Source organism: Emydura macquarii, unplaced genomic scaffold, assembly GCF_026122565.2.
Source record: "Emydura macquarii macquarii isolate MOO-44397 ecotype Brisbane River unplaced genomic scaffold, CSIRO-AGI_Emac_v2 contig_2531, whole genome shotgun sequence".
Lineage (NCBI taxonomy): Eukaryota > Metazoa > Chordata > Testudines > Chelidae > Emydura > Emydura macquarii.
Window position 1 is genome coordinate 9,651,409 of NW_027132668.1, and position 119,464 is coordinate 9,770,872.

At 42.5% G+C, this 119,464-nt stretch overlaps 2 protein-coding genes across 4 annotated transcripts; one reads left to right on the top strand and one right to left on the bottom strand.

The window, feature by feature from the left end:
* Positions 1-25,581: 25,581 nt before the first annotated feature.
* Positions 25,582-40,326, bottom strand: ING1 (inhibitor of growth family member 1). Its single transcript, XM_067563690.1, has 3 exons — positions 40,304-40,326; positions 39,481-40,121; positions 25,582-27,207 (listed from the first exon to the last, which is right to left on the bottom strand). The coding sequence occupies exons 2-3, from the start codon at positions 39,620-39,622 to the stop codon at positions 26,504-26,506; spliced, it is 846 nt and encodes a 281-aa protein (XP_067419791.1). The 5' UTR covers positions 39,623-40,121; positions 40,304-40,326; the 3' UTR covers positions 25,582-26,503.
* A 27,434-nt stretch (positions 40,327-67,760) lies between these two features.
* Positions 67,761-114,813, top strand: CARS2 (cysteinyl-tRNA synthetase 2, mitochondrial). Of its 3 annotated transcripts, none has more exons than XM_067563691.1 (15): positions 67,761-68,210; positions 68,534-68,584; positions 75,717-75,834; positions 79,702-79,773; positions 79,871-79,976; positions 80,776-80,859; positions 81,664-81,793; positions 82,140-82,273; positions 88,114-88,181; positions 91,972-92,038; positions 102,872-103,010; positions 105,256-105,379; positions 108,863-108,964; positions 110,307-110,570; positions 114,412-114,813. In XM_067563691.1, the coding sequence occupies exons 1-15, from the start codon at positions 67,975-67,977 to the stop codon at positions 114,484-114,486; spliced, it is 1,770 nt and encodes a 589-aa protein (XP_067419792.1). In that variant the 5' UTR covers positions 67,761-67,974; the 3' UTR covers positions 114,487-114,813. The 3 variants fall into 3 exon arrangements, with proteins under 3 accessions (XP_067419792.1, XP_067419794.1, XP_067419795.1); XM_067563693.1 differs by having other exon boundaries at positions 110,307-110,564; XM_067563694.1 differs by lacking the exons at positions 67,761-68,210; positions 68,534-68,584 and having other exon boundaries at positions 75,794-75,834; positions 79,674-79,773.
* Positions 114,814-119,464: the final 4,651 nt, after the last annotated feature.

The window sequence follows — 119,464 nt, forward strand, 5'->3', positions numbered from 1 at the left end:
CCTTTATTCCTGCATCCAGAACAGAGAATTAAGCTCCAATCTTTTTTCAATCTCCAGTGTAATTACTTTTGCAGCAATAGGAAATTATTCCTTAAAATGAGATTTTGAAAATGAAATTTGCTTGTGGTATATTTTTCACCTTTTAACTGCAAATGGGATAATGCTTTCTATGTTTTTCAGGTGGCTCATACCAGCTGTCATAATGAGAAGACATCAGTTTCAGAGCCCATTTTTATAATTCAGCAACAGCTAAAGCCAATACAGTGAGGGTGTTTCTTCACTGCAGTTATCCCAGGGTCCCACCCAGATGTTGTTCCTAACCCCTCTCCCATCCACACATAAAAATCTGAGTTTGGTGGTGCTTTCAAACTGGGATAGCTGGCCTACCCTGTGGTCTGGGTTAAAGCCCAGATTCTGCCTTTGCTTGGGCTGGAGTGAGGACACAAGCTAAATCACTCAAGTGCTGATGTCCTCCAGTGCCTTCCCACAATTCCCCCGTGCACCCAGAAGGACAAGCAAGTTCTCCTACAATTCACTGGAAAAGAATCAGAGAGGGGCTCAGCTTATGGAAGCTCAAAGAACTGTGAGATGTGCCCCCAGAAGTCCAAGTGACATGCACAGGCATGTGCAGCACCAGTGAGGATCAAGTAACTTGGGTATGGCTTTGCATTGTAACTGCTTATGCCCACGCTAGGCTAACCTGGGTGCCAATAACCTGGGCTAACTCTGCAGTGAAGATAGACCCTGAACAGCTACCACTGTCTTTGGACTAATCTTTTCAGCAAGTGACTTAAGGGCTCTAATCTGCGTAAACTTCCTACTATACCGAAATGTATGGAATTTCTTGATTCATAATATTCTTGTATCAAAAGATGCGACTGGCTTGCTCATTAGGGGTCATGGACATATAAGCATCCAGGATGAAAACTGTCCATAGAAGGAGTTAAAGATACCTTGCAACAGCTCCTCTGGGGAGTCATTAAAGGCAGTGTGGGGGGATTAAAGCACTCTTCTTTGTCTGGTGCACTCGACATTTCTGAACTTTGTTTATATTACAAAGTGGCTACACACAGGGAAGCTAGATGCACAGACCCGTTTACGTAGACCCTGTGGTCCAAGAAGACCCTCAGATTAGGAGTTTCCTGGGGTAAAAGTGCAGGGGATAAGGGAGGGAAAGGGGCGTAGAGTTTATTAATTAGCGAGCTTTGCGTAAGGCCCCGAAGAGAGATAGAGACTCAAGTCTAAACAGCTGCTTTTGGGAGCAGGGTAGCGGTGCCTTCCCAAGATTTCTGCAAAAGGGACCATTTCTGGTCAAGAAAACAGGACTTGTGTACAGTGTGTAAACAAACAAATCACACCCAGAGAATACCTGATTCTCTCTCACTGATTTCTTCTCCAGACAAGAAATTGACCTGCAAGGCCATGAATGTTGCTAGTGCTCGGCAAAAGAGGCAATAGTTTTTCTCTACTTTAGGTAATATACTGGAAATGAGAGTGATTGGCTTTTTTTGGTTCTCTCAATCACTTTGGATACTGTGACTACACTTAAACATGCAAATGAGTTGTCTGTTTTAGAGCCAGGTCTACACTAGAAAGGTTTTGCCAGTATAGTTACAGTGCAGCTCCAGCTTATGCCAGCAAAAAAGTGCTTTTGACAGCATAGCTTATACCAGGTTCCTAAATAAGCTATATTGGTAAAAGCACTTTTTTTCTGGTATAACTGTATCCACATTAGAGCTTATAGTGTCATAGTTACATTGATAAAAATTGCATCCCCTAGCCAATGTTGGTGTAAGTTTTAAGTGTAAACCGGACCCCAGAAGTTCTAACTTGGGATCAGAATGTGCTAATGCCTTTGCAAAAATCAGTAACAATTGGTATGCTCAACTGCTTTGTTACATTTTCATTTAAAAACCAAGTACCATTTTTTCTTATATTTAAACAGTTGCTTCACTGGGTTTGTTAGTGTACAAAGGTTTGGAAGAAACTTTCCCTAATAATTAACCAAAGTGAAAAAGGATTTGGGAGGAAAAAGATACACTGCTCATCATTGACCTTGAATCCAAACCTTTTCAACTGTTTTAACACAGACTTTGTCATCTTCAAATGAGCTTCCATGTTTGCACTTTTAAACATCTCATCCAGTTAACATCATCCCACTTAAACCCGGTACTAGTTGGCTCATTAGGCACTGAAAAACAGCTGGCGTACTGGATAATCCATACTATGGAAGTCTAGTATGGTATAAGGGAGCTTTTTCCATATGGAAGTTCATGTTCAAGTGTTTTTGAGGAACTTGTTTGGGCACCACTTGATAATAACCTAGCTTTGTCAGCTTCTGAACTGTTCAGCCAAGGGTCCATAATCACTTTATAATCTCTGCAAATGAGAGCTATCCCTTCCATATTTCAGGATACATACAGTATATACAAATTCCACAGCTGACAAAACACCTGGATAACCCGTTCCTCTGTTTCAGCAGGCTCTTTTATGGCATGCAACACAGTTTTGGTCTTCCAAAATGCTAGCAAAGCACCTGCAGCTGCACGTTGAACAGCCTGCATTCCTTTTATAAAAATCAGTCTAGGGCAAAAGCTTCAGCATATTCTGAACATAATATTTCCAGGACATTGGATGCTATATTTACCTGGAACTAATTTAGGCATAAGTGTTTTAATCATTTATGGCCCAGTAATGATCCTCTTTGTTATAAGCAGTTCCATATTATACGGTTTACCTTGGTGTGGTATTTTAAATCTGATTTTCCCAAAACTTCCATTCTTCCTTTTATAGAGGTATTATGTATTCATTTTTTTTATAAGTGAGTACTTATGACATCTTTTTCTACATTCCCAGACAAATAAACATTAAGATGGAATTACGATTGAGAGCACATATCAGTAATTTTGATTAATAATATTTGAGGTTGTAATTATCTCAAAACCAAGCATTATAAATTCAGGAAATAAAGAATGAAGGTTAAACTTAAAAGAAATCAAAATACATCAAGATATGGAAATGTACAATTAAGGCACCCAAACAACCTTAAGTCTGCCCTCTAAGGACACCATGCAAAAACTACATGATTATAATTAATGCATTTTAATGTTTGTGGCCCCAGATTAGATTAAACTGATTTTTAATGATACATTACATTCTTCCCCTTTATGGGAAAAAATGATTCAGCATTTCTGAAAATTAAGCTTAACATGCTTTATATTAGATACCTGAAAACTGAGGCACTCAACATTACTTGATGCTATTAAAGATGTTGGTTTTGATATTTTAGTTGCTGAATTTTAAGTTTCTAGGGGGAGCATGTATCTGAAATTGCTTTTTAAACTGATATGGTGTTAAATAAATTATCTTTTCCCAAAGCCCTATAATTGCACATGAACATATGGATTTAAGAGAATTGCATTGATCATTTCTTATCAAACTGTTCTGAGATGCTGAGTGATCAATTTATCATATAGGAGGAAACTGGTTATTCTGACAAAGCTAATGACTGTAGAAACAGTAACACAAATAACACAAGAGAGAGAAGGCAGCCCTTTGTTATATCTTTTCAGCACTACTTTCTGTGAATGGGTAAATCATTTATGCAAAGTTCACTGGATTCTTGTCCTCATCAACATAAAAAATACGTTTTGTAAATTTGATGTATTTTTGAAAAATATTAGGGAGCTGGATTCACAGAGAATACAAGATATAGCAACTGGGGGGACAAAAGTAATTTAAATTGTATTAATTTTTTCCCAAAGTGGGAATATAAAATATGGGTCCATCTGTCTTTATCTGCTCTTATAAGATTCAATAAAAGACCCGAGTTTATTTTAGGTATATCTTTTATGGATGATGTTATATTAGCCTTAGATATTTTGTCCCCCTTAGGGACCTATTTGAGTTGTCAGTAAGAAAAATGTGAGACCTCAAATATCCAATTTCCTTTATACTCTGAAATTTTCTCAAAGGTGTAAATCAGATGCAGAAATTTAGGCTCAGTTCTGTCAGGGTCAGTGATGAAAATCGACATGTCATCAGCGTAATGTTGATCCTTATCTGCCTTATCCACAGCCTTGATTCCTTCATGCCCTTGTTTTCAGTGATGGCCACTCTGAAAGGTTCAATTGTCAAATTAAATTACTGAGAGTAACAATAAGACTCTTGCCAAGTTAAAAATGAATGTTACCATTAGTTGTTATAGAGGACTGCACCTGATAGGTAATCTGGGGTATTGCCTTAGAACTACATTTTTCCCCCCACAGACCTAATATACAGGCTAACTCACCTGCAGCAGAGTTGCACAGGACCTGGAATTTCCATTTCACAGGAAATTCTATGATTTTAAAAAGAGGGGTTCAGACTGAATTGGAACAGGAACACAAAATGTTGACATTTCCTGCAAACTAAAATTTTAAACAAAATTTCACTTTTGGTCAGTCAAAACATTTCATTTTGATAGACTCAAAATGCTTTTTGATTTTGATTTTTTAATAAATATTTTTATAATATAAAATTATTTCAAAATGAAACATCAAAACGCTGTTTGCAAATATGTCAAAATGCTTTTCAATTTTTTTCTAAACAATATTTTGTCAAAGTCGACAAGTTCCCTGGAAAATTTTTTGTTCTGATGAAATGGCTTTTGCCAATGGAAAAATACTCTATCAGAAACATTTTGACCAGCTCTAATATACAGTACTCAAAGTCATTTCAGTGAAGACATTTGTAACTAACATCTAGGAAAACAACTCTTGTTAATCATCTTCACTTTACTCTTTCTTACATTTTTACTGGAGAAGCAAAACATAAAGGCCCTGCCATGCAACCATAATCACATGAATAAACCCCTGTGATGGAGTTTATAGACCCCACACAGAGACTAACAGAGTGAAGGAGCAGTACTGGACCAAGAGGATCCTACCCCTCAGCAGCAGAACAGGCTCCAAATGGTGGATCTGCTCAAAAGCCAAGTGGACTCTGACTGTCACATTGGATAGGTGGTGGTGGGTCAGCCTTGGGGTGGGTTGGGAGTTTGGCTGAAAGAGCTGGTGAGGCTGGCTGGAGATGGGCCTGGCTGGAAGATGGGATTGAGGCAGCTGGAGGTGGGCTGGCAGGCAGCTGGCTGGAGGCTGGCCTGGTGCTGGCTGCTGGTGTCTGGCTGAAGATGGTGTAAGAGCAGGCTGGGTGGAGGGCTGCAGTGGCCCCCAGCTGAAGCAAAGCTGAACAGTGAAACTGATAATGGGGGTTGAGGTGGGGGAGAGAAATGCCTGGGACTATGAAGGAGAAGAAGCAGGGGACAAGGAATTGTCTCCAATCAGGTAAAAGAAAAAAAAGACTAGCTTTATCAGGGTTTGAAGAAGAAGGAATGCATAGAAAAGAAAACCAGATAAACAAAGTCAACATTTTATGATTGTCAAATCAGTGACAGAATATGTGAAAATAGATGTTAACCTGCTGAAAACGGCAGAATGGATAAAGCAAAGCGTTGGTGACATGCAAAGAACACAGGGTCAAGATCTAGTGATAGAATGTACACATAAGGAGAAAGCTGAAAAACATTTTAAAACTGTAATCTTAGGGAAAATGAAAGTTACTTGTCAACTGCCAAAAGTCCTGATGGAAGCAGGAGAGGTTATGTATGGATTGCCACTACATTTTTCTGAGGATGATATCAAAAAGGGTATAGGCAAAGATAAAACATTATTCTTCTTCGAATGCTTGCTCATGTTCAGTCCACTATAGGTGTTTACACGCCTCCATTCACAGTTACCCGGAACTTTTTCCCCCTTAGCAGATCCTGTAGGGCCAGCTCTGGCACCACCTGGAGCCCCACGCACATGCCGCAGTATATGAGGCGCAGCTAGCCCTACGCCCCCTCAGTTCCTTCTTTCCACCCGTGACTGTTGCTGGAACTAGCCTTGCTCACAGCAAGTACTATTCCCCTTGTTTGGACTTGTTTTGTATTCTGAGTTTAGTTTTAGTTAGTTAAATGGCTGTTAAGTGTTGTTAAGTGTAGTTAGAGATAAGGCAGTCCCTGCTGGGACTTTGTGCAGCCGGGTCATGGTCCGGTCGCCGGGCTTCAAGCCATGTGACTCCTGTGGGAAGGCCTTCCTGCTCAGCAACCCCCACGACAGCTACCTTAAGTGCTTGGGGGAAGCCCACAGAAAGGACAAGTGCAAAATCTGCAGGGCTTTCAAATCAAGGACTCAAAAGGACTGAGAAATCCGGTTGAAAGCCCTGCTGGTGGAGGTAGCGTTCTGCCCAGCATCCAAGTCGACCTGCTCCACCTTGTTACCAAGTATGGCTTCGGTACAGAGCGCACTGTCGGCATCGCCCACAACTCAGCACCGTGCAACATCACCAGTACCAAAGAAGAGAAAGCAGTGTGCGGAGCATGGACACTCCCCTGCGCCGTCAGTACAGGCGGGGTCAAGTACGGAGATGCACCGACCTCAGCCTGTTGAGACTCTATCTGGTGCCTGCATCTCTGGTTAGGGAGCCTCCCCCGACTCCTGGGAGTGGGAGAGTGCCCCTGCCTACGCTGTCGACACCGGAGGCTTTTCAGGCAGCAAGAGCCTTGTTGGCGTTGCCTACGCCCCACCCTCTGCCGAGAGAGAAGGGGCCGGTGTCACCTGCATTGGTCCCCCTGAATGGTGGAGGAGATCCCTGGTACGGGGAGGAAGATCTCGCACCGGACGGTCACATAGGGTAGAGCAGAGCCGCTCCCCTAGTAGTCGCTCTAAGTCGATGTCGTGAGCCGACCTGCTCTGACATGGGACATGGAGTGTCCCTCTCAGCGCCGACATTGATCCCCAGCACCGGAGGCAGCACAAGCCAGCAGGTGGCAATGGTCGAGGTCTGCCAGGTGGCGCTCGGACAGCTCCTGTTCCAGATCCCCGGCACCGAGGAGTTTGCCTGCATCTAGGCGGCATAGAACTCGCTCGTCGTTGGACCCGGCACTGAGGAGTTCGCCTGCACCAAGGCAACGCAGAACCCGGTCATCAGAAGAAAATCTGGCACCGCAAGATACGCCCGCACCGAGGCAGTGCAGAACCTGGTTGCCAGAGTCTGGATCAGTACTGAGGAGTTTGGGACAGCACTGACCTCAGTCACCGAAGGCTTCTACAGAGCCGCAAGGCAAGTGGCATCGGAAATCATCAGTATCAAGATGACACTCTGGTACTTCTTGCTCTTTGGAGCGCGGCCCCACTCGTCGGCACCGCTCGCAGCGACGGAGGCAGTCCTCATTGTCCTCCAGGTCGGAGGTATCAAGTGGGCGTTCCCCGCCATGGAAGGGTGCCTGTGACCTGGGATGGACTGTACCAGAGCCTCCAACTCCGATGATGCTTCGGGGTCTCCCGGGGGGACAGTCTTTGGGTGAGTTGACGTCCCCGTAAAGTGCCAGAGCCCGTGGCAAAGATAGCCCCAGGCTGGCCCCAGGGACAGTGGCCGCCCCAGTGGCCTTATTGGGTCCCATGGGGTTTCCAGGTGGGACCTAGACCCCATCCATTAAATCGTCGGGGGTGCAGTCCATGCCCTCTGTACAAGGGAAGGCCCATTGGCCCTCCCTGGAAGGTAGGGATAGGATACAGAAGGACCTAAACAAACTGGAGGATTGGGCCAAAAGAAATCTGATGAGGTTCAACAAGGACAAGTGCAGAGTCCTGCACTTAGGACGGAAGAATCCCATGCACAGCTACAGACTGGGGACCAATGAGCTAAGCAGCAGTTCTGCAGAAAAGGACCTGGGGGTAACAGTGGATAAAAAGCTGGATATGAGCCAGCAGTGTGCCCTGGTTCCCAAGAAAGCTAATAGCATATTGTAGTAGGAGCATTGCCAGCAGATCGTGGGAAGTAATTATTCCCCTCTATTCGACATTGGTGAGGCTGCATTTGGAGTATTGTGTCCAGTTTTGGGCCCCCACTACAAAAAGGATGTGGAGAAGTTGGAGAGAGTCCAGAGGAGGGCAACAAAAATGATTAGGGGGCTGGAGCACAAGATGTATGAGGAGAGGCTGAGGGAACTAGGCTTGTATAGCCTGCAGAAGAGAAGAATGAGGGGGGATTTGATAGCAGCCTTTAACTACCTGAAAGGGGGTTCCAGGGAGGATGGGGCTAGGCTGTTCTCAGTGGTGGCAGATGACAGAACAAGGAGCAACGGTCTCAAGTTGCAGGGGGGAGGTCTAGGTTGGACATTAGGAAAAAGTTTTTCACTAGGAGGGTGGCGAAGCACTGGAATGGGTTACCTAGGAGGTGGTGGAATCTCCATCTTTAGAGGATTTTAAGCTGCGGCTTGACAAAACCCTCACTGGGATTATTTAACTGAGGTTAGTCCTGCTTTGAGGAGGGGGTTGGACTAGAAGACCTCCTGAGGTCCCTTCCAACTCTATGATTCTATGATCACTCCTCGGATGAGGAGTCGGACCCCCAGGAGGGAACCTCAGCAGGTACAACTTTCTGTCAGGAGGCTGCATACCTCCAGGCTGCACCACTGCAATCCTCCTCCTCCTCACCTGATGTGGCAGACTCCCAGGACCACTTTGCGCCACTGGACGATTTCGGGGTGCACCAGGAGCTGCTCAAGAGGGTTGCCACCAATTTGGGGCTAGAGGTGGAGGAGCTAAAAGAGGCTGCAGATAGCCTCTTTAATGTGCTGGCGGCAGCTGCCCCAGCTTGAGTGGTCCTCCCAGTCCATGAAGGGGTCCTTAAGAGTGTAAAGGCCCTGTGGCAAACCCCTTCCTCGGTCACCCCAACGTCAAAGGTGGCCAAGAAGAAATATTACGTCCTGGCCAAGGGGTTTGAGTATTTGTTCACCCACCCCGCCCTGGGAACCCTGGTAGTAGACACTGTGAACCAGCGGGATAGGCAGGGTCAGCCAGGGTCGACTCCCAAGAACAAGGACAATAAGAAGCTAGACTTGTTTGGGAGAAAGATTTACTCAACAGCAAGCCTTCAGTTTAGGACTGCCAACCAGCAGGCTCTCCTGGGCAGGTATAATTTCAACCTGTGGGACTCCCTTAAACGGTTCACTGAGGCCCTGCCCCAGGACCAGGCTGCAGACTTTTTACACTATCATGGAGGAGGGGACCGCGGTAGCTAGAGCAGCGCTCCAGATGTCCTGGGACTCTGCTGACTCAGCGGGCAGGGCCATAGCCTCCGCCATTTGTATGCAAAGGTGCTCGTGGCTGCAGTTCCCAGGAGGTGCAGCAGTCTATCCAGGACCTCCCCTTTGACGGGTCAGCCTTGTTCTCAGACCAGACTGATGCGAAGTTGCACAGTCTGAAGGACTCCAGGGCCATGCTTCGCTCCCTGGGCCTTTACACGCCCCAGTTTTCTAGGCATCAGTCATGCCCCAAGGTGCAGCAGCTGCCAAGGTCTCAGCCCAGACCTTTCCAACTCTATTGACAACTGGATAGAAATAGGGGGTTTAGAAGAAGAAATCAGCCCCCTAGCTCATCCTCAGCTCCCCAGCAAGGGCCCCCCAAGAGGGTCGGGTAACCAAAGGAGACAATTTTGATGGTGCGCCTGAGGGTAGTACCCCGACTGGTCTCCTGGATCCATCCCGCCCCTTCTTAAACATGCCAAGGCCCTTCTACCCCAAATGGGCAAAAATCACTTTGGACCGTTGGGTCCTTGGGATAGTCTCAGGGTGCTATGCCCTGCAGTTTACATCTACCCCCCCCAACAATCCTCCCCCTCCGTCCCTCTTCAGGGACCCCTCTCACGAGCAGATCCTCTTACAGGAGGTGGGCACCCTCTTCAATCTGGGAGTGGTGGAAACGGTCCCTGAGGGCAGAAAGGAGAAAGGGTTCTATTCAAGGTACTTCCTCATCCCTAAGGCGAAGGGGGGTCTAAGACCCATATTAGACCTGCGTTGTCTAAACAAATATGTCAAACGGCTCAGATTTCACATGGTCTCCCTAGCTTCCATAATCCCTTCCCTGGATCCAGGAGACAGGTATGCCGCCTTCGATCTCAAGGACGCATACTTTCATGTGTCTATCCTCCCCAGCCACAAGAGCTTTCTTCGCTTCGTGGTGGCTGGCTCCACTACCAATTTACAGCCTTGCCCTTTGGCCTAACTTTGGCTCCGAGGGTGTTCACCAAGTGCATGGTGGTAGTGGCTGCCCACCTGAGACGAAAAGGTGTGCAAATTTTTCCTTACCGGGACGATTGGCTGATCAGAGGCAGGTCCAGGTCCCAAGTGCAGGACAGCGTGACCCTCACTTGCTCCCTGTGCCACAGGCTGGGACTACTCATAAATGAACAGAAGTCCACATTAACCCCAGTGCAACGCATAGAGTTCATTGGGGCTACCCTGGATGCTTCCCAGGCCAGAGCCTTCCTGCCTCAGCCACATTTCGAGGCGATGGTCTCTATCATCTCCCAGCTGCACCAATGCCCCACGACAACAGCCAGGCACTGCCTTCAGCTGCCTGCATGTATGTAGTGAGACTCGCTCACCTGAGGCTCAGACCGCTTCAGGCATGGTTGGCCTCGGTATATGTTCCGAGCAGACACCCAATGGATCGGGTGGTCACAGTTCCCCCGACAGTCTTAGCATCCCTAGACTGGTGGCGGACTCCCTGGGCAGTGCTGAAGGCCGTTCCATTCAAGGAATTGGTCCCATTGGTCATCCTAATTTCCGACGCTTCGGGCGTAGGTTGGGGGCCCACATCAGCGCCAACCTAGGCACTCAGGGGCTCTGGTTGAGGGAGGAGAGGCACCTGCACATCAATGTGAAGGAGCTGAGGGCCATTCGCCTAGTGGGCAAGGTGTTCCTCTGATTCCTGACAGGCAGGGCGGTGCAGGTGCTGACGGACAACACCGCAGCCATGTTTTACATAAACAGGCGGGGGGAGAGAGGAGGGAGGCATGCTCCTCAGCCCTCCACAAAGAAGCTATCCATCTGTGGTACTTTGCCATGAAGCACGATTTCCACTTGACGGCCTCTCACCTTCCGTGAGTGAGGAACGATGAGGCAGATCGCCTCAGCAGTTCATTTCTACCCCGCCATGACTGGTCGCTACACCCAGAGGTGGCATCTATGATCTTCCGGAAGTGGGGCATACCCCAAGTGGACCTGTTTGTGTCGGCCTGGAACAAGAAGTGTCCAAGGTTCTGCTCTCCCCAGGGTTGAGAGACTGGGTCAATTTCCGACACATTCCTCATGGACTGGATGGGGAATCTCATGTATGCGTTCCCGCCCATCCTGCTCCTGCTCAGGGTCCTGCTGAAAATAAAGAGGGACAGAGTGGACGTTATACTCATCGCTCTGGTCTGGCCGAGGCAACACTGGTTCAGCATGCTGCTGGACCTTTCAATCGCCCTACTTCTGGAGATCCCGAGGCAGCACGACTTTCTATCCCAGGGCCACAGTCACCTGTTGCACCTGGACCTGGACTCCCAGCACCTCACAGCCTGGAGGCTCTGTGGCTGACGGAGGGAGAGCCAGCCTGCTCAGTGCCGGTCCAGCAAGTCCTGCTTGACAGCAGGAAGCCCTCTACACAGGTCGTGTATCGGGCTAAGTGGAGGCAGTTTACCTGTTGGGTAGAGTCCCGGGGTATCCTGCCCAGCCTCTCGCTTATACAGGCGATCCTGGAGTACCTCCTCCAGCTAAAGCTCCAGGGTCTGGCACTGGCCTCGTTGAAGGTTCACCTGATGACCTTTTCAGCCTTCCATCAGTCACTAGAGGGGGGATTGCTGTTCTCCCATGTTGGTCAAGTTCCTCAAGGGAGAGGAGAGACTTTATCTGCACATCCGTGACCCGGTGCCTCCCTGGGATCTCAACATGGTCCTCCTGAGACTCATGGGGCTCCCCTTTGAACCCATGGCTCCATGCCCCTATGTTCCTGCTTTCATGGAAGGTAGCCTTCCTGGTGGCCATTACCTCAGCTAGGAGGGTCTCCGAGATTAGGGCCCTGACCTCGGAGCCCCCTTATGTGATGTTTTATAAGGATAAGGTTCAGTTGAGGCCGCACCCGGCCTTCCTGCCCAAGGTGGTTTCCCAATTTCATTGTAATCAAGATATTTTTCTCCCCGTGTTTTTTCCCAAATCTCACGGTTCGGAGGAGGAGAGGAAATGGCACTCACTGGACGTGAGACGAGCCCTGGCCTTCTACATCAAGCGGACAAAGTCATTCCGGAAATCGACGCAGCTCTTCATCGTAGTGGCTGACCAGATGAAAGGCTCACCCACCTCCGCCCAGCGCATCTCCTCGTGGATTACATCATGCATCAAGTTCTGCTACGAGCAGGCAAAGGTGCCGCTTCCAGGAACCATCACAGCACACACAACCAGAGTTCAAGCCTCGTCTACAGCCTTTCTGGAGAGAGTGCCCCTGCAGGACATCTGCAAAGCCGCCACCTGGTTGTCGGTGCATACCTTCACATCCCACTACGCCATCGTTCAGCAGGCGAGAGAGGACACAGGATTTGGCAGAGCAGTGCTGAGGGCAGCACACCAGTAACTCCAACCCATCTCCAAAGGTATTGCTTGTTAGTCACCTCTAGTGGAATGGACATGAGCAATCACTCAAAGAAGAAAACTATGGGATCTGCTAAGGGGAAAAATGTTCCGGGTAACTGTGCACGGAGGCGTGTACACACCTATAGTGGAATGGACATGAGCAACACATCTCAAATAACATCAGTTACTAGTAAGTAACCTTGTTTTTCTTAAACAGCGATTTAGTAGGAGAGAAGGAGAAAACCAGCCATCTACAGCTGTATGCATAACATATAAATGTGGGCAACTTCAAGATAGGATCCAAATGTAGGAGGGGAAGGGAGGTTTATTTAGGATAACTGTGAACTGTTAAATGGCTAGAGAGACTATACTGATGATGTGTTAAACAAAAATTTTAGTATGCCGGAGCTTATTGCAGCTATTAGAAAAAGAAAACAGGCAGCTACAGGCAAAGATAATTTAAGTAATGAAATGCTCCAACACTTGTCAGAAGGGAGTCTAAAGATTCTGTTACAGTTATACAATGATATATGGGGAAAAGGCCTGCTGCCAATAGAGCAGAGACAAGCATTGGTGATACCAGTTAGGATACCAAGCAAGTTACATGCAAGCCTTGATGCTTATAGGCCTATTGCTCTCATAACATGTGTGGAGAAAATCAAGAGAAAATTATAAGTGTAAGACTACTGGCATACTTGGAGACAAATGATACTATAACTGAGGTATAAAGTAGTTTCAAAAAGGAAAATGAACAGTTGACTATATGGTGAGACTAGAAATGGAGGTACAAAAAAGCAAAGGACTGAGAACTTTATAATAGTCTTTCTGGACATTGACAAAACATATGACATTCACGGAGGGAAGGCCTCCTATATAAACTACCCAAAATTGGAATAAAAGGGAGAATGTTTTGGTAGATAAGGGTCTTTTAAAGTGACAGATCTATAAAGTCAAAGTGCCAATAGCTTTATCAAAAACCTACAAGCTTACCAAAGGAATTCAACAAACACTACTTTGTTTTCCACTATGATTGATGGCCTCACAGAAAGTGTGCAGATGGGAATAAGTATTCCCCTTTTTGCAAACTACTGTGCTATATAGACTAAGACTTAAAGTAGCCATGGAAAAGACAAATGCAGCTTTCCAGAGAATTTCCAAGTGGGGAAATGATTGGGGATTTAAATTTTCCCTTGCAAAAAGCTAAGGGTTTTAACCAGGAAGAAAATTAGAGAAGACTGGGACTTATGTCTTTATGGTGAAAAAATTCAGATAATTCAACAGTTTTATATTCCTAGGAGTGTTGGATAATACATTAAACTTAGAAAGGTCATATAGATTATATCATATGAAAGTGTGGAAGAAGGATGAACTTACCTAAAAGTGTAGCTGGAAACAAATGGGGTGCAGATAAGAAGGTACTGATGATGATGTATAGTATATTGGTAAGATCAGTTTTAGACCAAGGATACCAAGCTTTTGGTTCAGCCGCAAAAACAACTCTTAGGGCTCATCTACACTTAAAATGTACAGCGGCACATCTGTATCAGAACAGCTATGCTGCTGTAAGAGTGCTTATGTAGTCAAGTTATGTAGACAGCAAGAGAGTGTCTCCCACTGACACAGTGCTGTCTACACAAGCACTTATGCTGGCAAAACATATGTTGCTGAGGGGAGTGTTTTTTCACACCCCTGTGTGACAAAAGTTTTGCCGGTATAAATGCAAGTGTAGACAAGGCCTTAGAAACTTGGAACTGCTTCAGGCCCAAGCTCTGCAAATGGCATGTGGTGCAATTATAATACCAATGTGCGTGCTGCAAATAACTGCTGGAGAAGCACCTAAGGATGAAACTATTAGATGTCATCTTTTGCGCAAAAGTAAAAAGAAATCATAAAAATAAAAGTACACAACAGATTTATGAGGATTGCTGAAAGTTTAGTAGACAAAATGATATGGATTGCCACAGACTTCCTCATGATATAAGGTGAAAATGGGTAAAGGAGGTATGTATCACATTTTAGGGTTCAGTCCAGACCAGTGAGAGATTGTATAACCAAATGCCTTGTAACCTTGGGTGCCTCAATATGCTCTGCTGCTGTAAATCCCTTGTCTGGATGCTTCCAGACTGCAGACAAGCATGCACTGGGTGTCTGTATAAGCATCTCTGGTTCAGTAACTCTGACTCCAGCAGCCTGCTTGTTACACCACATCCACATTCCAGTCTCCATCAGCTGTGGTTACTACTAGCCACGTGACCTCAACATACACCCACTCTTGAATTTCCCCAAAACTCTCTGCCCTGAAGCATCTAGCTCTTTTCTGGACCATTCAGAGAAATAATGTTTGTGTGCTCCTTTAAAGAGACAATGCCAAGCAGCTTGTCACATCAACTGGAGTTAACAATTATTTCAGTTCATACACAGCAGTGGGTTGATTTAGATTAAAACAAAACAAGTTTATTAACAATAGGACTTAGATTAAGTGATGCCAAGTAAAAGAAATAAAGGTGGAGACGGATACAAGCAAATACAGAGAAACCCACATCTAAAAGTCTAAAATTTAATCTAACAAGGCACATTTTTTATTTAAGGTGGTGTCACTCACTAATTACTCGTGGTCCAGCATTGTTCACTGTTTCACAGAAGTATGAGGTGCCATTTCCTTTGTCTTCTTAGATGAAAAATAATTTAGGGGTTTACTGCCCCTGTCTAGCAAACCTTTGACAAGCATATCTCTTAAATTCACTGGCCCTGCTTCAAGAAGCAGGAAGGCTTTCTGGGGGTGCAGTCTCCATCCCCAGTTTATAGTTGAGTTGTTACCTACTCCCTTTGTTAGCTTGATGGCTTTGTTTACCTTTTATGTAAATGCACCTTCATTATCTCTGCTGATGACCAGGATGATTAGACAAGCAAATACACCATTCTTTGTGATCCAGACATGCTGACTCCCCCGACCACTTTGATGGTTCCATTTACCGCATATGTTAATTGAATTTCCATTGTCACTGGTTGCTCTGCTTCATTTGTAATCAAGACCTGGGCAGACCTGTTTTTATTTTATTCAAATACAGAATTTAAAATATAATATCAGAGGACATCCATAACTCCCTATCCAGCATGGTCACATATATTCCAAAATGATATTATTGATCAGTGTTTAATTCGTTTTCAAATGATACTTCACAAGGCAGTTTGTTCAACTATCATTGCAATAGAATGTAGGGTGTGAATACAGAAGTGTTTAGGGTCACAATATAGAAAAAGAAAAATTGAGAGAACTAAACATTTTTAGTCATGGGAAATCAAATTATAGCTGGACAGTTATTCTACCATTTATGGATTTGAAACTGTATGAAAAAAACCAAGGGAAGCTAAAAAACCCCGCACATTATGACCAATGAAATTTCTGATTTATTTATGAAAAATGGGGCTATCTTTGCCAAGTCTATACAGATGGATGAAAAGATGACAGCACGGATTGAGTGGGAATAGCCTTCTGTGTTCCTAATCTTGGAATCCAGAAATCCAAATGGGTATTGAATTACGTTGTCAGATGTTGGCTGCGTCTGTGTGCTTCCCGTGTGTATGCTGTCCCACCTCTGTGATGGCAACTGAGACACCGCCCCATGATCGAATGATTAAACATGACCACAGATCCACAACAAAGGCACTTGTCCAGTTTTACTGCCAAACGAGCACAGCAGAAAGCACCATATACATGTTATAAGTACACTTAATGTGTGCCCCTGACAATGGATCAGCTCAGTAAACGGTGGTACTTTCTGTTCCCCACTCGGCCAGCCAAAGATGCTTCCTCTGAGACGCTCTTTTATACATTCATATAAACAAGTTGTATATTGCCCCTCTGACATGTGTAGGTGCCACCTCCTGATGTGGCAGGGTACCACCCTTTGACGTGGTAAGATACCACCCATTACCTTGTACTGGATGGTTCAGTCAAAACATCTCTATTAATCATATTAACAAGACATTTCTATCCATTATAGTGTCATTTGAGGAGGTCAATGAGCCCTCATTATCTCTGAGGTATTAGGATGTCCTGGTACCTTTCTGTAATGTGCTTGTGCCTAGTACTTCTTTGGAATCTGTGTTTGTTATACCTGCTCTGTTCTTGCCAGGTACAGTGAGCCTGCCAGCATTCACAGCATGACTTCTGCTAACTTTGCTTTTATAACAGACTTGACCATTATTTAAGCTCAGGCCTCATATCTGGCCTATTATGCTAGGCCTCAGGCCTCATACCTGGCCTGTTATACTAGGCCTCATGTCTCAGGCTCTTGTTTTCTACTACACTGATGAAGCAGCAAAACATGCTCTTAAAATGAGGAGATGGATATTAAGATACCCCTTAAGTAGACAATAATTTAAAAGTGTGGTCACAAAGGAGCTTGCGAAGTTATGGCAAGAATTATGGATTAAGGAAACAAGAGGACAAAGGTTCTATAATGTATGCTCAACAGTCAAAGAAAACAATACTCCACAGTCGTGACAGAAAATACTAGATAGTCCTGCCATGAGTGACCTCTCAAGGTCCTTCCAGTCCTATGATTCTAAGAAAAAGTGAAGTAATAATTTTTAGTGTGTTAACAGGTCATTGTGCTTTAAATGATAAATTGAACTTATTAAAAAGATATAAAGACAGGCTGTGTAATGTGTGCAAAACCAAAGAAACTGTTGATATTGTTCAATGGCTCAATAGGCAATAGTCTATGGAAAGAAAGTTTCGTTATGAAAAGTTGAGTTGGTGTAGAATCAGAATTTTTTCCCTAAAGGAACTAGCAAGAATGTCAGGAAAATGGAATAGTGCCAAAAAAAAAAAAAAGCCTTGCTGTGTTTCCTTAAGGATACTAGACAAAGTGGATGTATATATATATATACATATATTAAGAACAAACAAATAATTTGGCTAAAAAATGAATGAAGACAATAGCAGTCATAGCCTCATATGATGAGGCTGCTGTGCTAAAAAACAAAGACAAGTTGGGGGTGAGAGAGTAAAGTACAAGCTGTCTGAATGGAGGAAGTCAGTTGCAGCTTCTGGGGACACAGCGATCCACAGGAGAAGAGTCTGAAGCCTGAACTGTGGATAAGACCCCAACTGGGAGGGTAGAGGCCTGACCCTTTTCACTCCTTCACTCTCTGCTGAGGCAGAATAACTGAAAACTAGGAAGAGAGCTGGGGAATACTTATTTGATCAGCTGAGCTGTTCAGACTGATTGAGAACTAGGGTGGCCACTCATGCATTCCCAGAATACCAGACATTCTGGTACATCCGGGAATGGCATGGGTCTACCCATGTGCGTGAGTGTGAGGTCACGTTACAAAGAGGGCACCATTTTGTAGAGTGCCTCACTCCCATGAGAGAGACCTCACATGCACAGTGCATGCAAGCTCACTCCAGCAGGGGCAGAGCAACACGGTCTTCAAAATGGCATCCTCCATTTGGATATCAGAAAAAAACATGTCCGAATTTATCTCGATACTGGACATGGGACAATGCCACCCAAAAAGAGGACTGCCTGGCTTGAAACTGGATTAATTTCCAGCCTATTGGGAACTTCCTGCTGTGCGGGAGAAATTCTGACAACACCTCAAATCGAAGAGAAATTGGGAAGGTAGGAAGCGGGTCAGGAGAGGCTGCTCAGGTGTTCTAGGCAAAGGTGACCAAGACACTCCATGTCTCTCCCGCTTGGGTCCTGGGCTGGGATCCAGAAGAGAGGGAGGGCCTGAGTCTGCTTACTTCAGATGAATGAGCTTTACTCACATGAGTAAGGATTGTAGAATAGAACACTTAGTCACTTAAAACAATTGCATTAAATGTTGCATGGCCATAAATCTTATATGAATTAAAAGAAACATGATGTTGTTTTCAATGCTGTAGTCTTGCATTACATTTTTATTATTAATTTTGTTTTTGTAATTCTTAGTCTTTTCAGTTGTATTCTGTGAATAATAAGAGAACCTTCCCTTGGCTAATTTTCAGACATGTACCTTCTCATAGCTGATGACTGAAAGGGTTTGTCTTGACTAGGATTTAAGGTGTGTTAGAATATTTTAGCTAACATGTTCTAAAATCCTAGTCTAGACAAAGGAGACTAGACTTTTAACATATATTACCTGTTAGTGTTGAAACCTATGGGAGCTTGTTTTAGTGTTTATAGAGTATTTCAGTAATGTACATGAACGTATATAACACTATGAGGCTGAGCCACACTAAGGGATTGTGCCAACTTAATTAAATCAATTTTTCTATTTGTGTAGTTAAATCAGTACAGAGCTCTTAGAAGTTGTCTACATTGGGAATTGGCCCTGATTTCAGCCATCAGTGTAGCTGCAATTCCCTAGTGTAGGAAAGAAAATAAAAACACAATTGGCAATAGGAGAGCTTCCCCCTGCTTGAAACTGGGGTAAAACACCAGTGGTGTAAATGGTAGTTTATTTTACAGAAGCAGTTTGCACAGGTGCAGCTATACTGAGGGCCAAAATCAGGGCTAATTTCTAATGCAGACAAGGTCCTATTCTCTGTGTTAAATAGATCACAACATTTTCAACAATGATTGTTCTCATCCAAAAATAAATATATGTAAATAACTTCTTGCTGAACAAGGAGAACATAATGCATGGTATGCAGTCAATTTTTCATAACATATTGTCTTCACTTACACATTGGCCATGAACAAGGTAACAGTAACATTTTGCTCCTTCAATGTCCTGGGGCAAATTCATCCATGGTGTAATTTAATTGAAAGCAATGGCTTTACACTAAAGATTCATTTGACTTGTTAACTAATTAATCCTCACAACATCCTGTGAAGTACATTAGGTAAATAAGTATTTTTATCCCTGTTTTACAGCTAGGGAGGGAATTTGACTTGCCCAAAGTCACCTTGGCCAAGATCCGCAGATTCATTGATTTGAATGAAAGTTAGGAGACTCAATACCTTTAAGGATCTGGATCCTTATATCTATCTGTCTATCTTCTCTCCTAGGTACTCCTATGTCCATAGTATCTGAGCACCTCACAACCATCAATGTATTTATCCTCACAGTACCTCTGTGAGATCCTCACTATACCTCTGTGAGATAAGTATTATCAAGTATTTTTAAAAGTTAGGCATTGAGATCTCGGCTAGTTATCTCAAGTGCCTATACACAAATGCAAGAAGCCTGGGAAACAAGCAGGAGGAATTGGAAGTCCTGGCACAATCAAGAAACTATGACATGATTGGAATAACTGAGACTTGGTGGAGTAACTCACACGACTGGAGCACTGTCATGGATGGGTATAAACTGTTCAGGAAGGACAGGCAGGGGCGAAAAGGTGGAGGAGTTGCACTGTATGTAAGAGAGCATTATGATTGCTCTGAGCTCCAGTATGAAACTGGAGATAAGCCAGTTGAAAGTCTCTGGGTTAAGCTTAGAAGCAAGAACAATAAGGGTGATGTCATAGTGGGTGTCTGTTATAGACCACCAGACCAGGAGGACGAGGTAGATGAAGCTTTCTTCAGTCAATTAGGGAAAGTTTCCAGTTCACAGGACCTGATTCTCATGGGGGACTTCAATCACCCTGACATCTGCTGGAAAAGCAATACGGCAGAGCACAAACAATCCAGGAAGTTTTTGGATAGTGTTGCGGACAACTTCCTGGTGCAAGTGCTGGAGCAACCAGCTAGGGGCCTTGTTTCTCTTGACCTGCTGCTCACGAACAGGGAAGATTTGGTAGGGCCTAGATACTGGCCTAGATACTATGGTGACAGGCACTTTAGAAATAGGTAGATATAGAATACATGATGAAGTGGTATGCAAGAGAGGTTTTATTTGCAAAAGTGAGTAATGCAGCCATCTCAAACTCATGATGGTAAAATCTTTACCATCTTATAACATCATGTATATTCTTCTTTCTCTCCTGTGCAAAACTCTCCCATATTATTGAGTCCTTATTTATGCCTTCTGAGTAAGGAATTTAAGACTGTTTGGTACAAGAGGGAGCTGGGAACAGCTAGTATCTTTAGCTTGTTTGCCAAGAAGCAAAATATTTTTGGATATTATATTGAATGCTAATGCTGTCACTGATATTTGGAAGGAAGAATTGATCAGCTATCTTAGACTACTAAATCCAGCATGGCACTTTAAAGACTATCAAACACATTTTGAGGTTTGGATCGCATATACTGATTAACTAGGTTATGAGGAACAGTATTAACGTTAATTAAAACAACAGAAACCCATTCTTGTGAGTAATAATGAAGAGTTAACACATTACATGGAAAGAAGCACATCTCTAAGCACATTTTCTGACCTCTACCTGTGTTTTTAACACTTTTTTTCCCCTTTAACTAAAAAGATTCTACCAAAAAAGGACCAATGGAGCAATCCAGTCTAGTTGTATTTATTTGGTACATTCCATTGAATTGGGACACAGTTAATCAGGAAATCCATCTAATCAGTAGGAAAGTTATTTAAGCCTAATGATATACAAGGCTGAGATTGCTGCTTATGGGAGACAGTAATTCTGTTTAACTGAGATGTTTTTAGGTGATGTAATGGTTCAAATTGGTGCTTAGCTCTTTTCGTTTCAGTATCATGCTAGTCTATCTGTTTTTCTAGCTACGGCTTGCAGTTGCATCTTACATGCTAAACAAAGTACTTTATCACTACCTGCTCTTACTGCTAACTTTCATTTACAATACCAAGTACACCTGCTAAGTGTCCTACTGCAGTGCCTCCTCTCCATGGACCTATCCAGTAACGTGAAAATATTGCCGCAGCATTACCATTGAAATGGCATCTTCTATTAATCAGGGGACTGTACCACTAGCTCAGGGGATCCTTTCATCTCTAGGTTTCTCATTCAAATCCAGCCCAGAGCAACAGTGACTATAGATGATTGAACATTTTTGATGAAAAACAAATGAGTCATGCTTCCCCTCACTCAGCCATTTTCTAGTAGTAAGTTACTGAATGATAGTTGTTACATCTGATGACTGTTCAGTCACCTGTCAGACATGAATTAATAGACTAGGTCCAATTTCTTAGTAGAGAGAATATCTATCTCAACTGTGACATTTGCTAGCACTTTCAGGAGTGAAGTCAAGCAATGAATGGGCATAGAGACTCAAATGTTCTCTCACTTCTAGAGATAGTCTCTCCAAATCAGGATTCAGTTATGCTGATGGGCAGTGTTGGGAAGCTTGTATATGTGCTACCTCCTCCAAACCTATTCCGTGCAGAAACAGAGGAAATAAGTTCCAGGGCTAGTACATTCTCTGAACCATTAAATTGACTTAACAGGCAAGAGGAAAAAAAGTACATTTGTAAAGATACTATTTTAAACAAGATGCAGAGCTTGAGCATAGTTTCCATAGTCTGAGCTTGTATGACAGTGTGTCAGCATAACATGAGAAGGCCATACTTCCAACAATGAAGAGCTTAACAGCAGCAGCCAGTTCACGCTAAATGAAACGAACAGGCTCATAGCTTGAAATTAGACCTTATCGAATACTGTGATGTAGGACCAATGAGATGTCAACGGTAAGCGGCAAAAGAAAATTGCAACCCATATGTGGAATTGAGAAGAGCAGGAAGGTCGTGAAACCGATAATATAATTTTTAAACCACCTAGCAAATGAGCAGCTGCCTTTGGCACCGGGCTAAGGAAAGGGAGGGCACAGCGAGTCAGCAAGAGCTAGAAGTCTACTCATTTAAGAGCAATGACAAGATGGACCCATCAGCAAACAATGAATCCCTCCTTTCTATCATGCATCTCCACATCTCCATTATTTTATCCCAGCTCTCTGCATTTGAAACACCACTTGGGAACTAGGATGGATACAGTTTAATGGGGGAATCTAGGGTCCACCTTGGCCAGCTAGCCTGGGTTCAAAGAGGTAGAACTGTGTCTATACTACATCCTAACTGGTGTTTCAAATGAGTTTAGTGAGTACAATTTTTGAAAGCATCTGTTTTCCTAAACTAGACAAGGCCTAATTGGAGTAGGGACAGAATGTTGGAGCCAGGCAATTCCACAAAGGTTGGGATTAGCAGAGGGGCCAGTAGCTGGAATGAGGAATAGGAAGGAGAGTAGGGGACTGTGTGGGAGGGAGAAAAGGAACAAAAGGGGAGAGGGGAGGAATAGGCAGAGAGAAGATAAAGTAAGATTCAGCAGAGACTTGCTACCATAGGTACCCTGCTGGCCCTGGAATCTCACCAGGTGGAGCACAGGGGTCAGAGCATGAATGGGTAACCAATCTAATTTAAAGATAACTCCATCAGTATAATTTAGGTGGGGAATCCCCATGGTGTTGAGGGTGTGTGTATGTGTATAGACATATATATATCTTAGGGATGTCAATTCCAGTTAACACAAGTGATTAATTCAAAACAAATTAACTTGATTTTAAAAATCGCAAATAATTGCAGTTTTAATTGCACTGTTAAACAATAATAGAATACCAATTTATATTTATTAAAAATATTTGTGGGTGTTTTTCTACATTTTCAAATATATTGATTTCAATTACAACACAGAATACAAAGTGTACAGTACTCACTTTATATTATTTTTATTACAAATATTTGCACTATAATAAAGATAAACAAAAGAAATAGTATTTTTCAGATCATCTCATCCAAGTACTGCAGTGCAAACTATTGTGAAAGTGCAAGTTATAAATGTAGAATATTTTTTGTTACATAACTGCACTCAAAAACAAAACAATATAAAACTTCAGAACCTACAAGTCCACTCAGTCCTATTTGTTAAGCCAATTGCTAAGACAAACAAGTTTATTTACATTTACAGGAGATAATGCTGCCTGCTTCCTATTTACAATGGCATCTGAAATTCAGAATAGGCATTCCAGAGGACATTCCAGAGGACATGCTTTCATGCTGATGATGCTCATTAAAAAATAATGTTAATTAAATTTTTGACTGAACTCCTTGGGGGAGAATTGTATGTCTCCTGCTCCATGGTTTTATCTGCATTTTGCCAAATATTTCATTTTATGGCACTCTCAGATGATGACCCAGCATATGCTGTTCAATTTAAGAACACTTTCACTGCAGATTTGACAAAATGCAAAGGTACCAATGTGAGATTTCTAAAGATAGCTACAGCACTCGACCCACAGTTTAAGAATCTGAAGTGCCTTCCAAAATCTGAGAGGGACAAGATGTGGAACATGTTGTCATAAGTCTTATAAGAGCAACACTCCAATGCAGAAAACTACAGAACCCAAACCACCAAAAAAGAAAATCAACCTTCTGTTGCTGGCATCTGACTCAGATAATGAAAATGAACGTGCATCGGTCCACGCTGCTTTGTATTGTTATTGAGCAGAACCCGTCATCAGCATGGAAGCATGTCCTCTGGAATGGTGGCCGAAGCATGAAGGGCCATACAAATGTTTAGCATATCTGTATGTAAATACCTTGCAAAGCCGGTTACAACAGTGCCATGTGAATGCCTGTTCTCACTTTCAGGTGACATTGTAAGTAAGAAATGGGCAGCATTATATCCCGTAAATGTAAACAAACATGTTTGTAATTAGTGATTGGCTGAACAAGAAGTAGGACGGAGCAGACTTGTAGGCTCTAAAGTTTTACATTGTTTTGTTTTTGAATGCAGTTATGTAACCAAAAGTAAGTTGTATTTTCATGATAAAGAGATTGCTCTACAGTACTTGTATAAGGTGAATGGAGAAATACAATTTTGCTTATTTTTTTACAGTGAAAATATTTGTTATAAAAATAATATAAAGTGAGCAGTGTACACTTCATATGCTGTTTTGTAAATGAAATAAATATTTGAAAATGTAGGAAACAACAAATACTTAAATGGCATGGTTATCGTTTAACAGTGCAATTAAAACTGCAATGAATCACAACTGTATTTTTTAATCTCATGCTTAATCATGATTTTTTAATCGTTCGACAGCCCTAATATATATATATATATATAAGATTGTTTGTGTGCACATGTGGTCTGTCTAGGGGGTTAGTTAAGGATGACTCTTACTCATCACTATGTTGCTATGTATCTGGCAGTGGCGGTTTGCAATATGTGGTACAATGCATTTTGTGGCTTCCCTGTACATCCCCAGAGGGCACCATAGCCCTTGCGCTTGCTCCTGTTCAGCTGACTCGGTAACTTCCACTCCACTTCCTGCAGATGGACCAGCCAGCCAGAGTATACTGGGAGAAGTACTAGTTCAGTGACATGATTTCATTATTTGTGAAAGGTACAACAGCTGCAGTTTAGGAAATTTAGGAAGAGAGGAACATGGTACTCATAGGAAACAGAAATCTACAAGAGTCTTATCTGAACCACTGGATTTGGTAATATGAATGGACCAGACCCAGCACCGTGTTCCAAATCTTCCTCCTGCTGCCAGTCACCTCTCTGCATTCCCCTCCCACTTTCTCCTGTTATTAGCCCCATCCCCAACCCAACTGTAGTTTTTACACGCACACACACCCCCCCACACACAGATGGAGTTCCACAAGAGAAAGGAGAAGGCAGAAAACAGAATGATGCAGTTCTCCCACCTCTGTGCCCAGTTTGACTCTGCAGAATTTCACTCCTCCACTTTGATGTGGAGGGAACAGTTTAACGCTAGGTTCCTATAAAAAAGAAGTGATATGGGATCTGGGTGCCTAAAGTAAAGTTACCATTTTTATTATAGCTAAAGCATTTTTATTTGAGACCAGGAGGGTTACAAATGCTTAAGCTGGATAGCTGCAATAATTCGTTTAACATACTGTAATTCAATTAGCACTTCCTATTAACAAATGTGAACTAATTTATATCCACATGAAAACCAGTAAATGAGGCCAGTTCCATTCCATTGATTTTTTTTTAGATATATGGCCAGGTCTTGGAGTAACTGTAAGCACTACAGTGTAGAGTTGGTTGGAAGGTTAAATGCTGTTTTGAGACTCTTGTAGTCATATGCTTTCTGAAGATTCATTATTGGAAACATAATTTAACTACCATTACAACAGATCCTGCTCTAGGCTTCCAGGCAGCAGCTTGATGATGCTACTGAAGTTAGACATTAATTTTTAAATGGTATGAATGAATATTAAAATTTAATCACCAGCAGAGCAAACTATCTAAGTTGTTTCATTTATTTCTTAATATCACAGCTGTACAATTTTCATACATACAGAAGGAAATGCACATTAGATACACAATGGCATTTAGCTGCATTTCCGATTATAATACAATAAGTGCAACTCCACTTAAAAATTTACATTTATACACCTTATACAAATTAAAGATTGCTACACTATTATCCGTGACAGTATAAAGCTTGATTTATGTTAAGTTTCATTACTAAACCGCTTCCTGGTTAAATATAAAATGTACTCAATCATTTTAAAATGGCCCTTGTGGTACTTGGCCAGTATATAAAATATTTGTCATGTAAAATTTAACCATTTACTTTTTTAAAAAATAATCTTCTAACGCTATTTAAACATTTGTTATTGAACTGTTATACTGACGCTCAGTAGCAGAAGTCATATTTTACCTTCTTGTTTGATGTTACGTTGGTCATCACTGAAAGAAAGTAAATTTGTAATATACTGTAGTTTTATTCAAATACCACCAGATGGCTGAATATTTGACAGTTTGCTGGAAATAACATTCCTCTATAAAGAAAAATGAAATTACATTTAAGAAATATTTATCTAAATTTTAATGGGTATAGTGCTACCAGCACAAAAAAGAAATAATATATTGTCTTAAGATCCACCTGAACACTAAATTTAAACTCTTATTACTTTTTTTTTAATGTTGGTCCACAGACCACTTTCTTCTTACAGCTGTATCAAATGGAAAAACAAAATTGCTCTTATTGCCGTCCCTATAACAGGAATGGTTTAGTTTCTAACCTCCTTTAAAAATATACATTTTACAATCCTTGCACCTCAACAAAGGTGACATTGACAATAAATACACTGGTTGGTTTTTTAAATTTTTTTTCACAATTAAGAGTCTACAAACTACCTGTTGTAGGCTCTTTCTTTTTTAGATTTCTCCAGTGCCTTGTCCATAGTTTTCTCATTTTCTCCTCTACATTTGGGACAGTACCATTTACCCTTCGGTTTATGATTGAGTCCCACACATGAGAAGTGAAACCACTCAATTGGGCACTCATCATTATCACATCCTATCATTTCTCCATAGGAGACTTGATTACACAAACAGTATGTTGGCTCATTGGGATCAATAGGAAGATCTGCAGGGGAAGCCTCCCTCTCTGCTTTAGCCTTAGACCTCTTCTTCTTCTTGGATGTTTTTGCTTTCTTCTCCTTTGGAGTTCCTGAGGTGATGTCATCATGATCATGATTATTAGAAGCATTTTCTCGATTTTCATTATTTCTTTGCCTCCTAGACCTCTTATTGTTGGGCTTTTCAGCCTGAGTGATTGTTTCATTCTTTGACTTATCTTGGCTGGTTTTGCCACTGTTTCCAGTGGAATCATTAGTCTCTTGACAGGTCTCAAATAGTTCCACATGACTGTCCACTTGCCTGGTTCTATTCTCAACAAGCTCCACCATCTGACTGACAATTTGGATCTTTTCATCTCCCAGTTCCTGACTCCGGATCAGTGCTCTCTGTATGCAATGCAACAGTCTTCTCTTCTGCACTGCATCAGCTTCTCGTTTGAACTTTTCATAATAATCATCCAGCTCCTTTAAGATCTCTGCAAAGGAAAAGTAAAACTATAAATATTATGCACATACAGAAAGGTAGAACCAAATCCCCCCATACTGTTGCCTCCCAAAAGCAGCACCACTTTCTTGTAAAGTACAAAGCTGCTCAAAGGCAGCCACCCTGAAGTTGAAATCTGACAAGTAGCTCTACAGCTGATTTTTTTTCCCCTCAGGTCTCTCTGGAACAGAATGCAAATGCCACCATCGTTTAGATTTAGAAATGTATTGTTAAAAATAATTTCATTATAGACTGTTACAGCCTGTGCAAGTTTTGTGAGTGCAGCAATATGTGATGTCTATGAAGCAGCTTGTCACAATGAAGGGAAGTTAAGTATTACCAGATAAGTGCCCTAGATCTTCAAGACTTTTTCCTTTTAGACAAACCAATACTTTAAAACAAGATTCCTTTGTATTTCCATCATTGGCAACTCCAAAATGTGTTCTAAAATCAGAGGGGGAACTAAGAAATATCATAGTGGTTTTTCAGACCATCTTTTACATATTAACATTAACACTCTGTTAAAAAAAATCAAAGAAACCCCCCAAACCAAAACTGATAGAACTGCAATTTACATTTTGGTCACAAGAAATGGTTGAAACAGGCAGAGAATAGATGCTGAGTTATTCAGTAAGACTATCATATTTGACTGCTGATGCACAAGAATTCTGAATGCTGTGAGCTAGGTCCTGAGCTACAATGAGCTTTATTTGATACTGCCAGGATTGGGGTTAAAAGTGGCTCTAAGCTACCATTCTGTTCCTCTGAGTCTTTGGCAGGTGAGAGCCAAAGCCTAAGGATTACTGAATCAGGACTGCAATGTACAAACTGCAGGTATATTTCAGGTATTTTATTTCCTTTTAAGATGTGCATGGGACTTGGGTCCCTGCCTGCCCATGCCCCATGCCCCTCCAACTCCAACATAGTCTGTAAGAGTTGCAATCTGATTAGATACATGCATATATTTTCAGTGCATATTTAACCAGAAAAATGATTTAGGACATTAAAATATATTATGCAACAGTTGGAATAGTTAAGACCTCTGATTTAAAATAGTAAAAGTGAATATATGCATTTATAAACAAAATGGAGATAGTCTTGAAGTGGCACTATTGTACTACTTAACTATAAGGATTTTTTCAGCAGACTATGAGAGATTGTTTTGGAGAGAAAGAAGTTTTAAAGGTTCTAAATTCTAGAGCTCAGAACTGAAAACTAGATGACTGTGTTTGATTTGTGCTTGTTTCATCAAACTACATTCAATACAAGTGAGCTATGTTAGATTCCCTTCCCTTTCACCATCATAAATATACTCATCTCTCATGAGATATTATCTAGAATGAGGATTTTTTTCTTTATTTTTTTTTTTTAACTGCATCATGGTCTGTTTCACTTTCCATTCACCTTGAAATGAACACAAAGATTGCTGAAAAGAAGAGTTTAGCTTACTAACCAAGAACGAAGGTTTTAGAAGCACATAACAACTCTGCAGAAAAAGCACAAAAATAACTCAATTAATCTAATAAATATTACAATTCCAGCTACATTTAAATGAAATAGCAAAGCTCTGACTGAATTCACAAATGTGGACTTTTATCTCCCTATTCAGAATTTCTTTTAGACAAGAAAATATGCTAATAGTTATTGGTACACAACTAATGCCAACAAAGCTCTTGCTATTTGGGCTTTGTCTTGATTAGAATAAAAAGGTGTTTCTTTATAGAGAACGTTAACTAACACATTCTAAGACTCTAGTTTAGAAACAGTGAGTTGTACTATAGTAGGTAGAGTTGGTGTGAATGTGCATTAATTCACTAACATTCTTTAAAATCAAAACCTTTTATTCTAGTCAATGCAAACTCTTAGGGTATGTCTACATTGTGCAGTGAAGTCGATTTCATTTCAGTCGACTTTCACCTGCTGAACTTATGATGTTGGAGGTGCGTGATCACATCACACACATTGCATCAGGGGTTTGCATCCCCACCAGCCGCACTTGCATTGATAATCAAAGCAGTGCACCATGGATAGCTAACCCGCAGTGCAACTACCCGTAGTGCCTTTTGGGAAGGTTGTCATCCTCCCATGATGCAACATGCTCCCTCCCACCTCCCCTCTTGTCCAAAACAAACAGACAAACGTTTTTTCGTGCCATTTTTCCAAACCCATCTCTGGCGCGCACATGCCATTGCCGGAGAGGCATGGAGCCCTCTCAGCTGTGCACAATCATTATGAGCAACACAAACACCTCCCTACTTATCCTGCAGTATTTTCAGAGGTGAGACAGGAGCCACCGCGCTGAAAATTATAATGTTACTGAAGCAGCCCTGCTACAAGCCATAGAACGAAACAATTCCCATTTGCTGCAGGCTGTCATGCAGCATCTTCAGTTGGTGGAGCACCGCTTCTGGTCCCGCGAAACAAGCAGTGACTGGTGGGATCGCATCATTATAAAGGTGTGGGATGATGAGCAGTGGTTACAGAACTTTCGTATGCGAAAGGCCACTTTTATTGAACTTTGCACAGAGCTGTCCCCAGCCCTAAAACGCATGAATACTCACTTGAGACCTACTGTGACAGTGGAGAAGCGAGTGGCTATTGCTCTGTGGGAGCTAGCAATCCGACACTGCTACTGGTCAGTTGAAAATCAATTTGGAGTTGGTAAATCCACCCTGGGAGCTGCTGTGATGCAAGTGTGAAGGGCCATCAATAGACTTCTGCTAAAAAGGGTAGTGACTTTGTAAAACGTGCAGGACACAGTGGATGGATTTGCTGCAATGGGGTTCCCAAACTGTGGTGGGGTAATTGATGGGACGCATATCCCTATCTTAGCACCGGACCATAGAGTACATAAACCAAAAGGGATACTTCTCAATGGTGTTGCAGGCCCTTCTGGATCATAGGGGACGTTTCACCAACATCAATGTGGGGTGGTTTGGAAAGGTGCATGACGCGCGCATCTTTAGGAATTCAGGTCTGTTCAAAAAGATGCAGGCCGGCACTTTCTTCCCTGACCAAAAAATAAATATTGGCGATGTTGAAATGCCAATAGTGATCCTGGGTGATCCTGCCTACCCCTTATTCCCCTGACTAATGAAGCCCTACACCAGGCACCTGGACAGCGAGAAGGAGCGTTTCAATAATAGGCTCAGCAAGTGCAGAATGGTGGTGGAATGTGCATTTGGTTGCTTAAAGGCAAGATGGTGCAGTTTGCTCACTAGGTTAGACCTCAGTGAATGCAACATCCCAACTGTTATCTCTGCCTGCTGTGTGCTCCCTAATGTGTGTGAAACAAAGGGGGGGGAAATTCCCGCAGGTTTGGGTCCTGGAGGCTGATAGGCTGGCCGCAAATTTTGAGCAGCCAGATACCAGTGCTACATTGAGAGCAAATCCCGTGGAGTGCTGCGCCTCAGGGAAGTATTGAAAACCCATTTTTACAATGAACTGCAGTACTTCTCTGTCAGTGCAGTGGCTTCCCTTCCCATGCTTCACCCTCTCACCCTCGTTCCCCTCCCCTTCTTTTTCTGCCAACAATCTACAAGCTCTCAATGAATAAAGAGTAATGTTTTTTAAAGCAGAAAAGTTTTATTGGTGATTCGTCATAGTGGGGGGCAAGGATGATAATTTAACATTTTCATAAGGCTGCTTGGGCATCCAGAGCAAAGTGTAACTGTGCAAACAGCAAAGCACGCACATTCCCAGTTCTTAACGGGGCCATCACCTCTTTCTGCTCCTCTCCACTGGTGTGGAATGGAGCATGTACTGCACCATGCTCAACCTCCTCCTAGAGCGCTTGGAGGTGGGGGCTGGGAAACAGTTTGTTGGTTGAACATTTTGCAGGGGCTGCAGAAGGAGTCTGTCCTGCCACTGGTCTTCCTTGAGCTCTACCAGACTCCTCAGCATGTCAGACTGATCCCTCATAATATGCATAATAATCTCCTGTTGCATTGCATGCTCCTATTCCTGGGATGATTTTCTGTTTTCCATGTCCATGTTCAGTTTTTCTGACAATGAAATCCTCTAGGCTCTGAGCTCTGGTCAGCAGCCGTGGAGGCGTTCATTAGTTCATTGAACATGTCATCCCGTTATTTTTTTTCACCTTCTAATCTCGGAAAGGCGCTCTGCAGGAGTAGAAGCAGGGGTGAAGGCCAAGGTGTCCACTGTAAGGAAAGCAAAGCACAAAGTTTCCATTGTTAGCTGGGCCCATGGATGAAAAGAAACGTTATAATATAAAAAGAACTCCCCTTCATATTCACAAGGCAAAGCCAGACCCGCATACAAATCTGTACCTATTGCATGGGTCGAAGAGGCGTTCCAGACATTCCATCTATTATAGGGAAGTCTCCATAGCACTAAACTCCCCAATCCACAATTAAACAAGGAGCAGGATCACTGGACTTCTCTTTACCATCCCAAAGATTGGTTTGGGAGGAGATGGTCTAAAGGGATTGGAGGAGGGTGTAGGTGAAGTGTTGCTGGAAAAAAATAGGGGAACCCATTCCCAGATGCCTAACATGCATGCCAACAATGTCACGACTAGGAATTGTCTGTGTTGGAGCCCAGGACACCGTCCATGACAGGGGAATAACATGCAGTGACTATATTGTTCGGGTACTGTAAACTTGTGCCATCTTCCCTAGGTGATGATGTGTGATATCAGTCTCCTGAGGGTAACACAGGCAGAAAGGGAAGATTTGCTGCAAGCATCTGGGTACAGGCCTAGCCCTTTTGCTGCTAAGCTGTGTTCTGCAATGATGCCTACTCATTTAATAGCAGAGTGGTGGGGAAAAGTGTCCTACTGTGGCAGAAGAAATAAGGCTGCCCTCCCCAGAAACCTTCTGCAAAAGATTGCAGAGTACCTACATGAAAGTTTCTGGGAGATATCCACAAAGGATTCTTGGAGCATTCCTGTGCACATAAATAGTCTGGTCCGGGGGTAACCATCTCCTTAAGTGGACCAACATCCAGGAAGCCCATCCCCACAAAAACACAAACTCCTTTTTTCCAAGAAATAAGAAGATGGACTGGGGCTATAACCACAGAAATGCAATTTGCTGTACACACTTACCAGATGTGCCTTCCCCGGCATCTTGGTCACTCATACTGTCCTGCATCCGGTTGGGCTGCTCTGAGGTAACAAACAGGTCCTGGCTCTCAGGGAGAATGGATTCCTCACTCGCCTGCCCCCTGTTCTCCTCATGCTCCTCCTCCTCGTCCACAGAGTCTTCCTCATTCATCCTGGACTGGGATTCTGTGGCGGTATCTATGCTGTGTGGGGCTACATTGGTGGGGTCACCACCGAGAATTGAATGCAGCTCCTCACAAAAGCGGCATGTCTTTGGTGAAGAGCCAGAACGACTGTTCGTCTCCCGTTTTCTGATATGCCTGCCTCAGGTCTTTGATTTTAAAGCGGCACTGCTGGGCGTTCCTGTTGTGGCCCTTCTCCACCATACCACGCGATATCTTCTCGTTGATATCCAAATTTATTTTGCTGGCTCGGAGTTGAGCCAGAACAGACTCTTTGCCCCACAAGCTGATGAGATCCAAGACCTCAGGTCGACTCCAGGCTGGAGTGCGTTTGGGACGTGCAGTCACCATGAGCAGTTCAGCTACAAAGCTCTCTCCATGCTGACCAAACACGAAATTGGGAATTCAAACTTTCCCAAGGCTTCAGAGAAAGGGTTATTTCCTGTCCACATGGCCACAGTGCAGCAGAGTGCGAATATCCAGAATGGTCACAATGGAGCATTATGGGATACCTCCCGGAAGCCAATTACATTGATTTACATTGCGCTCTGCCTACACTGACACTCATTAGACCCACAGAATTCGACTTCAGTGCTATGCCATTTGCAAAGGTGGTTTTATGAAGTCGAATTTTACCACAATTTAAGTCGGCGGAACCGACATGCCAGTGGAGATGCGTACTTTATGTGGTCGACATAAGCTGCATTCCGTCGACCCACATTGTCAGTGTAGACCAGGCCCGAGAGATTAAATTTGTTGGGAGATTAAACATTTATCATCATTATTCAAAATGACTGAAATTCAGAAGTTCTATATTCCAACTTTGTGGCACTTAGCTACTGTCATTAGTAAGTTAGCCCACTTGGATTTGACATACAGATAATCTTCCTAGGATAAATACTTTGCTTTGTGGATATCCAAAGAATGTTTTTCTATAAGCTACTTATTTTTTTAATGACAAAATAGTCAATTCATTACTCCAAGCCTATTACCAAAGCTTCTTTTTAAATAACATGTATGTATATGAAAAATATACCATTATCACACTGCCAGCAGCTCCTCTAATATTTAACATATTGGGTAAGCATATTTAATTTAGCCATAATGACCTTGATCTTGCCAGCTGCTGAGCACTTCCTGTGAGGTGCTAACCATAGTTGCTCAGCACATCACAGGATACTGAATAAGATTTGCTGCTGTTTACTACTGTGCCCAAATAAAAAGGGTTATTCAGCAACAAGTGGGAGTTCTGATGGATGGAACTGAGGAACTATGGTACTTAAGTGTGATACTAGGTAAGAAAAGAATGTGCTATTCAGCTATTTCAACTGAAAGTTGTGCCAGGCCCCAACTTGTAGAATTCCTTAGACAAGTGGACTCAGCAGCATGAATTGCCTGTCTTCTCCAGAAAGGCTAACACTAATCCCTCACTGGTAAAGTTCTGTATAGGCCCCACACAAGAGGCTAGCCATTTCAATGTCTCCCAAGATGGTCAAATACCTATGCAGCTGCTTCTGAGGCCCTGGTTTTACACTGTCACCTGGAACATGTTGAGAAAGTTACAAATGCAAAGATCACATGCTGGGATTTCTGTGTACCTTTTAACTCAGCAGGCTGCAGAAGACACAGACATGCAAGTATGGGTTTTCTTGCTTTGTAGCATCAGAAAGTCCATCCCCAGCCATAAGAATGCAAACATAGGCAATACCTTCAGAGGACCTCAAACTGTGGGGTGTGTAGAGGAACGTTGGGGGGTACGTGGCAGAACCAGTGCCAGGGAGGAAATGCCACCATGCCCTGCTCTGTCCCAAACTCTGCGCCAAACCCCCTCCCCGCCCCAGCCATGGCTCCAGCCTTGGCTCCTCACCCCGCACCGCACCGCAGCCCCGGTTCTTGCTTTGGACCCTGGGCCCACTAACAGCCTCAGCTGCCGCAGCGCTGGCCCCACACCTGGCCACTGCAGCCCCGCTCGACTCCCTACCACTGCAGCCCCAGTCTTGCGCCGCCACAGCCCCCGGCCTTGGCCCCCAGCCGCTGTTTCCAACTCGGCCCTAGGTTCCAACTGTGGCCCAGCTCCAGGTGGGAGTGTGTAGACTGGGGTGGAGGGGCACTACCTAAAAAGCATGGGGACCACTGTGTTAGACAATCTTAGGTACTGCAGCAGCTGAGCTAAACAGTTTCCCACTACACACACAAAAATTCTCTCATTGCAAAATTTATTTCAATATTATCCACTGCTATGCCCCGAAAGTCTCTAAGCCAATAAGATCACAGGCTTAATGTATAGTTATAGAGATAAATCTACCTTTTTCTAATATTTGCTCAGCTCCTCTTTGGCCCATATTTGAGTAAGAGTCACAGATTTATTTACACTGAAATATTTACCCCACTGTTCCCAGTGATTGATGGCAGCAAGTTCAGGCCCCTGTAAAGGTAACTAATTTGGAATATTCAATGTTGATTTGGAATAACAGCCAGCTCCTGTGCTGCAACGATTAGTTCTGTCTGCATTAAGCACAGCAGGCTGCTGGTTTGATGTCTGTAAGAATATAAATCTTTACTTGTGGCATTTTAATTTTTTTCAGAGAACATAAATGAAAAAGAGGCTCTATTTCAACAGTCATTTCAGTGGCTTTGAGTAGGGGTCCTCACCCTTCTCTACTAACAAAGATCTAGAGGCCAAGTAACAAGGGACACTTGATTACTCTGATGGAAACAAATAGTTGCTATATTCTATGACATATCTACCTATCTTATTGCCAGTGGCGTGGTGTGCAGTCTCTCAGGCTGAGGCTAGCATAATCATTTTCCACCATTGCTAACTCTTGTACAGCTCCATCAATAGACAAGGTGCCAGCAACTGCCAATATTTTAACCACCTTCTCAACTAACCATGTCCAGAGTAGGTCTAACTGGCATAGTGATTAAAATGTCACAGCCACTGGTACCTATACTAATGAGCACTTCTACTGTTGCTACCACTGGTGGAGTTGAACTACAGGAACAATGTAAAATTGTAGAGAACAGAAGGCCAATTTGAACAAGGCCCAGAAGACCCTAGTAAGGGGAGTTGTTCATATGACAGTATAAGATCTACAGCAAACTCAGTTCTGCTGGGCTTAACAAGCATGGAGCCTGTTGTTTATCCTAGGAAAAAGCACTTCTATTACAGAATTTAAGATTCCTATATGGCAACATCTCTCCAATATAACTAATTTACTATGTTTTTATCAACTGCAATTTCAGTCATTTGTTAAATTAACTCTCCCAAAAAGAGAGTTGGAGAGAGAGGTGGAGTGTGAATCTATGGGAATGTATGTGCTGTTTATAGATTTAATTGTCAGGGATGGAGGGGCCCTAAAGCTCTCACTCCCAGGGGAGTACCCTGAATCATCGATAACTACTCTCTGAGTACTCCCAGGGGACTGGCCACAAAGATACTTCCAGGCAGAGTATACAAAGAGAGTAGGTTTCTTTCTCTTTTAGTTCTCCTTGACATCACAGTCAGAGAGGAATATCAGTGTGGACAACTGATATGAAGTCACTAAGGCAACTCCCATTGACTTCAATGGGAGCAGAGAATGGCCACTGCTGAGCACTTTTGAAAATTCCACCCTCTAAAAAGTGACTTTTCACAAAGCCAGGTGGAAACACAGGTTTGGGTACTTGAAGGTTTTAATAGTCACTAAAGGGATAGATATAATGCTTTCGAAAACAGCTTTAGTAGAGGTAGTTGGGGAAAATGTGTACTAGATATAGTAGAACCTCACTAACTCAATAATTAGGAGAGCAGTTACTAATTATTTAATGTAGCAATTTAGTAAATGAATAGTGGAAAATAAGGATACTGCACTACATGTACTTTGTTCATTTACTCAACCATAGCTCAGTTTTGTGATACTTTGCCATATATTGGTATGCTTTGTATTTTTCTACAAATGAAGTGATGCCTTATTATAATGCTCTGCTCTTCCATTTTATTATTTTGTTTTAAAGACAGACCACGAGAGACCGCTATTTGTGTGGTTTATGAGGATTACAGTTTAATGAAATGTGTATTTCAAAGCTTTTGGTATACTATCATTCACACCATAAATAAGGAAAATGCTATGCAAAGTTCAATTAAATGTCATTTAAGGAGCAATCCCACATTTAAATATCTACCAAAATCTTCTTGTAAACTAGATTTATGAGCACAATGATAATTTATATTTCAAGGATCCCCCATTCCCTATCTACATCTGAAGAGATTGTTGTTTGAAGGAAAACTAAGAGCTGGTCAGTTTGCCTTTTTTTTTTTTTTTTTTTAAATAAAGGAAAAGGTAGGACAGGGGCACCTTGAAGGGTGCAGAGAAGAAGTTTCAGGCTGCAGGTTCTGTGTTCTGGGCTTGCCAGCGCAGCCCCAGTGGCAGGGCCCGGGGTTTATAGGGCATCCCTCTCTGGAGACGAAAGAGAGCTGCCCTGACGTTAGTTCTGGGGGCAGATTTGGAACTAGCCTGTTGTGGGCTAGGAGCCGGGCTTTGCCTGGCGCACTTCGCGAGTGGGGGGCCGGGCCCGGGCCAGGCTTGTTTCTCTTGCCCGTCCTGGGATCGGCTTTGCCATTCGGCTGCTTCCCCCCTCGCCCCAGCCGAGGTGCGGAGCCGGCGATGGGGGGCTCGGCTGAGCGGCGCGGATCCAACGCAACCAGCCGAGCTCGTCTTTGCTGGGGAGGGCCCGGCCCCCTCCAGCTGCAGCCAAGCCCGGGGGCAGCGCGGCGGGAAGACAGCGGGTCTCGTCCCCCGGGCAGGGACCCGAACCCCGCTCTCTGGAGGCCGGAGCCCGGGGGCGCCCCGCTGCGCTCAGGGCGAGCTCTGCCCCGGTCGCGGCTCCGGATGGACGCCGGGAGGCTGGGGCCAGGGGGAGTCCCGCGTCCCGCCCAGCGCCCGGCACTCCCGGGGCGGCTCGAGTCGCAGCATGGCCCGGCCCGGCCCGGCTCGGCTGATAGGCGGACCGCGCCGCGCCCCCTACCGGTCAGAGCAGACCCGGGGGGGAGGGGCGCTCAGCTCCCAGCCTCCGTCCCCGGCTCCTCCCCCACACGGCTGCGCTCTCGAACCCGGAGCTGGGACGCGCCGCCATTACCGGCGGAGGCGGGGCACCGGCGGGCGCTCAGCCAACCAGGAAGGAGCGCTCTCCGTCCCCGTCAGGAGACTCCACCCCGCCTTAGCAACCGGCCAGTTGCCAACGCAGCAGGGACAGCCAGGACGTGACGTCAGGCTATTGTTCTTGAACAGGAAATGAGCCCGACCGAGCTGCCCTCTGTTCCTTCGGCTAACAGACGGAAGGACGGGAAGCAGAGTCCGCCCTCTCACCAATCAGAATCGAAGAGTCTAGGGTTAACCCGCCCTCCTCCGTCCAGCGCGCCAATCAGAATCAGCACTGCGAGGAACCCGCCCCTTCTTGTGCAAGCGTGCCAATGGGAATCAGAAAACCCAAACAGAGCTCGGTTCATCGGCTCAACGGACCAACCACAATGGGAAAGAGCTAGACAGAGCCCGCCCCCTGGCCCCAATTCCAACGCTTCAGTCAGGAGCAGAAACAGAACAGACACCAGCCCACCACCCAAAAACGTGTCAATCACCATCCGGGGGCCAAAGCTGCGCCCGCCTCGCGCTGCCACTGGCGCCAATGAGAAACGGGGAGGCGGGGGCAACGCCGAATATTCAAATCAACCCCACAAAAAAGAGGCTCCCCGTTCGGAGACGTAACGAGGAGGCGGAGCTCGCTCGAAGGCGGAACAGCGCGGCGAGGCCGCGAGCGGCGCAGGACAAGTCGGGGGGGGGGGCAGATCCCAGCCAATAAAGGGGGGCGGAGGCGGGGCGAAGTGCGATATGCTAATGAGGGAGGGCTATAACTGAGGCGGCGGGGGGCGAAAGGCTGATGACTCGCTTCCCCGGCTGGGGTTCGGCGCGGCAAAGGCAGCAGCAGCAGCTCCCGTCTGTAACGCGGTGCTCGCGCAAGAGGCTGCGCGCCGCCCTGTGCTTATCCCCCCAGCCCAGTCCTGTAGCTCCTGCTGCCAGTGCCCTGGCCTAGACGGGGAAGTTCCCACCAGCTTCTTGCCCGCGCGGGGGGAGAGGGGCCCGCAGAGCAGCGGCAAGTGCCGCAGAGACCAGCCCCCCCCTCCCCGCCCCAAGTAAGGTGAGGGGATGCACAGTCGAGCGGAGGGGTCCCCTCCAGCACCCACTGCCGCCTCTGCCCGCAGCATCCGCCAGACCTCCCGCCTCCCCGCACACACAGCAAGTGACAAAGCTGCTCCGAAGCCCACGCAAACAAACCCCCCCTTTCCCTCCCCGCCGCCCGTGGGGCAAGGAGACGGCGTGCCCCGGAGTGAGTGCAGCCAGCACGCCGCGGAGAGGGGGCACTTAGCATTCAGCTCATCCATAACCCAGCCAGCGTTTATTTTAGGTAACACCCCCCTCCCCACACACAGGGAGCTTGTTTTATAGGGTGAAAGGCGCCCCCCTTAAAAAGAGACTGAAGAAAGCAAACCCTGCCCCCCTCTCGCATCTAAACCTCCTCCCCCTCCTTCCCTAGCAGCCTCTCTCCCCTACTACAGCCATAATGAATACTGTACATTCCTAAATGTTGTTGTGCTGTAATCTCGCCCTCTGTCCGCCCAGCAGTTTCCCCGGTACTTAGAAAGCCTCCCCCCGTGACTACACACCCAGAAATAGCCCCACACACCCCGCTTCCCTGCCCCCTGTCTTCTTGTCTAGCATTTTACGCTGAAAAGCGGAGTCCTTGCTTAATAAGAGAAGCTGGAGACCTTTTGTTCCGCCCCATGACAAGAGCTAACGCTGCAGATCAGCCCCTCTCTCCTCTCCTAGGCTCTCTCCTCCTGCTTTCTCTCTCTCTCCTCCCCCCCAATAAAACTATCATCCTTGCAGGGTGCAGGGGGAGCAAAGGGTGCAGGGCTCAGCTTCCAAGGAAAGAAAGGGAAAGACAAATCTAACCGAGCACCGCACACAGAGAAACCACTTACCTTGATATTTGGCGTCAATTTCCCTCATCAGGGAGACATTTCTCTGCAGATCGAAAGGCAGAGACTCGATGGAGTCCAGATAATCCTCCACATAGTTCACTAGGTGAAGCTGCTCTCCGTTTGCAGGACTCAACATTTTCATCCGGCAAGACAAACAGTCTTCTTCCCCCCTTCTGTGCGAGAGCAAGTGCTGCTCGCTCCAAAGACAACAGCCCCAATGCACGGCTTGCTCCCTGCCCACCTCTCTCTGGAGCTCCCCAAAACCGAGAGAAGCTACATCTGACTCCTCTCTTGTGAAAGCCGAGATAGACACACACACACACACACACCCTCCGCTAGTCCCCACAGCCAGCAGCAGCTGATTGAATGGCTGTCGTTGTGGGTAACTCACGAAGGAGGTGGTAAGAACAATCGGAGGGATTTGTGTGTGCGAGGGGGAAGGGAGGGGGTTTTAAACCAGATCCTCTGAAACAATCTGGAAACAAAATCTGTTCTTGCAAAGTGTCTGACAGAAGCAGCAGCTCCTCTGCGCGCGCCCGTGCCGCTCCTCTGTTCTCTCTCCTTCCTTCCCCGCTCTTCTCGCCGCCGCTGCTCCCCGACCCCGGTTAGATTAACGCAGCCTCCTCTCTCTATACGCCGCACTTGATCCAACGTGGAAAACCCAAATACCAGTTTCAAACACTTGGGAAACATTCAGCCCCGCCACGCACCGCGCAGGCGCACCCCTCCCCTATACACACTGACACCCCCCCCCCTCCTCCCCGCAGCAGTACTAAAGCTCATGTGCATATTTATTATCCCTGCACCTCCTCCCCTTACTCACGTTTAAGAGCGGAAGGAGGTGGGACTGCAACAGCAGAACCAGGCTAGGGTGGGGTGCTGTTGCTAGTGCTTGTAGGGGTACATACGGAGCAGCGAGCAGTAGCAAATGCATTCCACATGCAAAGGCGTGTGTGATTGTACCGTGAGCATACAGAGAGCCAGGGCACGGTGCTAAGGCGGTACGTGGCCAGTTAGAAAGTTAACACGGTTACGTGCAGGGGCCAAGGACTCTGACGCCGAAGGGAAAGTTGTGCGTGGGGTGCTGAGATGCCGGCGATGCACAAGAAGTTTGTAAATGGTGAGCTAAATTGTTGGTGCTTTGGCACTGCCCCAAACTTTGTGCAGCCGGTGGAAAAGGCTGCCCTGGTCCGGACAGCCGCCTTTCCCGGGAGGGATCGACGCTGGACTTGGAGGAGGATCTTGCAACGTTCCTGCGCGTTCAGTCCACGCCCTGTCCAAAAATAGACCGTCCAGCACAGGCAGGGCTCAGTCGGCGTCCTTCTGAACGGGCACAGGCCCAAATCTCGGTACCCGGATCCCTGCCACCCCGCACCTAGCACAACCACCGCCAGGCAACTGCATCAAAAGTCACCCTCAACCAGCGGCGCGCGCACGCTACAGGCTGACATTCCTGCCAGTGAAGCCGCCGAACCCCAGTTCGTGTCCCGCCCCGCCGCCGTGCTGCGAGCCAATCGGAGACGGCAATCGGGGCGGGACAAGCAATGACAATTCCGCCTGGGACAGCGCGACAAGGGAGAAGAGGCGTGCGCACGCGCCTTCCTGGCGAGGCGAGAAAATGGAGGCTACGGGGAGGGAGGAGGAGCTAAACTACATTTCCCAACAGCCTCTGGGCACGCGAGCAGGCGCTGTGCACGTGCGCGGGGCGGGGAGGAAAGCCCCTCGCGGTCGCGGAGTTGTCGCAGGGGCAGCCCAGTCCGCAGATGCAGGAAACAAAGGGGTTCCAGCCTGGGACCAGCGCGTGTGTGTTGGGGGCGGGGGAGGGAAGGGCCTCAGTGAGGAGGTGCAAGGGGGGAATGCCCTGAGGAGGGGAGAGGAGGGGAGGAAATGGGGGGGGGGATTTAGGGGCGTTGCCCCTGTGAGGGTGGGTGGATGGGTGGGTGGGACAGGAGTGGGGGCACTTTATGCAGCCCTGTCCCCCTGTTAGCTGCCTGCACTCCTGGCCTCCTGTGTTCTTACAGGTGACTTAATGAGAACAATTCAATTCGGCGCCCCCGCCTCCTCTCCCCCCACCCTCCGGTTGTGTCCCCTTTTTGCTACTTTGACAGCTCAAGAAGCCCTGAAAGGCTTCTGGGTCTCTTGGTTTTCCCAGTTTTGCTCCATGGCTGACTGGTGATGAGGACTGGCCGCCCCTTTGGCCGGGAGCTGAAGAGACCAGCTTGTTGAACAAAATAGCTTTTCATCCAGCAGTTTGAGTTAAAATCTAGAGCGAAGCCAACCAAAAAGGAAAAACAAACAAACCAGCAGGAGAGTTTTAAACTGTCTGAAGAATAATCATGCCTCTAAACTAATTTGATTTCACCCGCTTGGCAGCTGAGGTGTCCTATCCCTGCTGTCTTCAACAGAAAAAAGTGGTGCCTGAGCTACATATGTAAAATAAACCCTTCAAGCCTTCATACAACATAAAGACAAAAAAGGCACACAGCCAATTATGTTCCCAGTGTAGGTCACCTTTAACTTACATTATAACTAGAAGAGAGGGAATCTGTCTTTGTTTTCTAAAGTTTGGTATACATCTGTACTGCTGTATGTTAATAATGAACACATGCAGAGGCTACTGTACTGCTTCATATCCATAGGGGCTGAGATACAGTAGTACACAGTATGTCGCATCCCCAAGGGGGAAGATGTACACAACAATTTCTCTTCCTCATATCCCCCCTCTAAAAATGTCCCATTCCCTGAAAAGGAGAGTGCCTAACACACAGCAATATCAATACAAGATAGCCCCAGAAGAGCAAGTGAGAGACTTTTAACATTCAGAAAACCCTCCATTCCAGAGAGGGAAAGAGATGGTAAAACACATACACTGCGCAATACTCTCTGCACCATGCTGGGGGTAGCATACTACTCAGAACACACATATCCTCTCCAGAGACTGAGATACTAAAACATGCTCAGCAAAATCCCTGTCAAATACTCTCTCAATCCACCATAACTCAAAAAGGGAGCAAGAGCGTAACACACACAAATACATGCACACACACACCTCACCAAAATCACCCCAAACTTCATCAGGGAAATAGACAGCAATTCACACAGCAAAATTCTCCTTTCTGATTGATATAGGGTTTCCCTCACACTTCCCCTGCTCTCCAATGAAAGAGAATTTGGGCAGAAAAATCGCTGGCTGGAAAGCTCATTTCTCCAGAGGTGCCAGAGACCTGCCTTTCTCTGATCTGCTGCTGTGCTGTTGGAGCTAAAATCATGATGGTAGAGGGGAGGTGTTGTTCGAAGGAGCTAGAGTTTTATTATTTTAACAATAGCCTTTAATATAAAGTGATTAAAAATCAGCACGTTTCTCCCATCCCCCTGTGTGCTTTAATGGGGGTGAATATTTTATTTAAAATGGGTTTTTATTGGTAAGCCCAGTTGTCAAGACAACGGTATTATTAGGAGGAGAAACCTAGCTCCTCCTCTTCCTCCCCCCATTTTCTTCCCCCCTCCCCTGCTCCTTCCTTTGCCCTTCTTTCCTCTTATCCCCCCTCCCCATCACTGGTAGGCGGTTGCTTGTAGTTTCTCCAGTAGCTCTTGCTCTTCATGCGTTTTTTCCTTGTGTTTCTTTCACTGACCTGATGGTTGCAGCCACTGAAGCTTCAACTGCAGGAAGTGGAGGATAAAACTGGTTGGTGTCTGGAGGAATCTCTCATGGGGGTGGGGAAGAATACAGTGCTCTCCTGTTTATTTTAATGCTTATACTATAGAGCAAAGTATGGGGAATATAAATTGCAAAACTTCATTTTCTGAGTTGCTGCATTCTGAGCCTGGAATGTCTGTGTGAACAATCATAAAAGGAGGGGGGGAGGACAGTGTCACGGTGAAGGCACTGCAGGATAGCCCTCTTATTAAAACATTCTTAGAAGGTCATATGCTTCTTTTCTCCTGCTGTAAGCAATCTTCATAAGTACTGACTCATGAAGGCTTTATTTTACTTTACTCCTTAAGACCTTTACTAATATAACAGGATTGGCAAATATGTGTGATTTTTGTCATGTCTCTCAATATTAGGAAAATGTATCTATGCTTCCCTGAAAATTTCCTCTCTTGAAGCCCTAGATTCTGAAGTCATATGATTACATGAGAATATCAGCTTTCATTTAAAAAAAAAGTTAAGTTTTTAGCCTCATGGTTGCAGAGAAAAACTGGAAAACACAATTCCTAAAGGTTCCAAAACCAGAAGGCAAACAAAAAGAACCTCACATTTATTAGTTTAATAATTTCATGATTTTAAGCCAATTTCATGATTTCTGGGGGCCTGACTCATGATTTTTGAATGCATAGGGTTGGCAAAACTGTTGTTATTATTTGTTAAGCACCAACATGCTGGTCAGTGCTATACAGAACACAGAGGAAGAGACAGACTTGTCCTGCCCAAGGAATCTAAATCTATCTAGATATTTATACTGTGCTCATAACAATGATATCTGAGCACTAAATAACTGCTATAAAATCTCAGCTTCTCTGTTTTATGCTTTACCCTATCTGTTTTCTCAGTTTTCCCTTTCTGTCTGCGTTAGTTGTCTTACTTACGATGCAGACCTTGAACAGCTAAGAGAGTCACAAAATACGTGTGTATTTATTCTGTGTAATAAAGCACCCTTGTAATGCTCTAGGCGCATAACAATAATTATATATACAAAAAATAAACTCAAATGGCTGTAAAAGGACCTCCTAATGCACCAAAAAATGAACCCTCCTCTCTCCCCTTCAGCACTATTCAATGCTTCTGGGGAAAAGCCTGGGGAAACAGATAAGCTTTGCAGTGTTTCCTGAAGGTCATTTAATCTGGGCTGTGTTGTGCCAAAAGGGATAAAGTTGCAGAACTGAGGGTCTCTCACTGACAATAAATCCTAACTTTCCCCTTGTTTGAAATAGGGGATTGTCAACTCAAGTGCCTTGATTGATCATAAGTGTCATAGTATAACAGAAGGGGAGAGAGGTCTCTTAGGTAGTCTGGACCCAAACTTTAGGTTTTGTGCATCAACACCCACAACTTGAGCTTCACTAAGAAATCAACTGGCAGCCAATGCTGATCATAGGTTCAATGTGCTCTCTGCATGAAATACACACAGGACAGCGTCATTCTGCACTAACTTTAATTTTTTGAACGGTGTTAATGTGTAGCCCCTTAAGGGTAGTGGAGCCTACCCCAATTGGTGACTGAACAGCTGATGATGTGACTGTCATGCTGGCTGTATGGGGGGGGAGGGGGGCATATTGTTTGACATCAGTATGTCAAAATCATAATAATTCATGTAAAAGATATGCCATGTCTAGTACTGTTACTGTATAATATGCTAAGTAACATGATAATATTTTTGTTCATGTGTTATATATGTAATGAGAGTTATGGATATATTTAATATATCTGTATTTCAAATTGTGCTGTATGAGACACCCTAGACAGGGTGGTGGCAGAACAATAGTCTGCTTAATTGCCCATTAAGACATTCCCAGGTGCAAGGGGCCCAGGGGGAGAAGCCAGGGATATACCTGGTGAGTCATCAGGACTTGCTCATGTGACTCTGGACTCCATTTTGGTTCTTGTGAAATTCCACAAGCAGCATGGCAACCAGAGGATATATAAGGCAAAGCCTGGAATCCATTTGGTTGTCATTCCTGTTCAGCTTTCAGCACCTATCTACCTCTGGATCAAGCCATCTGCAACTGAAGCTGTGCAACAAAGGACTGAGATCCATCCAAGTACTGGATGTATACCAGCGGGATTATACAAGCCTGCAAACTCCACAGTTCTTCTAGAAACTTGATGTATATGGACTTTCAAATCATTTGTATGTATCTGATTGCTTTAAACCTTTAACATTTCTCTTATGGTTTGTTTCTTTTTATAAAAAAACCTTTAGTTTTAGTTACTAAAGGATTGGCTGGAAGCATGGTATTTTGAGTAAGATCTAAACTTATATTGATCTGGTACTGTGGCTGACCCTTTGGGGTCAGAGGGAACCTTTTTAGTAAAGAGCATAGAGTTTAAATAACTGGTCTCTTTACTGGACCTAGTGGCTGATTGGGAGCCGGAGACTGGAATGCAGTAAAGGGTGCTATGTGCATTTGTGTACTGGCTTCTTGATAATCAGTGTGGGAATCAAAAGCACAGTTTGTGGCTGGTTGGGAAGTCTGGCTTCAGTGCCACCCACCATTGCTGGGAGAATCTGCTCCCTTTTTACAGCCTGCCCTGACCTTGGCATTCTCAGGTGGCTACCCTAGGCATGGAAGGGTCACAGTGACTGAGGCATTAGGCGATAGCCTGAAGATCTCCTGGTCCTCATAAAAGTCAGCAAAAGCTCAGATGCTAGTGATAGTAGCAGGAATATTCCTGCAGAAGTTCCTGTGTCATGAAAGAGAACCTACTTCATATGTGACTCTAAGGCAGATGGCATGTGGTGTGTAACCCTGTAGAGAGTAAATGGGGTCCTGGGGAAGGCCCCAAATTGGGAGGAAAGGACATGAATGATATGTTGAACTTGTTAAGCAATTTTATTTCAAATAAATAAAACTGATGCTCTGAAGAAAAGGGACTGAAGTCCTGTGGTAGGAGAATGTTCTCTGGTGCATGGGCTTGTGAGTTAGCACACTGGTTTACAAACCACATACACAACATTTTGCAGTGATCCATCTTCTAGGGGACAAAAATATGAATGACCAGGATGAGGTCCACATGTCAAATAAATGCTTGCAACCTGTTTTACCAAATGCAAATGATAAAAACGTATATGGCAACCATGCCAGCTGGGGATCCAAGGCTTCCAGGATGTAAACTTGAGTAGCAAACAGTATACATACTACATTAGTTAAAGGAACTGATCTACTGTCCACCTTTATGTACAGCTGTTTACCTTAGCCAATTATCTCAATCTTATCTGGACTGAGCCTTAATCAGCTAGCCCTTATCCAGGCCCAAACTATATTGGAATTGAGTAGGTCATTCAACTGCATTACCAGGGTTGAATACTGAAGGCATTGCACCCCAGATCTCCCTACTAATCCTCTTAACAACCTCATGTACATGTTGAACAGACGGGTGCTGGAGAAGAACATCATGGAACTCTTCATGAGAGAGCCCTTGGGATAGATGAGCAATTGCCTAAGAACAATCTCAGAAATCTCTCTGACAGAATGGAAGAAGTCTCTCCAAAGCTGCCGGAGTCCAGTGACATATTAACAACACTTAATGGTCAGTGGTAATAAAGATAATGAAAGAATTAATATGGACATCTGAATTGTTTCCAAGATAAGCCAGTTTTGTCTCCATTTACTGGAGTAGGCAATAGCTGGCATGTAGAAGTGTAGTGTATTATTAGTATGTGTGTTTCAGGCATTTGGTGGCATTGCTCAAAGAGGACAGAGTTAAGGTAACATTGCAGGACTAGCATGTACATTTACTTTTCATGTAATGGTCTTCAGAGATTTTAGCATAGAAATGGGAGTAGGTATGACCCTGGGGAAGTTTTCCGGGCAGAGCTGATGCCCCCAGTGCATCCCCCATTGTAAAGATCTGGCCACCTCCTTTCTTCCCCCCACTCTCCTGCACTGCTCTTGGCCACCCCTTTCCTTCTAGAAGCAGCAGGAGGGGAAAGGGTGAGTTCCCAAAGAAAAAAGGTTCCTCTCAAAATAATTCCTTATTCTACCCTTTTGGAAACTTAGTTCTTGTCATGTACACCTTGTACACGGTAGGTTGCAGGGATGCTACTTGCAGATCAAGCTTCTGTGCCAGATATTTCAGAGAGATATACACCAGATTTGTTCACTATAAGATCCTTTAATGTACTTCCAGGTATGGCTGAGGTTAGCTTAAATAAGGTATGTTTTAGCCAGTGCTACCTAGTGACTGAACATTATAATATAGTTTTGCATTCCATTCCATCTTTCCCTTTAAGTTCAATGTTTGTACCATTTAGAAAACGTACACTGTCATGGTGTCTTTGAAGTATCAGTCTGTTAAGTGTCTCTGAATCATACTGGTTTTCTAATTTCATAACCCCTGATTCAGGGGTGCTGGAACAATTTTTATAGTGGAGGTTCTGAGAGCCATTGAACCAAACTGTAAACCCTGTATATAATGGAAATCACTTCAAGCCAGGTGGTGCAGCAGCACCCCCCGCGCCTCTAGTTCCAGCACCTATGCCCTGGTTCATGTGTTATGGCTTAAATAACACTTCTCTATTCATTTTTTCCATCCCTTTCATGATTTTATAGATCTCTATCATATCATTTATAGACCCCCTTAGTCGTCACTTTTCTAAGATGAAAAGCCCCAGTCCTTTCAATCTTTCTTCATACGGAAGCTGTTCCATACTCCTAATTATTTTTGTTGCCCTTCTCTGTACCTTTTCCAATTCTAATATATCTTTTTTGAGGCGGGGTGACCAGAACTTCATGCAATATTCCAGCTGTGGGTGTTATACTTGTAAAAGAAAAGACTAGCAGGATCTTATTCAGGGGGACAAGGCAATACGCCACATTTATTGTAAATGTAAGAATATTAAAAAGCAGTCACGTTCTTACACACACACACACACACACACACATTCATACACAAGAAGTTCTGCAAGCCGGTGTGATATAATTACCAGTCCTTTTATGCGTTGCTCGCCAACCTAGTGGCCAGCTAGACTGGGCATGAGGAAGGAGCCAGGCCTCTGTTGGTCACAAATCGGATGCTCCAGATGACAATTGCAGAACGAGACACAAAGTTTCCATGTTTTTACCCCATCTTTTATACTTGCTGGCTGTCATGTAAATCTATGGGCCTTGCTGTGTCATACTGCCTCTCGGTTCAGTATAGTTGTTAATCACCAGCTAATTGCAAGCATGACTAGTCTCTTATTTCTGTACTTTGTTTGTTCCCAGGGTAGATCCTTCTGTATCTTAGGGTAGTTTATTTGCACATTAGGGTCGTTGATAGGTATTCTTCTGCCTTCAGGATTAGGATGGCAGTTGGTGTCTTTACTTCCCTTTCTGTTGTTAAAGCAGTTTAGGTTGGTGTCTTTTTATACCCTGCACATACATTCCTCACACACACAAAAAGAATTAATCAAGATATTTTTAGGTTCAATAGTACAAGTTTCAGGAAAGAGATTACTTCAAGAAACTAACAAGATGGAGTCCACTTACGTCACCATAAACAGTACTATACCATTATAACAGTAAAGGAAACATATCTACCTGTATCTCACTTATACAATAAAACTAGGAGTCTACATCTGATTTGTTTGCACAGCTCCTGGGGGTGACTCACATGGGCATACCATGGATTTATATAGTGGCATTATAGTAGTTTTGGACTTGTATTCTATCCCTTCCTAATGTTAGCTTTTTTTGACTGCTGCTGCAGATGTTTTCAGAGACCTTCCCATGATGACTCCAAGATCTCTTTCTTGAGTGTTAGCAGCTAATTTAGACCCTCAGCATTTTATATGTATAGTTGGGATTACGTTTTCCAATCTGCATTACTTTGTCTTTATCAACACTGAATTTCATCGGCCATTTTGTTGCCCAGTCACCAAATTTTGTGAGAACCCTTTGTAATTGTTCACAGTCTCCTTTGGATTTAAGTATTGTAACTAGTTTTGTGTCATCTGCAAATTTTGCCACCTCACTGTTTAGCCCTTTTTCCAAATCATTTATGAATATATTGAACTGTACTCGTCCCAGTACAGACCCCTGGCAGACATCACTATTTACTTCTCTCCATTCTGAAAACCGACCATTTATTCCTACCCTTTGTGTTCTATCTTTTAACCAGTTATTCATTCAGGAGAGGACTTTCCCTCTTATCCTATGACAACTTACTTTGCTCAAAAGCCTTTGGTGAGGGACTGTGTCAAAGATTTTCTGAAAATCTAAGTACACTATATCCACTAGATCACCCTTGTCCACCTCCTCAAAGAATTGTTGACCTCCTCAAAGAATTCTAGTAGATTGGTGAGGCATGATTTCCCTGTACAAAAACCATGTTGACTCTTCCCCAACAAATAGTATTCATCTATGTGTATTTAATAATTCTGTTCTTTACTATAGTTTCAACCAATTTGCCTGGTACTGAAGTTAGGTTTGCCAGCCTGTAATTGCCGGGATTGCCTCTGGAGCCTTTTTTAAAAATTGGCGTCACATTAGTTATTCTCCAGTCATCTCGTACAGAAGCTGATTTAAATGATAGGTTACATACCACAGTTAGTAGCTCTGCAATTTCACATTTGAGCTCCTTCAGAACTGTTGTGTGGGCTTGGTGACTTATTACTGTTCAATTTATCAATTTGTTCCAAAACCACCTCTGACACCTCGATCAGTTCCTCAGATTTGTCACTTCAAAAGAATGGCTCTGGTTTGGGAATTTCTCTCACATTCAGGTGCTAGGTTGGCGCATGGTGCTCTCCATCCTTTGAACCCCCCTGGCACGTACTCCAGGAGGTGAGGGCAGCCTTGTTGCCCCCCTCTCGGGTTTACCTTGAGTGGGTCCTGTGGGAGGTGCACCCCACCTAACCCTCAGCCCTCCAGATCTTTATTGGGCTCCTTTTCATTGTGAGCCCTCCAGCTGACCCCTCTGCATGCACTGAGCCAGCTATGAGATTTGCAACCAGTTTGTTTTCAAACTGCGCCAAGGGCACACCTGTACACACCTGTGCACCACTCTCTCCATTTCCTCTCCCTTGTGTCCCACCCTGACACTAAGTGGCAGTTTTTGCCATCTGTGGAGGGTGAGGAACCCCCGTGGGCCAGCCTCTATTCCACCTTGGTCCCACGGCCCACCAGGGACATCAATTGGCAGCTCCTTCATGGGGTTGTGAGTATGGGCGTGTACCTGGCATGGTTCACCCCTCTCCCTGACACCTGCTCCTTCTGTGCCACGAGGGAGACCCTGGCACATGTCTATCTGGAGTGTGCCAGGTTGAAGCCCTTTTTCTAGCTCCTCCAGAACCTGCTCCTGGGGTTCTGGCTGCACTTCTCCCCACATCTTTTGATCTACTCACACCCCATCCGTGACCCCACAAAATTGTGAGACCTCCTTGACAACCATCTCCTAGCACTGGACAAAGTGGCTGTCTATAACACCAGGGAAAGGATATTGGCTGAGGGATACTCTGTGGGGCCTATTTCTGTTCCTCCATCTGCTCATGCATCCAAGCAGGGTTCCTCTGGGCTGTGTCCGCTGGCTCCCTAGATGCCTTTGAGGAGCAGTGGGCACTATCAGGAGTTCTCTGTTCAGTGTCCCCTTCAGGTTCCCTATGTTTGACCCCCACACCTGTTCCTGTTTTTTCATTTGTAGTCCGCTGCCTAGTTGAGTCTTGGGCTCAGTAGCCCCTCCCCTTAGGCTGTGGGAGGGACCTTTAATTGAACCCAATAGGATGGATCCTTTGCAGCGAAGACCTATGCAAAGAATTCATTTAGCTTCTCCACAACAGCTTTGTCTTCCTTGAGTGCCCATTAGCATCTTGATTATCCAGTGGCCACCCTGATTGTTTGGCAAGCTTTACTGCTTCTGAGGTGCTTAAAAATACATTAGGCTGTTAGGTTTTGAATCTTTTGCTATTTGCTCTTCAAATTCTTTTTTGGACTGCCTAATTATACTTCTATACTTGACTTGCCAGAGTTTATGTTCCTTTATATTTTCCTCATTAGGATTTGACTTCCAATTTTTAAAGGATGTCTCTTTTCCTCTAACCACCTCTTTTACTTTATTGTTTAGCCATAGTGGCATTTTCTTGGTCCTCTTACTGTTTTGGGGGTTTTTTAAAAAAATTTGGTATACATTTAGGTATGTCTACACTTAAAATGCTATTACCTCTCCAAGAAGTGGTAACCAGGTCGATGGAAGAATTCTTCTGTCAACCTAGCACTATCTACATGGGGGCTTAGGTTGGCTTAACAACACTGCTCTGAGCAATGTAATTATGATGACCTAATTTTCTAGTGTAGACTAGGCCTTAGTTTGAGTTGCTATAATGGTGTTTTTAAATAGTGTCCATGCAGCTTGCAGGCATTTCACTCTTGTGACTGTTCCTTTACATTTCCATTTAATTAGCTTACTCAGTTTTGTGTTGTTCTCCTTTCTGAAGTTTAATGCTACTGTGGTGAGTATCTTTGGTATTTTCCCCCTACAAGGATATTAAATTTAATTACATTATGCTCGCTATTACCAAGTGGTTCAGCTGTATTAACCTCTTGGACCAGATGTGTGCTACACTTAGGACTAAATCAAGAATTGCCTCTCCCCTTATGGGTTCCAGGATTAGCAGCTCCAAAAAGTAGTCATTAATTGCATCTAGAAATTTTATCTCTGCATCTCTTCCTGAGGTGACATGTACCAAGTCAATATGGGGATAGTTTAAATGCCCCATTATTTTAGGGTTTTCTGTTTTTATAACCACTCTAATCTTCCTGAGCATTTCATAGTCACCATCTTCCTTGTCTGGTGGTGGGTGGTATATACTATTATTATTCAAGTATGGAATTTCTATCCATAGAGATTGTATAGTACAGTTTGGGTCATTTAAGATTTTTACTAAATTTCACTCTAGATTTTCTTTCACACACTCCCTCCCTATAGTGTTTGATCCATTACATTAATAAGGGTAATTTATTTTCCAGGGGTATGCTGGCCCTTCAGCAGCTGTTTCAGAGCCCAGCCCAAGGGGGCAGAGATGCCACCTAACACCTTCCAAATCCCCATATCCTCTATATTGCTCCAATACCCTCATGTTTTCCCTCACTGCTCTGACACCAGCTTTGCACCAAAAAAGTTAAGAGTCTAGAAATGCTGTAAGCAGCTTATGTAAGTGGGGCTGTCCATCAGGATCTCCTTGACTAATGAACACAGTGACTTGCTTTTCTTTGATCACACTCAGTTCCATTATTTAGGAAAAGGGTGAAGACTATGAGTAATGGCTACACTGCTTGATTATTAGAGTCCTTCATCTTCCCTCCATTTAATTCTAATTTCTTGGCAATACTTCTAAAGTAAAATTGGAGTCTGTGTATGGATTTTAGAGCAAAATATAACTCTTAAACCAGAATTTTTGATCTTATGGCAAACCTTCTAAAAGGAGCCCTTGTAAAATGCAGGTAGAGACCCACTAAAGTACATAAAACAAGTGCACAAACTGTCAGTACCTGGGTGCAGCTCAGGCTCAATGATCATAGTATGTCACCTTGCACTACCCAGTTACTGCATGTGACAAAGTGGAAATTGACTGTAATATTTTATGACCCCTGTGTGTGCCTCAGTTTTCCCTATATTTTTATGGCTACCCAGTGGGAGAAAAAGGACTGTCAGCTCTCAGGGCAAGCTGGGAGCCACACGTATGAATGTCACCTAACTGTCTGAGCCTGAGTGGCTCATTAAAAAGGACTGGCCAAGGGCTGGTCCATAACAATAAGAATCCTAGAAGGCAATGGCAAATACAATCACCAGGACATTGTCACCTAGCAACCAACAAACCAGAGAGAGATGGATTTCCCTACCTCTCAGCGAAGAGGCTGAGCAAAGACCCCCATCTGGAGAACAAAGGACTGGGAAGGTGTGAGGTAGGGTTTAACAGTTGGGTGCTAGAAGCAGTTGCGGCTGTCACATGGGAATTGACCAATAAGGTTATACTGACAAAAAAAGACAGAGCCTGAATATGTAGTTCATTACAGTTTGGCTGAGCTCAGGCCTTGTATACACTAGAAAGTTTTGTCGACGCAAGTTACAGCGATGATCAAAAAGCACTGTATTTACAGAACTTGTGCCTGTTCACACAGCACTTGTGTCACCGAATTGCATCCACAATTGGCGCTCTAGCATTGACAGTGAGAGCAGTACACTGTGGGAAGCTATCCCACTGTGCAACTTGCCACCATGTGCCACTAAGAGTTGTGGGAAGGTGGAGAGGATCACAGTGCATCATGGCTGTGGGCTCAACGTGATTTCCGTCCTGTCATTCCATGGGTTTCTAACTGTGTTTTGCGCCATTTTTCAACAGCCCGTGTTTCCTGCACACCCGCCATCTATGTCTGAAAGGATAGATCCTGCACTACTCTCCACTGTTGCTTTCAGTGTTCTGAACACATCGTGGCTGGTCATGCAGTATATCATGAGCTTCCGATCAAAACTGGAATCCGAGGAGTCTGACCTGCTGTGTGCCATGTAAGCAAACAATGCCAGATTACTGTTTGCATTTGCAGCGCATTTGCACAGGGTGGAACGCTGCTTTTGGGCATGTGAAACAAGCACTGAGTGGTGGGATTGCATTGTTATGCAGGTCCGGGATGATGAACAGTGGCTGCAGAACTTTTAAATGCACAAAGCCACCTTCGTGGAACTCTGAGTGGAGGTCACCCCTGCCCTGCAGCACAAGGACACCAGAATAAGAGCTGCCTTTTTGGTGGAGAAGCTCGTGGCGATTGCTGAGTGGAAGCTGGAACTGCTACCGCTCAGTTGCTAATCAGTTTGGAGTAGGGAAGTCCACTGGTGGAACTGTGTTATTGCAAGTGTGCAGGGCCATTAATCACATTTTGCTATGAAGGACTGTGAGTCTTGGAAATGTGTGTGAAATAGTGGATGACTTTGCAGTGATGGGATTCCCTAATTGTGGCAGGATGATAGATGACACACACATCCCAATTTTGGTTCTGGATCACCTTGCAACGGAATACATCAATAGAAAGGGGTACTTCTCTATGGTACTGCAGGTTCTTGTGGATCACCGTGGGCATTTCACTGACATCAGCTCAGGTTGGTCAGGGAAAGTGCATGACACACGCATCTTCAGGAACACAGGCCTGTGCAGAAAGCTGCAAGCAGGGACTTTCTTTCCAGACCAAAAGATTCCAATGGGGGATGTTGAAATGTCCACAATGATTCTGGGAGAGTCCTCCAACCTCTTACTACTCATGAAGCCTTACATGGGCAACCTGGACAGCAGCAAGGAGCTCTTCAATAACAGGATGAGCAGGTGCCAAATTACTATTGAATGTGTGTTTGGCAGATTAAAAGCTTGCTGGTGATGCCTTTATGGTAGGTTAGACCTAAATGAGGAAAATATTCCCATGGTTATAGCCACCTGCTGTGTGCTCCATAATAATTGTGAAGCAAAAGGTGAAAAGTTTCCTCCTGAGTGGAGCACAGGCAGATCACCTTGTGGCTGACTATGAACAACCAGATGTCAGGGCTATTAGAGGGGCACAAGGGGGGGCATTCAAATCAGGGAGGCCTTGAGGAACTATTTTAACAATGAGCACCATTAAGGTATCTTTGTAAACAGCACTGTGCCATGCTATGACTGCTATTCAGTTTGCATTGTGTATCAATGTGAGGTGCAACCACCATGTGCAAGAGAAATATAAAGATTGCTTATCTTTCACAGAGTATGTCTTTTTATTAAATAACAAGTATTCACAACACACATGAAAAGCTGGGCTGGAGGGGAGAAAGCAGTGAGGAACAGTATGAGCTAAGACAGCTGGGTGTAAGTCCAGCTATCATTCTGGAAGCTGTCTGAAGGGGTGGAGTGAACAGGGTACCGAGACAGGCTGGGAGTTGGAATGTGTAGATGGAATTTGTGGGAGAGCATGGAAAGCAGTTCTGTATTGGCTGCAAGGGGAGGTAAGCACGCATGAATTCAATCTGCAGCATTATTAAAGACTAGCAGTTCTGTTTACTCCTCCATGGCTTTTATCATGTGCTCGTGACCTGCTATCACTCACTCTTGGTTTTCCCTCCTCTCCTGCCTATCAATTTTCTGATTTTCGGACATAGTGTGCCTCCTTGCTCTTTCTTCTTCTTTTTTTTCCCCCTCCTTAGAGGACTGGAGGAGTTCTTGGAACATCTCTTTGCTTCTCCATGGTCATTTTCTTATCAGCTGCAGGTGCTCAGCAGATGTGGAGGGATTTCCCTTCAAAGACACATCTATAGAAGCACAATAAACAGAAGCATTATTGTGAGTACAATAACAGCATTGATGCATTACTGTAAAATACACTTCTTTCTCTCTGTCCCCTAGCAAGCACACCACTTGACGATCAGCCAGGGCATGGTGAGTTGTGCCCAGTAGGAGGGGGCACTCAAGTTGGGGAAAAGGTTCTGTGTGGTTGTTTGGGGTATTGATTCAGGTAGATAGGGACAAAATTTCAAATTGTGCCACAGGCAGGGGCCATAAAAGCCAGTATCTCACTCCTGAGAGTAAGCATGCTAGGGTGCATCTCCTCCATGTGAGCAGCTTCAAACCGGGCTCCTATGCTGCTTGTCTGTGTGCCGCTTTTGTCCCTGCACAAGTGATTTCTGATTGGTGTGGGAAAGTTTCCTGCAACGGGGGAAAAAACAAAGCAGCTCTGCCAAGGAATCTCCAGCTGAGGATTAGAGAGTACCTCCAGGAAAATTTCCTAGAGATCTCTCTGGAGGATTCCTGTGAAATCTCGGTGTGCATTAACACACTTTTCCCCCGCACTGCGTAGCTGAACAGAAGAATGGGAAGCTCATGCAAACACAGCTTCTCTTATACATTTCTATCCCTTCAACCAGCAGTCTAATGCAAGGACAGCTGTACCTCATGTAACCAAGCATGCTCAGCTCAAAAAAACATTTACCTAAGATCCCCTCTCCGACATCCTGCACACTAGAGCTGGAGGGCTGGGACTGGCTCGAACACTCCTGGATAGAGAAGAGGTCCTGGCTCCCCATGTTAGCAAATGACCCAGTCCCTTGCTGTGCATCATCCTCCAACTCATCTTCCTCGTCCACGACTTCTTCGCTGGAGTTAACTCTGGTTTCTGCTGTCCCCGGGCCCACAGAAATATCCATGGTGGTGGAAGTGGAGTTGCTGATGGAGGATGGCTTCCAGCTTCTTATAGAAGCTGCAGGTCTTTGGCTCTGCATCAGAGTGACAGTTTGACTCCCTAGCCTTTTGGAACCACTGCCGCAGCTCCTTGGTTTTTGCACGGCACTGCAGCGTGTTCTCTTCATAGCCCTTTTCTGCCATTAAAGAAGAAATCTGACCATAGGTATCATAGTTCCTTCGCCTGGAGTGGAACTGGGACTGCGCAGCCTCCTTTCCTCAAATGCCGATCAGATCCAGAAGCTCTCCACGCCGACCAGGTAGGCACTGAAATTTCAAAAATTCCCAGGCCTTTAAAGGGAGAGGGTCGGATGCTTCAGGGCAGTGGAGTTCAAAGTGATGGCCAGAGTGGTCAAGATGGGCATTGCAGGACACACTGGCACACTGAAGGGGTTCCTCCACAAGACTGTTCCAAAACTTGGGTCATAGCATTGGTCCTGTGGATCTGTGGTACTGTGACACCAGACAGCCTGAAATCCTCCTGGGTTCAACAGAGCCCTAGTCTTGCTGCACATGCAAATTTTACTCTTTTAGATACACCAGTTTAGTTTGTGCTGACCTGCAGTTACAAACTTTACCTTTAATAACTTTTTCAGTATTGCTTTCCCAAAGGGGCGATGGGAGCCAAGCACTAGCTGAGATAAATCTTGAGCAATTGAGATCAGTTAGGGGAGGATTAAAGCCATAATTTGAGCCAGATATGCATAAAAAACACGAGAATGAAGTGATTTTACAAGCAGCTGATGTTGGGGGAAGGGGGGATCTATCTTGGGGTCTCTTTTCTCCAATGATCCCAAATTTGGTTCACTAACTTTACTGTGTACCTCCATGAGGTACAGCAAATTTAGAGATAATCTGAATAAGTATGTGGATTTTGGAACAATTAGAACAGTTGATCTTTAAATAGAAAGTGATACACAACTGTAACTATAAATTCTTATCACTCCACTGTAATACCCAGGCTATAAAACCATGCTGACTGGGATCCAGGGAACCTGGGGCCCCATACACTGCTGAAATAGTTATATTGTGCTGATCCATCAATGATGATCACACAGGATAATCAGCGTCAAATTAGGACTATTTAATGTAACCAGCTGGTAGACCTGAAAAAATTGTTCCATAAATGTAGATACTATATTAATTATGAATAGTATGTAAGGCCTTAAAGAACCACAGATGTAGTTTTCTCTTTTCTACTTTCTCAGTCAAGAGATTTGTGACATGAAATCTGCTCTATGAAATACATTATATTGCATTACTGTAGACATATCTAAATGTTTGTTTGAAAAGGACACAATGTCTTCTGTATGTTGCTCATTGTTTAGCTTATCCAGGTAGACAACTCAAATGAGGTAATAGGGTGTGACATCTCTTCAGTTACAACCTCAATTTTATGCCAAGTATTTTGAAACTGAATACAATATTTTCAGCCTGGGGGAAAATAAAAAAAGTAATTTACACTGCTGTCCTGTCAAGAAAGGGGCGTGTAGATGACATTTTCCCTTTTGTTGTATATCCATACTGCTTTCAAGTTCAGATCTGGTGCTATTTGAAATATGAGTTATCCTTTCTTTTGAGTTCATTCCAGATCTTTTGTTTTCAGTTTCTTTAGCAGCTTAAACCCTTCTTTTCTCCAGTTTCTTTGCCAAGTTACACTTTCTACTTAACTGGAAGATTTTCCTGGGATTTTACAAGTCTTTGTCTTTTCCCTTCCAACTCAAGGTTTTAAAACAAGCTTGTGAAAGATCAATAAAGTAGACACTGAAATTTACAAGTATTTGGATTGGCTGAAAAAGGTTCTGGCTCAAACTCCCATATGATAAAGTAAAGCTGAGTGGCACCAGGACCTGTTTTCTTTCAGGAAATCCTGCATGCTGGAAGTTGTCCTTGTGTGTATCACTTATAGGCTTGGTGATTTAGCAGAGATTTGGCTCAAAATTTCTGTTAATGTCAGAACATGACATGGATTTAACAGATCTCCAAATCAGGAAAATGAACTAGCAGAAATGGCCTATAGAACTTCACAAATTTGATCCAAGTACTGTACATTTCTTAGGCAATGCTAACCTTGCTTTATCCTTAGAAAACTGATGATTAACATCAATCTACATCCCTTGTAAGGCCTTTGATCTACTTCATATAAACTCTGGGACAAAAACATATTATCTGATGAAGACTTTATTAAAGAACTCATAATGTTTGTTAAGATTCTGACCAGTAGCAAAATTATGCTAAAAGGATATAGTCCACCCTGACTGGTTTTATGGAAGATCAGGAGTAACAAATGCTATTATCTTGACTGTTCGTTAAAACCCACCAGCCCTTGGGTTTTGTTTCCTATGTGCAACCTCTTTCAGATTCTGAAATAATTTCAAAAGGTTAGTCACTTTTGCAACAGATCTGCTTTTCTTCTTTCTTAGATATTTTTGAGATTTTCTTAAAAGTCAACTACAAAGCAAAAATGAAAATTCAATAAAACACAGATTTCTGAGTTGAATGTGCCCTCTAATCAGCACTTTAACCATCTTTTGAAAAAATTAAATGAAATATTTTAAACAAATTGAGAAGCACTAAAATTTTCAAAAGGAAAGAAAAGAATATAAAAAGTCTAGTTATAAAGTATCTGTGCTGAACACTACCAGTAGCTTGGAAGGAAATTCAGTGCAGAAATATGGGGTTAACTCTATATTCATTTTTGCTTTGCAGTTTGCCTTTAAAGCTTTTTCCCTTATTTTCTCTAGGTCAGTTTCTCTGGTAGGCTCTGGAATCTGACCACAAAGGACCCATGTGCTATGAACATGGTCTTGAGGACATTACAGATGCTCCCTTTCTTTTCACCAGTTAATTCCAAGACCGTTTCTCTTTTTATTTTAAAAAGAGATGCAGGCCCATGAACAACAGGGGGGAAAAAAGTCAGACCTTATGTAAAGTACATTTCCTAATAACCGATAGGAAAAACGATGAAGTTTTAACTTAGTTTTTATTCACTTCTTATTCATGCTATAGTTGTATGGATAAAAACTGTGTAATGTATTGGCCCAATAATAATGCTACTTAACCCTGGGGACCAAATCCTCATTGTAGTGCCCAGTCTGAGTGGATGGTCGGGGGGGCTGAAGAAATGAATAAGAGCCCAGAATAGAGGGTGAGAGATTCTCCCCCAGATCACAGGAGAGCTGCTCTTTGGGAGATGGAAGCTTCTTCAGTCAAATAGCTATCTGTGCACCTGCCTTGGGGAGATTAAGATGGACACAACTGCATAATCTCTGGACCTACTCCCTCCTCTTCCATGTGCCACCTGCCTTCAATATGCAGCAGAGGGAGCCCCAGCAGTTCCACATAGAAACTGTGCAATCTTACCAAAACTCTTCCTCTGCACAGCACAGGGGACCCTTCACAATGGAGGCAGTATTGGCCCTCAGGCGATTGATATTTGTTAAATACTTTACAAACCTTAACAAATCTAGAAACACTATGTAATTCTTCTGTTTCCTTTTTCTTGTGTAAAAACATATTGTGGGCTACAGTTTGATGGGGAGCACATTCATTGCTGTCACATTCCTCAAATTGTTTGAATTGAAGAGCTTTGTCACTTATCGCTTGATTCTCTCTTGCTAGTTGGGTGGATGGGATATTTGGATATAAGATTTGAATTGAACTGGATATCGACCTTTGTCCTCAGACAGCAATTCATATGTGACAAAACAGGTAATTTCCAAAAGCATCAGCACCTCCATGGATTACAGCAAAACATTACCATCCAAGGGCTCACTTCGGCGAGTCTTTTTGCTCATGGAACTCCAATTGAAATCATTCCACTAGTCCCTGAGACAGATCTTCCACTTTTCTCACATTGCAGGGGAAAATTCTGTGCCCTCTGGACATGGCTAGATAAAGGCATAGGCAATATATAGGCCCATGCCTGGGACTCCTGCAGTCATGTCTCTAACCTAGAATTTCAGCTTGCATTAAAAAAAGATAAGTTTCTAGCCCTCATGGCTGCAGAGGAAAGCTTTAACACGACCTCCATGTAATCAATGAGTCAGCAGACGGCCTGAAACAATGAGGTGCAAATTGACTGTGCACTTCTATGGGGGGTTAACTCTAAGACCCACACTCTGGGCTTCCCCTCCCCCATCAATACCACCCAGAATAGGATTCAGCATAAGGGCCTTATAATAAGGCAGAAGGAGAAGAGAACAGCAGGTAAAGCCCACCTTATCAAGCAGACACAGCCTGGCTCCTGCGGTAAGTCTTAGGAGCTTTAGGCCTAGATATCCTAGGCCCAGGTCATGGAGTGCTTCGAAGATAAGGACTGATAGCTGGAATATGATCTGAAATTCTTTGGGAAGCCAGCATAGTGAGTGGAGGATAGGTTTGAGCTGCTCTGAAACCATCTGAAGAAAAAAAAAAAGGAGTTCTAAATGCGTTCTTCTGATCAGTCAGCAGTTGGAACCATGTCAGCCCAACTAGGGAATAAGGTTAAAAAACATGCCATTAATTGTTATTTATTATTAATTTGAACTCTGCCAAAGTGGTTGGCACTGTACAGAACAAAAAAGATCACTGAGTCAATGACAATTCTTCTATTGGGATGTGCGTGGTGTTACCAGATTTGCCCTTCTCCTTGGGGTATGCTCATTTATTAGAGTTACCTTCCTGGAAGGGGGGTGTGATTCTAGGGGTGTGATTCTACTAATGTACTGCTTGTGTTACTTGTGTGTTCATAGGGCTACAAGCCCCCTCCCAATGGAGGTATCCTGCAGGACCTAAGGTTTTCAGGGCTGGGTTCCTCCAGCACAACCCCCCACAGATACGCACACACACACATACACAGTTCAGCTCAACTTAGTGCGTCTGAGCAGACCGGGCTATCAGCACTCTCAGTTGACCCTTATATGTCCCTGAACTCAGCAGGCTGGGTGACACCACACTCTCAGTGGCTACCCTTATATGCCCCTTTGCAACACACCAGAATAGAGCAGGCTGGATCCAAACAGCACCTTTTTGGCTACTCCCCTTAATTGCCCCTTGGAATCAATCAGGCTGGGTCAAACAGCACTTGAGCTGCACCCTCATTTGCCCCTGGACTCCGTAGGCTAGGCAGAGTAGCACTTCCTGGCTGTCCCCTTCATATGCCCCTTTACACACAATTGTTCTAGCAGTAACCCCCTTGATGAGCAAACCCCATAGGATTTTTGGGCACTCCCGAGATCTTTGGCTTAGGTAAGAGAAGCGTTACTACAGAGCAAGATAGGGACCAAGGACACAAAGGAAGAAAATAAAGGTTGGAGAGATAGAGAGAGAAAGTGGCAACCAGCTTGATTATAACAGTTATTTTATTGCTAGGTATATAAAACTTACAATACTAATAGTAATACCATACCAGGAGAGAAAAAAAATCAAAACACTTACAGTACTACACAATTACAGTTGGGGGTATTGGAGAAAGCTATCCCAGGTTTGATTACAAAAGTAGAAAGTTATACCTGGACTAAGAGAGGGAGAGATAGAGATAAGTTGTGTTGGGGGAAAAGGAGGAGGGGGGTTTGGTCTCACCACTCCATGCAGTTCAGAGGTTCCCAGGAAGAGGCTTGTCAGTTCAGGGTCTGGAGGGCTTTGAGTCTGGCAGAGCCCCCAACACGATCAGTCAGGAAGAGAAGACAGGTTACAGTGGAACTGATGCAGAGTTTGGATCCAAGCAACAGAACAGAGGTTTGAGCTTTGATAGGGGATTTGTAGATGCCAGGTTTGTTTATGGATAAACAATGTCTGGACAAAAAGAGCTGATCATTCCTGGAAGGGCGTCCTTTCTTGAGAGAGAGCCCACAATGCAACCAGGTTTCAGTGTTTTGCATACCAATAACTAGAATGGTCTGATAACTGCGGAGCTGGGTGTGCACAGGTGTGAGTTCAGTTACATCGAGAGCAGAGATTTCCCAAAATGCAGTGCTTCCCTGCTTCAGCAATCCCAGAGTTCAGTGCGTGTTCCATCTTCGATGTAGATGAGGCTTCTGTTCTTCATTCATGTGCTAACTGAGATGCTTATGAGGCATGGGGAGTTGTCCCACCCTTGATGGGAGGGTTCCAAGTGTGTTTCTTGTATGAGGCATGGGGAGTTGTCCCACCTTTGATGGGAGGGTTCCAATTGTGTCTCTTGTATGAAGCATGGGGAGTTGTCTCACCCTTGATGGGAGGGTTTCAGTTGTGTCCCCTGCCTTTTCATATTGAAATGCCTTTGGTTTCTGGTTCAAGCAGCCTTTGGTTTCTGGTTCAAGCATGGGCTGGTAATTCAGGTGAGCCAGAGAGAGAGAGAGAGTTGGGGTTTTGCGCCCTGGTTCCCCAAGAACACAGAGCTGCTAGGTAACAGTGGAATTATGCAGGAATCAAAGATATCAGACAGCAGAAATATTTCACAATGGAAACTAAAGTAACTGGCTTGTGAAGTCTTACAAAAATATATAAAGCAGATGTTTACACATCCCAGCAAGCCTCAAAACAGTGAGCCATGCATAGGTGAGGTTTCTTCCTCAATCAAAAATCTGAAATTGTTAGATATAAATATTGTGGAAAATGACAATAAATTAGGGGGAAAAATAACCACTGGAAGAAAGCCAGGGCCCTTACATCTGACCCTCTGTAAATCAAAATGAGAACCAGATATAGACAGTTTTGATGAAGAGAGAGTTCTATTATCACACAAAGGCAATGAATGAAATAATCATAATCAATCCCAGAAGATTTATCTAGACCTATCCTTTGTAGCTTTGAGGGGAATCTATAAAGGTTCACTTCAGGCCCTCCATGAGGCAGCGTTCCACAAAAAGACTTACTTTCTATAAAGGCCAGCCAAAATGGAAGGTTGTGGTCATTTATGTTCCAACTTGAGCTGGGCAAAAAACTGATTTTTTGGTTCGGTGGCAGTTTCAAAAATATAAAAAAAAAAAAAAAAAAAAACCCCAACAATTCAGGTCTGATCAAACCAAATCTGATTTTTTTTTAGTGAATTGAAAAAATCCAGTTCAATTCTGTTCTAGAGCAGAGATTTGAACCAAAGTCTTCTATATCCTAGGTGCACACCCTAACCACCGGGCTCAAGGAGAGGAGGGAAATGGGGTTTGACTGTACCACTTCCTCCTCTGGCTTTTTGTGACTGCCCAAATCTATTTGGGTCAAATTGATGTATAGTTTCAGATTGACCAAAACTGCAGTTTTGTCAAATAATCTATTTGGCAAAAAATAAAAAATTCTTCCCAGCTCTGGTTCGAGCACATCTACTTTTTTTTAACAGAGGTAGTAGAGAAGCTTGTGGATGAAAGAAATGCAGCCCTGTAGGAAATGGTAATGTCTCAAAAGTCACCAGTCAGATCTGTCCTTTCTGAAATGTATTTATTATTTGCATTTCAGTAGCACCTAGAGCCCCAGACAAGGATCGGGGCACTCCAAACACTTCACCACTTTAGTTCCTCTTTGTGCTCCCAAGGGAGGAAGATGAGCAAACAGGTAGCTGTAAAAAAAAAAGTCCAAAAACATCAAAACATTGGTTTAGGGCTGTTTTTTTGCTGGTTATAATGCCTGATAAGAAAGCGGATTTGATAAATCGGCTGACGGAAACTGGGGAATAGTCTAGAAAGATTTTGGAAAATGTATCTGATTTGGAAAGATCTTTTTAGAATTACCTGGAAATAAAAGAAAGTATCCATCAGACCAAACTTTAAATGTAATCTGAGAAAATCATGCCACTTTTTACTCTTTTTGACTTTTTAACTCCCTTCTACCCCATTGTCTATGTATGATAATTTAAGATTGAAAAGTCAACCTTTGGTGCACATAAAAATGCACACCTTTCCCTGGCTGCTCAGATGGAGACTCCATTTATCATCAGCTTACACCTGAGATTGGAAAACTGCCATCCATTTCCTATTAGGCCTTGTCTACATTTGCACTTATGCTGGCAAAACTTTTGTTGCTCCGGGGTGTGACCCCCTCCCCCTATGTGACATAAATTTTGCTGGCCTAAGCACTTGTGTGGACAGCGCTGTGTCAATGGGAGACACTTTCCCGCCAACATAGCTACCGCCACTCATTTAGGTGGTTTTATTATGTCAGTGGGAGAGCTCTCTTGCCGATAAAACAGGGCTTCACAAGCGTTTATGCCAGCAAAATTTATGTCGCTAGGGGGTTATTTTTTCACACCCCTGTGCAACAAAAGTTTTGCTGGCATAAGTGCTAGTGTAGAAAAGGTCTTAGTGTCTTGACTTCCTCCCCTCCTAGGACTTGTCTACAATTAAAAAGATGCACTTCAGTGAAGACACTACCTATGCTGCCGGGAGGGATTCTCCCATCGACATAGGCACTCCACCTCTCGAAGAGGTGGCAGTTAGATCAACGGGAGAACTCTTTCATTTACTTAGCGCTGTCTACACTAGGAGTTACATTGGTTTAACTGCATCACTCAAGGATGTGGATTTTTCACCCCCCTGAGTGACATAGTTATACCAACCTAATATCCTAGTGTATAGCAGGCCCTAATTTATTTCCATTGATAAAAAAAGGACTGGATGGGAAGTGGTTTGAGAACCACTAACCTAATTAATGTATCATGATTCACACACTCACACAAAACTTATATTACTTTTCTTGGGTTGATGAGTTACAGATATACGTATTAAAGAACTTTACATTAACTCCTGCTTTCTGAATTTAGCTGAACAGGGGACATAGGAATGTCAGGAGTGGGCGTCTTTGACAAAAATGAATATTGTACATGTTATGCAACAGCAGAAGAGAAATAAGCTCTGTCCTTACATATAAATACATTGATATGTTTATGTAGTACTAAAAGAACTGATGACATATTCACAAATAAACATGAAATAACTAACAGATAGCTAATCAGTAACCAGCATCCTTAGGGGCTGCAGTGTTATATAACTCCCGTAATTAAATAATTAAGAAAAAAGTAAGTGTTGAAAATATTTGTAATATTTCTAAAATGACCCTATAATGACAATGTTTCTATACAAAAAAATGTGTACCAATCATTCATATAAGGTTTATAAGCAATCATGTCACAGTCCAAATGACATGGGGATTGGTTTAGCCTTTTGCAAGAAGCAGCACTTCCTCTTTTCCCTGCCTGAGACTCCCACACCAACCCCCTTCTGCTGCTCTGGATCTCCACTCTCCTCTTAATTCCCTAGTCCCTTGCAATCCCTTAATCTCTCTCCTGCTCCCTCTATACATCTTTCACAGAGTATCTGAAGCTTCTTATAGTCTCTGTGTGCTGTCTGCCCCCCTGGATCTTAGACTGATAGACATTTTGCCCAAGGCGATGGCTTCAGTCTCACTGAAAATAATGCAAAGAGGCAACCAGTTTTATTAAGGACAGTCTCTCTTCCACATGCAGATAGACTGTAAGGAAATGGAAACCATCTTGCTGGCTTCAGACCCATTGACAATAACAGGAGATGGTGGCCATTTTGAACAAGGCAAAATTTTTGAGCTGGTAGCCTTTCATCATGAAGCACTCCCAAAATCAATAGTCACGATAAATCACATGAGCTCACAATACTGGCTATGGGATATTCTGAGATGGGGCTTCCTCATTCTCCCCTGTTGAAGCTGTTCCAACATGTATAAATAATTATTGGAGCAAAGGACTGAGTCTCCCACTTCTCAGGTTGGTACTCGTAACCCTAACCACCAGGCTACTGAGACACTGTCACTTGTTTGCTTGTTCTCTGGCCTAGTAACTCTTTAATATATTTAATGTACACTGGAACAACTTCAACAGGAGAGACTGGGGGAGCCCCTGCAATGGACTATCCCAAAACTCAGTGGTTAGAGCACTCATCTGAGCAATGGGAGATCATTGTTCAAACCCTTTTCTCCCCTGTAGTGGAGGGGGGGGGGGGGGGAATTGAACCCAGCCCAGAGTGCAATGCCTATGCCTCATGAGAGGGGCAGGGGGGTTAGGAGGACACAGCACTCTCCTTAGCATCTCCCAGCTTAGGTGGCTCCCTGCCTCACATGATGGCTTTTATGGATAGTATTTTTTAAACCTCTCTCTGCATTCAGTGTAAATGAGTTTAGGCACCTAACTCAGACTTGTGGACTGCAGTATAGTTTCTTTGATTTTCAAGCCACCTAAAAGTTAGGTGTTTGAAGGCTCAGCATTACAGCACTGAAGTCCCTTTGTGGAGCTGGGCCTTTGTCCCTATACTGTGCTAACTAGATACAAACAAAATCATTCCGGTATAACTCCATTCTTAGCATAATGGAGTGAATTCTGTTGAGTTACCATAAGGATGAATATGGCCCATTTTTCTTAGAGACCTAAACCTTGTTAAAAGAGTTGGTATAAGATTTGGGCTTGCCTACATTCCGTGCTAGCTCAATTTAACTCACATGGTGATTTTAAGCTAATTTAGTTAAACTGGTGTAAAAGGCTGTACAGACACTCATTTCAGTTTAAACTAGGTTTATTTCAGGTTAGTTTAAGTAGGCTAGGAACAAGTTTAAGATAAACTGAAATAAACCACTTTTAAATCAAAAGGAGCATCCTATCCATACAAGGATTTGCAACAGTTTAACTAAATGGATTTAAAAGCCAATTTAAATTCAACTCCTACAACTTTCTGATGTATACAAGGTCTTTGTTAAACTTCCCCATCTGTCACAAAGATTTCGATAAAAATAATGCTATTGTAATACTTTGCACTTACATATTTTATCCAACTAGTTTAGTTTTCAGCTCTCCTAGACTTGCCTGACCTTGAGCAAATTGCTGAAAACTCTGAAACGGGGGTAAGAGCACTTTGCAGCACCGTGAAGCTAAATACAATATAAATGATGAGGTGCTCTGATACTATGGTAACGGGGCCACATAGGCAGAGCCACTTCCTTTGTTAGACACTAAATTAGGCTGTCACCCTGCAAACCTTTAGGCACGTGCTGCTAATTTTGAGTAGGTGTCGGTGAGCGGATTACAGGCTAAACTGCAGGCAGCACCGCTAATGGAGTTATCAACCCGCAGAGGCGAATCGGACACCCGCCCGCCCTCCTGTCCTGCCTGTGCCCGGGCGGGCATGGCTCCTGCTGGGGGGAAGCCCTGGGGGCTGGAAACCTCCCCTGTGCGAGCTCAGTGGGAAGGCAGAGCTGACGGGGGGCAGGTGAGCCAAGCGCCGCTGCAGCAGCAACAGCATTGAGCAGCGAGCAGAGCCTTTGGCAGGGTGTGGTGGTGCCCAGGAGTTGGGGGGGGGGGGGGGGCTTGGGTCACCAGCACCCGGCCCTACAAGTGCCCCCAGCGCTGGGGGAGGGACCGGAGGAGGAGCTCAACACCCCGCCCCTTCCTGCCGCTCGGGCTGTAGCTACAGCGCTCCCGCCCTGCGTGGTGTCGCCTGTCTCCTGCACAGGCGGCCCGGCTGCGGTAGCTACACCCGGCGCCGCTTGTGCTCCTCTCCGCCTCCAGCCGAGACGACCCAGCTCACGGCGGGGGAGGAGCCACTCGCCTGCCCGAGGAGGGAGCCTGTAGCCCGGCGTGCCGCGCGCGGAGCTCTCCGGCCGCCCCGGGGGTGCTGCTGGCGGCCGCGGCGCGAACATGCTGCAAGCCCGGCTGGCCACTGCCTCCCTCTGCCTGCGCGCCGGCTGCCGGGGAGTTGGTGCGGAGGCCGGGCCGGTGCGGACACGGGGCCGGGCCTCCCCGGCGAGGTGCTGCTCTGGGGTCGGGAGGAAGTGGATCAAACCCACAGGCCGGGACACCGGGATCCAGACCTACAACAGCCTGAGCAGGAGCAAAGAACCCTTGATACTGGCCAATGCAGGCGTGGCGACCTGGTAGCCATTTAAAAAGAGCATTAACGTGGGGCCAGCCCAGTACAAAACGTGCAAAGAAAGTAAAGTCAATGTATTGAGGTTCTGCCCTGCAGCCCTTTAAACGCAAGGCTGCTGGGGAGATGGTTGGGGAGGTCCTGTCAATGTTCCCCTTCGTTTAAACTGGTTGCAAAGGAATCCATCGTGCTCAGCTAATCATGTTACTGTGGTGATGTTCAGTTCAGCTAAGGACTCTGGTTTGAGTTGTCCATAGCGTGTAATATGGCAAACAGCTTTTTTGACTGTTTTATTATTTGTTCTTCACTAGACCCTCACTCTGTTCACAGGTACAGCTGTGGGCCAACAGTGTACGATCATGCGCACCTTGGGCATGCTTGGTGAGTTGTTTTAAAATTATAGGAGGAAGATTCTGCATTAATGTTTTATGATGTCAGGTGGGCTAGAAGAAACCGAGGGTATGTTTTCACTGCAATTAAACACCAGTGGCTGGTCCATGTCAGCTGACTCAGGCTGGCTGTGTTCAGGCTAAGGGACTGTTGTAATGGCGGAATAGATGTTTGAGTTTGGGATCCTCGCAGGCTCCCAGAACCTCAGTGCAGCAACTAAAGAAACCCATAACCTGAGTCCCAGGAGCACAAGTCAGTTGACATGGGCCTGTCATGGATTTTTAATTAAAATGTATATGTAGTCCTAGCATCCAGCAGCCCAGGACAACCGAAATCCTGAGGTAGACAAATGAAATGTAATTGTTGTCCAAAGGACAAGCTGCTGATCTTCACTTAAGAAAGCTGGTGCCTTTTACCAGAGACTGAAAATGAAAGCTAGCCCGATGTGACTTTTCTGGTGGGGAAAAACAGCCATTTAGCAGTGAAACAGATGGCTGATTTTGGCTGAGAAGAGCTGCTTGGGAACTACCCCATGCTATTAAATTGTTAAATTCTTCCTCTGGAAGTTGGACTTTGGGACAATGCTGATTATATGCTGCCTGTTAGAATTCAACATGACCTTGATAAATTAGAGTCTTGGTCTGAAATCAACAAGATGAAATTCACTAGGGGCAAGTGCAAAGTACTACACCAAGGGTATGTCTGTACTTAAAATACTATAGCAGCACAATTGCATCACTTCTGTGTAGACACTGTCTATGCTGACATGAGGCATTTTCCCCTTGCCAGGGCTAATCCATCTCCCCAAGAGGCGGTAGCTAGGTCAAGGGAAGCATTCTTCTGGGAGGGAGGAGGGGGAGCGGGTTAGGTCAGTTTAACTATGCTGTTCAGGGGTGTGGATTTTTCACTCCACCCAGTAGTTAAGCCAACTTTTCTAGTGAGACAAGGCCTTAGGAATCAAAAAAACAAATGAACAACTACAAAATGGGGAATAGCTGGCTAGGTGGTAGTACTGCTGGAAAGAGTCTGGGGGTTATAGAGGGAGAGAAGTTGAATATGAGTCAACAATGTGATGCAATTGTGAAAAAAGCTGAAATTCTGTGGTGCTTTAACGGGAAAGTCATATGTAAGACACAAGAGGTAACTGGCCGGTTCTATTTGGCGCTGGTGTGGCCTCATCTGGAGTACCCATGTCCCATTCTGGTCCTCACGCTTTAGGAAAGATATGGACAAATTGGAGAGAGAGAGCAATAAAAATGAAAGAAAGGTTTAGAAAACTTGGCCCAGGAGCAGAGGTTTAAAAAAAAACAAAACTGGGCATGTTTCAGCTTGTCCACTGAAGGTAGGGCAAGAAGTAATGGGCTTAATCTGCAGCAAGGGAGATTCAGGTTAGATATTAAGAAAAACTTTGTAACTATAAGGATAGTTAATATCTGGAATAGGCTTCCAAGGGAGGTTGTGGAATCCACACCACTGGAGGTTTTTAAGGAGTGGTTGGACAAGCAGCTGTCAGGCATGGTTTAGGTTTACTTGCTCTTCTCTCAATGCAAGGGGCTGGACTTGATGACCGCTGGAGGTCCCTTCCAGCTCTATACTTCAATGATTCTATGCTCTTCTCCGGAGTGGAGGGGCAGGTGAGGCAAAACTGCCACTTAGCATTTACTGTACAAAGAAACTGAAGGAGGAGGCCTGTTGTCTATTTCAGCACTCGGTTAGACATATATTAGTTCTCTTAGTTGATATATCCAAGGTTTTTAAGTTCTGATCACTTCAGCGGTTTGTCCCGATAGGGGAGAAAAGCTTTTTTTTTTTTTTAATTTTCATTTATTTAGTAGGACAGTATGAATTATTTTGGATCGTACTTGCAGAATGTGACTATTATACATAAGAAATTAACTTTAATTTGCTAGACAGTTCAATATCACTCTGTTTTAAACATTTGGAAGAAGGATGCCTGATATGCTACATTTGGATTTAAAAAAAAAAGAATTTTGTGCCAATTGTTTATGAAATATTAGCTTTAAAAATGTTTCCGTGCCAAAGCACACAAACCTGCTAACACTTCAAAAGTCACGAACAAATGTATAGTAATAAACCAATTTGTATACATGGGATTGGAGGATAGGGGGCAATTGTAAAGGAAGCATTTAATCTTTTTAAAAAGCATATTTAAGGCATGTGAAAACTATTAGATTGTTAGCCAGAGAGACTCTAAAGTCCTCTGTGGCGGATTGCCAATCCTGCAATTGTAAGGTAGACAAAACTCTTGCTGACTTGGAAGTTTTGCTTTCATCTATACTGCAGGAGGAGAAGAATGCGTATAGCTTAGTCAGGAACTGTGTAAATGATCCTGAATTTCCCAGACAACTTGTTTCAATTTTGGAGTGGAGATTCCAAGAGATCAATATGAACAATAGTGTGTTCTGCAGGTAGGGAAGGAAATAATGTTGAAAAATATTTTAACCATGTTAAAGAAAGAATGCTACTAGCTCTGCTGAAAACTGGGTGTGCTGAACATCTGCAACTCCCACAAAAGACAACGGAGGTTGCAAGTGCTCAGCAGCTCTTAGAATTCGTGCCTATAGTACTTAAAATGAAGAGTTTATTGCATTTTGCTCCATCTCTGAGGAAAGATGTCTTTTAGGTCATGATTAGTGGTATGAATGTCAAATGCCACTTAAAATATTAAATAATTCTTCTTATGCTGCCTTACTAACTTTGGCTGTGTTCTTTCTCTGAACCCATTGTGTTCCATTTCCCTCAATGTTTAGCTTCGCCAGGAACTGTAGGAGGAGAATTATAATATTTTCTATGTATCTCTTATAGAAATGCAGGTTTTGAAGTACTAATTGCCGAGAGCTAGAACTGGCAACCTCTGCTTTTTGCACTGCCAATACTTGTATGTTACTGTATCCTTTTTGTGTGTTTATTGCTATAATTTTCTATCCTTTCTGTAACTTTCTGATAGGGCTTTATTATTCTGGATGGCTAATAAAGGTCAGAAAATCAGGGAACTATACTTGAATTATTTTCACTTTAAATTAGTGTCTAATGTGCAGTATGATTATTTTTTAACTTCCAAATAAAGTTCTACAAATTACTGGGGAAGGAGGTTATCAGAATATAAATCACTGACACTGTTCATTTTGAAAGAATAGCTTAAAATGTAAATGCTCAAGAAAATTATTAAACTTGCTATATCTATAAACTTCTTTATTGCCTCATTCTAGGCTCTTCTGTCAAGTGTTTCTTTCTCTGGTGCAGTGGCTCTCCACCTTTCCATGTTGTTAACCCAATGTTATAACAAAGTTTTAGAACCCTTCTCCTGTCTAGCCGTAACAAATGGGAGGGTGATTGCACAGCCCTGAAACCTGTTTGCGACTTGCAGGTTGGGAACCAATGCTCTAGGTTTGGATAATAGGGAGGAAAATGTCATCTGAATGCAAATAACAAAAATAAATATCTAGTAGTGTCCTGGGAGGATGAAACCCATACATTTCCAGAAAGTTTTATTTAAGTGTAGCCCTTGTGTGCCAGCATTTTAAGGTACTTTAGCATGTGTGAGTATATTCTTGTAGTTCAGTGGAATACCGAAACACGCTCTAGAGTAGCTCTTCTTTAACCTGATACATTATATAACTTTTACATAGTGAATTATATGGGACCTCAGGATTGAAACTGCTACTGTTTCTTTTCTTACAACATTATCCCAGTTCTTGTTTATCTCTAATATCTTTGTTTTCGGCACATACGTCACTCTAATAGAAACCCTAAGTAATCAGGCTTTGTCCTGGGATCTAAATGGGGGCAGAATGTTTAATTTTCATGGACTTTTTTAAAACAACACACAACTAATGCACAGCTAAAATACTGATTTACTACACAATTAATGCATAGATTCTATGGGCTGGAATATTAGGCACCAACACTTTGTGTCCCCGGTTAGGGATTCTGGATCTGTATATGTATTTCTCCTGTAAACCACCACCTGTTCAGAGATGGAAGGAGACAATTCTAGGTGTCTGCTCTGCCCATTCATCTCTCCTTTCCCCCAGTCCCTCCCCCCATCAGGTCTAAAGTTGAGCAGGCCCTTTACACCTCAGGGGTTTTCACCTTGTTTTGGTTTCCATTTTTTTTTAGCTCTCCTCTTTTTTTTTTTTTTTTATTTCTCCCCCCAACCCTCTGCCATCCATCTGTTTTTGTCCTTTTTTTCCTCTTTGCCACCCTTTGATAGAGGAGGTACGTAGGAGTGCCTAACTTACTCTCTCTATGTTGTTTGTTCTTTTATGTACCTCTTTTTGTCCCCTCTCTGAACTAAACAGCTACAGTCTTTCACTTTTTCCTTATATGGAAGTTTCACCATGCCTCTAATCCTCTTCCTCTCCTATCTTCGAATCCAACCTCTCTTTATTTTTGTTTTTGTTTTAGATGTGATGTCTAGAACTGAACACAGCATTCAAAGTATGGGTGTACCATTGATTTATATAGTTGCATTGTGATTTCTACCCCATTCCTTTTGCATCTTCACATATTGTTTGATTTGTTGACTGCTGCTGCATATTGAGCTTTCATTGAACTATCCACAGTGACACTCAAGACTTTTTCTGAGATGTTACGGTTAATTTAAAATTCACTAACACGTATAAGTAATTCAAATAATTCTTTCCAATGTGCATCATTTTGCACTAGTCCACACTGCTTTTCTTATGCCTTCATGTTGTTCAATTGCCTTGCTTGGTTAGGTATAACTTAAGTGTTAAGTTGACTAGGATGGCAGGATTCTCTTCGTTTCTCTCTGTAGTTGGCTCTGCTTATATATTGCTTGTGCTCTGGACCGTTGCTTCCGCAGCTGCTGGTCAGTCATCTGCTGCTGAAGGGGTTTCATGTGGCAGGCAATTGATTAGAAAATGTGGGGCGGCATCCATGCTGATAATGTACATGAGACCCACCACATACAGCAGCATGAGGAGAAACACTGCTGTCACTATGGTTCTGTTTAAGCCATGTGGGGCCCCTGAAGTTAAAATATCACTTTAAAAAAAAAAAAATTAGAATTATTTTTTAAAGTGTAAAGATGCCATTTTATTACTTGAAGTCTTCAAACAGGCTTTTATTTTTGTCCTGTTTTTTAAACCATGACAAACACAACTAATGAAGGAAGTAATGAGACAGAAAGACACAGAAATGAATTAACAATGGAAATGAGATTGTCTTCCGCAGGAGGGATTTCAAAAGAACTACATAATGTTTTTGTTTTATACCCTCTCCCCTGCCCCCTACCAACAAACAATGCTTTTATTTGCGGTGTGACAGGCCGCAGGCTTCCAAACCAGGGTTCTGTGCGTTTTTGTACGCAGCGTGTGCCCCCATTTAAGAGAATTGCTGTTAATGGGTCAAAATTTAACCTTTATTTTAAACACTTTATTTAATTCTGAAATGGGTATCCATTCGCTGACATGAAGGCTGCAACTTGGTTAGGGTCCAGCTTCCCAGCTGGCTGATTCCTAGCAATAATAATTCCAAGAGCTTGGTCTTTTTTGTTATAGGTGCCTGTTGTGCCATCCCCTCTTCCTTGACCCTCTGCCTTCTTGTCAGCATGTTGCTATTGAAGTATAAAAGAATCCTGCTCCCTGAAAGTCCAACGTTTCTGCATATTTCAGTATGCTGTTTCTTCTAAAAATGGAGTAGAGGTGTACAGCAGGGGACAGTGCAACTTTCATATGTGTTGTAGCAAAGAAAACCACAGGGCTGGTTTAATTTTCAGCTTTTTTACATTGATGGTGGTTCTTTTATTGACGATGAAATTGACTGAGAGGGCTCTGCCATATTTTGGTGGACTAATACCACAACATTTTTATATTATTAGAACGTTACCTAGTACTAGCCAAGGATTCGTTAACATGATCTGCTTCTTAGTTGTGTATACTATCTTTCTGAAGGCATATTTTAGTTTGGCATAATTCAAACAAGTAACAATAGTTTTCTCCATGTGTAGTTCAGATATATTTGCGATTTATGATGTGGGGCTAAGAATTTTTGGGAAAATATTATGTTATCACCATCGGATCCAAAGAGCTAAGTGAAAGGTGCAAAGTTATCTGCAAAGTTAATTGAGCTTTCTTTTTACACACGCTAAATGCAGTATCCAGTTTGTTCAGTCATGCTGGATGAAATGGAAAATGTAGATTTGTGAATTCTTCTGGACCCAGGCCTGTGAGGTACTGAATGCCCACAGCTGCTTTTGATGTTAATGGGAGCTATAAGTGCTCACCACCTTGCAGGTCTGCGCCCTTTTCTGAGACACGATAGTAATTGCTTTACCTTTTTTAAATAGCTGCCCTTTACTGAGTCCAATGACATTTCTTTGGAAGTATGACTTGAGATTCTTGCAGTACCGTACGGCTTCATGGGGTATTATAGCGTATAGATTATATTTAATACGCATGGATTTTTTTAATACAATATATTTATTCTAAAGCTCCTGAATAACTTAAAATGGTTCCTTCTCAAACATTTGGAAAAACTGTTTCCAGTTATCCAAAAAGACCTGTGATGTTGTATAAACAAAACTGTATGCTACATTGGTGTAACTGAGATCAGTACTTATTTCGGTGATTCCATACACAACTTTCATTGGAACACATGTATATTGAGTTATTTCTTTGTTTACTTCTGCATTGTAGTAACTGAAAGCCGGACTGTTTCAGAATGTGAACAAGATATTAGAGTTTTTAGAAGCTGAGTATGGAGTATTTAAGTGTGATGTTGTTCATTTTAGTAATAAGTCTTTTGGTTAACATTTAGATGCAATCTCACTTCAGTATATTGTTTTGAAGAGATGTATGCAGGAAAAGAAACACTTCAGAAATTTTGATGTAATGTGTCACTAGTGCCAGAAGAGGGTAGGCCAGTTCAATTGAGATTTGCATAACTTCTTTACAGAACGTAACTAGTTCCAGAGTAGCATTTTGTGTATATTGTCATTCTCTATCATTGTTTTCTCTCTATTTTACTGTCATTATTAGGACATTCAGAGTTTCAATTTTATCAATTGGTTTTATCAATTTTTATTTACATTTATTACCAATAATACACATTTAATGCCCTTATTTTTCTTTTTCAGTTCTTATGTTAGATTTGATATTATTCGAAGAATAATAACTAAGGTTTTTGGAAACGAAGTTTTCATGGTGATGGGGATAACAGACATCGATGACAAAATAATTAAAAGAGCCAATGAGGTAAATATATGATGTTTACTTTGACAAAAACTTAGTGTTTAATGTACTGAGTAGTCTTGGACAACAACCTGGATTTTGTTACTGCTTTTTAATATTGCTGGCTAATTGTTTCCTAGTCTCTCAGCTCATGGGCTAGTAGAGGCTGGGAATCTGACAGAGCTGGCTTCATCTCCTCTGTGAAGGAGGCAGTATATGAAATTGTTCATCAGTGAAATGTAGGTACAACAAGTGCCATACCATCAGCTACAAAGACAGCCCTACTTAGCTTTCTGTTAGGACTGTTTTTGCAATACAAGGTTGTTAGGAAAAATGGAAAGTCATTGGAGTTCTCAATAGAGTTGAGGAGTCGTCTTAACCCCTCCAAATCCTAGGGGAAAAATATTAACCAATGAAATTTGGACAGTTGTCCATAGTAGCTGCTGTTTTACAGAAATTATCTAAATTGTCACTAGTAGCCTTGACATTGGTTATTAAAGAACATTGTTTTGTAAATAATCATGGAGCGTCCATCAAATCAAGTTGCAGGTGCTCAGCACCTCTCAGGTGTCAGCCCAGAAGGACCTAGTTGTAGGTTTGGGGCCTTACTGGTTTTCTGCATCCTGAATTCAAATGGGACTACTCACAAGCTTAACAGTAAGCACATGTATAAGACTTTAACGGGTAGGGTCCTAGATTACTAGAGTAAAGGTAGTTAATAACTTTACCAAAGTTTTCACAGATGTCTCAAAGCTGTTGACTGTTGATTAAAAGCTTTATGACTGTAAACTACTCTCAGTTGGGATGCTAATCAAATAAATTTTACCAACTGAGCTTAGTGAATTATCATTCAGTCTCTTTTCCTGCTTGATTAAAATCTTTATCAGATCATCAAATGTTAATAATAAATATACAGCTAAATTGTGAATGGTTTTAAAACCTGGTGACTTCTGCCTTTTGGAACACGAGGGAATCTCTCACAATAGACTTCAGCTGCAAACTGTGTGTTCTGTTCCTGAAGTAAGAGATATTGTGACAGTTAGTTTAAAACAACAACAACAAAACTTAACGATCACAAGGAAAAATACATTTAAAAAAAACCTATTATTTACAGTAAATGTAGAGAGAGTTCTCATATTGGCCTTATTATGCTTCTGGTAAAATAAGATTTTGCTCATTCTTCCCCTTAAGAGTATTTTTTCATGAGGACTGCAGGTTGGTGCTTTAAAATATGACATAGACTTAAACTGTGTGTGTGTCTGTCTGTCTTGAGAATTCTTTTCATAGGAGCATCGTGGTGGGTTTTTTGTTTGCAGAAAAAGTTGACTTAACATGTTAAAAGAATTCTGGTTCATTTACTCCGTTCTTTTGTCGAGATTAAAGTTTGCACTGTGAGGTAGTTTTAGCAGTCAGAACTCTTGTCACTATGTTAAAAAAATCTGATGTTTTTATTCTATTTTTTACCAAGCCCCATATGTTGTACTTGGAGGGGTGTTTTTACAGTTAGTAGAACAGTGGCATATTGAAGTCTCCTAACTATTTTATGGTTATTTTTAGAGAAGGAGATGTTAGAGTGGCAGTCAGTAACAAACCCAATGGTTAGGACAGTAGGTTTGTCATAATATTGGGTGGGGAATTCTTTAGAAGAGTTGTGGTAACAATGGCACAAATAATAGAAATCATATACACTTATTGAAAAATAAATCTCAGCTATGATTTGGTGTACCTCAAACTGTATTTACAGAACCAAGCCTCTGTTTTTAATGGTTTGTGAGCACCACAATATTTCTAGAGTACTTAGCGTCTGCTTTTTCCCCCATTAGTCCTCTTCATTGGGTTAGAGCTCCAGGGACAGGTCTTGGTCAGACAGCATGCTGAGCAAGCCGAAGGTGTAGTGCTTTGATCCCAAATTTATAACTTCTCTAGGTACCTTTTTGTGTTATGTTCTCTTTTCTTCGATCTCTGCAAAATGTTCCCATGAACACGGTCTTTAGATGCAGTTAACTTGCTCTTTATCTTCATTGGAACAAAGCATTTCTAGATAATATATTGTAAAGACATTTCTGCATTGGCAGGAGGATGTATTAGATGACCTAACAGGCCTTTTGTACATCTATTTCCTATGATTCTTCCAGCTCATTAAAAAAGATATTTAATAAAACTGGTCTAACACCAATCCTTGTGTGTCACTCTACCGGGTGCCTATCTCCTACGCAGTGGGCATTAATCATTACCCTTTGTTTTCAGTCCTTCAGCCAGTTTTTAGTCCATGGGGGTAGAGTTCATATCCAAAGGAAGTAGAATTAATTTTTGAAGTAAGATTTCTTGACGCTGTATCAAATGCTTTACCCACGTCCATATAGATGATGACATTGCACTCTCCGTTTCCACTTACTTTGTAACTCAATCCAAACAGCAATTAGTTTTGTCTGGAAAGATTTGTTCTTTATACACTCAGGCTGTTAATTAATGTTGATTCTGTCTAGCCTCTAGATTTTTAGCCTGATTGTTATCCTGTTATCAGGACTTGGAAACATTCTGAGAGAGCCACAGTAAGAAATTTGAGGAAGGGTACCCACCACTGAGACTTCTCACTAGGACATTGCCCCTCAATCTATCTGATATTTCAGCTGCTGAGATTCCTGTGAGGGTGCTGGCTCCTAGCCCTTGCTCAGGGATTCGTTTTGGAGCTTCTAGTGTCTGAAGCAACTCCTTTCTGGTTGCTAGAGAGGAGAAGAAGCTTTCTTTTCAGACCAAGCCTCCTGTCCACTTCAAGAGTTGAGCCTCCTCTAATCTACCTCTTCACCAGAACTTCTGGCTGTTTCAATAGATGGTTCAAAAAAGTGCTAAGCACCAGCCTGGTGAAAATCAGGCCCCTTTAAGATGTCTTAAATTAGGCATCCAAAGTCACTTTTGAAAATCTTAACCCTAGTGCCTGCCGCTTTAATTGCTTATAACATTCCTGAATAGCATCAGTAGAATAAAACTGATGTGTTTCTGCTTGCCGAATTCTGAATGGCAGCAATAAAATTTAATTTTGTTCTGTTAATGATATTCTCTTGCTCTTGTCTGCCTACTCAAAAGGACCGCCTTCCATTGGTTCACATGCAGTAGATTATTTTCCAAAACATAAAGATTAGAAACTTAAATCCTGCAAAATTTGGTGATATATAGTGCCTCTACTTGCCTGGGAAGGTTTTGTTCTTCCTGGAGAATTTTTCTAGGTCTGGCGATGAGTATATTAGATAAATGTAATATCAAATGCAAACGGACTCTTTATTTCTGCTTTCCATTTGTTTATTCACTTTTGTAAAGATCTCTGTGCCTAGCTGTCAACACAGTTTACATTAGAAAGTTGTAGATATTGTTGGAGTGCTACTACGCTTTCCAAAATATTTGACTGTCTATCAGTTCATTCTCCCAATTGCATTTGAATATTTGAGGAACAGCAATGAAAAGTTGAAATCTTACTAATTTTCAATGATAAAAAATATCCTGCCTGATGTGTGAGAGTATGTGTTCAGTAATTCTGACATATGGCATGTATCGGTGAGTGTTGTAAATGGCTTTCGTGAACCATGTGCATGAGGTAATCTTAGCATTGGAAGTGAAGTCCCTTACTGAATAAAAATAAAAGGTTTTTGGATTTATAGAAAGATGCGGATTAAAATGTTCCTATAATTCAAACAGATTAAATACCACTTTTATGCTATAACTATCTTATGTGGCCTCTGTACTGAATGATAGGTTAATAAACTTTCCCGTTTTTGGGGTTTTTTTTAAACCTTGGGGGCCCCATAACTCTTCCAATTAGCCATTAACTGATTGATCAGACTATAATATTTTATATTACTTTGATTTAGGATTCACTTATCTGCCTCTCTTCTACAGATGAATAGATCACCATTAGCGCTTGCCCGTTTTTATGAAGAAGACTTTAAACAAGATATGGCTGCATTAAAGGTGCAAATATTTAATATTTGATCTATTAAACATGCTGGTATTGTCATAAACTAAAGCAGCTTATCAACAGTATATTGTTTTTGCTTCTTTATTTAAGGTTCTTCCCCCTACAATATATATGAGAGTGACTGAAAATATTCCTCAGATAGTTTCTTTTATAGAACGAATAATTTCTAGTGGACATGCTTATGCAACCTCCAAAGGTAAGATTTCTAGCAATACAATTTGATGTTAATGTGTATGCAAGAAATTCATGCTCTTAATTGGAGTTAGGATCACCACTGTGGGGTCAGTTCAGATATCCAATACCATGTATTCTCTTGATTGATAACTGATCAGGAAAATACTGTGAATAACTTTAATACACTTATTATACATGTTCTTAGCATTGTATACTTGTATTGTAATTTGAGTTTTTAATGTTGTCATTTAAGGCCACTAACTGCATTATATAATTCCTATGGGGAAATCCTGGGCTCGAAAACTATGGAACTGGCACATTCTGTTACACCAGAGATGTGTGCGAGATAAGAACCTGGTCGTCCCTATGGGGAGGTGTGCTTCCCCTGTGCACTGCAGAGCATAACTTTGCAAAGTGGAGTGCATAGTGGGGTTTTAGAAGCAGGCTAGTGGTTCTGAGGGGACTTCAGCTGCACGTTAACTACTCCTGTGAGAGACTTCATTTGAGTCCTGAAAAGCACAGTTGATAATACGTTAGCAGAAAAGAACCCAGCATGACTTTCAGATCTTAGAAGTGGGTTTGTAGGCCTGTCAGTTTAAAAAAAAAAAAAAAAAATCTTATGCAAACTTAGTCTTTGTGTCCACGTTTATCATGTCTCACCTGCTCTTATTATTGCAATTACTTTCCAGAGCAGAATGATTCTTTTAGGAAATGGTACATAACAGATGTTTTACTCAAGGAAAGCGTTTATCTTTTCACCACATTGACAAAGTGAATGCCCCCTTTCTTTGTAATAAACCTCAATGTTTGTTTTCTAACAGGTAATGTTTATTTTGATGTCAAGTCCAGAGGAGACAGATATGGAAAGTTAACTACTATTTACCCTGATGTACAAGGGGAAATGGGTATGTTGCTATTGATTGGTTTCGATCTATACTTTGTATAATTTGAATGCATTTTCTAAGGCTTAACTAGCGTGTGTATGAAATCCTAATAGGAAAGGCTAAAACGATACATACTTCTTTTACTCATAGTTCTTTTGTAACTTTTAATTCATAGATAATATTAGTTTAAATATTTAGTGCTGAAGAAGTTTTGACCATTTTTTCTCGCTGTGTGTATTTGTTTTTTTTCTGACTTTACTTCACTTAAATACAATTTTTTTGCTGGTAAATTGGAAGGAAAGTTATTCTGAAACCACCGGATAACCTGTGTTTAGGAGAAATGATTGTTTTATATTTTCAAAGTAATCTTTGGGTATAATAGAGCTAGAAATATGCTTGGTGAAGGTCTTTTAGTGAGATCTTAGATCAGCTCAGATGATCTTATTTAGATGATATACATTAGTCAAACACAAGTAACTGAGTTCAATACAGGGGGAGTTGGGTGAAATTCTTTAGTCTGTGTTACACTGAAAGTCAGACAAGATGATCTAATGATCCCTTCTGGCCTTAAGGTCTGTGGATGAATCAGAGTCCATTTCTAGCTCATGGAAGAAAGTTCAGAATATAATTTTTGTTAAATACTTTGTGTCCAATATGTCTGTTCTCCTGGATAGGGAAAAAAAAAAAACCCCCACAGGAAAACGAAAGTATCTGTGTGTGCAAGAATAAGATCTGTATAGTTCCCTTGACCAACATTCTTAATGGCGTCATGCATTTAATCTTTTTAGAGGCTTATCTTATTAACATATCATAAATTATTGGCAGTTGATAGTGATAAGCGACATGTCAAAGATTTTGCCCTGTGGAAGGCAGCCAAACCTCAAGAACTTTATTGGGTTTCTCCCTGGGGAAAAGGAAGACCTGGTTGGCACATCGAGTGCTCTACAATTTCAAGGTCAGATTTTCTGGATTTTTAATTTTGTATGCATGCATGTGCCTGCGTGCGTGTGTGACTGATTTGGATTCAGTAACTGGAATAAGGAAAGGATATGCTTCATTTGTAATTCTTGAATCCAAACAAAAATTAGAAATTGCTGATTATAAGGAAAGCATATTCATTTTTGCAGAAAGTGAAACTGGATAAACCCATTGAGATTTTAGTATTTCTTAAAATTCTTGTTCTGTTACTGTAATAAACTGGAGAAAGCATTTGGACTTAGTGTTTCATCCTGTTAATTTCTGCATTTCTTTACAAAGGCTCTTGTGGTGTTCTGTTTTTGATCAGTAAAATATTGTTACAGTACAGTGTTTGGAAGCCAGTTGGATATCCATACTGGTGGCATAGATCTCGCTTTCCCACATCATGAAAATGAAATTGCACAGTGTGAGGTTTATCATCAGTGTGAACAATGGGGAAATTATTTTCTACATTCTGGTAAGTAACTTCTTAAATTTAGTCGTCTAAAATTTTGTATTTGGTTTTCAGCTTTTCATGGCATGCTTTTGTGCTTTCAAATGTGGAGAAAAACTTATCTACAGATGCACTGCTACAGTGACCAAGTTTCTGTTTTCTCTAAATACATTAAGAAAGATAATTGAAAATGAATTTTACCTTAAATAATACAAATTGACTCTTTTTTTAATACATTCAGAAATGTAGGAATTTTTAATTGTAATTGGATTTTTGGATGTCTCCAAGTAGTTACACTGCATTACCATGTGTGGTGTTTTGTCCTGGAAGGGCAAATGGAAGGGAAAGTTACTTATTACTCTTTGAAGAGAGATGCTCACAGAATTCTCGCTCATCCTTCACCTGCTTTCCTTCAAAATTTTGAGGTGTTATGTCCTTATATTTCTGGATATAAAATAGAAAAGATGTATTTGTTTGTTTTGGTATGTGTGTGCATATATTCTTAAAAATAGGAAAACACATCACCGTGGAATCAGAAACCCCAAAATCTGGGGGAAGGTGAGTGGTAGATGAGTCAGAATTCTGTCCAATTATAATTTTCAGAAGCACCAAAACTGGGATGGATTACAAATCATTCTTGGATTCCTTTAGCTCTCACTGACAGGTGCAGTAGGTGTGAAATAAAGTTTTCAATAGAAACCTGTAATCAGAACGGCAGTCTTTATAAATGTAGTAGTAAAGGGATTTGAGACACGCTAGGGAAAGTCATCTGTACCACTGAAAAATGAGACCCGAGGATAATGCTGAAGTGCATAAACAGATTAACAAACAAAACCCCCACTGGTGTTTTGCAACAGAGAAACATCTGAGTTTGAGAAAGATACTAGAGTTCTGAATATGTAATTATTCTGCTGTTGACATACCACTAAACTCTAAATTCACTAAATCTACTAAATTCTGCTGTGAAACTTTTATCTACTAGTAGCATTATGTCCAGTAATGAGGCCAGAAACAAGATTGTTTGTGTCTAACATGCTCTGTAAATGACTTCCTTCGCTTCGTGCTGTTCTGTCATGGAGTCCTGGCATCCTGGAAAAAAAATAACTTCAAACAAAGATTTCATCCCTCTGCCTCCTGCTTGTTTTTTTAGTCTTGGTTTTCCACAACTAACCACAGTTGTTGTACTGCCAAGTCTATTTGGCATTCACTCACCAGGTTCTTTATCTTTGTTTCCCTTTAAAATTGTGGGAGCAGTTCATCAGTTGGTCTAAATTGTTATAACTCCATTGAAGTCTTTCTTTTTAGCTTTCTTTAACTTCCCTTTGTGATACAAACAATTCACATTGTCTTTGATGGCAGGGTTGACAGACCAGTCACTTTATATCTTGCAGGGATTCACATACTCCTTGCTTTTTCCCTTAGCACAGGTGAGCACCAGAGAAAATTGAATTACTGTATCAGCTGTGATTAAGAATATGATTTGGTCCCGGCATTCAGAGATTCCGTGCCTTTACTGGACCTCTGTGACTTCTTCGGCTTCAGCTGTCAGTGGCTGAAGCTGGGGACTGTGCGCCCCCCACATAGCTGCTGCAAGGGCTGGAGCCAGGGCTGTGCCCTGCCCACCCACCACCTTCGTGGCTGCGATCAGGCTGAAGCCGGGACTATGTGCCCCAGCCCCATGGCTGGGGATGGAGCTGGAGCTGTGTGGCTTCGGCTGCGGCTGGTGTCGGGACTGCGCCCTCCCCACGGCTTTAGCCGGGGCTGTGCAGCTCGGACTGGAGCCGGGGCTGCACATTGTCCTCCCCCCATGGCTGTGGCTGGAGCCAGCACTCTGTGTTTCCCCGCCACCCACCCTGGGGTTGGGGCTGAGGGCAGAGCCAGGGCTGTGCCACCCCCCATCCTTCCCCCCAATGGCGTGGGGCTCGGGCTGTCATTCCTCCACACCCCTCACGGGGCTGCAGGTGTCATTCCTGAGATTACAAATATATACAATGTTTTATATTTTCCCAGCCTCATCCCTGGCTTCTTACTGCTGCAGCACTAACATTAAGCAGTATGTCATTTCAAAACTTCCTCATCTGTAACCACAAAGTATTAGGTTTCAAGCTAGTTTATACAGGTGTCTATTTTTGTTTTGTCTATTAATAGGCAAATATGCGTGGGGCCAATTGACATTTTGAAGCCTACTAACAAGCTTTTTGGGGCAGGGACTATCTTTTTAATTTTAGGTTTGTATAGTGGCTAGCTCAGTGGGGACGCTGAGATGATATAAACAATAATATTCTAGGAATGGTTCCGCTTGTTTCATATATTAGCACCTGCATTGGTTAAATTGGGATGCTTGTTTCAACTCCCAGTGTAGAGTGTGTTGTAAGACAACAAATGGAGATTGTCCAGTGGCAGTCTGTTATCCACAAGAAGTGAGCTTTGTTCTCTAAACCCAGGCGAGTTTAGTGATTTCCCTGATGAAGGATTTCACTGCTTTACTATGAAGGTTACTAGCTGGCAGCACCCTTTCAGTTTTATTCTTAAATGTTGTAAATTGGAACTGTAGAAACATTCTTGACTAGGAAAGAATAAAGGACTCTGAGTTCTCTCAGAAAGAAAACTGGATTCCAGTGAGAATTCAGATGATTCTCAAGAAGCCAATAAATTACATTCTTTTAGTTAAGTAATGCTGCTGGGGGAGGATATTGTGAATTATTTAGGACAAATGATTCAGCTTCAAAAATAATTCTGCTAGCGCTCTGGAATACTGGCAGGCTCAGAATCATAGTGGTCCCCATTAGAAGAAAATCCCTGCAGTGAGGATAAATCATCTTCTGAGGATTTTATTTTTAGACTGCTTGTCTTCTGGGAAGAACACCAAGCCAAAGTTATGAAAAATCTGATATTTTAGATTATTTAATGGAACCATCCTCTCCCAGTGATGGGATTCTCTCATATAGAGGAGAGAGATTTGGAATAATTCAGATGTTGCTGATGCATTATGAAACCATGTGATATAGATACTCTTGATCAAAAATTTAAAACCTGCCTGCCTAAAATTAAACATTTAAATCCACAGTTAGACACACAACATAAAAATGGCCTGATTTTCGCAGGTGCAGTGCAGCATCAGTTTCCACTGAAGTCAGTGAGAGCTGCAGGTGCTCAATAACTCTGAAAATCTGACCACTTTTATTTAGGTACCTAACTTCAGTAATAATACCTAGCCTAGCTCCTATATAATGCTTTTCAGCAGCAGATCTCAAAGCGCTTTACAGTATCATTATCCCCATTTTACAAGATGGGGGAAATTAAGACATGGAGCAGGGAAGTGACTAGGTGCCCAGATCTGAAAATGTTGGCCTTTGCATAATAGACCAGCATTTGTCTTTATCGCATTCTTTTGCACATAGGACAAATTCCTGAAAATAGGATCTTGTTTTAATGGCAAAGCCCTTTGAAACCTGTCTCACACCTGTGGATCCCGGACTCCTTTCCCCCCCCTTGAAACTGTGTATTGGGCAAATTATGTTTCCCGTTGAGGAGGAGGGGGTTGGACGCATCCTCCCTGTAGACCATCATCGTGGATCATCAGCCACAGTAGTTGCTACAAAGTGCTACCATACCAGGCTCTTCTCGCAACAACATCATCATCATCATCATCATCCCCCCCTCCCCCCCAGGACTGAGCACACTGCCTCTGTTATGATGCGTTAAATAATGTAAAATTCATATGGTCAATTAGACTGTTCAACGATACAAGAAGCGGAACCTCTATTACTAACTAGGAGAAACAAAACATAATCACGTCACATAATGTCCTTGAAGAGCATTCTGATTGAAGTATAAGATGAGCACTGGAGAGTGGTGATTTGAGGGGGGGGCAGTAATAACTGGATGGAGTTCAGATCGGAATTATTGTAATTTAGTAGCAAGGAAAGTTCGGTTATTCATATCTGCAATATAGTATAGTTCTCATAGCCACACTTAGTGCTGGATCCTAAGAAGCGCTGAACACCTATGAGTTGAATGGGAGGTGTGGCTGCTCAGTAACTTTCAGGATTAATCCCTTAATGTGAAAATCTGGTTTGACTTTTAACTATGGTTTTTGAACTGGTGCTCAGCGCTTGGTTCTTGGCTACTCTTATAGCTAAGCCATACTCAGCATCGATTCAGCTGCACAAATTCTTGTGCTCATTATCCGCAATGGATGGTATTGCTAAGGTAGACAAGACACAACAGTACAGATGTGAGTCTTGAAAGGAGCTCTACCCAATGTAGATGATATCCTATAGAAATGCTTGAGCTGAGCTAATTGCTATCCCAGAGACAATACGGATGGCTGCAGCCCCTCCTCTGGAGCCTGCAAACCCATAGCTTATTTCAGTCTTTAAAATGCAGCTGTTAAAGGGTCGAGGGGCACGTGGAGTTTAAATTAAAACAATTCCGCCCTTCCCCCACTACATTCACGTGAATCATCCCAACACACCAAGTCCCAACTACCAGTTAGTTCACTTCTACCCTCTTAACCCATCCTCTGAACTTGATAAAGTATCTTGGTCCCTGAAGGCTAACAAGTTTAGGTTGTACCAAACCAAAGTGGGCAGTAGATTTTAGAACAGAGGCCCCTTCTGCCAGCCTCCTCTTCAAACTGCATGACAGCAATAAAATAAAACTCCACTGCTCCCCACAAACAGAATTTGGTAGTCTGTGCTACTCCATGTGAGAGAAGGGCCTGGTATGGTAGCACTTTGTAGTAATACTTGTGGCTGGTTAAGGATCCATGGTGATGGGTGAAGTTTATCCATGATTACTTTGTGCTGCAGAGATGTCAGATTTAGAGCATTACAGTTAATAGGTATAAATGTGATGCAGCAAGGTCCATACAATTCACATGATCAAGTTTTACAAAGGAGATGCATTTTAAAGGGCTTGCCATTTTATTAATTGGAGCTGGCTTCTTGTGATAGAGGGGCAGCCAGGGAAGTATCCCTCTTGTGTGAAAAGGATGCAGTCCCAGATACTGCATATTAGTTTATCAGACTGCCCCTTTAGTTCATTCTTCTCTGGTCTTCCCACTAACTTTTTGTATCACTTTTAGCTCCTGCAGCATTTCTGAGAGATATTTAGAAGGGAAACAGCCTCAATTTTTACCCTAACTTTGGGAAGCTGCTGGTTAAAAGCTGATTGGTCTTCAAAATCTTTGGCTCGCTTTCAAGTCCTTTTTAGGTTTAACGTCATTGTGTATCTGTGACCTTCCTTATATCTTGCCACAATTGTTTGATCTATCACAGAACACTTAGTATCACCTCCTCCTATTGAATTCTAAATTTGGTCGAGTTTTGTGTGTCTCTTCCCTACTTTGAAACTTGCCCATTTTGTGTCGGCACTGTTTTAAGACAAAGCTTATATATTAATTGTCTGGTGGTTATGTTACACTTTTATTCCAATGTTTGAATTTGGTTGGAAAATGCTTTGCTTTGCATGAGGATTGCTGTACTTGTGAGGAGGCATTAAAGGCCTCCAAATATCACTGTAGAATGTTAAGAAGTAACAGGTAAACTTTTTTTCTATGATTATTTAGAAGTGTGTCTGTATTTTTTTGGCATTTCTGGTCAAAGCAAGCTATCTATTTTCACCATTTCATTAATTTTATTTCTTTAGAGTGGTTTAAAATGCACCCATCCAACGCTCTGCATGCCTAATGGCGTAGGATTTTGGGTAAAGCTGTGGTTTAAAAATACAAAGCAGTGCATTGAAATGGTTAGCACAAATCCATCTATGTATATTCTGCCTCCTGTTCCTCAAAGCAGAGTTTGCTTTTTCATTCACCACTCATTCAGAAGCAGACTAATTTAACCATATTTTTCTTCCAGGTCATTTGCTTGTTAAAGGAAATCAAGAAAAAATGTCAAAATCATTAAAAAACTACATTACAATTAAGGTAATATATTGTTATAAACTAAAGAAGTCATGAATGTGGGTGCATGCGTCTAATATGCTATAATTCATTATGGAAATTCAGGAAAGCACTTGCACACATGCGTAAATCATTGTGGGACTTAGAAATGCTTAAATCCTGTCCTACATAGGAGCACGTTCCCCCCCATTTCCAGACCTGAAGAGGAGCTCTGTGTAGGCTTGGAAGCATGTCTCTCTCATCAATAGAATTTGGTCCAATAAAAGATATTACTTCACCTCTCTTCTCTCTTTTCCCCAAATTGTGGCCTTTATGTCGTATTCGGGTGTATTAACCTTCAGTTATTGGTATATGAAACCTGCTCTTACTCAAGGATTGTTTCGAGTCCTAAGGCTGAGGCAATGGGCCATAATCAAAAGATATAGTTCAGTTCTCTTCACATAATGAATTTGATACCTTTGCTCACTTATGTTAAGACAGGAGTATGTATTCTGAAACACAACATTCATACCATCTATTAAACTGGTGAGCCGGCGAGTGGATATGAATTCATTAACATATGCTATTCATATTCGTTTACAGTCTGGGGACACTACTTTTTTGAGACTTCATTCCTTTTCTCATTTAACATGAAGCAGGATTAGATAATGTAGACCCTTTTATATGGAACTGACAGGTATCTTCTAGTGCCATTGTAGATGGTCCTTGTGGCCTGCATTTTTTTTTTTTTTAAACTGCCATTCTCTTAACACAAATAGACCTTTATCTCCTAGCTAATATCAACAACTGGCAAGAATGGATCTGTTTCAGCCTCTGCGATCCTGTTAGATGGTAATATTGTATTAGAGAGACACAGGCTCTTGTCCAAAAGCAGTTTTCTTAGCTAACTCCACTGAAGCAGTCACTTCTGGTGAATTCTGTCTTTACGTTTATTAGTGAGTTTAACCACAGTTTTTGAAGTGGTATGGGACACAGTTTGTCCTTGACTACATGTACAATTAAGCTGTGTTCAGCAGCACTTCAGCTGCACTCATTGCTGACATCCATTGTCAGCAATGGATAATTTTCCTCACGTAGACAAGGATTAAGAGGCTGTCTCTGCACATACATTCCTCTCTGCCGTCCTGGAAGACTAATTATAATCCTTTGAAAATCAGAGTGCAATGTGAGCTGCTTTATTCTTAATTCTCCTGATGCTGTCTGTGAACAGCGAAGCCTCATCTACCCTAGGAAAATCATCCATCGCTGACAATTTTGACAGTAATTTTCCTAGTGTAGACCGATGCTGGAATGGAGGTGAGGGTGAATGCAATAAGCACAACTTCAAAATAAAATAAAATAAAATAAAAATCGTCCTCAGTTGGATTTCTAATGGGATGTTATGTGCTGAGTGACTGTTCTTGGGAAGTGTGATATAGCAAGGGCAGAGGGCAGTAGGAGAGTGCTGGAAGGAGGTATGTAAGCCCCAGAATGCTCAGGGCTCTGTTCTCTGCAGGCTAGCTAGAAGTCATGAGTGGGCAATTAGGAGCAGCTGAGGCCAATTAAGGACCAGCCCCCTGCTTGATAAAAACCCTCTGCTCCAGACAGACAGGGCCGGAGGTGGAGGAGTTGATGTGCTGTGCTAAGGAGAACAGTGTTGCATGGAAGAGCAGAGGAGTCCTGACAGAGGTACTGGGCCCAGGAGGGGGGAACCCAGCCCCTGGCAGGACTGAGATACTCTTCCAGGCACAGGGGCCTGGGTAAGGAAGCCCAGTCAAGGAAGCAGGGCCTGAGAGGCCAGAAGGACTGAGGAGGGAAAATTAGCCCGGGGAAAAAGACTGCAGCTGTGAGTACGGCTCCAGCAGCTCATAGCTGCTACTCATAGGGCCCCTGGGCTGGGACCTGGAGGAGCGGGAGGGCCCGGGTCCCTACCTCCCTCCCTGGGGAGATGGGTTAATTGGTGACGCACTGGCCCATTACAAGAGGTGGAAGTGCAAGACCCACTAGGGTGAAGCCAGCCATTTGCCACAGAAGGTAAAGAACTTTGTCATAGCAAGTAACTGTTATATCCAGGGCAAGTCAGATAAATTTAACAATAAAAAGTTGCTGACCCAACACTTGTCCTAGCAGTACCCTATGGGTAATTTTTTTTTTAGTCTAAATAATATATAGATTAGCCATGATTAATCAGTGTAATACTGTCCTGCACATAATTTTCAGATCAGTGAACCAAACTTCCTTCCAGTCAGTCATTCTGCATCTTGAGAGTTAAACCCCATATGGGACTTTCCATGTGAATTCTGAAAAATTCAAGGCTAGGATGCTGCTGCCTACTGCCTTCCTTTTTTCTCTCCTGCCAGTAAATACAGTGAACACATTGCAAATAGTCAGTGAGCCATGGCTTTCCTTTCCTGCAGCCATGTTGAATACCCTCGATCAAGCTGTGCTTTTCTGCAGTATTCCACATGCGCACACTTTCTGGGCTGTTAAAATTGCTATTAATATTCTCTCCCAAAATCAGTGTGTGTGGGAATATTTTCAGTTTTCCTACACATCCTGTAGTGACATGTTTTACCCCAAAACACACACACACACCTTCCAATTCAGATGGTCCTTGCTCCATTCCAGAGTTCTGTTTCATACAGTTTATTTCCTTTCTTAGACATAATACTCTCTTACCACAATGTCTACAGGCACTTTGAGTTTATTGAGCTATATAAAGTGTATAGAGAGGATAATTTAGTATCCCAGTTTTGTTTTTGGTTTAGCTTAGCCTTGATTGCTCCAATTATTTCTGTTTTCATTTTAGACCATGTACATGCGCGATACTTTGCTACCTTCACTGTGCTGCCTGCTTTAATAGTGAAATGGAAGCTAAATTTCTGTGTGCATTTCTTTACTTTAAAAAACAATAACACTTTCCCATCTTTTCATACTTGTACTAACTTCTCACTGCAATTTTATTGTTCAGCGACACTTAGATGCGACCAATTTACTACCTCTCATCTGCTAATTTAAAAGATCATGAATGTAGCATTCACTGTTACCTGCCACACTTCATGCTGAGAAGTAGACAGGGTTGCCAAGTGGTTAACCATTTTTACATAAACCATCAGTTTGAAATGGTTCTTTGGGAAACACAATGAAATTCTTTATCACAAGAGTGAAGGTTTAAAGCAACCTTAGCATTAATCCAAAATGAGGAAGCTGCCCTCTGGATGAGTAGGATTTTAACAGGTCTTTATGGATAAATCAAGGTGGTACAAGAGAAGTTAACTTCCATACAGTCCCAGTTTTCTTTCTACTCCTACATATTCTAATCTTCTAATTATAACATATAAATTAAACTGTAATCTAGTTCAACAAACCCAACATTCTGTGTGTGAAACTAGCAAGAGTTCTCACAGTCCTTCCCTCACCTTCTGTTGTACCTGAATCTCAGCACAACATTTCAGGTTTACTCTCGCTGTCCTTCATATTGTATGTTTGTGTGAGTGATCATAATGATGAAAATTTAATTATAGAATGCATCTTTCAATGCTTTACACTGACAGCTGGCATATATCTGACATTGCCCTGTTTAATTCTGCCACAAATGAAGTTTAGTTTAAATTTTAAAGATTAAAACATTAATCATTGGCATACTTTAAAACATTGTAACTGCAAAACTGGATAATCAAAAATGTATTTATTAATCTTTCCCAAAAGACTAAGAAATTAACACAAAATGACAGAAATACAAATCACATCAAATACAAAGTGTAAAAATTACATAATGACGATCTGTTGTATGGTATAGCATAATACTGATTTTATTTATTTATTTATTGGTTAGGATTTTTTGACGAAGAATTCACCAGATGAATTCAGAATGTTTTGTTTGCGCAGCAAGTACAGATCAGGTAAGGAAAAACATGTGACTGATTAGTTTGTCTTTTCACACAACCCTCCAAGATACTGAGGGGGCCAGTGCTGCAGTGTGTTGGGTTATCTTCATGTGGAGCCTAACTGCTTTAATTCCCATGAGTGGAAGACTGCTCAGCACCTTGCAGACTTGCTCTGAGGGTCCTGATTCAGAAAAGCATCCCTAATCAGGACAGCACCATGCTTTCCTGAATAGAGGAGACCTTAATTGATAAACTCTATCTCTCTCTCTGATTTTTAATCTGTTGAAGCCAGTTACGTTGAGAAATTTGGAGAGAAAACCAGGTGAAACTTTGTATTAATTTTAGGACGTCTACTTGTATATTTATATTTTTGAAATAATTGTAGTTTCATATTTGTTGCCCAGGTAGTTAATGGAGGACATTCAAATGACTAAATGGCATACTGAAGCTCCCTTACATGAATACTTGATAGATAAATAGTCATTTGAAATGAACAAAAATTCTCTGCAAAAAAACCTGTGCCAGTTTCTCTGTTGTATGCCAAATTGCATTAAAGCAGTGAAGAACCAACTTACACAAAATGGATTTTAATGCAGACAGCAACAGTTTTACACCCTATTCAGATTCACTAAAAGAGAACTGGGATTGCACTACTGTAGTCAGGTCACACAGTCCATTCATGCTGAAAGTATGAATGCATACTAGTACTGTAATGTTCATTGAGCAGGCCACTAGATCCCCCCCATCTTAGCATGTATAACAGTAAAAATTGAGAGAGCTGAAGTAGTTAAAGCCCTATTATTTTGTTGGAGTGCGCTGATCTGTAACACGTTGTGAATTTTCATGCACAAACAGTTTGCTGACAGAGAGGTCATTTTGCTGCTTAAATAACTTTAGCTACTTGTAGGAGCTACGCTTTTCGGCTGCCTCAGTGGACCCTTGCTCACATATGCTACTGTGGCACAGCTACAGTGTTGCAGTTGTGCCATTGTGGCCACATAGGATAGGTGATTCCTACGTTGATGGCAGCAGTTCTTCCAATGATGGAGTTAATCCACTTCTTCAAGAGGCAGTAGCTAGCTCAATGGAAGAATCGCCTGTTAACACCTGTTAATGGAAGAATCCTTCCATTAAGCTAGCTGCATCTTCCCTACGGGCTAGATCAACTTCACTACAGTGTGCAAAATTTTTCAAAACTCTGAAGGATATAGCTAGGTTGATCTCGAGTCAGCTGCTGCAAACAAATTTGTGTGTGTCCGTCCATCTGTCCATGCCCACTGTTCATTTGTTTCATTTTTAAAGCTGTTTTTCTACTTGCTTCTGTATGTCGCCTTTTGCATCTGCTTCATGAGAAATTTGTACTTCAGGTTTGTACCTCGTTGCCCTCCTTTGTTCCTCAAAAAGTTCTCTTGGGTTGTTGGGAAGAAATGGAGGCTATGATAAGGGAGCATATTCTAGTGGTTAGAACTCAGACTTGGGAGCTAGGAGTCTAATGGTCTGGGCCTGTTAAGGATCTCTTGAAACTCTGGGGTATGGACAGTGCTTAACTCTGCTTCTCTGGCACAATGGAGCTGTCGACTACCATGATAAAGCTTGTTTGTGCAGGAGACAGATTTCTCAGGGGCTTGGTCCAAGGTGATTACAGACTGTACTGTATGAACATAAGAACACAAGAGCTGCCATACTGGATCAGACCAATGATTCATCTAGCCCAGTATTTTGTCTCTGACAGTAGCCAGTTACCAGAGCTTCAGGGATAGCGTACAGAATAGTGCAATTTTACAGCGATCCACCCTTGTCTTCCACTCCTGGCTTCTGGCAGTCATAGGTTTAGTGTTGTCCCGAGCATGTGGTTTTATTCCCCTGATCATGGAAGATAGGCTATTAGCCAATATGAACTTCTCATTCTTTTTAACCCAATTATACTTTTGGCCTTCTTCTCCAAAAGAGTTCCACAGGTTGATTGTGGGTTGTGTGGAAAAAGTATTTCCTTATGTTTGTTTTAAACCTGCTTCCTATTAATTTCATTGGGTGACCCGTGATTCTTGTGTTATGTGAAGAAGTAAATAACACCTCCCCGTTCACTTTCATTATTTTATAGACCTCTATCATATCCCCTCTTAGATATCTCTTTTCTAATATGAACAGCCATAATCTTTTTAGTCCCTCTTCTTGCACGGAAGCCATTCCATACCCTTGATCATCTTTGTTGCCCTTCTCTGAATCTTTTCCAGTTTCACTGTATCATTTTTGCGGTGGGGCAAGCAGACCTGGACACAGTATTCAAGGAGTGAGCGCATCAGAGATTTATGATGTGCTGTTATGACATTTTCTGTCTTGTTTTCTATCCCTTTCCTCATAGTTCCTAATGTTCTGTTGGGCTTTTTGACCACTGCTGTGCATTGAGCTGAAGGTTTCAGAAAACTATTAACGGTGACTCCAAAATCTTTCTTGAGTGGGCAACAGCTAATTTAGAGTCCATCATTTTATATATATAGATAGGATTATTTTTCCATTGTGCATTACTTTGTACTTATCAGCATTGTATTTCATCTGCCATTTTGTTGCCCAGTGACCCAGATTTGTGAGATCTTCCCTGTAACTCTTAGTTCAGTCCAAATCTGACTGCAATCTTAAAATACTTTTGTATCATCTGCTGCATGTGGTGGAAGGAGCTCCCGCAGGATCTTGAGAACCACCTCAAACCTCACCACTTTCCACTTCAAGTGTAAAGTGCATTACTTTGCCCTTACCTTCAGCAATAAAACAATGTGAAACAGTCGACATAAATAATAAAATTAAATTAAAAAACCCTTCATAATTTATCCTTTGGGAGAGAATATGGAGAATGAATGAACCACCTGTGACAGATGCTTGTCACTCCCCTAACTGCGCTGCTGGCCCATGCTCAGGTGCTACAGTGAGGAGGGCTGGTTTAAGAACCTGAACAGAATGGAATTCTACTTCCCGCTCTTTTGACTTGCCGCGTGGCTTTGAGCAAGTTGCTTACATCTGTGCAGCCATTTGTCCACCTGTACAGGAGTATTGTGAGGTCGGGAAATATAGAAGGTACAATAGAAGGTTTTTTTTATGATGTCGTTGTGTAGGTGACGTGTTTCCAGTTTCTGTTCTGCTCTCGCTTAGTATCTCAAAAAATCTTTGCTGCTGAAATCAAGGTTATGTTTAGGATCTAGCTCATCTGCCATTTCCCCTTCACATTGGAGGGATGGCTCTGTCATTCGCTTAGACTTCATGTGCTCAGCAGTCATTTGTTAGCCCCGCCCATGACTGCCACCACCCGCATACTGATACATAGGGACCTCCTGTAGAGTAGGGCTCTGTGCTGCACAGGGCGTATACAGCCCTGTGAAAGAGGGGGCTGGATGTGTGTGGAAGGTCACGCAGCAAACCCCTGGCAGAATTTAGAGCCCCACTTCCTGCAAGCTCCCTGTGTGGCTACGGGTAGAGGACACAGTTTGGTGAACTAACCATGGGAGGGGCAAGATGGGGACAAAAAAATCCTTTCTACATTGCTCTTTCTGTCATCTTCCTTTCCTACTGTCACGCTGTAGTGCAAGCCACGGAAGATGTTGTGACGCGTTTGAGATAGTGACGTGGCGGGTCTGGTCAGGACTGGTTGAGCAGAGCACAATTACATAACCTGTTTCTCAGCCCGTTGTATAATTGTGTTTTGTGCCAAGAAAAGTGAAAGTGTTAGCCAAGTCACCTGCTGTAAATAAGCCAATCCCCGCTATGCCCTAGAGTAAATGTTATGCCGTATAAGAGTTTGGAATGCGAGCAATGCAAGACACTCCACCATGAACTCACTGGGAGTGTCTGGCATTCCCCTGCAGCCGCTTCGCAGAGCCCTGGGGTCTCCCTCTGCTGTTTGGAGCGTAAGACGTGATTAAAGATAAGTATACCTAACCAGTGTGAGTGTGTTTTTATTCCTTATCTGGTATCCAGAACCGACAGGCAGCAGTGCCTGGTATAACAATTGGTGTCACAAACAGGATAGCGGGGAAGGAAGCATGCCCCTGTTTGGGACAAAGGCGAAAGAGGGAGGGGGTGTCAGCTGCATCCCCGGGTGGCCTAGTACCCGGTATGTGGTCACCCTTGGCTGAAAAAATGGGTCGGTGGGCTGTGCCGACCGCATGGCCGGAGCTCGAGACTGCAGGAGCCATCACGCCAGTAGCCCTGGCAAAGGTAATGGACGAGCTCTGGCTGGAAAAAAGAGGGAAGGCAGAGCTGGGGTGGCTCCTACTGACCGCGCTTTGCTCCCTAGAGCACCAGCTCCGAGAAATGGAGAAGGGGGTATAGACGCTCTGGGATGACCTGGATGCTGCAAGGCAAGCCCAGCTAGTGGCACGGGAAGTGGTAGAGGCGTCCACCGCCCATGCCGATGACTGAGAAACTAAGTGCACCACTTTGGCGGTTCGGATGCGATGTATGGCGCAAAAAGCATGGGCAAGGGCGGGCCTCATCAGTAAGAGTCCGAGCTCATAGTTCGCTCACAGGATTTGGGATCCCACCAGCTGCGATGGGGGCTTGCGAGATGACTCCTTGGAGGACGAATGAGTGAACACCCGGGGCCCTCTACCAAAAGGGTCTCTGGGCCTTTGGAAGTACAGGGCGAAAGGTATGGGTCCATACCCAGGGGGAAATACTCGCAGAGGACCCAGGGGATACATGTGCAATTTTATTGAAAAATGCTAACCTGCCTGCTTAGTTCCCTGCTACCAGATTATCCTCACGAGTCTGATCTGTGGAGGAGCCCATGCATGGCAACAATGGGAAAGCTGTGTAGCAGAGTCCACCATATTCGCGATATGGGCGACCAATACACCCACGCTCAGTACCTCAACCGCATCATACCCATGTGGCAACCGGACGAAGGGGAGAGCGGGAGCCCTCCTGATAAACCTCAGTCTGCACTGCAATTGGACAACAGTGCAGATGCCGGGGCTGCGATGGGTGGTGGGGCACAGAAATCTATCCTGGACAATTACCCCGGTTATTAATGTGACCATTGCTAAATGTATGGGGGAAGCCCCCTTGGGAGGGGTGGAGCCCAAGCACTTTTGGTGTCAGCACCATATATGCCAAGCCCGCCTCCGGGTGGCAATCCCTTGGTGGAATAATACCTGGTGTCCTTTATTCCTCCTCCCCACCCAAATGGGGGCAGGATTCTGGCTCCCCGAAGTGGCCCCTCAAATAATTGATTCACAAAATTTTACTGTAAACGTGGCCAGTTGTAATCTTTGGCAACAAGGCTGGGTGTGCCCCTTATCAGGGCGGGAATTGACCTCATGCCTCTACCCGGTGCCTGGGGGAATGTATTTAGCATCAATATGTCATAAATGGCACGGATGTTTATCACTGCAGCAATTCCTCAGCCTGTATGGTCACCACCAACAGGGTGCAGTGGTCATCGGGGTCCACATATGTAGGGCTGGGTTAGATTGTAGGGATAATGTCACCTCCTTGATGGATCTTTACACAGGGCAGAGCTATATGCTAACCATCTGTGAAGCTCAAACAAAGACTCTACAGGTTGCCCTACTGCACCAGTGGCTGCAGGAATATCTCATTTTCCTGCCCCGGGCCCAAGAGTTACATCAGGCAGGGCTATGGGTGAAACAATTATTTGCCCAAGCTGAGGCGATGGCCGGGGCAGCTGCTGTCCATGACAATTGACAGTCAAGGGATGGTGCACTCAGTGCACCATATTCAACAGTTAACTATACATCATTGGGATATGTTCACCAATTGGTCCCCGGGAGCCAGCACATTTTTAAATTTGATGATACATCCAATTGTTTTATGTTAGGTGTAATTGTGTTAGTTAGTATGTGTAATATATATATTTGTTATATAAGTTAAAAAGAGTTTATAGAAGTGTTTTTGTAGTTGCAGCGTGTTACTTATGGCCAGACCATATCCGCCGCGTGAAGGGGTGGATTGTAGTGCAGGCCGCAGAAGATGTTGTGATGCATTTGAGATAGTCAGGACCGGTTGAGCAGAGCACAATTATATAACCTGTTTCTCAACTCATTGTATAATTGTGTTCTGTGCCAAGAAAAGTGAAAGTGTTAGCCAAGTCACCTGCTGTAAATAAGCCAATCCCCACTATGCCCTAGAGTAAATATATTATGCCGTATAAGAGCTTAGAATGCGAGCAATGCGAGAGACTCCTCCATGAACTCACCGGAAGTGTCTGGCATTCCCCTGCAGCCGCTTTGCAGAGCCCTAGGGTCTCCCTCTGCTGTTTGGAGCGTAAGATGTGATTAAAGATAAGTGTACCTAACCAGGGTGGGCGTGTTTTTATTCCTTACCTGGTATCCAGAACCGACAGGCAGCAGTGCCTGGTATAACACATGCTGTCTGGAGTGGCTCACAAGCGAGAATACCAGTCTCAAGGCAGACAATGCCTTTGGGCATTCTGATTTATCTTGCTACCCAGGCAAGCTTAACTCTGTGACAGAGGGTCCCTTATACCAAAACTCACAATATTCAGGTGACTTAGTACCAAAGGACCAGTCACTTCCCCCAGGTCAGGTGCACCTAGATCTCTGACCAAAGGCTATATTTGTAGCCAGTCCTATAACAAACTAACTAAAGGTTTATTCACTCGGAAAAAGAAATGAGCTGCTTACAAGGTTAAAGCAGGTTACATACACACAAATGAGTTACAGTCTTAAATTCCACATGATAATAGAAGTTTCTATAATAATTAAACTTTATATGCCTTTTAGGGTTCATAAACCTAAACAGCTGGGGCCCCCTTGCTTATTCTTAGAAATCCTTGCATCTCAGAGTTCAAGCAGCATAGGAATAATAAATATTCCTTCATAGGCCTTTTTATTCCCCTCCCCTAGCGTTCAAGCTGTGATGGGACGAGGGCTTGGGCTCGTACCCTCTTCAAGGGTGTGGGGGAACCAGTCAACAAAGTCTTTGTTCCACAATGGCCCATTTGGATTGAGCAGTCCTTCTTGATGGGCAGGAGATAATATCTTCTGTAGGAAGCCAGCATTCTGCATTGGGTGAAGTTTTTCCTGTTGGTTGAGTTACATAGTTTCAGAACAAATTTTATAGTTAAAGAACAAACACTTAAATATCATCTTATAGCATGGGATATAGAGGTTATAAGTGAGATTAATGTATGCAGCAACTCACAAACATTTAATAAAGTCTGAACACATTGATATGAGTCCCATACTTATCTTAACAATGCAGGCGAGACAGACTGGTTTCTAGCTATGCATTTGTCTGTGTTCAGTGAGGCCTAGAGGCCTTGGCATGAGTTGGGTTCTGGTCTAACAGCGTCACACCTACTACCCCAGTGAAGGCCATCCACAGGGTGTATATGTCTTTGTTCTAGTAACTGTCTGCAGCACTTGAGTTCCTTACAAAATATGCCTAATGCCCTTCATTTTCAGTTTTTACTGGTATTTAAAGAAAATATTTGGGGTTTTACACCCCCCCCCGCCCCCCCAAAAAAATTATATATATATTGGCCAATTTTTTCATCCCCATTTTGGAAGCGTTGGAACTCTGCACCTGGCTTCCTGCTCCACGAGAGACAGCAACTTCATAATGTGGGAGGCCCAGATTACTGAGCTACCATCTCTCCTTCCAGAGTGGGAACCTAGGTTAGAAGCACCGGAATGACTCAAGTGCTGGTATACGTACTGTTGTCAATCCCATGCCTTCTACAGACACATCACCAGCTTTACAGATAACAATCTGCTCTATTGGTATTCAAAGCAAATAAGATAGTGAATGACTTTTCATGCTAAAATGAGTTGAAAGTGAAAAACCGTATTTAACTTCGTTTCAGAATATAAGGGTTTTTTGAAAAAAAAAAAAAGTTTAAAAAAGAGTGATATTTACTCCACTACTTACCATGAAAATGGCAAAGTTAATTTGTTGCACTGATTTTTACCCTCATTTTTAAAATGTTTTTAATAAGTGCTGATAAAGTCCCTGGAAATTTTAAACAATGCCCTTCTCCTCCCTGCCCCCCCCCCCCCCCCCCCTGAAAATTAAGGGTCTAAATATGCCAGAGTAGGAACCTAGTCTCCAAAGAGAGGTAAGGGGGATAACAGTCAACAATCAATTACTTCAGTACTATTGATCACAAGGTTTTGTTGGCTTGCATGTGGACACTGGTTAGAGTGGATGGGACTGTCCTCCAAAGGCTTCCTTCCTCTGACCGTGACCCCAAAAGGAGTTGAGTGCTTTTTTCCCTCCTGGGATTCTGCAGGGCCATCTCATCACCCTTCCTGAACAGTGTGTACATAAAGCAGCTAGAGAAGAGATTGGGAGGTTTTGGTTTGCAGTATTATCCATGTATGGATGACACTTACTTGTGTCTCCTTTTTGTCAAACCTGGTTACCTGATGCCTTCCCAGAGTTTGAGAGAGGTAAAGGAAGTGAATTGAAGTAAACTGGGTGAGATTAGGGATGCTGCCATGTATGAAGGTGTCCTCTATTAGAGGTGCTCATGTGGCCTTTGCCCATACAGCTTCAGTGTCGCTTTGGATCCATCTCATCTCGTTGGTGCTCAAGCTATGGTTTGCCGTATCTTTTTTCATCCACAGTTAGCCTGAAGGCTGCAGTTGTATCTTTCTGCAGACCTTTATCAGATACATCTTGTCTTTTAAACCTCAAATCTAGATTACTGAGTGGTCTCTACTTGAGGCTGCCCTGAAAATGACTTTAAACTTTCTATATGCCACTGGGTGCAGTTTAGTGTGGCTGCTATCTATGCACCCCTAAATTATTTGGGACCCGGTTATAGGCATTATCTTTCTCCTTGTATCCCATAACTGGAGGGTTTGCTTTTGTTTGTTTGTTTGTTGTTGTTGTTGTTTTTTTTGGGGGGGGGTTGGTAAAACTCTACAGGCTGCGACAGTTGTTTTCAACTGGAGTGCCCTTGTTTTTGGAATGTGCTCTCATGCATTTGGTGAGCTTGGGAACAAAATACAAGACCAATTTGTTTGGTCAGATCTTTGTCCTTTGGTGCTAATAAGGAGTTTTATATTTTTATTTTGTAATTAGATGTTCTAATGATGAACATCTTTGACAATGGGAAGGGGGCAATGTCAATTTCTAGAACTAAATACATTTGAGCTGGATTATGTATCTGCACTTGACCATATTCGTAGTATAGGAGAATGGCATAAATCAGTGAAAAAAGAATAGCTTTAATCAAAGTGGACTTCACTATAATAAACATTTATTGCATGCTTATCTTACAGTTCCTGTGACCAGAGTAATTAATTAGGTAATCTTATTGGATAAAAATTGATATCCAATTTTTGTAACTGTTTTTACCGCTTTTAAAAAAAAAAAAAAAAAAAAAAAAAAGGTAAATAACATGTTTGAAAGGCACACTTAAATTTTATTTTTGAAACCAAGTTAATGCAACATTAAGACAGATTTTAATCGTACACAGGTTGAGAATCTCTCAGATATGGAGCTAGATTTTGACCGATAGTATGTGTGTAAATCCAGAGAGATTCTGTGTAAGCTGTTAGACTTGTTTTTGATTTATATTGGTGTCAATGAGATCAGGTTTGGCCTTTGGCTTCCGCCACAGTTTTAACTCTGCCTTGCACATATTGTATACCTTTCTAAATGGTGTGTGTATCTGCTCAGTGTTGTGTGGTCATACAAAGCAGCCAGTTGTAACACATGGTGTTTCTGGGGCCAGAGGGAGGTTGCCATGGAAACTATAGGGCAAACTAAGTGCTGATATAACGAGGGGTACACTATGATAAACTGTACTTTGGGTGTAAGTTAGTTAGAAAACAAGTATATGTGGCAAATCAGTGTTACTTATGTTCAGTGGGTACGTAAGGACAGTGTACATTACTCTGATCTGATTCGCTAGAGGATTAAGTTTACATTCAGACCAGATGTTGGTGGGTACAAGTTCCGGTGGGTATAACTCAATTGGTGTAGTCCCCACTTACACTGGAGGTGAATTTGGCTCCATTGGAGATATTACAGCGTAAGTTAAAACATGCATAACTTTGTGTAATTTAGGTAGATGACCTGCTGCTGACAGCTGGTGTCAGTGGTGGGTGCAGCTGGACTGGTGCTGTATGTGGTTTATCTGCAGGTGTAGCCAAAGACAGATAGGTCTCAGCACTATTTCAGAAACTAGGGTTCAAACCTGAACAGATTTTTTTTTCTATCTAAAGCAAATACTTACAAGTCAGCCCTGACTTTAATTGCAGAGCTTTCACATAGGCTAAAACTAGAATCCTTCTTAATGCAATACCAAGTTTCATGAAACACATTGTCATGATAGAATGAAGATGTTGTTACGGTTAATTAAACATATAACATGTATACCTCTTTAAAAACAGGTAAATATTTTGCATTACACAGCAGGAGACCGTTTATTCTTGATTTTTACCAGTGAGTTGCATACTTAATTTTTTGGTGGTAATTACAAATATGCCTGGTTTAACTATTTTGGGGTGCCCGCTAGATGGAAAGATTCAATACATGAAAGACAATTGTAAAAAATCAGTTAGATTCTGCTTCAGGTAGTTTTTCTCAGTTATCTTTGGGCCATTGTATTTGCTTTGTTTAAATATGTGCTGTGCAATTCTTTATTACTGGATTGTTTTGTAACCATGAAATAATCTAATATCTCTAAATATTAATGTTTTTAGCTAAGTTTGTAGGTAATTTTAACAAAAGTTCTGCTCTGACAGATAAATAGCAAAGAACTTGTATTTTTTGTAATATTTTCTCATGGCACTGTTTCCTATATATGTTTCCCAGTATCTTGTGTGTCATAACACCTAAATGAATTTTTTATTTTCTTAGCAATAGAATTTGGTGATGACAGCATGAATGATGCAAAGAACCTCCTTCAGACAATCTCTTATTTTATTAGTGATGCAAATGCTTATGTGAAAGGACAGATGGTATGCGATCCCATTCAGGAAGATGTACTGTGGGAGATGTGAGTGCAAATGTATATATATATATGATATCACCTGAAGATTCTGATTATATGAATGGTAATTTTGTGAACTCCTGATTGATTATGAGGGGCTGAACTTTGTGCCATACTGCATGTCATTAAAAATCTATACAAAAATCCCTCTGGTTAAGATAAAGGAGGAGGGTGAGAGTTAGAAGCAATATTGTCTTCCTCTTCCTTTTCCAGTTGCTTTTTCCCCCTTTCTTCCTTTAGCTGATGCAATTTTGCATAGAATACTATGCTCTGATGCATGGTGTGTGTGGGGGTGTGTGTGTTGTAGTTGTAGCAGCAGCAGCAGCAGCAGCCGCCTTACGTAGGTTCCTTTGCTCCTTTTGACTGACATAACCTCTCCTGGATGATGGAATTCTGACATGGAGGGGAGGGGAGGAGAGAAAGGGAAAGGGAGAAGAGGACCACAAAAAAGGTGGCATAGGGAAGAATGAGATCACAGCTGGATGGGGCATGACCATGAAGGCACAGGGTGACTTTGCTGTAGATGAGACAGAAGTTGATAGGGAGCCAGTGAGCAGAACACAATGATGTGATTTTGTTTTGTTTCCATGCTCTTGTGAGATGATGGGCTGCAGCCTTTTGAATAGACTGGAGCAATTTTGGGAGGTCATAGGTGGGAACTGCAGCCAGTAATAATTTGAAGTAACAAGCACATGAATGAGCAGTTCAGTGGCATTGTAAGGTGGTGGAAGTGGGCTGTGTTGTAAGAGCGGTAGTAAGCATTTGCAAATATGCAACAATGATTTGCAATGAAAAGTTTGTGGCTGAGGCTGACTACGGCTAGCAAGATACAGTTAGGTCCTGAGGGGAAAGGGGACAGGTCATAGTTGAGAGAAGGTGAATGGGTTAGGTATGCCAAATAGGACAGGGATTCTCAAACTCAGGGTTGTGACCTCTCAGGGGGTTGTGAGGTTATTATGGAGGGGGTGCAAGCTGTCAACCCCCATGCATGCTGGTAAGGGTGGTGGGAGGTGTCACAGCCTGAAATATTTTCAAAGGGGGTCCTCACAAAAAAGTTTGAGAACTCCTGAAACAGGAGGATATCAGCAACTGGTGACAGCCGGTTGAGGAAAGTGAAGGCAGTCAGATATTGCAGTGTTTAAGGTAGGAGGAAAGGAAGCTGAAAGGAAGTGAAGGATTTATAGGATAAATAAATTTGGGTGTTGTCAGTGTAAAAATGGCTGAGATGAAACTGATGAACGATGTTAATGACGGGGAAGTGGTAGATACACGAGATAGAAGGGACCCCTGGGGTCCTCAAAAGCAATGGTCTCTAACGTATAATGAGCAGTTGCCACCAGACACAGAATGGCTACAAAGGGAGGAGCAAAATAGAGGTAGGAGGGAGCCAGAGATGCCAGCATAATGCTTGAGGCTTTCAAGACGGCTATGGTGTGATCATTAATGTCAAATGATGTACTGAGGTCAGTGGGAATAGAGGGTTGATTAGCACAGTAGGAGAGGAGGCCATTGACAACCACACGTTTATTCCCTTGACATTCTTCCTCTTCCTTTTGCTAATAACTGCACTATAATAGCTTTGATTCTTTAGATGGGGGAGAGTGGGCAAGAGCCCATCCCAAATTGACATCTAGAAGCTAGTTGGTAACAAAGGGCCGTCTGGCCTTTCCCTCTGAGCCAGGTATGGCACAGGCACAGTGCGCGAGTCCCACTAGCGCAGCAAATGAGAAAAGAGAGCTTGTTCCTGAACCTGTGTTCTGTGATGTGGCATGCAGTGCTGCAGCAAAGCTCCTAGCTGACTGCAGTTCAGCTTTCTTGCAATGCTTTAGAACACCCTGTGTGCCTTGGCTTCTGCAGAGATACCCACAGTTAGTGTGAACAATGGTTAGCTTTAAAAAAAAAAAAAAAAAAAAAGCAAAGTAAAATTGTTCATTTTACATTATAAATTAATTCCCCATCCGTTTTTAAATGATGAAGGCCAAACATTGTTCAAGTAGCTGATGACAGCTGTGAATAATGATGTAATATTTATTGAATAGATGCAACATCTCAGTTTTGGGTAGACCTAGCTTTCCCCTTTTGCATTGAAAAATTTCTTCTCTTCTGATTGCTGTAGCATTGCTGATTATGGTACAGCTAGGAACAGGATTACAGTGTCATTTAGATGACTCTGGCTCATAGTGGATGAATTCAGTACTCTGCTGGCAACTTGTCCACCTTATCTTAGACATTACTTTTTTCTTTTTTGCAGGCTAGCCAACACAAAAGCAAATGTAAAGGCTGCATTTGCAGATGACTTTGACACCTCCAGGGCTGTTGCTGCAATTATGAACCTCATTCACCATGGCAACAGACAGCTTAAGGCTGTTACTAAGGTAACCCATTAGGATGCTGAGATCAGAAAATGACAGCTGTCCACAGTCCTACTGTTTAATTCAGACAGATTAGTTTATTGTTCACACAACAAACCAGCAAAAACAAAGCTCTACAAATTGTTGACCCTAGACACGTTTGTCCAGGCTGCATCTCCAGAATTCTGTGCTATTGTTTTATGCTTCACTGTGTCCAAAGCATGGTTCTCTCCTGCTGCCTTTTATTCATAGGGAAGACTTTGGAAAGACACCAGAGGGTGTGCCATGTCACGGCTTTACTGCTTGTTGTGCATACCTGCTTTCTACCTCATAATACAGATAAAGGGTAGACTGGTGAGGTGGGGTTTTTGTTGTTTGTTTGTTTTTTTGGGTAAGAAGAATAAAGTCACTTATCACTAGGACTTGAAGTGCGTGGGGAGGCAGTAGTAGTTAACACAGTACCTATTTTATTCAGCCTTCAGAAGTTTTCTCTGCTATTGGCAAGTCATACATGTAGTCTCAAACCACCCCTCTTAAGGCTCCAGTTATACTTCAAACCATAAATTGGCAGTTTGAGGCCCCATTTAAAAGCTGAGGGGGGCTTTAGGTGGCTGAAAGCAAGAAATCAAGGATGGAAATAGAGCAAAAGCGCAGCCTTAGGAACTCCTAGGTTCTAATCCTAATTTTGGCAATGATGCCATCTTTGGCCTTGGGTCAGTTACTTAATCTCTCTGCTTCATTGTCTCCGACTGCTTCATTACCGGTCTCGTGGTGTTCGCAGTTTGTTTTTATTGGAGGTGAGACGGGTGGGATTTAATATAGTAGTAACTCATTTTAAGATATATTTTTTTTTAACCTGGTCTCCTATTAGTCCTGTAGCAGCACCAATCTCTGAGATTCAGACTTAATCCTAGTCTTCCCTTTCTTTATAACGTTCTTCTCCGAGCCACTGAGCAAATCCCTGATTCAGTCCAGTTTGTAGTGCAAGTCCTTGATAACACAGCTGCTTGAATTAAAACAAAACAACCCCCCGCCATCGTTCTCATCACTTTGATTGTTTCTGAATTCCCTTTAATTGTCAATCTTTCTGGTAATGTCAGGCCCAGAATTGGATGCACTATTCCAGGGGCAGTTGCACTTAACTGCTCTGTGAATCTTTTTGAACATTACTATTTTCCATATTTTGTCTCCTACAAAGTATCTGTGTGTTGGATTATTTTTTCCCTAAAGGTATGTCTACAGTTATGGCAGTGTGCAGAGTAGTACATACACTGCATGTCTTCCTAGCATGGATATAAACAGCAGTATAGATCGAGAGACACAGCTTTAGACGAGAAGTGTGTCCTTACATGCTAGAACCTTAGGGTATGTACCCTGTGTGACACGTCTGTGCCTAGGGTAGCCACCTGAGAACGCCAAATTCAGGGCAGGCTGCAAAAGAAGAGCAGATTCTCCCAGCACTGGTGGATAACACTGAAGTCAGACTTCCCAACCAGCCACAAACCGTGCTTCTGAGTCCCCACACAGGTTATGAAGAAGCTAAAACAAAATCTACACAGCCCCCTTTACTGCATTCCAGTCTCTGGCTCCCAATCAGCCACTAGGTCTGGTAAAGAGATAAGTTATTTAAAACTCTATACACTTTACCAAAAAGGTTCTCCGAAAGGTCAGCCACAGTACCAGATCAACACAAGTTTGAATCTTACCCAAAATACCATGCCACCAGCCAGTCCTTTAGTAACTAGAACTAAAGGTTTATTATAAAAGGAAAGAAACAAACTATAAGAGAAATAAATGATTAAAGCAATCAGATACATACAAATGATTTGAAAGTCCATATATATCAGGTTATCAGTAGATTTGTGGAGTTTGCAGGTTTATATAGTCCCTCTGGTGAACATCCGGTACTTGGGTGGGTCTCAGTCCTTTGTTTCACAGCTTCAGTTGCAGATGAGTTCTGATCCAGTAGGTGAAGGCTGAAGACTAAAGACTGACTGAAGACAATATGGATGTGGTGCAGCTGCCTTTTATGTCCTTTGGCCTTTGTCAAGCTGCTTGTGGAAATTTACAGAAATAAGGTGGAGTCCAGGGTCACATGAGTAAGTCCTGGTGACTCATCAGGTGTATCCCTGGCTTCTCCCCCTGGGCCCTTTGTACCTGTGAGTTTCCTTAATGGGCCATTAAGCAGGCTAATACTGCAGCGATATGTCGCCCAAAAACACAGCACAAGTTGAAATACAGATACTCAAACATATCCATAACTTTCAGTACAAACATGACACACACACAAACAATATCATCATACTTAGCAAATTATAACCTTTCTAATGGTACCTGATGTGGTCTATCTCATATGAATTATTGTAATTTTGAAATATTGATGTTCAACAATATAATAAATTGTCCCCCTAATCCAGCCAGTGTTGCCCCCTGCACGGCTCCCTATATGCCCAAGCAGTGCCTCTAACGTCAACATTACTGTTTTTAGCAGTGTAGTATCTCGCTGCTGGAGCCTTTCCCTGCTGCCAGAGCCTTTCACTACCACATGTAGCGGCACATCACAATGACAAGTGTCAACATTGCCTAACTTTCATTGCAGCATGTAGTTACACATGTAGTCTGTATTCCCTGTACTCTACGCACCACCATAAATGTAGACATAGCCTAATATATATGTGCTTTCATTTCCCTAAACTGAACTCATTTAATTTTTTCCTCTTTCCATGTTCCTAATCACTCTTGGTCCATTTCTATTTTTTTTCTTGTCTGCTGGCTCTAGCTCTTTCCAGTTTAGTATCTTTTGCAAATTTCATGCTACTTATGGCTATTCCAATCATTAAGATACTAAATCAAATGCCACCCAATACCTCATCTTTATGCACCTCATTACACACTGATCTCCAACTTGATACATTACCATTGCCCTTTGCTAACCAGTCTCGGTCCCCATAAAGTCTTTTCTCATAATCTTGCCATGTTAATTTTGAACATTGAATTAATGTTGGGTAAATATAGAAGGAGAAATTGTGCCTGCATCAGTTTAAAAAAGCTATTCCTTACACTACTGTCTTGCAGCCAAATGCTGTAAGGTTGTCTGAAAATGGCCTTCACAGTGTCTAATTCATCATGACAAAGAGTAATGTTTGAAGCAGTTGATGTAATTAATTAACCTGGAAGACCTTCAACTCTTAATTTAGTTTCCATTTTTCTTCATGTTCATAGGCCTTGTCTATGTGGGAAAGGGTGTTTTTTTTTTAAAAAATCTAAAACATGAATTTAAAATGCTATAGTTATTAGCCCAATATTTGTGGCTTTGATTTAACTGAAAACTGTTCCCAAATGACATAAGCTTAACTGAAAAAAAAAATTCACTCTTTTACCAGAATAAGTTTCCACAGTTTAACATAACTAGTAAAATGTTTCCATTTAGATAAGGCCATAGACACATGCTAAGGTCTGCAATAATAAACTGTATTGATCAGACAGCTTTGTTTTTGTGATTTGTAGCAGGAAGGTGGATCTCCTAGAAGTCCTGTTGTATATGGAGCTATGCTTTCCTATATAGAACACTTTTTTAACACCGTTGGACTATCTCTTGGAGAAAGACAGGTATGAAACCGCTCTAAAGATTTTCTGTGGGTCCAAAAATTTGCAGATGTTATTAAATACTAAACAGGGAGCAGATTTCCTTTTTTGGGGTAGCAGAGCCATATAAAAAATGTTTATGGATTCAAACCAACATCTGTTTAATTATAATATATACAGCACAAAGCTATTCATTCACAATCCTTTTAAAATCAGTAACTGCTTAACCATAATTTGAGGTGTTTCCTTTGTATTTTGTATTATTGTGCTAGTGAGAGCAGCTTACGTATTTGGCTTCTGAACAGCTGTGTATATTAGGCTTTTGATTAGTCCACATATCTGCTTTATCCGTTTGTCTTGTTAATTTTTGGTGACATACTGTATTTGGAGGAATAGTGTGTAATTTTCATGTAGGACATATTCATCTGCTTCTCTGGCCTTTGTACCTAGCTAGGATGTGTGCCTTCATGCTTTTCTGACTTCTTGCATGCTATATCGGGTTCTCTAGGAGTTTCAGGGGGTGTTGAAGAAGTTGGTGTGGGATAGGATCAGAACACTGAGAACTCTGTGTCTCTGGTTTCTCTCAAAAAGTTTGTTATAGAATGGAAATGATGCCTTGATTAAGGGATGACAGTTTGTTCGGGCACCAGTCTTGTCTCTACTTCAAACATGGCAGATCCACTGCCTTTGGAAGTGGATTAAGCTAATTTGGAATAAGAGCGTCCACAGATGGAATTTATCAGGAATAACTATTGTGGAATGACTCCCTCTGTAGACAAGTCTTGAGTAGTCGTCTGCCTCCTGCCTAGCCATAGTTGGATGGCAAAGATTCTATAGGCATCTCAAAAGTCTTAAGGAGGGATTTGGAAGTGGGTAAATTGCTGGTGCAAAGGTGCCTCACAGCTGTATAGTTTATTCCCTTTCTTGTACAGAAGTAAACTGCACTAGTATAAGTACAATTACGCCACTATAAGTGTGTCCAGTATAGCTAAAGCCATACAACTGTGTGGGTATGCCTACATTGCAGTCAGAAGTGTGGTTGCAGCATGGTCTTTACCCGCTCCAGCTGTAATCTAGCTCGCACAGTTCAAAATACCAGCGAAGACACGAGGGCATGAACATGCAATTTGAGTATGTATCCAAGCTTCTTGGCAGCTTGTACAGCCACCACTGCTGTATCAACACAGCTAGCTTGATAAAAGTCGGTGCAGGTAAGCCAACTGGTGCTGTAATCAACTTCTGATGTAATGTGCACATGCCTTGTGTGTAGACAAGGCCTTACTTCAGCATTTATTCTGTTGAATGAATACTGCTTAACTCATTTTTCTGGTACAAGTACTTTAATGATGCTACTTTTGATTTATAGGTTGTTCCCGAAAACAAAACTTCAGCTGTGCTTTCCAGTGTGGTTGATGAGTTAGTGAGTTTCCGTATCAAGGTGCGTAATTACGCTCTTGCTATGCCTGGAGCAACAGAAAGTGTGCATGTGGAAGAAGGTACCACTGTATCAAAAGAAATAAAACAGAAAGAGAGAGAGAAAAGACGGCAGTTATTGCTGGAGCGAGAACCCCTTCTGCAAGCTTGTGACAACCTGCGTCGAGACCTTGCTGCATTTGGAATCAATGTAAAGGTTTGAGAAAATATTGTCTTCGCAACACTTTTAGTTCATGTAAAACAGCACTCACCTTTGCCCTTTTCACACCTTTTACCAGCATCTTTCAGTACTGTGCTCTGCGCTGAGTGCAGTTGAACTAGTAGTAGGCAGAAATGAAGCTGTCATGTATGATCAAAGGGTTAGTTTTATATTCTCCACCACCTCTCTACTGAAACTATGGCATTTTTTGTAATGACCGAGTGTGTGTTATTTAGCTGTTAAAGCATCCTCCCTCATGTTCTGAAATCCCCATCTGATCTTTGGTCGGATTAAACAAGGGCCAGCAGTGGTTAGGATTTAGAATGGTAGCGATTTGGAGTAGGCTTGACAAGCAGTGGGGACATTAACCTTTCATGCTCTTTGTTAACTTTGGTTTTGGATGGGAAGGTGGGTGTCATCATCCCATCCCATCCCATCATCTTCCCTTCCCCCCCCCCCCCAAATCAGGCCATCCTCTCATTTCTGTAACTTCATTCCTTCTGCCGTCAGGACCCACGCATAATTTTTTCGGGCCCAGTACAAACTTGTAACATGGGCCCCCTCCCACACACACACCACAATCCCTCATCCCATACATACAATCTCATGAGCCATGAAAAAAGTTTGAATTTTGAAATTACTGTTACATATTCTACATTTCTGAAAAATGCCCGTTTGCTATTTTTGTTTAACATAACACTCAGTCTGAGAATCCTACAAGTTGTTGACTATTTCGTAACTTTTTGCTCATTGTAGAGGTATTGTATCCAGTCAGTGTCTTGATTTTTTTATTCTAATGGACCAATGTGACTGCAAACATTTTATAATTAGGCCAATTTGAAAAGACAAGAATCAGATAGTGTAGCACTACTCTCTCCTGCTTCTTGTAAACCTTCTGCATGTGGTGGTGCTAATGGTGATACTACCTGACTATCTTCAAGCATTAGATTGGAGTCACGTGATGCATGTTCTGGCAGCTTTTCTCTGTCATCAATTGCCAGTGCCACAGACACATTCTCTCTATATTGAAATCATTTTCATCTTGATTTTGTTCATCTGCTTCCCTAGTTAGTATATTGCCTGACTGCAGAAAGGCCTTGTCTGATTTGAAAAACTGGAGGCTAGGTTGGTGTCCTTTAGCTTCTTTTAGTTCCCTTTCTTTTACCTCCTTATGTTTCTGGCTGCCTGATTTGTATTTATAACCACCACCAAACATGGCAGTATGGAGTGTGTGTGTGTATGACTGTGAGTGAATTAGACACTTATTCACATATATTTTGGGCCTGCAAATCCTACCAGAAGAAGTAGCAGCCCTGGCTCCCACTGTCTTATGGTGCTTTGCCCCTCCCACGAGCTGTCCCTCCCTCCTGCCTATGCACAAGGAACTCTGGGACTGGTAGTTCTTGATCTTGATATGATCGACCATGTCAGGGAGAGGAGCACAAATCTCTCTCTGTCTCAGTCTCAAACTACAAATCCTAGTTTAACTGCACAAGCGCACAATCATTGTTCATAATGTTGCTTGAGACTGCTCGTACACTGCTTCTGATTGGCGCCAGCAAATCTGCCACAATCTGGACAATAGATACATAGATATAGGGAAATACGTTTCTATAAATATCCTCAGGCATGATCTACAATTTAGCCTCAATTTTTAACTCATGGTGTTGCAGCCTGGGCCAGGCCCCTGGACCCTGGTAAAGTGTGCCCTTTTCCTCCCCCATGTGGTGGCCCTGTCTGCACTGTCCCAAGTGGCTGTAGCTACCCTCTTTTCAAGCCCCTCTCTCTGCCTCTAGTCTATCCAGAATGCCATTGTTGAATTATTTTCCTTTCCCATTGCTCCAGCCATATCTCCCCTTTAAAAAAAAAAAACCCTTAATTGGGTTAGTCTCTTCCTGCATCACTTCAAGAGGCGCCTTCTCACCTTCAAGACCCTACATAATCTCACTCTGTTCAGTACTGCTCCTCCCTTTCTTTCCTCTTGCTTTACTATCCTTTTCAATGCTTCAGCCCTGTAATTGTAGCACAAGTATGCACACCAGTGCTACAATCAGACCTTCACTCACATGTGCAGACATCCCCTTGTTCCCAGCGTTGCAAAACTGACACTCAGCTTTTGAGGCTCTTCACTTAGAACCAGCATTAGTAGTTACACAGATGAATTTCCATTTAAGAAACTGACGCTCTAAAACAGATGATAGATTGTTTGGTCAGACACTTTATATTTGTTATCATTTAAACTTCTTGTAGCACTATATTGACAAAGTCTTAGTCACAAATTCTTTGTTGTATGGCCTGGCACTGTTTTAGAAATAGTAAGAGCACTTACTTCTGTAGAAGAGATGACAATGGTCACCTGAATCCTATTTGTACCAACACTTTTATCGGGACCCATGATGGGAAATTACTGGCAAAAAAGCCTCATGTAGAGACAGCCATGGTTAGAGAGACCTCTTCCTGCTGTTTTTTTAAATTAAGAATGTAATAACTGTTTGGAATCTGTCAAATGTAACCACTTAAAAAAATCATTATGGTACCTGCACTGAAGGTCAACCAGGTTACTCCAAATTCTAAGTTTTAGAAGGCTTATGTTAATTTCTTTAGTGATTTCTTCAAAGCTAAATTCAAATTAGAGTCCTTTTTTCCTGAAAGCTTATTTTATTAAACTATAAAAATATTCAAACTTCTTTAAAAAATTCTCCTCAAAATCGGATTTACATAATACCATCATGTTTACAAAAGGGTGTGTCCCTTTATCAGCTCGGATACAGAAGATATGGATTTTGCTGTTTTCTGACTCCGCTGCTGATTCAAACAGATTAAAGTTACATTATCTTAAAAAAAAAAAACTGAGTAAGATTATCCAGCAACTCTTGCATGTACTTTACATTTCTCTAAGTCTGCAAAAAGCTTATTTCATATTAAATATAACTGAATTCTTTTGAGTAAAATAGTTCATGCTGACAATTAAATAGCTTTCTGCTGTGTTTAATCTGCTCATTTATCAAACTCTATAATTTTCTCATAAATGATATATATTTAATGCTGCCTTCTACTTAAATATCCCTCATAACTACCAGTCAAACTCTGTACACAGATTTGAAAACTCCATTGCTGGCATGTTAAGCACTTCATTTGTTGAACTATTCAGAGGAACTTTCAGTTTATTTCCCAAAACAGCAGTCAAATGGCTAGGTTGTAACAGTAGGCAGAAATGACTAATTGGACTATCATACTTTTTCAGTATAAGACAATACTTTCTTCTTAATGATATTCAACCTCATCATGTCATTCTAGTGATGTTTAAAGGGCTCAAACTGTGCTTATTTTGGTGGCCTTAAAGGAGGTACATCTTGTTTTATTTCTGCAAAAGTTTTAAACATGCAAACCTATTCTGATAACTTGATAACTTTAGTTTAAAAGAAGGTAAACATTATATAGTGTTTTAAAAAACTAGGTCTTACAGTGTTCATTATCTCAGCTAGTATTTTGAGAAATTGTCTGTGTTAAGAAGCAAATATTGAACAATGAAGTAATTTGTTGATAGAACTAGATCTTTTCTGGTGAGAAGATATGACCATCTATTTTGAATTTGATCAATAGCATGTTATTGAAGTTTGGTTGTTAGAAGGCTGCATTTCCAAGTACCTCCTTGTTGTTTTTTTTAATGTAATCAACATTTTTTGCCTTTTGAGTTCAATACAGAATGTGTCATGTTCATTTAGGCTACTTCAGGCATGTGTTATGCTTCTAGATATTTGAATAAAATGTAAGCAGGTACCAAGTACTGTACGTAATCAAAAAATGCTGTGTTTGACCCACTTACTTATTTTTACAGGACATGGGTACTACTTCTACATGGGAAGTTGTGGCTCAAAGAAGAGAAGAGCAGAGAACTGAAAAAAGCAGCTGATACCTATATAGCATAGGACATGGTTGGACTGATCAGGTGGCAATATTTGCTTTAGGAACAAATGTAAATTATTTATTTCCCAATCAAAAATTCAAAAAGGAACTCCAACTAAAAATTTGTTTGCACTCTATTAATAAATATTGTGTTCATTTAATTACCTCTCCTCTTGCCACAACTTGCTTTTTCCTTTTATTTCGAAGGCATTGATATTTTCCTGCATGTATTGTGAATTAAGCCGGTAGTAATATGGGTGGTTTTGTTCAGGTAATGCAGCACTTAACACAATTGAACAGCTGTAAAAATGAGAACTTTAATCTAAGTAATTAGCCTCTGAGCTATGTTCAGCTTGTTTTAAATAGGTACATGTTCTTTAGGTATTCAGAGCGGAGTGCAGCTCTGCCGGTCCCTTTGCTCCTGCACATCATTTCTTGCCCACTCTGTAACTCCACTGGAGCCGGCTGTTGTGGTGATCCAGTGAGCCTAGGCTAATGGAGGAGAGGCAAACCAAGAAAAAAGGATTTTTTTTTTTTAAATAACTTTGTAAGGGAAAACTCCAAAATTGTACCAGGAGCATAAATAATATACAACCTAAGTAACTATAGGTTACCAACCCATTCTTTGTGAGCTTGTACATGCTGGTCCTAGTCTGTGCAGTTAATACCAGAGCCGTTGTTAACAAGAAAGCATAATCACTTTTACGTGTAAGAGAACAATCAATCAGCTTTTCCTCTTCTAGGCCGTAAGTCCAACTCCACACTTGCTGTCCTGTTTTTTGCTTTTCTTGCGAATCAAGTGCTCCTTAGAGTTGATGTTTCTGTAGCTGTTCCCCTTTTCACAGAGAGTAGCCACAAGCGGGGGGTTTTTCACCTTGTGGGCCCTCACGTGTCCATTAGGCACCTTGGAACTGTATTTCTTCAACAGATGTTCAATCATTCTCCTTGTTCATGTACTTTAGGTACTTTCTGGGTGGGCAACTTGTTTACTGTTTTCATCTATCCGCTTTTTTCCCTTGCTTACTTTCCCCTTGATACACTGTTACAGCTGTAAATTTTATTTCCCTCTACTTCCCTTTACTAGGCGTATCCACTCTCATACCCAGGTTTATTTTTTTCCTGCTTGTCTTGAGCTGAAACCTCTCCTGTTTTTCTTCTTCACACTTCCCCATCCTCTAGTTCTTTTATCACTCAATCTCCTAAACAGGCTGCAGTTCATTCGCTAACTTCTCATCTAGATTCTTCTCCTCTAAACAGCTTTTTCCCCCACTGACCCCTTTGAGTGGATTCCCCAGGACTGCATCCTGTGATGCTGCATCACAGGTGCAGCAGGGGCCAGTATGAGGGTTAGAGTTACCACTCCTATAGTTTTTGGGTAAAATTATCAGACGTGCTTTAAATTACTCAGGCTCCTGTCCCCCTGACTTTCAGTGAAATTGAAGTGCTTTGGACTATTTTCCCTTTTATATACTACTGAGGCATCTACATTATTTAAAACAATGCTGTAATCTCCCACGGCATTCCAGGTGATGGCAAAGATGAACATTTCTTTCCTTTAAAAAAGAAATTACTCGTGTTTTTCTCAGCCCAGGCATATGAAAAGTTTAGAGTACGCGTTATAGAACAAGTTCAGTTGCAGCTGATATTACTAAATGGTATGTTGTTTGTGATCAGGGAGAAGCCATGATACTAATGGAAGAAGGGATTTAAGCACTTTAGAAAGTGTTTTTTTCCAAAAGAATTTTCTTTTAAAATTCAGCTACAGTATTCCAATATCTTAAACTGCTCTCTTCTACCCTCAGCTACTAGTGCAGACCTGTGCAAAGTCTCTCAGAAGGCAGCAGCACTCTGTTCTTAACTTAACAGGACCTCTGTCTGTGCACACATTTTTTCCCCGATTCCAGACAAGGACAAAAGGGGTCTGTGTTTGCATCACTTGATGTAGAAGGGCCTCTGCTGATTCCAGTGAGATTCCTCATAACCACCTCCAGCACTAAGTTCAAGGATATAAGTTCCACTTAAAGATAGACACCATGAAAACTAGTATTTTAAATATGTAGACTGTTGGTTTGATTTCTCCTTTAACCTGCAAAGAAAGCAGCTCTCACTTCAAGAATGGGTTAGGTAGGAGGTTGGGAAGGGCTTCCGCTTACTAAAAGCCAGCTAGGAACTTTTATCTGGAACTGGTCTCTGTATCCTACAGCTGGAAACCCTCTCTATCCCCACTTCCAGCCTGTACTTATGCAGCCAGATTCACCACACCCACTTGCTGAACCAGCCACAGAGGAAAAGGATTAGAACCCTTTAAGTGGGGTAGGGAAGATTAAATATTTTTTTGCCCTTATGTTTAACATTTCCTTATCAGATAACATGGTTACAGGCCTATGATTAAGTAAAAGATACTATCAACTTACCTGTGGGCTGTTTCTTATTCAAGTTGCGGCTATTTCTAATTCACTTTTGCACACAATAAGTTACAGTTCCTTAACCATGGTAGTGGGAACCATCAGCATTAGAAATCAATAGTTAACGTGTATAGTACTTCACTTGTTGAATCATTAATTCTCACACAACCGCTGCAAGATAAGTGTATACTTTTTAGAGATGTGCCCGTCCCAAAGAAGAGATTACATAATTTGTAAAGTTTATATTAAAATAAGGAACTGGCTGGTTTAGGCAACTGGTAGGGGGATATAGAGTTTGACTTCTGGGGTTAACATTCAAATCGTTATCTGAAAGTTGGTATGAGCTCACTTACTGGAGTTCTTCAGTGTTTAAATAAGCAATTTGTGAAAGGATATAAGGAGAAAATAATTAGATGACAAAGATCTCTTCTGAAGATACAGGTCCCAACAGGAGTAATCAAATATATTCAAAAGGCTAGAGATTTGCTTTTTAGCCATTTCTTTGACCAGAGACTAAATCATCACTGCCAAGCAGTTTTCCTGACCCTTTTTTGGATACTGGCACTCTTCAGAAGGCACAGAAGTTTCTGTCCCATGTTCACAGATACAGCTGGCTGGAAATTTTCCAACACAATGCCAAAGTGTCTCATGAAACCGAGGCAAGTTCAGACTTTCACAGGTAGTGTTACAATGGAAACCTGATGGTTCCCTGGCAAGCTGCTGGAGATCACAGGACTTCCAGGGTCTGTGGCAGCCCTGGCATACAATAGAGTCAGCCTGGAAACCCAGCTTGAGCCAGGGCTTCCAAGGCTCCCTGGTGCAGAGCTGGGAGCCCCAAAACAAAATCAAATTTAGAAATTTCTTGTAAACCAGAAATCCCACATTTTGTCCAGCTCTACACACGTTATACTGCTCATGTAAAACTGAATGGGTATGGAGGATAAACCATCTTCACGTAGAAGTTTGTTCAGCTTCTGTGGGTGCTGTGTAACTAGCCCATTGCAAACAAAAGTACACGAGAGTTTTGTTTTATTTGCTGCATTTTTATTTCCTATGGAAAGAAACTTGCTACATACATTTCCAGAATCTTTTAAAATTAACTTGTAACAATTTGTATACATTGGTGAATAACAAAGTTTACTTGTATATAGTTAAAACAAGGCAAATTGAAATTTGTACTGACCTCTGATATCAAGCAATTTCATTTTGAAAAAAACAAACGGTCTCCTTGGATTTGGCTTTACCTACAACTGTAATTTAGAAAGAATACTTTCATACCAAATACAAAACCTCATTTTAAAATCAATTGAACAACCACTTTAAAACTAACTTTTTGATTTTAGGAATTAAGAGTTCAAAAGTAATTCCTAGGGGAGAATATGACAATAGCTTAAGTTCCCCAGGGCAGTAGACAGTTTACAAACCAGTGCTTTGGTAAGACACTGCAGTCTTTTCTTAGGCGTAAACAACTGCTCTAATTTTAAAAGTCTTTGAACCCTAACAGAACAAAATGAGCAAACATTTAAAAACCCATTTTAAAAATAGGTTACCAGTTTAAAGAGAAAAACAAAAATGCATTGGGGTGAGGTAGTAGTCACAGTGCATCCAAAAATATGAATTATAAGGGCCGGCGATATTCAGAACAGCCTTTCTGATTTCATGTGTTCACTGAAAAGTTATTACAAGATGTGAAAGTGCAATCTGACTAAGATGTACAGTGCTAAACTCCATTCCAGAAATAGGCCACTGGAAAAATGGTTTAAATGAATGTGTAACATCTAATAATTAGTAGACAGTTTACAAAACTATTCCCTATGCTCTAATGAATATGCACATTGAGATAAATTGTGGGCTAAACCATAATGCCATACATAACAAGTTGGTACTTAATGAAACTTGTGACCTTTCCCTCCCATAAATTAGTTCTACCCAAATATTAGGCTGTACTTCAACATTTAAGAAACCTATACCACACACATCTCTCAACTTCTGGTTTATACCTACCTACTCAGCCAATTATCAAGATACATATGGAACTGCTGACATATCCTTCTTGACACTGAAGTGCTGCCTGTTAAATGATGATCAAGCAAAAGCCTTTAAAAACCTTGCTACAGCCAAAGCTTGACAAACCCCACTATTCTTTCTATTCCCTGATCCCAGTACAGTCTCCTAGTGAACTAACTACATTTGACTGCCTGCATGTCACGAACATTGTCTAATTAAGTGCAACCTTCTGCCCCCACAATTATTATTTATGCTGGCTATAAATAGCCACATATGCATATATCCACTAATGTGTCCGAGCTGTGAGCCAGTAGTTTGAGTTATAACTTGTTTTGTGCTATCATAAAAGCACTCAACTTTCCATCACCACTGCCATGTTTGACCATTTAAATACCACTAGTTGCTCACCACACCTAGTACCTTTTCTTCAAATGATTAAATTTAAACTTTTTCATATTACATTTTAGTCAAAGAGCAATAGCTGGAATATAAATTATTTCAGCTAAACGTAATTCCTACCTTTCATGGCAACACTTCTACAGTAAATCCTTATCCTGAGCGTTTCCCCCCTCT

Bases quoted from the DNA above. Each gene is read 5' to 3' on its own strand.
- ING1 (XM_067563690.1), bottom strand. From the start codon at position 39,622: ATGAAAATGTTGAGTCCTGCAAACGGAGAGCAGCTTCACCTAGTGAAC. The intron at 27,208-39,480 runs GTAAGTGGTTTC...TTTCCTTTGCAG, and splicing joins AATTGACGCCAAATATCAAG to AGATCTTAAAGGAGCTGGAT.
- CARS2 (XM_067563691.1), top strand. From the start codon at position 67,975: ATGCTGCAAGCCCGGCTGGCCACTGCCTCCCTCTGCCTGCGCGCCGGC. The intron at 68,211-68,533 runs GTAGCCATTTAA...CTCTGTTCACAG, and splicing joins AATGCAGGCGTGGCGACCTG to GTACAGCTGTGGGCCAACAG. The intron at 103,011-105,255 runs GTGAGTGCAAAT...TCTTTTTTGCAG, and splicing joins GAAGATGTACTGTGGGAGAT to GCTAGCCAACACAAAAGCAA.